Genomic DNA, 144,179 nt, shown 5'->3' with positions numbered 1-144,179 from the left:
GCTATTCACTGACAATTTACAAAGAAGCTAAAAAGTTCATGACTATTTTGGCTTCCATAAGGACAGAAAAGTTTTCAGTTACTAGTTTTGAATGTCAGTGCTTTGTTGCCAGGTAAGATTTCCAACACTCATGGACAAGTTTGGTTATCAAATGCAACAAGGATATGCAATGGTGTTAAGAGAGTAGCAGCTGCCCAAGCATTCACACACCATCCAGGGAGTCGCACACACACCACCCGAGACTTGACCTGCTAGGACCGGAGTCCCTTTGCAGCACAGCTCCACTGAGCTGATGGGCGCCCCTTTTCAACTCCTCAGGCACTTCTTATCCCCTCAGGCTCGACCCTAGGCTTCCCCGAAGCAGAGTCTTCGACACGATGTACACCAGGTGAATTTATTGAGTGGTACAGTGGTGAAGAGCAGCTTGAGCTAGGTGCCTCCGGAGAGGGACCCTGAACAAAGAGATCCCTGGGCAATTATACCCTTACAGTCTAAGTTCCCCTCCCCTCATGTGACGGTCGGGTCCAATAGTAATATTTGGGTCTGGGGTATTCTTGTTCCTCATTGGATCCTCTCTCAGTCTCTGGGCAGGACATTCTTTTTCTTATCTTGAATAGTTGCAGCTTCTGCTGATGGTTTCAGCTACCTTATTTTCCTGGTTTGCACAGGTTTCAGGGCCTTCCTTCACGTAGCTAGGTAGGAGTTCAGCATACAGTCTATCTAGGCGAAGGTTCACAGCTTGCAGTCTAAGGCTTCAACAGGCCTTTGGATCCTTATTTGAGCTAAAAATGACTTCTACAACAATGGTAACCACCATGCAGAATAGACAGGTTAAACCGAAGAGAGGGTATTACAGCAAAATCTTTAGTTTACTCTAGGGACAAACCACTCCTACAGCAGGGCATGGAGTCAGCCCAACAGAGACACTGGCTAGAAGGAAAATCTGAACGACACTTCTCACTCAGAAATCAAATGTATATGAAAAATTGTCTGAATATTTATCAGGTAGAAGAATCAAAAAGCCAAGAAAGATAACTGAATTTTAGAAATTTTAATACTAAAAAGGATCAAAAATTATATGGAAAACTTCTTCCCTGAACCATTCCTAATAGAACAAAGTTTCATGTGAACAGACAAAATTTCCCAGTGCTTCCAAAACACAGAGAGATCCCTACTGACATCCCAGATCCTAAATAGAAATTGTGGGGCGCTTTGTTAGTTAATAGATAATTAGATCTCATCTTTCAAAACATCTTTCTATTTTACAGTAGGCTTTAAGAGGAATGCTTGAAGGAAGAACAAAATATTTTTTGTGATTACTTCGTCATACAAAAAAATGAAACCAGAAATGAGTCTGTCTCTGCATGAATATAAGAATATAAGGAATTAGAATTTAAAAATCATTTAATTTCATAAAGTTGGTCTTCAATAAATGCAAAAGAAATATTCAACTTGAGAGTTTTTTAAACCATTAACATACAACCTTTCTACCAAATAATTAATAAAAATATTTGCTTTTATTTTGGACACAATTTGGTTTTGACAGTCAGTCATAGGGGAAAAAATGTATCTGTAATTAGGAATTTTTTGCTTGCCAGTTTAGTTCTGTTGCTCTTCATCCCTAGATAAAAGACCTATTCATTGCCTGATGTGCTGAAAATAGTTATAAATGCCATCCTTCCTTACAATCTAAAATATTATAAGTAATTAGTGATAGAGCAAGGCCAAAAGGTTTGGAACTCTGGTTACATTCAGATGAGAAAAGATTTGGGTGTTTAATTGTACTTTAACTTAAAAATCCAAACAACTGGAAAATGCACAACTGGACAAAAAAATCTCCTGTAAGGGGGTTTCTGCATGCAATTTTAATATTTCTGGCCATCACATCATCCATATCACATAGCTCCTGTGATAGTGTGATAAACAATATGGACAATTGTGATAAATGTATTATGCTCTGTCATACTCTGCATAAGAACAGAAGTGTGTGCAACATCATATAGTTCTTGAGTATTGTTTTTAAACACCACACCAATAAGGAATACTCCAGTTTCCTCCTCCAAATTACAGACAGGTATCTCTCATGCTGCCCATCTTCTTCTCCCCTACAAGATCTGTAGTTAAAAATGGCTCTTTCTCTTTCTTCAGCAAGCTACATTTCTGTCTCAATTCCTTCAAGTTTTTCCATAATTTTTCAACTCCAGAGAATTTTCAATACATAGCAACTATATTCAGTTTCTTTGATGTCCTGGGGATTTACCTCTCCTTAAACTCTAACGTTTTACAAAACTGCCTTTACCTGGAATGCATTATCGTCATCTGTGCAGTTTATTTAGATACTGATGAAAATAATTAACTTGTCACAGGTAGACTTAACAGCACTACTCCCTTCTCATCTCTTCCCAGATCACCTACCAAAAATATTAAGACACAGTTTAGGGTAAAGACAGGTGAGATATAAAGATAGAATCATGCCAGAAAATCAAACTGGAACTAATGAAATCTATGTTTATAATGCATACTGACTTTACTGTCCCATCAAATAAGAATATGAGATTGATATATCATCAGGATGTTCAACAAAGGTTTTGCAAATGAGAGTTTCAGAAGTACTTTTCAAAGAAATCTTCTCTTAACTCTCAAATCCAGATGTGCACATCAATATCAGAAAAGTAAATAATTGTGCAAGTGCCTTTTCTCAAAGCCAGCAGGAAGTATGGCTTAATCAAAATTGATTATCATTTTGATTATCCTTTCACTGATTATATTTCCGTAACAATAGAAATAGTATTATATAATTTCAAATAATTTAACCTATTTTGTAATTTAATCAATGAATCAATTATTTAAATCAAATGTATCAATTTCTTCTCTGAAACTTCTAACCTGCTTGTAAGACCCACACAAAAATGGTAACATAAAAGGAAAAGGAAAGGAAGGAAATTCATATATGCTAGACATCACCATATGCATGCAAAATATTTGCAGTTATTTGTAATTCTATGACAAAGCCCTTAATAACCAGCAGGTAGAAAACAACTGAAAAAAGCCCTGAGCTATACAAAAGTCAACAAATCCCACTCCTTCCTGGAATTAGCAGTGTAGCAAGTAAAAGAAACACACATCAGGAAAGAAATCATTACCAAAAATATTATTATAAATATTAATATAAGTATTAACATAATTTTAGTATAGCAGAAATTAATTACAAAGAAAATGCTATTTTAATATGTAATACTAATATCACATATGGCTACATTGGTGTGTAACACTCCTTGTTACTCTGTAAAGTGTGTATTTGGAAACTGATGTCCTAGAATTACTCAGGAATAGAAGAAAATATACGCATTGAATGAGAAATAGTCTTGGTCAGAAGAAAAAGCTGACATTAATCTTCCTGAATCCTACCGCTCTCTGTTCTGTTTGCACCCAAGCCATCCACTAAAGTGAGTTCTTCTAAGGCTTTTGATTCATTATTCATAGTGCTGGCTATTGTTGGCTCACCCACAACACAGTACAGATCACGTCTCACTTTGTAACTTCTTGGAACATAAAACATAGGGAAAATGAAAAAATATTTTCGTGGAATTTTAAAAGACTAAGTTGTACTTACTTTCCTCTTATGCACAGGCCATGGAAGGATTTCTGGCTGAATTCCACAGTCCTGAGCTGGTCTGTATTTGCTTATTCAGAAGCAGAACATTGCACCTTTGGAAGATGTCATTTTCAAAACATTTTCTCTTTGTCTTAATAACTGTGGACAGTTAATTTACTGTCCATTTTATGACAATGATATTTGAACACTTGGAAAGCCTAAATCCTAACACGGATTGCCCTCAGCTCACCCTCTGCATCATCTGCCTACCTCATCTTTGCTTCACCCAGGCATAACAAAATGCCAAGCTCTGAAAGTTCACTTGTTTGAATTAAAAAATTGCAATGAATCCTGACAGAACAAATAAAACAGGTCATCTCTATAAAGTGTACATTTCAGTTGCCTTAAACAAGACCTTCAAAACCTTTAATGCATCTTTCATACTTGTGAGAGAAACATTATACACTATTTTTTTCCCAAGCACATAAGAAAACAGCTGAAACACAGTGAGCACAAAGTGTGATAATTTTAATAGGGAATTCAATACGTATGCTATGGTGATGTTATGAACACTGTGATTAGGGAAGTGCTAACAGCACTGTGTGGTTATTTGGATACCTTCATAAGTTTTTGCTTTAAAAAAGAAAAAGGTTAAATTCCACATTAGATTTTGACAGTTTGTTTCATGTTCTAGACATTTAACATAAATACAGATCTTTAAATCTGTGTTTATCAGTGTGTAAAGTATTAAAAACTTGAAAGAAGATATGGTGGAAGATGAAAATACCTTCTTCTGGCATGTTTCTGCACATTAATATTTTCACTTTCTGCAAAAGCCTAGACATATATATCTTTCATGAACTACCACACAAAAGATACACATAAGCAAACCAAAGCACTCTTTGCAGAAGATCAATCAGTTGTATGATGCTGCAAGTCATTATAAATATTGAAGATAATTTGTTGGTCATAGCCTAACAAAGAAAAGTGCCCTGGAGTGCCTTTCCCAGCTGAAAACTTGAGTATTTGGAAAATAAGGTGATTTTGAGCCTTATTGTCTTGTTAGTGTCTTGTCTGACATTTTTCCAGCAATGTGCAGAAGAGTATAATTTAACAGGACATGTATAATTTAAAAAGAAACACACTTTTTATTTGGATTGCCATTATTGATCCAAATATCAGGTCTCCAGTCTGAATACATTTGGCTTTATAAAGAAAGCTTTATACACATATCTTACATGTGTACTGGATAATTCAGTAATGAACAAGTGCTAAATAGAGTTTGCTGGAGCTGAAATAGTACTGGCAGAGTTTTTACATACTGCTTTCAGCAACTGAGTGTAATGGCATTATTCTTATCACATCCACATAAAATACACAGGTAGATTAGACAAGCAGGATTAATGTGTCCAAATGAAGATGCCTATAATATGAACGTCTGAATTTGAGCTAGACCTTGTGGGATCTCTTTACAGTGAATGGAGAGAAAATAATTACGCTAGGGTACAATTAATCTAATCCTGAACCTGAAGTCTATAGCAGGTCAGATGCATCAAAATCAAGAAGGACTAGGAATCAGGACAACTAGGTTAGAGGAAGACACCCACACTGTGTACACCTAAGGTAAGATGAGATGACTGATGTCCACTTCAGACGGGAAGGACTAAGACTGACATAGTCCAGCCACATGCCTCAACTTCACTGAAACTGATGCCCAGCAGAATTAGCTCAATGGAGAAAAGAAATTACTCAAAACAACTCCAGCTGAATTTTTAGAGCCATTGATTCCCATACTGTTTGGTTTTTTTTTTTAAGAGAATTCAAAATTAATTTAGATCTAAAGGAAAGTAGAACTGAAGATGAGAAGAGACAAAGAGATGAAAAAATGTTCCTCAGCTCGAGAAAACAGCTTTGAGAAATAAAATTGCTATATGTCTGATAAATACTCTGCTGCTTTCTTCCACAGATACACAAGAATGTCCTCTGAGTTACACAGTTTAATAAACTGGGGCTTTATACTGATCCCCAAATCAGAAAATTGGAAAAACATGGAAAAATGTCTGAAAGCATATTTCAACTTTTATGAAAGAAAACAAATGAAAGTCAAATTTCCAGGTGGTCTATGTAATGGTAAGCCTGACAGGACATCGACACCACTTTTCTCATTCAGAACTAATGACCAAAGTCTTTTATGTCTGTCTTGACATGGAGAAATTAGGACTGGCAGAAAGAGCTTGTGTGTTCAGTAGGCTCGCTGAGGTTTGCTAGGATTGGTAGCATCAGGTTCTGGGCTAAGCCTGTGAAGTAGCTGGATGGAAATGATACAAATAAATGCTGAACTCATTCACTGAAAGGAGCATCTCCATCTCAGCCACTGAGCAGGGGGATGAATGTCTTTAGTCTTGACAGTACCAATTCAGTCTGCAGTTAGGACATTCATGAAATACCACTGAGAACCAAAACACATAATTACCCATTGGCTCCCAGAAGGGTATGTTATGTCAGTAAATCAACATGGGAAACCATCGGTCATCTCATATGAAAAGAATATGCATTAGCAGAAAAGAGAAGACCTGATGCAAATTTCCTTAGGCACAAACCCTGGATCACTGTTCTACCTGCCCAGTCTAAAGGTTAGTGACTGAAATAGCTAGCACTATACTAAATACTATGCTTTTTGGTTCAAGTGTTTTCTGTTCTATGTCAGAAGTTAATGTGTGTGTGCGTGCATGTTTTTACACATGGTTCTTTCAAGCAAAGGATTTTGCTAAGAAAGCTGTAAAAGAATTTTTTGCTTGCAAACCTTCTGGAAAAATGGGAAAAAAAAATTTGTATAACACTAACATGAATTGCAATTTGTACATTCCTGCCTTGGGGTTCCTAGGTGTATTTTGGTGAATAAAGGCACTGATAAGGCGATACCTGCAGTCCCTGGGTTGAAAGCATAACGTGATATCGCCAGGAACAGAATCATATTTGAGATTCAACTTTTCTGACAAACTCATTAGTCTGATTCTTGCAAATATTTAAATATGAGAGATGCTGACCTGAGAATACAAATTTGAGTGGCCATTTCTTGTTATCTTTGCTCTATCTCCCAGCTTATCACATGCAAGGAGTGATACTGTACTTGAATATGTTTTGAAAACATCTGTCTTTTCATGGAACAACAGAATTAAGCTCTCTCCCTTTGTCAGTAAGAGACCACACTTCTACTACCTAGCAGTCACATGTAACTTTTCTTTTATGATCATCAGAAATAGTGTACAATGTGCAGAACCTACCATGGGAAACATGAAATGTTCATTCCCCCTCTTCGCTGCAGAGATTGGAAAGAGATGGAAATCCATCCTAATTTAGAATCTGCTTTTGTCTTCCTCAACATTTTACACTCCATGTGCTGTAACTCTTGCTTTAAAGCCTGTCAAGCTTGTTTACAGAAGCATCATCCCTAGAGCAAGCAGAATAACAAGAGCTAACCAGTTCAGAAGTCAGGGAAGAGAAAAATCTCAAATGTAGGATGATGGGGTTCTGCAGAGTGAACTGGGATTCCTTAATCACTAGGTATTTTTTTCTCAGGGGGAAAGTTTCTCATCTATTCCTTTTTCCCCCCCTCTTCTTACCCACAGAAAAAGTGTTTAGCCCTCTTGCCTTCTCATGCCTACCCTGTCCATCCTCCCCCCACTCAGGCATCTGAATGTAGTTCTTCTATAAAACACAAGCAATAAATCAAAGGAGGGGGAAAAAAAGAAACAAATATAGGAAAATGGCAATATCCCATTTTCCCCAGCATTCCACTGATCATTTTCCCTCAAATGTCTACATTTTTTTCTGTCTGTCCCTAGTTGCTCTCATGGCCTTGTTGCAAGCTTTGTAAGTAAGAGCCAAAGAGCAGGCCAGCTGGCTGAAGACAGAGCCTCACCTCCATCTGCCTCCTGCAGGCTCAGCCCTCCCTCAGAGAGATGGATTGCTTAATTGCAAATCTATTGGGCCAGTCTTTTCCTTTGCAAGTGTAGTAACTTTAGGGAAAGCACTGTCGAATATGAGGTACAATTTCAAAGTAAAGCTGTTTGAAGCATTCTATTTAATTCAATAAAATCTAATGGCAAATGGTGTTTTTTCAAAAAACTTCATAAGACAGTATAAAAAAAAATCAATAAAAATCTATTTCCCTAGCTCAGTTGCATCATTAGAAAGCTATACTTTATGGATTCATATCTATGGGAGTTTATTAGTTTGATTTCAGTTCAATCTTATAGTGTTCTTCCTTAAGGAAAGCAAGAAAATTGACAACAAGGGGGGGGGGGGGGGGGGGGGGAAACCCTACAACACTCTTATAAGGTCCAAAATTCACATTTTACAAAAATACAAAATCTCAGAATATAATGTTCAGTTTCACATTTTTGTAAAATATTAGGTCACTGTCAAGGGAATAAACTCTAACAATGAGAGACATTAAATTATAATAGGTATGTTTTTCAATGATTAAATTACCTGTTTTCCTAGTCATTTTGTCAAGTAAGCCAAAAAGGTATGTCTGATGTAAGATTTGAAGCTGAAATACCTCTATTAATATGAAGAAAGCTAACACATAATAATAAATGCATAGTAAGAGGATCCAAGGCCATATCCTACAAATATAAAAATTAAAAAGGATAAAAGAAGGAAAATACTATTTTTTATTTCACTGTCCCCAGCATGAGATTCAACATATGGTATAAAATGAGCTTTCAAACACAGAAACCTACCCAGTTCTGAAAATGTATTTGTTTAAATTTCCAGGCTAGTACAGAGGAACACCAGGTCTCCTGGCAGAAGAAACAAGCATGCCACGCCAAGAACTTTGCATCGATGCATAAAGTCCCCTAGCTCTATCTAGTGGATGGAAAGGAGCATACTGCTTTCTGTGTAAGAGCTGCTTAGTGCTTTTGCTTGCATATTTGAAGGTGGATTGAAGCAATAGCACAATCGGCTATATTATTTTAGAAGAATACTTCTGTTTTCCTCTCCTTGGCCTGTTCAAAAGATAGGCCTTAACAAATAATAATGAGGTGGGTTTGTAGAGAGAAATAGTATTTTATTAAGCAACTGTTATTATTGGAGAAAACCAGGACATTTTTTTAGTCACACAAGTTCTTCTCTGGAGCTAAACCAGACCTGTTTATGTTTTGGACCAAACTAAATCTTCACCCCAGAATTATTATTTTCCTCTTTTTTCCTCTCTTTTCTTGCATTACTAGTATATGGCCATGAATGTTTTGTTTATAAAGATATTCCTTGTCTCCTCCATACACAGTCTTGCATGCATATCATGATTATGCCAATAATACAAATATAATAAATAATTTTTTTTTACTTTTTTTAAGGCAATCTAATATGGCATCCTTTTTAATCATTTTGATATATATATTTTGATATACGTACATAGACAAAGTAAAAGACAATAGGAGAGGAAAATGTTTAGACATGTCTATTAACTTCTAAGAGTCTTCCCTGTTGAAACTTGGCTGTAAATCCAGCCCAAGCTTCCATCTACACCTGCAAAACCTTGTGTGAGCAGGAGGATCTGCATATGTGTTCCCAAGCCCAGAGCACAGCAAGGTCGGGCAGCGCAGCCATGGGCTCAAGGGATGGCAAAAGGCCTGGCGTGGGGTGAGGGGGGAAGACTTTGGTGAAGGTAAGGGATCCTTTAATGCCCCAAAGGAAAAATGACCTTTCTCATTAAATTTGAAAAAGCAGTTGAAACTAGTTGTCATGTCCCCTCACAAAATCAAGAGGAGTTCAATGACATCCCTCTATACCCTCCTAAAGAAGTATACTCACTCATTCCATAACACGATATTTGTCAGACTAAAGGGTGTGGGAGCTAGAGTATTGCTGGAGTTGTTGTACCATTTCTTTGTTATTGTCACGCACAGCACTTTTTTATGCATATTTGGGGTCTCCCAAATGAACTAATGAGATGTTTGCCACATGAGCTATTTTTGAAGGCCTGCAAGAAATTTATACTTGTGCTGAATGTAGCTGCCAACTTGTTTACTGGAGTGAGAAATAAGTCTTTCTCTTCCGAGGACTCTTGTTTAAGTCTGCACAATGTTTGGCTTTTTGTTTTGATCTGTAAATCCCTCTATAGTTGAAACTTCGTGCACTGCCACAGCATTGATCTACTGAAACATTTTAACTAACTTTCTTTAACTTTCCCACAGAAAGGCTTTCAATCTAGAAAAAGTTTGTTTGCAAAGCCATCAAATCCTTGATGCATTGCGATTTCAGCAAAGGACTGATGCTGTAAAATTCTTAGAAGTGTAACTGCAATGAGAACCACTCAAATCTAAATAAACCAGGACAATCTCGGGAAACGAAAAGTGAAGGGAAATGAAAGATCATAGACTTAGCTGACATTAGAAAAAGATTTATTGTTCAGCTGTAACGAGATGTTTCTAAGTTAGATACATCTTTTGGAGTGTAATGTATCTGGCTTCACTCCAACAAACTAAAATGCACTAGCAAAAACTTTTTTTTCCAAGGCGTAGTTGTGTTTACATTAAGATTTACAACCACAAATATTATAGAAAACTGTACTGCTAAGTATTGTGATTTTTTTAGGTGATACAGTAATTTTTTTAGACCAACTGACATAGTTTACAAAAACAGGTAAGTTTTATCTTAAAAAATGCATCATTATTTTTAATATAAAAGTTTATCTAACAAAGATATTCCTTCTCCTCCCAGACTTCATACTCTCACAGCTACAACACTCGTACTAGTGTCTGGTATCCTTGGTCTGTTCAGCCTGGAGAAGAGGAGGCTGAGGGGAGACCTCATCGCAGTCTACAGCTTCCTCACAAGGGAAGGAGGAGAGGCAGGTGCTGATCTCTTCTCCCTGATGAGCAATGATAGAACCCAAGGGAATGTCAGGAAGATATGCCAGCGGAGGTTTAGGTTGGACATTAGGAAAAGATTCTTCACCCGGATAGTGGTGAAGCATTGGAACAGGCTCCCCCGGGAGGTAGTCATGGTGCCAAGCCTGACAATATTCAAGAAGCATTTGAACAACGCCTTCAGACATATGGTGTGAATTTTGGGGTTGTCCTATACAGGGACAGGAGTTGGACTGGATGATCCTTGTGGGTCCCTTCCAACTCAGGACATTCTATGATTCTATGATTCTATGAATATCTGCAACTAGTATCAGCATATTATAAAAAGATTCTAGCATAGCCTTAAATCAGTACTTTTAAACTTTTTTTTTTCTAGCATTTTTCAAAGTATAGACACTTTGAAAGGTTTTCCAGTAGAGATAATTGTTGCTGTAGAGCAAATTTTACCTTGATGTCCTTAATTAGCTTTAGCAGACCTTTGTTTAGACCAAAGATCTTGAGAGTCCCATGGAACCACAGATTTAAATTAAATTAATCTATTTTGAAACAGCAGACATATGCATCACAGTTTTCATAACGTAATTTTACCTACAATCAATCTGAGGAATTGCTGAAGATCAGAGAGCAAGTAACTAGCAGAGATGAGAACAGGCAGCCTGGTTTAGTACTTAGCTGTACACCACTCAAGTCTTATCATTAATTATTGTTTTTGCCTGAAGCTGAAGAGAATGTTAGAAGAAGACTGGTGAGAGCACAGAGCTATCTTGGGAGGGGAAGCTCAGAAAAAAATTGACTACAATGAAGATGCTATTATGCTAGGGATGGGAACATCTCTGTTCTGTTTGGTGCAAGACAGCTGTCTATAGGAATCATATCAATTCCAACACATGGTAATATTGTTAATAAATAATACTAATATTGATCTGTCCTACTAATATTGTACATGCATTCAGATCTTGTTGATTTAGCTTGCTTCCTACGTCGAAATATATATACATATTCACACACTTGAGATTATGTGAGCAACTAATTAATATTAAAAGCTAGAATGAAAATAGGAATATTATCACAGTTTTGCAATTCAATTATCTTACAGTCAAAACTCTACAACATGGAGAAGGATTATAAAACTGGAAACATTAGAAACTTACTTTGATGAAAAATTTCAAAATTCCTAAGACTTTTTAATCCTTTGGTGAGGTTTTACAGATAATGTGAAAACTCTAAATATAAGTAGATAACAGTAATTTATTCTGCTTAGACTGACACTTAATTGAATTGTAACTAGCATAGTTGCGGCTACACCCTGAGGACCCTTTGAAAATGAGGAATGAACCCGTCAGATTATTTCTTCTCAATTAGGAAAAAAAAAAAGAGTTTAAAAGCCTCTACAAATCCTGAATCCTTTTGTTGACAACATGAAATAGCTGTGCATAATGCATAGGTACTGATTAGACATTTATTTGATTTGTTAAAACACTGTTACTTAATACTTTGCAGTGCATCAGCCTCCTGAATGGAGGCTCAGACTATGATATGTCCACGTAGACAAATTTTATCTTCACCATTGTGAAAACCCACACTATGAAACTCCGAGAGAAGTGAAATGCTTCTGATCTTTGGCCGAAACATTTTTGATATTTATTTCTCAGACCTTTATATGACTATTCATTATATTGGTGAAGGGATACCATTTCACCCCCACCTTTTAAAATTATATAAATAGCTACATAGATTGTAAGCCATATATTTCTGTCTCCCACTGCTATCTCTATTGTACCTTGCCTATTAGGATTTAGTCATTACTAGAGACTATGGGCTTCATTCCCAAATTGTTTATGATTGCAGCTTCGCTTCTTGCTCGCCTCCAGACACGCAACTGCAGATACAGTAAAAAACAACTGCATTTCTTCTAACACTCCCTTATATCTCCTACTATCGTTCTGCTTCCAGTTGTAATTCCTGATTTGCAGACTACTGCTGTAGGCAGTCCCGCAATACAAATAATGAGTCATGCAGAGCAGTATAAAGTGCCTAGGCAAACAGGTGAAATAAGTTACACGCTCAGGAGTGCTGCAGTCAGTGAGGCAATATGAAGGCTTTAGACAGTGGCCATATATCTAAGGTATAGTAGAAGATATAAGCCCTTTTTCTCTCACCAAGTCAGACCACAGATGGGGAAGATGCAATTTGCTATGGGAGCCCAGGCAATCCCAAGAGGGCAGTAACAATGAACCAGCAGGAAGAGCCTGCCAAAGAGAGATCAGACAAGGGGTCTCTAAAATACGCTGATAGAGGGGAGCCAGTGCATGGTAGGGAATGAACCCCTTCCATTGAACAGGAAACAGTTCAGCAATGAGGAGGCAGAGGAAAAGGAAAGAGACTCTCTCTTTAAGCCTCAATATACATGTGAAAGGTGATATATTGTATTGGCACTGTTCTGAGTTGCAATTTATATGGAAAAACTAACATATCTGATTCCACCCTCTCTCTAAAAGAAATGGTTATGCTAGTGAAGGAACAGCTAGCAATGTTCCCCAGGCATAAACATGGTCTTCAGGGCTATATCTAAACTGGTAGTTGCAAGAGATCTTCCAGCCAATGATGCCTAGGCCACATCCTGTCTTATCCTTTACTGGGATGTATATTGATGTACACTAGCTTCCTCTCATCCTGCTTCATCTCAGTTTCTGTGGGTAGCAACCTGAGCATCCTCTGCCAGAAAAGGACCAAAGTATGTTTTAACCTTTTCCCACTCTGGATGATCAGGGAACAAGGACTCTTGTCCTGTTAATTCTTGTCAAAACCGACATATGTATAAGAGTCATGACTCATATTCACTTACCTTTTAACAAGGAAAATGTAATCTACTCTGTCAATAAGCACAAAAATCACTCCTCATCACATCTCTGACAACATCACTGTGTCAGTAACACTTTGTAAGAAAGACTACAGCCGGTGTTTGTTCCGTGCTGTTTCTGGAGACCCAGAGCTACCCCCCCCTCAATGATGCAACAGCATAAAAGAGTCTGTACTATAAAGGGTGAGTATGCCAAAGCCTGTCCTTCCTGACAGTCGTCCCTTGCAGTAGACTCATCTGAAGATCTGATTGTGTATCTTCAGTTTGCTGTGTAGAAGGAAACAACTAAGTAGACCAGCCATGAAGATGAAATTAAGGGCTGAAATATTTGGTTAAATATTTGGTTAAATTCTGTTATCGCCATGGTGTAAGTACAGAGCAGCTCTACTCAAGTAGGTGGATTTAAACTGATGTAAAATGAGGATAAGGAAAACAAGGGGCAAGCCTCCAAACACTAAGGAGGCTTCCTACTGTTGGGTAGTATTATGTAAAATGAAGGCATTCAGGAGAGGATTTTGAAACAAAAGGGTCTGAAAAAATAGTACCCTTACACAGATCAGAGAGGATTTTCACAGTATAAGGTCTGATATACAAAAAGCTGAGACCATAGCCTACTATGTCAGGAATCATGTTTAAAGCATCCTATGAGCTAGAATAAATCTTCTTAAAGCTAATAATTGCTTTCATTGTTATTATTTACTCAGCAAAACAATTGATCTTGAAGAAGCAGAAGGGTGGGGTTTTTTTTCACCTCTATCTTTAAAAATGTAAAATCTTACAAGGCAAAGGCCTAGAGTTTAAACAGGTTAAAAGAAATCAAGGAACTGACTACTGTGATTATTTGGGGTCACTGCACTAAAATAAATAAGATTCCATACATCTCACTGGAGGTGAGATTTGCTTTCTGTAAGAATCTTGCTTTTTTTCTGACATCTCCACATTGAAATTCTTAATCATAATGTCTGTTCAAACTGGTTTTAGAATTAAATACACATAGTTGGTGTCTACACTATAACAGGTGAAGGAAACTATTTAAAAAAAAACAACAGCATTTGTGTTAGACAGAGCTATAGGATATATCTGCCTGCATGCTGTAGAGAGGAATGGCTAGGGAGTAACTCATCCAAAATCCTGAACAAAGATAAAAAATGTAGTCAGTTATTATGCACTCAGTTGGCAGAACAGCTCTTAAAAGAAGAAATGACAAGCGAGTATGATGAAAAGAGGATATTTAAAAACCTCTTAATTTTACATCACTTTTAACATTATAATTAATTATAATTATGATAATTAATAGCACTGATTTTGATTGGTATAAGAGAATACATAAATATTAAAAAGTTATATTCTTGCATAGGAAAAATGCATGCTTAAGACACAGTGATCCACAGACGGAAGACTAAGAAAATATTATTTTTATTTTTCTTCTTTCCAAGACCAGGATCCAGCAAAACAGAGGGAAATCAATGAGAATAAAAACAGTCTTGAAATTCTTTTCTTTCTTAGTAGGTGGCAATTACATTTTATGATTGTTTTAGGCTTGGTACTGTGCTGCTTAATCATCCATTTCTTCATGTTCCCATCTCCACTTGTAACACTGGTATAGGAAAAAATATTTTTATGGTTCTGTTCCAAACAGGCTCACTTGAATAATTTGTCCTTACTGAAAAAAAGCTATTTAGACACTAGTAGTACTTCAAGTTTTGTGAGTCAGCAAGAGACACTGCAAGGTTAAACCTCAGACTAATTTCTTCTATTACCCAAGAATCTTTAAAATAAAAGCCTCTTTTCAAGACTCTTGGAGGTACACTTGAAGCCACCAGGTAAACTAAGCTGGATACAAATGTGAATGCCATCAAATGTGTGAGTCTTGTCCTTTAATCTCTGAAATCAGGCCAGTAAAAACAGCAAAATACCAAACTGTATTGTCATTCTATTAGATCTCACACCTCAAAAGGAAAACTCATGGGAGCTTTTAAGAAACATTTTGTTGCTGCAGAAATTATATGTTGTACTCTGAAATTTGCTGGACAGGCATCTTCACATGGTGGCAGGTTGCACAGAACTGCTGGAATAGTCATCTACTGAATGAGACAAAATTAAGATGGTAAAAACGTTTGACTGTCAACTTGGATGTGTGCTGTTTGGAGGTTCTTGGTCAAATTTAAATTTTATTACCTAAGTATTTCTTGTCCTTAAAATAAGATGTGACATGACAGGAGCAAGCTATATGGACTTTCCTTCTATTTATTTTGTTCTGAGTTTATGGGCATGTCCTGGTTTCAGCTGGCATAGAGTTGATTTTTCTTCCTAGAAGCTGGTACAGTGCTGTGGTTTGGATTTAGGATGAGAATAACGTTGATCACATGCTGATGTTTAAGTTGTTGCTAAGCAGTGCTTACACTGGTCAAGGACTTTTCAGCTTCCCATGCTCTGCCCGGTGCACAAGAAGCTGGGAGGGGGCACAGCCAGGACAGCTGACCCAGACTGGCCAAAGGGCTATTCCATACTGTATGACGTCATGCTCAGTATATAAACTGAGGGGAGTTGGCCGGGGGGCAGCGATCGCTGCTCGGGGACATGCTGGGCATCGGTCAATGAGTGGTGAGCAATTGTATAGTATATCACTTGCTTTGTATATTATTGTATTATTATTCTATTATTATTATTATTACTGCTACTACTACTACTATTCTATTTCATTTTCCTTCAATTGTTAAACTTCTTGTCTCAACCCATGAGTTTTCTGACTTTCACCCCTCCAATTCTCTCCCCCATCCCACTTGAGTGGGGGCAGTGAGCGAGCGGCTGTGTGGTGCTTAGTTGCCAGTTGGGTTTAAAGCACGGCAGGGCATTTATCCTGTATGTGGCTCTGTAAGAAGAATCAGTATAACCTCATTTTTAAAAGAACTTATGTGTATGCTGTATGGGGAAACCATATTGTTCTGGATCCAGCAGTCCGAGGGAGGTGAGGCTGCCACAGCTCCATGCCGCAGGTCCAACCACTAGCAAGGCTGAGCACATATACCCAGTAGGCACACGCACACAGAGCACACATATACACCCCATATGCACAGAGCCCTGAGAGGGGCTCCGACAGGGTGTCTATTCTTCCGAATCCTTAATTTGGGTTCCAACCTGCCTTTGGGCTCTGTGCACCTCTGGGATTGTGGAGATGGACCTGTGGTGGGCTGATGGCTCCTAGGATGCACCTGGGAGGACCCAGAGCAGGGTATTATTTGGCCTTCCCTTCATGTGCCATTGCCTTTCTGTGCTCCTTTGTGGGTATGCAGATGAGCTTTTATCACATGACATACAAGTGCCATTGTTCACAGCAACTAATTTGTGTCTGGTAGTTGATCAGCCTCAGGAAGTGCCACACTGGGGATGTGTGGAAGCACAGAAAGTCTTTGAAGGGTTTGCCTTTGGGCAAATTTCTGTTCCCAGAAGTTTTTAGATACAGGTTAAATAAACCTCTGTCATGAGTCTGCCGGCACAGTCCCCAGCCCCAGTCCTGGGACAAACAAGCCAACGCAGCATTTAGTTTGAGTGGTACAAGAAAAATGACAGTACAGAGATATTACTGGCAACCAAAATGCTTGGCATAATGAAGGCCACCCATAGGCTCCAAGAAATGGCCTGTATGGACTCTAGATTTTAAAATACATTAATCCCTTTTCTTCTTACATAAGAAAGAAATAAACTAAACAATGTATAGATCAGTTGATACTGCAAGTGACTTTGGCTGGGCCTTGATCCAAATGACAAGCTACACTGTCATTCCTGGAGTCAAGCACAGAGGCAAGAGGATGAAAGCAGCATTTCAGCTGCAAGGCAACACCCATGGGATAGAGCAGGAAGCTTTGGGCTTCTCCGATCCAGCAGGATTCAGCTGATGCAGCAGCTGAGCAGATGGAGAACGGCTATCTGCAGGATGCCATTGTAGTGCCTGCCTTTATTGGCTCTTCATTGAGTTAGTATAGATCACATGCCAGTCCTATAGCACACAGTGTCTCTTCCAGGGCTCAGAGTCAAACCCTTTTTAAAATGATAGCTTAATTTGTCATTTACACTTAAGAGAACTCCGGAGAAGCTGAGTAACGATTGGCCTCTTTGTGGCTTCTATAACTAGTGTTTGATGTTTCAGTGCAATTACATCATTTGACACCGTTGGTGATGTGTATTTCAAGGTCAAAAACATTCTCTGAGTGAGGAAGTTCCATCAACATACTGAACTTCCCAAAGCTTTGTAAGCCATCTCCAAAATAACTTCCACTTGGAAACTGCTTCTTAATGCATCCTTCCCACCCACTTCTTTGTTAGTTGGTCCCATGCCAAGTATTCAGTTGGATGCAGGATGAACCCTTTTGCTTGAAGCAGCCATATGATCTCTCTTTGTTTTCTTTTGCTTTCCCATGACCAGCATCAGTTTTTCTTTCTCATTCTGCTGGTTTTATTGAAGCCTGTTCATCCGCATGAATTTTCCCTTTCCCCTTCCAACTCCCAGCACACTAGACTTACAGTACAAACACTTCTGTACGCGTATATCCTTAAGAGTCCTCCCCTAAGTTTTCAATGACAATATTATGAAAAGAAAATGTTAGTGATTATGATCTGAAGCTACTCATCAAAACAAAACTAAAGTAAGTTTTAAACTGATGTTTTCACAGTTTCTTGCAAATACTGTTTTTCCAGTGTCTAGTGAAGACTTCACTGAATGGCAAAGTATGGCCAAAAGAGAAATGAAAGTTACTTTCAACTTTTTACTTAATGAATGCATATGCTGCTAAGGCAATCTACAGAGCCCCAGGATCAGTTCATCCTCACTGTCAAGTGAGGTCAGCAGGGCAGCAGTGATGGAGCAATGTGCAGAATACCTACGCTAAAGAGACCATCTCACTGTCTTTGGATGTTTAAAATTCTTTTGTTAATATATCCCTGTGAGTTGCAAAGCTACCGTGTTTCCAGGCAGCATTGTGAGCATCCCAAAGGAAGCACAAATTTGAATCAGCGAAAGGTAGCCACATTCCATGTACATCCTCAAAGTCAAAGTGATTTGCCATTTTCCTTAACTTTACCTGTCAAAGACAGATGCCCCCCATATCACTACAGCAATAATAATAATAGCCCAAATAAAGGAAGGTGCTTGATTGGCCTTGCTGTAACTTAATGATTTATCATATATTACGTGGGAGCTTAGAGGTGACCCTATTGTGAAGCTCCATGATTTAGCATATAATACAGAGAAGCTTAGCATGTAATTCTGTTGTAAATTTATATGGATTTGCTGTACAATATACAGAACCTTACAGTGTAGCTTCATTGTGAGACTCTCCTTACTGACTTCCAGTATCGTGTAGCTGTAACTGTAACTTCAGTGTGAAATGCTCTGATTTACTAGGGGGCACAGAAGATTTCACTGTGCAGCTCTGTTGTGACTCTCTAATGATGTGCTCGCTGAGTCCTGCTGGAGAATAGGCTGGACTTGAACAACTCACTGATGCTGCCATGTGGCAAAGAATACCTGCAGCCAATGAAATATCTAAATATTAAAAGCAGTCTCCAGAGCACAGAATCTGGATTAAAACACTTCTGCTGCTAATCCATCCACTAATAAACTGTCATCCAGAAGAGATAATTTTCTCCAAGACATCTAATGCCGAGGCATAGACAGTATACTATGTGTGCCTCATACCTCCCCATTTTCAAAACCCTCAGACTTTTCCACCTTTTCCACAAAAATCCTAGCATTACTAACACTACACATCATTATTCCCCCTCCAAAAACTCCCAGATTTTTAGATAATGCACTGTCTTTCACCTAGGGTTGTCTTGGGCCAGGGGCACAAGTATTCAAATAACTGTTTGTGGGTTGACTGTGGCCAGCAACTAAGAACCCACCCAGTCGCTTGCTCCCCTCCCATTACAATGGGGGAGACAACTGGAAGAGCAAACACAAGAAAAACTCATGGGTCAAGATAAATACAGTTTAACAAGTTAAGGAAAGTGGAAAAAAAAACCCAAAGTATTGTAAAGGCAATCACTCATCGCCTTTCACAAGCAGATCAATGCCCAGCCAGCCTCCAAGCAATGGTTTCTTTGGAAAGACTACCTCCCAGATTTATTGCTGAGCACTTCATCATATTGTACATGATAACCCTTTGGCCAGTTCAGGTCAGCTGTCCCAGCTCTGTCCCCTCCCAGCTTCTTGTCCACCCCAGCCTACTCACTGGCAGGGTAGAGTGAGAAACAGAGAAAACCTTGATGCTGTGTAAGCACTGCTCAGCAGGAGCTAAAACGCTGTTGTGTTACTAACACTGTTTTAGTCACAAATCCAAAACACAGCACCATATGGGCTGCAATGAAGATAATTAACTCCATTCCAGCCAGACCCAGTACACTGTTGAACAATGTATAAGAAAGCAGATTTCAGTAAGGTTGTCCTTAGCCTCGACTTTAAAGCCACTGCAACAGAATTTAAACAATGCAGCATAGAAAAGAATATAATATTTTAGTTGCTCTTTGGAGATGTCTGTCTTTTGCCACTGGGGTTCTATGGGAGCTACGCTCCTAACTGTGCTGGTTTTGGCTGGGATAGAGTTAGTTATCTTCATAGTAGCTGTTATGGGGCTATGTTTTGGATTTGTACTGAAAACAGTGTTGATAATTTAAGGATGTTTTTGTTACTGCTGAGCAGTGCTTACACAGAGTCAAGGCCTTTTCTGCCTCTCCCACTACCCCACGAGCAAGTAGGCTGGGGATGCACAAGAAGCTGGGAGGGGACACAGCCAGGACAGCTGACCCCAACCGACCAAAAGGGTATTCCACATACCATATGATGTCATGCTCAGCATATAAAGCTGGGGGAAGAAGAAGGAAGGGGGGGACGTTCATAGTGATGGTGTTTGTCTTCCCAAATTACACATGATGGCAGTATGCTTTCCTGGAGATGGCTGAACACCTGCCTGTCAATGGGAAGTAGTAAATGAATTCCTTATTTTGCTTTGCTTGCACAAGCAGCTTTTGCTTTACCTGTTAAACTGCCTTTATCTCAACCCACAATTTTTCTCACTTCTACTCTTCTGATTCTGTCCCCCTTCCCACTAGGGAGGAGTGAGCAAGTGGCTGGGTGGGGCTTAGTTGCTGGCTGGGGTTAAACCACGACACTAACCATGGTGTAGCAGTTAAGTGCCTAAAATTTGGTGGGATGAGTCTGTGCCCAGTAGCTTTGAATTCAATGTAATATTCTACAGAAAGACCATGTAGAGTGTGTATGGAAGAGATACACAACAATGTCATGTATTAACTGCAATCCTGTAAGCGGTAACAGGTTCCATCTCAGATATATTGTGGCTTTATAAGCCAAATGAAAAAAAAGCAGTGAAAAACTAAGGACACAACATTTACCAGGATGGAATATCATAGCCAGTGTGAGACGGCAGAAAGCACTATTGGTGGATGTTGTTATGATGAGAGCTTAGTGTCAGCAAAGAAATCAAAAAGCACTCTTAAATTACAGATTAAATTGAACAATTGTTGTTGCATACCTTCAATCAAACAAAATTGCTCTGTAGTTGCAAACTTATTCAAGTGGTTTCTCACCTTCAACCAATCATTCTTCATCCAGGAGCTGGTCTCCTGACTGCCGCCTTTCTGGATTTTTCTCAGGTGATCAATTAGAGCTTGCACAGAACACTTTCACCTGCTCAGTCCTCTTCACATCCCCTGCTCAAGTCTAACATATGTATGTGTTCAGTGGAATTGCTTGTAAGTAGTTCCTCTCCTCTTTACTTCCTTTACTGCCATATCCCGGGACCACATTTGTCTGTTTTCCACAGATGGTGTATAAAAATGCCTCAAAACAGAGTTTCAGACCAGGTAAATTAATGCTTTACAACAACCTTGCAGGATCCTTTTTTTTTTTTTTTTTTTTTTTTAAGCTTTAAAGAATTTTGAACATATTTGAGCTCTTCACTTGAAAAAAATCATTAAGATATTGCAACAAAAGGGCTGGAGGAAGGGGATTGTTAAGGCTTGAATGCTGCAACTTCATGAAGAGATTTAATATGTGAAAAACGTGAGGTGGGGAAGCAGACTTGCAGAGCCAAGCCATGCACATAAATGTAGTCAAAACCACTTAAAAATGACCATCCCATGTGCTGTTTGATATCCAGACTGTGTAGATAAATCCCAAGAATTTACCCAAAAATTCTGGGTAGAGTTAGGTTTCTGCTCAGGAATAGAAAGCTGGTTGGAATAGGTGTGTCTAGAGTGCATTTATGCACTATATATTTATGATTTTCCTACAGCAGACAGGAAAAAATGAGTTGGAAAGGAAGGTAATCAGTATAGGTAAAATGGTAGTCCCTAGATGCAAGTAGGCTTCCCAAAGTATTTTAATAAGATGGAAGTATGAAAGAACTTCCAGTGACAGTGTACATTCAATTACAAATACAGAATACTGCCATTAAATGACTTGTATTTTTGTTGCAATGTTGTTAAAGAATACACAAAGATGAGACACATACACACACAAATATAGACACACACCTTTTACTAGATTAACATTTATATAATATTATTAAGAATGAAAATAATATTTTGAGTCCTATAGTTCACCCTTTACTGAAAAGGCTATGCAAATTCAACAGTTAACTAAGCTTAACTAAAAAAATTACAAAGATATGCATTAGCTTTCAGCTGTCATACTACCCTTTTTTAAAATATTGTAAGTATATATATAGAGTACATAGGTATATTTAACGTGCCATTTTTCAGCACAGCATGAGAGCTTGAGATCCCAGAGGAAAGTTGCACAGTACACTGCTGCCCTCTGGCTGGAGCCTGAAAGAAGAGAGACTGAGTATTTGTGTACCCGGTGTCAGCGGCTTGACATGCTGGAGAAATGTTAGTTAATAAATCAAATTCTGTTCTCATATCTCACAAAACCTGAAGCCCTTAGAAGCAAGGCATTTCCAAATTCAAAGTAAGCTGCTGTATGGAGGACTCTGTAGATTTTGTGTTATTTTCTAATAGTATATCGCAAAATAGATCAAGACATGATGTGTAACAAGGGGTGCGAGATACCTTCATTGTTCATTGCACAACATGAGAAACGATAGCATAGTGTTTCAATACATTTTCACTGTGTTCCTACTGTTTCATTACATGGTGTGTCTAACCGTAACTGTGAACGAGTTTTTCTGACTGCTTTGCTGATACATTATCTTCTGGTCTACCTTCTTCCCTGCATACACACATTATTAACAGAATTCCCCCATTAAAAAGTAATGTGATTTAGTTATTATTTTTATCTTGTAATACAGATAAAGTATATTTCCTTTCCTATAAACTCAGTTATCAGCAGAATCTAGCAGTCTGTTCCACAACCACACAGCAACATGAGACCCCAGCAAACAAGGAAAATAAGCCAGCTTATTATACCTATAAACTTCATGCATCTAAGGATGCTCTGTCTTGGCACATCATAAATTACACTTCAGTGTCCTTTATGAAAACTCTGCCAGTTTCCACAGAGATCCACCTGGTACCAGTTAAAAGCATGTTGGTGACATGAAGATCACCAGTATTGGAGACTCCAGTTTTCCTAAAAGTCAATTCCATTGCTTCATTCTCCTTAACACTATAAAGTTTTCCAGATTGGCTAGTCTAAATCTTCCTTGATACAAGTCTGTTAGTCTGTTCTAACTGCAATGGATAGGAAGAAAAGATTATATTCTGCTACTTAGCAGTGTCTTTTACATGCTTGAAAACCATTATTAACCCCTATACCTTGTATATTCTTTCTAAGCTAAACACAGTCATTCAGGTCTTCCTAGTAAATAAGTCCTAGACTTATGATTGTTTGCTCTGGTCCCTTCTGGATTTTCTCCAGATATTCTACATGTTCTTAAAGTGTAATACCTTATTATCAAATCCTGAGATTAATTTAATTGAGCAAAAGGATCAGTTTCTGGTTCTTGCAATCTATACCCTTGTTTATATTTTCTGATCTTCTTTGAAATTACTGAGCTGGTGAAATGGAATACAACCCAGACTCCTCGCTGAACAAACATGTACTTAGGCAGTTCACATCCTTGTCTCAAAGTAGTATCTTGCACGTACCCTTGTTCAAGTACATTTTTTTTTTCCAGAATATTTCTCCAATTTGTTAACACCATTTTTTATTTTTATCTTGTCCTCTTACGTAAGTGGGGAAAAACCCCCAGATTTGGTGTTTTCAAACACAGTAACCCTATTCTCTGTTTCATTAGCAAGGTGATTAGGGAAAACAATGAACACTGGACTCCAGGACAGATCCCTGTCAAATCCTGTTCTATACGTTCTTCCATTTTGACAGGCAAATCTTTTATAATTATCCATTTCTCTTTTTAGATTTTTCTGTAAAATTTACTTCATTTGCTCTTCCACTGAAATTATACACTGAATTCTCTTCATGTTTGCTACTAGTTTCAGATCAACTGTTGTTTTTATTAATAAGCAACTTTTGAAAAATATCACCTAAATTTACAATCTCTCTCTCATCAAACTTACAGTCTTGCTTATAATGTGAAGTGGGAGTTTTTCCACAGGAAGTGTATCCCAGTGTTTTAATGAATAATAACTCATAGCACTCATCTATATTCTATTTTCATTGAAAAGATTTGTTGATGTATAGTGATTATGCAAATTCTAAAGACTTTATATAACATGCAATATGGAATATTCTTCCATAATCATAGAATCATAGAATTGTTAATGTTGGAAAAGACCCCCAAGATCATCGAGTCCAGCCATTAAATATACGGCTTAATAAAAGGCTGTATACCCCTAACTGTTAATGATAAAAAGATTTTCTAACTTTTCGGGTAAAAAAAAATCCTTTCACTATTTTGAAGGAATGTTTATTTAATGATTATTAATGGTATTGATCAAAAAGCTTAGCTAGCCTAGCAACTGTTTATTTATCTGCATATATTGAATTGCAAACTGCCATAATGCCTTTACCATGCTGGCACTGCAAATGTATGTTAAAAGGCTTAGGAGTTGATAGCAATGCTCCTTGTAATTCTTTTGCGTGCTATGGAACCAAGGCCTGGCATGGACAAACATGTAGAAAAAGCAGTCATGATATAGCACAATGTCAAAAGTAGTACCACTTTGTCGACAAATATATAAATATATAGTCTGCTTAAAGCTGAAAAGATTAAAAGATGCTTTATTAATATCAGAAGTTTCTTATATAAAGCTTTGCAACATCTGACTGTAGTATCCTGGAAGATCGGCAGCACCTTATGCAAAATTGCAGGTTTCGAATGGTTGGGTTTTTGTGGGTTTTTTTTAATTTATAACACTGCATAAGTTAAATTATCTAACTAGTGATGCTCAAGACATTGATCTTCGACCTGTAGAATAGTGAAGAGTATTTTCAGACAACACTTCAAGATGAAATGTTAGCGACACAGCAGTCAATAGGAACTGATTTCAATTGAGCAGCATGAAATAGTTATCTTTTTCTTGTTGCCTTTCTAAAGAATATGCATGAAAATTTGGTTGGGGATGCACACAACTTTAAAAATTCATAACTGCTTATTTTGAAATAAATATTTTTTATGTTTTCCCACTGAGTTGGAATTATTTTATTTTTGTTATAAAGAACATATTTAGGAAACAGTATTGAACAGAATACTGACCAAAATTTAGGACACTAGCTTCAAGCTGCATTTTTGACCCTTCTTTTTTTTTTTTAAAAAAAAACCAACAACAACATTCATTTGCCAGAAACATGACATGTTTTTATTTAATCATATAGTCACTGTCTTTTCAGAGCCTATGTCATTGAGGACTACTTAGAAAATACATGTAGATTTATCTTATCTTGCTATAAGGTAACCCGTAGAAAATCAGTTCTACTTGGTTGGTTTTTGTTTGTAAATAATGGTTTTCTATAACTGCATTTAATCAGATAGTTGGACATATAAGGCAAAGTGTTTAGGTCTGATGTTTTTATTTCTTCAACGTGATAAGAAAACAATACGGTTAATACGTATAATATATATAATGAAGTTCATGTTCATTAAATTCAGTTATAGGAGTTCATTATATATTATCTCTTAAAAAGTGGCTGTATACAGTGACACATAATTATAAATCCAAGACAAACCACAGTGTCTTATAAACTCACAAAAAAAAATGTTTGAAAATTGGCACAGTAAGTAGCATGACATCCTACTAATATACATAAAAACTGAAGAGAAAAATACATGGTTTTATCTGATACTTTCATGCATTTTACCATCCCTGTAATCAGGTCCAGAAGAAGTACAATGTAGAAAGCGAACCTAAATATCTTCCGAGATTTCAACTTGAAAATGTGATCAGTGTTATGCCAGGGTAGCTTTCCAAGTCCCAAAAGAAATGAAAGAGCAATGTAACTCCATTTTATAAGGTATTTCATTAAGAAGGTTGAGTTCACTTATGTTTTGTTTAATATGCTTTATTTTTAAACAATAATCTGTGAAAAACAGATACAGATCTGAAATTGGATTTTAGAAACTCTGGTGTTGGAATTTGTTTCTATTTCAAGATCAACTTCTAGATAAACTTTAAAATTAAGATCATTATGCCTGTAGAAGCTTAAGACATGTTCCATAGACATTTCTGGTACAGCTTTGCTTAGCCAGGGTATTTACTACCATACAAAAATCCTGTCACATTAACACACATCAGACATGAAGTGCTGTGCTTTATTACATCCTTGCCAGATGAAGAACAAGGAACAGCAATTAACCTGTGTGACTGTTGGGACTAAATAATGAATATGGTAAGTAAGCTGTCTGAGCAAGGAAAGTATTTTTATGGGTGTTTTCTGCCAAGAGCTTGTGAAGATGAGAGTGGGAAATAACCAGAAAGAGAAGACAGACAGATTTCCAGAGCCCCTGAAGAAGTGTTAGGGCAGCAAAAGAGAAGCATTTTTTCAGAATGGGAAGTTCTGATTAAACGCAAGGCTAGTCCTGCCAAAGCAAATCAGCCTGGAGCAGAGAAAAATAGTCCCATAATCTGGGGCACCCAAAAAAATGTGTCAGGTTAGTAAGGGAGAGAAGCAAATCCACCCACCAACCACAGACTGAGACAAGGGAATGGATTTATCATGTTTCCTTAGATTATTTATTTCCTCTTGCTACCTGAGTATAAAGTGATTTCTTCTTTGGAATCTCACAAAGTTTTAGCATACCGGGTGCTAAATTTCAAGTAGAATACTCTATAGCGGAAGAGTGGAAGATCCATCAGTAGGCAACTAGCACATTTCTGTTCACACCTTCTAGTTCTGCAAGTTGGCAGAAACATTGACTAAATCTTGTTTTCACTCCACTGATGACCAAACACTTCCACTCACAAATTCGTACATGTAGATCAAAATATTGTGACAAAATAAAGAACATTAGAAATCACTGTTAATGCGGAGACTGGGTATAAAATGAGGATTATCTTTAATAATAAAGAGTGACAGCGGCAACAGTAACAAAAACAGAGAGCAAATCTAAAACCTACCTCCTGCCATTCTAAAAACATTATTTTTCTTTACACCAGCTGCTATTTCTAATTTTAAGATGGGTCTTTTCTTCCTCTGTTTTATCCATGATTTGCCAGTCTCTGAATTCACATCTTCATTCATCTAAGGATGAGTGATTCACATCTTCACTCATTCTTTCTGGTTTTAACCTACTCTTTCTCTTCCTGTATTCACAGTCATCTTCCTCATCCTTGATAACATCAGGTTTCCCAATAAAGTCCAGTTTAAGCACTTAATTATCTGACTTCTTTGCCCTTTTTTTCCTCATTTGCCATTCAACTCTGAATTAACCCATTGACTATCAAAAGAGATATAATACCAGCTCCTTTTTTATTGCACAGTGGCCTGACACTCCAGGCTTTCTATGAATTATTCCCCTTCAAGCCACCATTTGATTTCTTTTAGTATCTTTATCCACTATAATTCTTGCAAACTTCATTCAGCAGCAGAATTCCTGATGTATAGATTATTTTATAATCCCTCCTGTCTTTTTATTTATGACCATTAAGATACTGATTCCTGATTCTGAGGTTCTACAGCCTCAGTCCTTTGCTCTTCTCTCTACAGTGTTCATCATTCTAGACTAAGTTTTAAATCAAACTCAGATTCTTCTGGTTTAGCAACCCTTTCAGCTACTGAATAGGCTGGGAGAAATGCCATAACCCTGCTGAACAAGAAATTCCCCTCCTTCCTTAGTTCTCCTGTCCCCCTGCACCATCCCCATTATTCCTACTTTTCTGCACATTATACAGTCATGTTACAATTGTACAGTGGCTCTTCTCCATTTCACCTTCTCTTTTCTTCTTTTCACCAGCAGGTCTGTTCACTTAAATTGAAAAAAATACTGGTTTTTAAAAGCCTGTTAATGTTATTTCATGAATATCAGCTTTGCACTGGCCTGAATGTACACAGACAATAAAATGCAATCGTCATATACCATATAAAGGAGAAAAAAAATCCCAAAGCATTAAAAACATTTTTAAATATATTTACTAATTTCAAGATTCTTAGCCATTCACTGTATGCATTTACACAGCATCACTAGAGAAGAGTGCTTCTTCTAAATAAAATACCCCAGGCATTTATTCCTTTCACTATCCATTTCTTCAGTTTCTAACTCATAATGTTTCATGGCAACAAAATATCGGACAAAATTTTCACCTAATGCTTCCTTAATGCATGAGTCTTTCTCAAGTGCAACAAGAGCATCTTCTAGTTTCAGAGGGACTGATGAATGTTTCAGATCAGCAGTGTGATTTTCTTCTTGGAGCATATCATCATATCTAAGTCCTCTCTTTACTCCATCTAGACCTGCAGCAATAGTAGCAGCAAGCACCAGGTAGGGGTTTGCTGTAGCAGAACTTAATTTATTCTCTATGTGAGTGCCTTTTCCACCATGACATTTGACATTAAAGGCACAGCTGTTATCATTATATGCCCATTTTGCATTTACAGTCTCTTTTGATTCTTTACTGTATTTAGAATAAGGCTTACGGCAGCTGGTGGTAGGAGCCATCAAGCAGCTGATAGCTGCTGTGTGTGCCAAGAGACCTGACAGCCAATTTTTTCCAATATCTGAGAGCTCCTCAACTCCATAACCAGCAGAAAACAAATTCTTCTGGCCATTCAAATCCCACAGGCTATGTGACAGAGCCCCTGAGTTGTAGAAACCTGATTCTGAGAAAAAGCTAACCACATAGTTATACTTCTTAGCCACCTCTTTAATGCCTGTTCTAAACGTGAAGGCACTGTCAGCAGCATTTATGCCAAATGTTGGATGAAAAGTGATCTCCATTTGCCCAGGCCCACTGGAAGAAGAAAAGCTTTCAATGTTGGCACCAGCATAATACATTCCTTCAATGAGCTCCTGAATGAAAGTCTGGTCGTGGTTATTTAGTATCGTGGCTGCAGGAAAGGATATTGTCTTTGAATTTACAACCTCAGTAATGCCATAAATACAAAATTCATAAGTGAAGGCAGAGTGTAGAGAAAAGCCATTGTCCTGAAGCTGGCTCAGCTGTTTCTTGGCAATGTGCCTTGGTGAGGTCATTAGTGGGTTACCCAGCACAGTGAAGGAATCGCATATCACTCTGGCAGTCTGCTCAGTCCAGGGCAGAATTCGAAACGTTGATAAATCAGGGTTCAGGATTATGTCACAATTAAAATTGGTTGCATTTATGTAATCTAATTCATTATCTTTAGGATTCAGTGTCAGCTCAAGATAACTTCTGGGCATGGCAACACCATGAATTGCTTTCTCCTAAACACAGAGCAGAATGACAGATTACCAAATGAGAAAATAACTTAACAGTATTTTTATGTATGTAAAATATATAAAACTCAGATTCTTAGTAAGAACAATAGCATTTTTTCCTGAAAGAGCACTAAAATGCATTGATCACTAAAGTGGAGGGCAACAGCCAGTTACTCTGTCATTATGAAGCAGAACTACCTTCTACAAGACTGGTATGGAAACCCTGGCATCAAATATCTCAATAACTGTTTTTTAAATAAAAAAAAAAATAATAAAATGTTCAACACCTATCTTTCATGGTTTTCATACAATTATGGGCATCACCAGTTAGGTGCAAACTTTGCAAGTCAAGCTTCTATTTACAGTTACTCTATAAGGCTTTCATATCCTCTGAGCATTTCCTTTACATAGATCCAAGTGACCACACAAGACTCATGGCAATATGAATTTAGGCTGTGACTTCTTTTTAAATGCCATAACACATACTTCACCATTTTTCAGATGCAAAGTTTAACTGAAAACTCTCAATTTCTGGACTTAGTAAGTTTGGGGGTGCTTACCTGCATTTTAAAATTTAAATAAGAAATTATTCCAGTGTTTCAGTACTCCCCTTCTAGGTAGCAAACAGGATAAACTTATAATTATACTTTCTTCTCCATTTGAACAGAGAGCTTCAGCTTACACAAATGAAGGATGATCTACCTTCAAACAAGCACCTTTACAACTTACTGTACATTCAAACTTTTAGCTGATGAAAACTGCAATTATGCCAAGTTCTATCAAGTGAAATTTGTCTCATGTTTACATATTATCTTTATTTTTCTAGGGGAAAGGATTACTATCTGAGTGAGCAGAGGAGACAGAACAAAGCTAAAAAGGAGCAAGCTCAGAGCCGAAAAAAACAAAATTTGGGCTATCCAGATGGAAAATTGTTGAACTGCATATGGTGGCTCCTCTTAAAATATATAAATAAATAAAGTCTGCCTTCTCTTAAGTAGGTGGTAGTCCAGTGGTAGCAATTGTCCCTGTGTGACACTCATAACCAAAACTGCACAGTACGGTGAATACTGCTCCAAGCTGTCTAAGCTGTGCATTTGACACTGAAAAGGTGTTGAAGGTGATTACCCTACCGTACTACCTCTCCCTCCTCCAACCCCCCACCCAAAAAAAATGTACAAAAAAAAATTTAAAAAAGGAAATTACTCTCAGTCACACTGTATGTATACATGCATGCATGTGTGCACACATACACATTTTTTTAGTGTCCAAAAATCTAGAACATCCTCCAAAGTTCCAATTTGTTCATATGGTAAGGTAAACACAAAAGCTGTCTTTGAACAAGCTGATCTAGACATTTGCAATTTGACATAGTAACTGAAAGAGAAGTTGCAATTAACCTACTACTCCTCACAAGAATTAAAATGACTGAGAGAAAGTTTATTTTGATAAAATCCAAATTACATCAGAGATAGCAAACTGTATGTAGATGATACAGCTGCAGTTTAGCAATATCTAGAAGGAAAATAACAAACACATGGTTTAGGTTTTAGAAGGAACTTAAAACAAAAGTGCTCTACATCTTTCCATGTTCATACCTTTTTTGTGATCACTCAGTAAAGCTTAAAATGTTCATAGTGATATACGAGTGAAAGTATAATGTGGTTATGCACATGAAGTATCACAGAAGCAATATACTGAAAAGGCTGTTCAGTCAAGGATAAAAACAGTGAGGATTGCTTCCTAATTTGCTTCCTATTTCCTGAATCATCAATATGGCAAATATTGCTATTAAGTCATCATGCAATGCAATGGTATTTTCTTATATAATTGATGACTATAAAATTTCTCACAGCTAAAATGACTTTCATTCAGTCATCTTTCTTTTAGTGTTTACTCCTTTCTTTTTGCAATTTACTGATGTTCAGTAAAACAAAATCTTTATAATGCATTGAACCTGAAAAGATAATTCTGAGTAAAGAGTTTATTAGAAGTTCAAAGAACTGAAATTACTAGCCTTATTTAATTAGATTACCATTCAGGGGTACAGAGGAATACATGATTGCAGTGATGAAAAAAGTCCGGATCCTTTGGGAACATTAACAAGTGGAGGGAACAGATAATTTGTTCTAAGTTTGAGTTTCTGCCTGCACTATGAAAAAAAATATATATATAAACTATGGACAGGGCCATGAAAACACATAAAGGTACAGCTAGAAACCAAAAAACTTACATGAAAAAAGCGAGAAGGAACATTCTTCGATCTTGACACACCATGGAGGTCTATTGATTCAAATCTGACAAACTGTACGTTGTCCCTGGCCATCTGCTGCTTAATAAATTCAATATGAGAGAACAGCTGAAGGAGAGTTGGACTTCCGAGGCCGTTTACATCAGGCTCTCTGCTGGACTCTATAAGTGAAGAGGAATGTTCACGTCAAACAACATAATGAATGCTGGAATACAGGCTGATGTCTTTAAAAGAGCAATAGTGGGAAACTACGACATGGAGTGCAAAAACAAAAATAAGGAAAAGATATGGATCATGAAACATTTTTGTAAATAAACACACTTTTTTTTCCCTGAGGACCTGTATAAAATTGATTATTTTTTGTAATGGTCTGTAACTTAAATGTTTTTTCATATTGGTAGGAGAACACAGGGGAATCATGCGGTAAAGCCAGGAATTTCTGAAGGATACCTCAGCTGGTTTTTGTTGGGTGTTTTTAGGGAGCACAAATAGCAGCTGGATACCTATTTCCCACTGAAAGCTGATAGAATTCAGGCACTATATTTCTTCAATGCCTTTGAAAAGTATGTGGACACAGAAACATGATAAAAAGGGCACTTGTCTTCAACTAAAACTCTCTCAAGGCCTCCTGAGGAGGCCTGCAGTCTTCTCCACCACAGGCAGCAGACTTTTAGGAGAAGTTTATGCATTTATGTGCTTGCTATTATGGAGTTGTGTTCTTAACTGTATTACAGCAGCTGTAGGACTGCATAAACTTCTTGACGTGAAAACAGTAACATCTGCGTATAACATGTAATGGAGCAGAGAGCTGGGCACAGTAACTTCCTTTCACAACCTCTCGATCTCTCAGCCTGCTTTTCTTTTGAGTGTCTATGTATTTTTATTATTCAAGTTAAACTACATAAGGTATTAATTTCCACTTAGTACAATAAACTAACTAGACCAAGGGTAAAATTTGATATTAAGATATGAAAAAATGTGAAAAAATATTTCTTTCTACATTTCTGGGAGGAAAGTCCTCCATTCTTCCAAGGAGGCTAAGAATATAATCAGATGAATTTTTGCAGCTCTTTAAGATCTGCAGTGGAAGATCACCAACAGCAAGCATTCATCACCACCCTTCAAGCAGAAGTTAAAAGCTTCATGCTGAGGCACTACAAAGGCTGGTGGGAGCACTCCCAATCTCTCCAGTACCAAACTACCCAAACTGGAGTATATCTCCTTTAGCAGTAGCCAGCAGGCACAAACACATCTTTTTTGACCTCTCCTTTGGGGCAAGTAGGACTGCCAGCTGCGAGGCTGTAAGGAGGCTCTCCAGCTAGCCCAGCACAAGGCTGTCTGATTGTTCCCTGAGAAGGCAGCAAACTCCTCCACAGTCATAGACTTATCAGAACCTTTGAATATTACTGGAGCATCCTCCAACTTCAGATGGCAAGGAGGTGACAAGGATAATTTAGGTCAGTAAAGTAAGAAGTAATAACAGTGCTCCCTGAGGAATGATAGGTGAAAGCACATGACAAAACTTTAAGTAAATATAAGAGTCTATAGGAAAACAGAGTAAAAATCCAAAAGGTAGAAGCAAGAAAAAAAGAATTTTGTCACATCCACTTCTCATGACATCTTTCCCTTTTATCTACTTCAGCCGTAAGCTGGTTATGAAAATAGCTTTTTTCCTCTGTCTTCTATAAACACTAAGGCACTACATCCTTTAAAAGATGTGCATTAAATAAGGAAGTCCTGTTTAAATATTTTGAGTAACACACTCTATTACAGATGCAGGCAAAACACGATAGCGAGCAGGGAGGATATGTAAACTGGCCTTGTCTTGCAGATGTCATCCAAGTAATAGTTATCTGAACCACTTCAGTCATCACGTAACATTGTTTTACAACATAAATCTTTACTGACATTTAGCAGATTTGTCCTCTTTATGAACCTGACCATCAATTACAAGTTTAACAGGTAATAAAATGTGGCTATTTATTAGATTCATAGAATTTAAAAAGATTCTGAAAATCTTCCTACAGGTTACAGTAAGTAGTGTTTTCTTCAACTCCAGGGACAGAAGACTGAGGTTTTTGCCTTTGTAAAAGCAGTAATCAATCCCTTATTTGACATGTGTTTAACTTCCTGTGCAAAGATGGTAGACATTTCTTGTCTACCGCCTGTCACATGGAGATTTTTATGTCTTCGTATTACTCAAAGCAAAGTTTGGCAACCCTTGACATCAGTATACTGTCAACTTTTGATGTAAATTTTGCAGGTATTTCTTATAATGTCCTGAAATGTTGCCTGTTAAATTTGCATCCACTGAACATTTTTCAGATAAAAACATATAATTCATGAAAAACAACAACTTTAAGTCTGACCCAAGTAATTCTTTAAATCAGTATTCCTAAAAGATATAAATTATATAAAATCAATATCTAAGAAAAACACAAATATTATATGCATTCATATTAATGATGTATGAATCTGTTTAAAAAGTAAATGTATAAATATACTTAATTTAAACATCTACTAATAGTAGGTAATTTTCCAGATTTTATGTATATCTTTGATCTTCAAGCTAAAGTTACTTGAATAAATGCATAAATACATAATTAGATTATATGAAATAACATAAATTAACAGAAAATTCCTATAATGTTTTTAAAGAACATTAAGCAAGCAAAATTATTAACTGAAGAAGTAAGAATTTATCTTCTCCAGTTGGACTTGTTATGATTAATGACAGATCTTTCTAAATGATGAGACTAAAACTTATGTATCAGTCTAGTATTAGTCTAAAATTAGGCTATATACCAGTCTAGACAGCCTGCAAGTCAAAAGACAGATACTTACTCATTTACAACAGCCTTTATCCAAAATCTGTTAGAATCAATAGAAACACTCCCACAGCTTTCACATACTTTTTAGAGGCAGTTCAGCTTTTATATTATTTCCAGATTATCTTTCCCATTGAAATAATAAGTTTCTGTAAATTGTATGATAGATGAAAAATGTCATCATGACTTAATATCTCTGACTGATTTTGGAAATATGAAAGGGGGTTTGTTTCTTAAATAATATTTAGTGTATAACTACTGACAGTACTTACTTTTTTCCAGCACAGGTCCCAAAATATATTTTCTTAGTAGCCACTAAATAAATCACTGGCAAACTAAGTCCATGAAGCCAATGATGACTAAAGTTTGGACAGGTACAGTAGGGAACTGAGTACTCTGTCTTTTCCCAGTTCATATAGTCATTATCCAGAGCATTAGTTACTGGAGATAAGGTAGCTAATAAATAAGTATTATACAGGTCTAGCTGATTTAGATACACAATCTTACATTCTTATGAGGGAGGATTGTGTTCATGAGCACAACTGTTCCCCTAGCTCTCTGGGCCTCTAGAAATAATGGCATCTTTATTTTCATTTCAGAAAATCTACTTATGGAAACACGAATGTAAATTACACAAGATGCTCAGATTTTGGTTCAGATTTTCATTGAAAAAATCAAATATAAATCCAGACTGGCCATCTTTCTTAAAGCAGAGTGGTACATACAGATCCTTAGATATCCAGATCAAATCAGTAGTACACAGAAAAGCGCTTAATGTTTGTTTTTCTATGGTTCCATCTGTATTCCATTTAAGTTACCAGGGAGAAAAAATTAGTATTACTCATGTTTCTATTGTAATTAGTACAAAATATCTACAAATATAAACAAACTATCTTCACATATTTAAAAAAGATTAATAACACAAAACTAAAAATATTACCAAAAAACTTACAAATTATACAAATTATATTATGATTATTTCTAGTGGAAGAGTGGTGCCATTCTTAGATTACTAATATTGAAATCATTCAGATTGCTGAGGGCAGCTGACATCTGGCTAGGGCAAATAGTTAACATCAGCTTTATCTTCTCAGCAACAGAAAAGTGCCATGACAGAAGAAAGTGCACGTCTGAAATCAATCTCTCATTATCTGCTTGTTCAAAGAAATCCTTTCCCATGGTCCCTTATTAAATCATACCACATCTAAAGCAAACAGTTTCTCAGCTCTATCAGAGGTGACTGTGTCAAACTGATGAAACAATAAGAAAGTGCTACATGTAGCCAGGGGACTTGACAATGACAGGAACAGGCTGACCTAACAAATGTAGTAATATTGGAAACTCTTCACTGAGAAACACAACCACCAATGTAATGTAAGGCAATAACAGCAGACCCCAGCAGGCAGACTCCAGATACAAATCATGCACTGGAGAAGGAGATGTGTTTCCATCAGTCCTCCCCCAATTTCTTCTTTTCGCTCTGTCTCCAGCTGTGCCAGATGTGCTCCTTCCTGAAACAACCCTCCTACAGCCACACAGCTGCTGCGCAACCTCCTCCTGCCCCGTGAGACAGGGTCTGGTCACGCCTGAGTCCCACCTAGCATCAGAGCACACGTCCCTGTGCTCTGTGGCACGTTGTGCCGCCTGTTACTGTCTCAGAGTGGTAAGGAAATAAAAAGCTTTGCAAGAATAGGAATTGCTATGCCAGTCAAGGCAGCGTTTCACCACGCTGGAGCTGTCTTTGGTATCGGCTATTAACAGGAAAGGCAAGGCGTTCTTTGCAAAATAATCTGTCTAAAGAGAATAAGTTTTGCAGTTCCTCACTAAAAAGGTGGTTAGGAGCAGAAGGGTTAATATCCAGATTTGTCATAAATTCTTCATCCTTAGAAATCTAACACAAGGTGCTCTGAAGATCTATGTGAATATTGACCCCCTTTATAAAAACAGATATCTTGTGATCATGATATCCACTGGCAATGAGTCCCACAGGGTAATCACACACCTACACCCTTCTAAATCATATGGAAATTCCCATCAGTACTAATTTAAATGTCTGCTCGTCTTTACAGGATTCCGGTTTGTGTATTTAAGAAGAGCCAGTCTACTTGGTTTGTACAGCATGTTACTGTTCTCATGTTTGTCTTCAAACATTGACAGTCTGTTTCTTAAAACTCATATCACAGCTTTTCCTATGCTAGGCATCATTCTTTTTGCTAGTATTTAAAGCCTCTCTTTTCTATTCCCATCTGTTTTTTAACATGGTAAATAGAAATGAGTACTTGGTTACATTTGAATAGTACTATTGATGTGAATACTGATCCGAAGAATTTTCAGTTGAAAACATTATGTAACTTATGTTTCTTTTTCACCCAAAAATAGTTTCACCAAAAATGCTTCCTGATAGGTCAGTAAAGTATTTGATTTCTGCAGTAAAGTACATAAAAAGGTGTTTCCTACCTCTTATTTTTGCTCCCCTACAGGATCCCTAACAGGGGAATAAATATGTAAGCATACCAGAAACTAAACGACGATTTAGCAAAGGAACTTAGTGTTTGGGGTCAGCATCCACATAACATTTCAAACATAACAGTTCAAACCTTCTTTTTCTGTGCACTTGAAATTTCAACAGTCACTAGGTAGCTACTGATGCCTGCAGCTATAGCCAAGTCATATTTTCTTTCTTCAGAAATTTCCTTCTCCCTCCTACAGTTCCTGATCCCATCCTGGTCATATTTATATGGCCTCACTTGATGTATGCTTAAGAAGATGAGCCCTGTTGAGAGGACCTGTTCCTGGAGCTGCTCAGGTTTCTGGGGGACCAGGTCTGCAGTCTGCACTCAAGATTTCAACAAAATTTTTTGTCCCCAGCTACTGACCAAGATGTATAAAGGGAATTTGAAACCCCAGGTGACAGCCTGATTCCAGTGTATTGCCCACCTACAGCTACCTGGAGGTGCTGTTGTCTCATAAGGTCCAGAAGAGAAATTCCTCCTAAGCTTGTGTGGTGGCAACAGGCTCTGCAGGTCCCTCTGACCATATGCAGTGTGGGTGGCTGCTGAAGCCACCAGCAGCCCCTAACTCTGGTAGCCCCCTGTGACAAAGAGAAACCCAACAGTGTAATGTATCGTGATCCTTGGGAACTTCACATTGCTCAAATAAAGTTATTTCCCTTGGCTTCCTTTCTGGCTACCATGGTATAAATACTCTAATTTATTAGCATGCAGAGCAGCATGTGATAAGATCTGAGTTCAGAGAGGTCAATATACACTTATGTTATGTGCTATATATACTATACATAGTACATGCATGCATTCATTTGTGTGTGTATATACATACTATGAAATATTGTATAATGCTATATACATGAAATTTCATCTGAATTTTTACTGTTTGGAAGCCTCTCTCTTGGTCTCCCAAGAACGCAGGCACTGAACAGCTTAAGAAGCACCTGATTGTTAATGACTACATACCAATTTGCAGAAGCACACATCATTATCATATATAGATACTTATGCAAATAAAATTCATAAATTCTTGTTAGTGCAGTCAGTATATTTGCCTCATTAACTACATGTATTAGTTTCTATCTTTCCATGGTGATGAATTAAATTAAAAGAGCTTTAGCTTTAGCTTTAGCTTCAGCTTCAGCTCCAGTTTCACTGACACTGTCCAAGTAATATTTTTCGTATTAACCAAAATATCTTGCATGTCTGCCTCTTTTCTGTTATTTTTTTCCCATGTCCAAGCACTTCTTTTACAAAAGAGCTGACAAGCAATGGAAAAATGCAGTAATATTTCCACAATTTCCAATCAGAATTTTGGAAAAAATATATGGATTTATTATTTTGGAGAGATATTAACCACATAACTAACATGACTGTGTTTCCATCCTCTGCATTACACTGAATCGTTAAAGCTCAGTTACAAGTCTTAGCCTTTCTACTGCTGACCTGTAGAGACTGTCCCTTAAGTGTGTACTTTTAGAACAATAAGGCATATTCCTGCTTTGGCTGTGGCATCCAAATGTGCATAGTGCTCAACATAGCAACTAAGTAAATACACTGGGCACTGTTTGTAATAATCATGTATGTATGTATAGTCATATAATTTCAATGCTTTCCTACTTTGTATTCCATATTTAAGAAACAAAGAGAGGAAGAGAACAATTTACTTCTTTATGTGTATTTTTTAAATGAGATGTTTGGAAAAATTTTGGATCAAGATTTCTGATTTAAGCAAGTTCAAGTGTTTGAAAACTTGGAAAATACAAGAGGTTGTATTTCAGATCTACTCAGTATCGAGATATGTTTAGATCCAAGACTTCTGTTCAGGCACTTTGGTAACTAAAATATTTAAGATAATATTTTAGATATTTAAGATATTAAGATATTTAGGTATTTTAAAATATTTAAGATAATATTTTAGTCATAAAAATAAAATATTTAGGAGTTTATCTTTTCAATCTTAATAAATTATCACTGACAGCAATGAAATATGGTTTATGCAAAGACTCATTAAAGACTGCAGAATGTTATCTAAAACTTTCTTCTCTTCAGTTAAGTTACTGAATGTATTCAATGAAAATTAAATTTCACACACATACATTTCCAAGTAGAAACTGTTTTTGTACATTCTGTTTACTAGTGGAAAAACACCCTGAACCCTACAGTTTGTTTGGTCAAAGCCAAATGGAATCCAAACCTCATGAGATTCCAAAACTTTCTGGTTTGGTTATATTTCTGGTGAGACAAAACAGTTTTCCCCCACTTCCCTTCATAGTTAGTTCTCATCTATAGCTCTCGCACAGCCATTGTTATTGTCACTGATACAGAGTAGGTTTAAACCCAGGTAGCTTTAGGTATTTCAGAGTTAGGCAAATAATCTAAACTAATCATCATGGGATTTCTTCCCCATTGAGTGAAAAGAGATGCCCACCTCCAGAGGTCAGTTTCTCATCAACCCCTAATACCTCTTTGAAGACAAAATGCCTGTCTTTCTCTACTGACTGCGTAATAAACTTGGATTAGTGACTTCACTTTAAATGGCTAAAATTGGGTTGAAATATCCCTGTGGGATCTACAATTAATCTCATCAGTTCCCTGTACCTTGTAAATGGTGTTATGACAAAGAACAGTTATTCCTATATTTTAAAATATATTTGCTGGTTTTGCAGACAACGAGAAAACAGTAATCTAAATTTGACAATGCCTTTTGCTAGCCTTTCAGCCATGCGAAAAACAGTGTAATCTGGAAAGGGAACAGCATCAAGTGTAGGCTGAGAAATAATCCTCTAACCTCTTTGTTCTAATAGACATGAATAGAGAGTGGTTTGAGCACAAAATATCTTTTCAAAGCTTTATATTTCTCATGTAGTGCCCTGAGTTAGCACCGATAATGTTCATGGATATCTTGTTCAGACTTGTTCAAACTGGGTAACACAGTATGTCTACTGAGAAATCCTGCTGTAGCTAACAATATTTGATATATTCGAATTGTCTGTTTTCAGAGTATGTATAGCAATATTTCTACTCATCTGAAAGGAGACTTTAAAAAAAGCAGGATAACTTAATATTGTTGAACAAATTTAATTGCTACCATTATATTTTATTACGTAGTTAATGATGGACAAGGTATTTTATCAATGAAGAGATAAGATTAATATTGCTTGTATCAGTGAGATAAGTCAGAGGGTAAGGTATCTATCCTGAAAAGCTGATGATCTGAGCCTCATGCTCCTGGAAATTTATTAATCTGGTATCTATTCAACTGGCAAATTGTTGTTTGTGTGCTTCCTGGAATAGACACAAAACAATGAAGTGCTCCAGCCCATTACATTATCACAGCTATTAGTAGCTTTCAGGTTGCTGATCCAGCTAGCCCAGAAGTATAGCCTTTACAGTTTCAAAGAAACCACAGCCTATTAGTAGCAATTAATTGTCTCTATAAACACTTCCAAAATGGAGTTATTGAACAGCATGAAGATAAGTAAAAGTTCTCTGCCTCATTTACTTTTCTTCCCCTATAGTTTATATTAGATGTTTTTGCATTCCAGTCCTCTCACAGGACAGATAATTGAAAACATCATCCCCACATGGGAGCAATTTCCACTGCTGGAAATGTTAACAAAAAGGAAATTCTAAGAAGCCCAGACGCCATCAGAGCTTTGCAATGTCTAGCAGACCTTTGGGAAATGTTGTCTGAGCTCAGTTTAAATGAGGAAATATTTCAGTTTTAGTGAAAAAGATGTGACCACTTGTGTGTGGCATTTTTTGGCAGGCAGCTGGGCTTCATAAATGCCTTACTTAAAAAAAAAAAGCAGCATAGGTGTAGAGTACAACTTCTGATCTGTCCCAATCACACAAAAACCACAGGTATCAATTCTCTCATGTGCTAGCTGTGACTAAAGTTTGCAGCTTAACAAAACCCCACAAAACAACAGTAGCATTTTCTTTAACAGAACAGCAGGTGATGTTTAAATATCCTTACCAGCGTGGCCTGTGGAAGAGTCAAACTGAATCTCGGGAGCCATGTTTTCTGCATGTGTAGAAGCTGCTGGTAGTCTCAGAATAAGTTGATCCACGTCGCTTCCCGCTGGTTGCTGCTGATCAGACCCAGCAGAGCTGAGGACCAGGAGAGGTTTGCTCTGCTGCCCCACTCCCTCCTTGTGGAAGCTGTGGTACCTTCGATTCTCATCTCCAAAATGAGGACTAAAAGTCTCAAAGGGTCGGCCCTGTTTGTCAGCTGTTTTCTCCCGGGGCTTCAGATTTTTCTGAGAAAAAGTGCCAGCTGCCTTGCCACTGTAATTGGGCGCATAATCAGGCAGAGGACCTTCACTCCGCAGGTTTTTCAACTCTTGCAGACTTTGTTTAGAAATGTCAGGTGCCCCTGTGAAGGACACTGCAGTACTCTTTCCTTGTGTGGTTACAGTACTGCCCAGGGAGCCCATCTTTGTCACGTGAAACTTGACATCTTTTTCTTCCATCTCACCTCGTTCTTGCTTACTCTCTGCCTTCTCACTGCCTTCTCCCCTGAGTGCTGCCTCTGCGCACCCAGCTTTGCCTGTGCTCCTGGCAGGCTGCACGCCCATGGGCAGCTCCGTTTTAGCTGGTGTATCTATTTCCTCATGCATTTTTCCTATTATTCTTTTCCCAGTGTCAGCATTTTCCTGGATTTCTTGTGTTTCTCCAGACATGTCTTCTTTCACGTTGCTGCCAGTATGGGAACTGTCACGACCCCCTCTGTCCTTTTGTACTGGAGGAAAGCTAGTCAGGTTTTGAGAAGGCTGGTTTGATGGTGGTTCTGAGCAACCACTAGTTGCCTGAAGGGGACAAGGATCTGGGATTTTTGAGTTGCGGGACTTCTCCATCTTCTCGTTTTCTAAAGGAGGAACATGCTTTGTAGGACCTTTGACTCCCTTTTTCTTTCTGAAACCACATATATTGTTGCCATCAACTTCATCATTGTCACTTTCAGAAGCGTTCTGTAACCAGCAATAAAATATACAACCAAATAACATGCATGAATGAAACAGAACATGGCAATGGAGTACTACCGCCAGCTGCGTTTACCTTGTAGCACTTCAATTACTTCTTTCTGATGGAGGTCTCTGTAGACATTTACTCACCCTCAAATTCTGCTGTTTTGATTTTAAAAATTCTCACAGAATTCTTTTTCTTGTGTTTTAGAACAAAATTGATGAAAATGCCTTAATAATACAGATTTTAGGCAAATGTAGTTGATTAAAATATAAGACATTGTATATTATGTGACATCATCTGTCAAACGTGGACTTTAAATGTGAAAAAAATGTATTTTAATAATTACATTTAAATATATTCTTGCTCTTTTATATATAAATATATTTATATATATTAAAAGCATTTGTATTTGTAAAGGAAATTTATTGCCCTGAAACACAGAACACTAGCAGTTCTTATAAGTATGGGCAGTGAAACATGAAAATAAATGGCTTTTAAACGAATTCCAGGATTTAATTTGGCCAAATAACTGAATTTCCAGGGCAGTGGTCAAAAGGACAAACCCATACTTGGATATGTAAACAGGAAACAACCAGAAGATTATGTTTACCTTTATATATGGCATTGATATAATTTATATCATAAATCATAGTGCTGGGAGCAGATTTTAAAATGGATGTAAACATGTGGAGAAGGTGCAAAAAGGACCTACAAAAATTAATCTGTTTGCATTATCCCAAAGAATATCAAGAAGTACCTGGATCATTGGCCCTCCTAAGTATCCTGATCCTACCGCAAGTGTGATTAATCCCACGGTGACAGGGAAAAGGACAGGAAATCAAAACCAGATACATTCAAATTAAAAAACAGCAGAAATTTTAATATTGTGGGTGATTAATTATTTCACAAACTATCAAGGTAGGGATTGAATTCTCCATCTCACGATGCCTTAAAGACTCTGTAATACGGTTTAACCAAAATATAAATCACTCCATAGCCAATCAAAAATTGTTATATTGCTTATGAATACCTACTCAAGCATGTATTTAAGGCTTGGTAGCTTAACCAACAGTCCTTGGTTTGCTTGGGTTGGGCTGGAATTAACACCTGTAAAAACACTGGGAAAACAAGAGATGTCCTTTGAATAAGACTGTTCTTTACCTTTTCCACAAAGGAATAATCTGCACTGCCTCCAATTTCTGAATTTCCAGAAGAAGTAAGGATCTGCACAAAAGCAAAGTGAATGCCAGTCTGGATAAGGCAAAACAGATTCCTGTTGGCAGACAAAAGCACGCAGAAGAAAAGGCAGCAGCATCTGATGTGCATATGGAAGGAAAAAGTTACATGGCCTCCATTAAGGTCATTAATGCCTCCCTTTCTCTATATTATTCCTCCCTGTTTTCCCTGTTTTCTCATTATGCTATTTTCCATCATTATCTACTCAAAAAGGGTTTATGATTTCTCTCCTAACACAGAGCTCACAGAAATTTTTCCTTCCTCTCTCCCCCTTGCACTAAATTTCTGCGACGTGCTGTACTTACAGCTACTTTGGGAGCTTGCTGGGGCATTGCTGTTAGCATGGAAGGCAGCTGGCTGCCAGCTTTACAGGGAGGGCAAGCCACTCTGTGCCTGTAACTCCCATGCACATGTCTCGACAGTGACATGCTTGTGATGACCACTTGCAATCACAGTTACTGGCTCATTCACAACAGAAATCCTTTCTTGCCTCAGTTTTAGTGCTCAGTTTTTAATGAATCCATTTCTTCATCAAAAGGCTTTGGTTTATTCCCATAATACACCCCATAAAATAATTCTGGGGGTATTGCTGATACCTCTACACATTCACCCATGCAGAATAGGCCTAATTCCTATAGCTCTGCTATTGTTATGGAATACAAATGTAATGAAGGAACATTCTTGAATAATGAACCAGGCATGAACAACTTATAATGAAGAATGATAATATCTCTATTAGTAATACAAGAAAGTGAATGAAGCTGGGGGAGAAATAGTAGGGGTAGAGGAACCAGTGTTTGCCCATGGAAAAACCCAAGTAATTTTGAAATAAGAGAGGCATCAAGCTAAATTTCTAGATGTATAAAATTATTTTCTGAGAGAAAGGAAAGAAGAGTTCCAGCTGTGAAAGCCATAGTCATAAAGAGATTGTATTTTTTAATTGATTTATGAAAAATATTTACTTAAATATCTTTTGTGGCAGAGGTTGCCATCATATCCTGATTTCCACTTTATGAAGTTTTCAGAATTCTTTTGTTTCCTTTGAATAGCTTAAAGTCAGTGACATAATCATAACACCATCTGTGTTTCTGCTCTATAATGTATTCTCACCCTCTGTGCTCAAAGATAACCATTGCAAATTTTAATGTTAGACTACATTCTTGCCTGTTCTCCCTATTGTAGATCTCTGAAAAATGTTCAGCATAATGACTGAAGGAAAGATGAGCACATCCTTTTGTATAACAACTATATACTGAAATCAGACAGAGTAGTTCATGTATTAAAAGCAAAACATCAGAAAACTGCCTGTTCCCATAATTAACCATTCTAAATGATTTCATGAACACAAGGTACCATCCCCACATTATAATCCTTACCAAAACAAATTCCTTCCAAATAGAGATGAGCAGGATAAGGACCAGCCACTTGTAAATTTGTTAATGGAAACATTCATTTGCAATAGAACTCTAATAACTAATGAGGCTATAGTACTCTGCAAAGGGTTTACTTTCCATAAAGAAATTGTGACTATGGTACTGCATTTTGATCATAGACCTGAAAGAGATACTGCACCCATTGCTCTTAAACAAAAACAGTGTTGATTTTTACCTTCAGATAAAAAGAAATTCTCTTACAGAGAGCAACCTATGCATTACTTAAGATCCTCAGCACAAGGCATGACTTTATGCATGAGAATGACTCTTCATTTCTAAATAAACTCAGACATTTATGGACTTTCATTTAGAAATCATTCACAGTATTTTCTGCAGTGAATTAAACAGTGCTAGATTTGTTGCAAGGTACAAATACATCATCCCTTCATATTAAAAACAGTCACATGCATGAGTTATGACAGAGCCTTACTGTCCCTTAGTTCATGTGGTGTCTACCATCAGAAAAGGCCTAGTACTTGGGCACAGAGTGGAGAGCACCCAGGAAATAGGACTTAAGAATTATCTCTTTAACTTTTTATTTCTAGGAAGTTTGTTTATGGAAGACAAGGATAATTAAGTAAATTAGCAACTTGAATGAGTTACAGTGCAAGTGAGCTGGATACAGATCATGACTTAATTTCATGGAACCATGTGTCCTGTTGTGCCAAAAGCAAAACAGTCATGGCATTAATATGGCAAAAGTTCTGATTATTTTTTATTTCATTGCTGAATGTTCCTACATTTTTGTTGCTGTATGGCAACATAACAGGAGACATTAAAGCTACTTTAAAGTTCTTTTAGCCAACATCTGTTTCAGCATCATTCAATTTTTGTTTGCTTGTTTTCAAATATTTACTGGTACCCTAAGTCAGAGGTCTTGAAAGTTCCGAAATTTGCTTCTCTTTCTTAGCAAGTGAACACTTGGGTGGTGAGTCAAATATTCTTGCCAGAAAAATTAGGTCCAAAATATAAACAGTGTGGGACACGTTATGCAACAAATCTGAGATTTAAATTTTCTTTCTAAAAGATGTATCTGATGTTAACCATCATTGATAGGTATTGGTACTCCCCCAAGTTCTGATTTCTACCAGGACTTCTTGCCCCAATGCTGCAACTCATGCTGGTACACTGATCCCCTCTGCACTGGGGTTTTGCACCTGGTGAGGTTTCAGTAGAGGTAGACCAGTGCAAGTCCTACAACAGGCAGGAAGAGTAGGGGTGGATCAGACTTCATTTCCCATTGTGGATAATCTCAACTCATACAAATAACAGCTTTGCTTCTCTACACTAGATACCTCCTGTATCACTTCTGATACATGAGAGTCTGGACGTCTGTGACTATCAACAGAGCATAAGGGCTACACTTGTGCGTTATAGCAGCGTATTAGAGCACCATGTAGGTAGGAAGAGGAGAGAATAGAGGACAGTATCAGCAAGCAAAGTTATTCAGCACAGTTGACCTGGTTTCAGCTGGGATGGAGTTAATTTTCTTCCTAGTAGCTGGTATAGTGCTGTGTTTTGGCTTTAGGATGAGAATAACGTTGATAACACACTGATGTTTTAGTTGTTCCTAAGTAGTGCTTACACTAGTCAAGGACTTTTTCAGCTTCCCATGCTCTGCCAGGTGCATAAGAAGCTGGGAGGGGCCACAGCCAGGACAGCTGACCCAGACTGGCCGAAGGGCTATTCCATACCATATGATGTCATGCTCAGCATATAAACTGGGGGGAGTTGGCTGGGGGGCAGTGATCGCTGCTTGGGGATGTGCTGAGCATCGGTCAGTGGGTGGTGAGCAATTGTATAGTGTATCACTTGTATATTATGATTGTATATTATGATTGTATATTATTATTATCAGTATTATTATTACTACTACTACTACTACTACCATTACTACCTAGTATTCTACCTACTATTCTATTTCATTCTATTTCATTTTACTTCAATTATTAAACTGTTCTTATCTCAGCCCACAAGTTTTGTCACTTTTAACCTTCCAATTCTCTCCCCCATCCTACCAAGAGGGGAGTGAGTGAGCAGCTGTGTGGTGCTCAGTTGCTGGCTGGGGTTAAACCATGACAACAGTGCAGGTGAAGCTGCTTGCTCTAGTTATTGCAATTACATGCCACTTCTGGCATGCCATTAGGCTTCTACAGCTGATAGACATTTTATATCTTGTGGTAACACAGAAAACATACCTCTAAAGCAATTTTTCTTAATCAGTTTGCGTTCACTTTTAGGCTTTGTACAAGCTCTGAAGTGGAACATTAACTGTATCATGAAATACAGCACTGCCAAAAGGCAGTTCATTTGTAAACCTGCCAATCGGCAAGCTGAGAACATTTGGAAATGTAAAGTGTTGCCTTTGGGAGGAATAATAAGTGCTGAGGATTCTGGTGTGTGAAACACAGGTGAAAATCCAAGGCAATTCTTGAACTTTTACCTCAAAAGGATTTTATAAGTGACTGAAAATATATCTGTAATGTTCTATGAGACGAATTCAGAGCTGCAGAGGGGACCTTCTATTTTTCTCCTATTTTTCTCCTTTTTTGTTTGCTTCATGACCTCAGGCAAGACTGCAAACACTATTGGGGTTTATAAACGTCTCTCAAAAATGTATTGACAAAAAGAGACAGGAAAATGAGAAAAAGAAACTCACACTATAGCATTTGAAAGGGAAAAAAGGGAGAAAGGGAGTTAGTTTAAAAGATGCTCTGAGCAACTATAGATGAATAGCTGCAGAAGCATTTCTATCACAGAAAAAGTGAGAGGCAAGGTGCAACTTCAACAGCAGCTTTTGTATGTCTAATCAACAAGATAACCCAATGTTCCTGCTACTGGCTACCCAAAAAAGTGATACAGCCACTCAGCAAAATGCACTGGGGTCTCAGTCACATTCTCATTTTCTCTTTTGTTTCAGATCATCAACCAATTTTAACTGTTATTTTAACTGACTGTTAAGAGGTCAAATTGTAATGATTTTCCTGAGTTGTTGCTAAAGATTTTTCAAGAACAAAAGATTAATTTTGCAAAGAACATCAAAATCTGGTATAACTAAGAACTAGACAAACATGGGAAACTAAAAAACTCTTCCTAAACAGAAAAGCAAAATATGGATGGTTTGGTTGGCTGAATTTTTTATTTATGAAAAGTTAAACTGCTTCACTTAGGTTTGACTTTGTTTTTTCTATCATATAAAACAATGTTGAAAAACTGAAATGAAATGTTTCCAGTCTAAAAATATTGTTCAAACTATGTTGACATGTGATATTATTCACATTGTTACTTTCAAATGTAACACAGTTTCCCAAAGTATTTCAATTGCTATGGAACCATAAATGCTGAGGAACTTTCTCTGACCCACTTTGGCTGTTACCAGGTTACCCTTTACAACTCCCCTAGGTTGGTACGGTCAAGTTTAATTAATCTTTTCATGTAGTAATGAATTTCAAAAACTAGAAGTCAGGTCTTAATAAGAGATGCTGCTTAGACCTTAGACAATAGTGCTCATAAAGCAAGTATGCCCATGCTCAAGTACTTTCTCTGCCCTTTCCCCTGACAGATGGAAAGCATTGCCCAGCTGCTCCCCCAGTAACCAGGCAGTGAAGGAGTAGAGGACACAGGAACAAATTTGCTACTGCTGGGAATTAATGCAGCTTCACTGGAGTCACTGGAGCTACACAGATTTGTATCAGGAGGGAATCTGGCCCATGGAGTCACAGGGAGGACAACACAGACATTTCCAGGGAGTAGCTCCAGGCACAGAGAGAGGTTTTGGCTCTTGTGTGCAGTGCTAAAACATTATGTGCTACGATAAACAGACACCGGTGGCTTGTAAGCTGGAGACATGAAGATCACAGCACATTGTCAAGATATTGCTGTGACTAATTTCTCGCTCAGTGACCTTGTTTGATGAAGTAGTTCTTTGAGAGTGATTTACTGCTACAAAAACCTCATGGTGAAGCACCTGCAAGTGGCAGAAATATTAGGTACATGTGATTATTTTGCAGTTAGAGAATCTGAAGCACAAACTTACCACAGGTCACAGGAAGATGTGTGGTAGTGTTAGGAGCAGAAACAAAGTCTCCTTTCTTCTTTGAAACTTTTAAATATATTCAAGATAATTAATGTACTTCATGTGAAAATGAATGGAATGAGTTTAACTCACAATATTGTGTCACTTATTTTCACATCTGACTTCTCCCTTTATCTGCTACTCCCATCCAAAGCCTTCATACTATATACGCAATTATTAGATGAGCTCCTCAAGGTCATTGATTCTCTTGCTGCATCACAGCAGTAGAGTTGTCCTTGTGGCAAGGTTATTTGCAAGTACTTTCCCTTGGACTATGCCACCTGCACCACGTAAAAAAAAAAAATCCCCAAAGTAAGATAGAGTCTCAAAATGAAGAAGCTGATCCTGCCTTCACAGCCATTTGGGACCACAAAAGTACACTGGTGGTGTCATCTCCAATTTGCAGCAGTGTAAATGAGATCTAAAAGTAGGATCCATTTAACAGTTGACTAATCCTCAGGAAGACATTTGCAAGGGAATGGACTTAATGACTTTTATGTCTAATTTCTATGACTCATTTCATATACAGAGATGGTCTAGGATGCAGTCAGTGACTCAGAGTAGGTGCATCTCTGGCATATAAAACATCCATTTGTTCACCTTGATAAAAATGTCTAGTAGCCTCAGGAATTCTGCCTGCACCATCACTTCTAAGCCACATTACATCTTATATTTTTAATGAAACATTTTAATGAAACATTTTAATTTCATGTTTTCACAATGAGATCTTCTGGACATTACTCAAAATAATAGATACATTTATTATTTTTTTTACTTTACTGAAAGTGTATATTACAACTTCAGGACCAGAATCTGTTTTAAAATGAACTCATACAGAAACTGAGCAGCTCCACTTAGGTCCATAGTCTGACTCAAGAGTGTCACTTTCTAATTCAGGTCAGACTCTAGTCCACAAATTGTAGTGCTTTCATTCACATTAATGAAGCCAATCTGTTTTCCCACAAATATTAATGGGATCAGATTTTAGACCTCTACTTCCATTACTTTTGATAGAGTTGTTATTATAAATGAAAGACATAGGAAGTCCCAATGTGTTAGATTTGCTTCCTAAAGCAAATGGGGTTTTTTTGGCTTAAACAAGAAGCCTTTCTTTGACCTGCATTTCCTTCAGAATTAGACCATGCTCAACATACATGCATGAGGAGCCTTGCACACAATCCACAATGAAGTATTCGCTCACTTGCAATCTTGAAGTGAATGCAAAAAGTATTTTATATCAACATATCTGCTCAGAAATCATTCACAGTCAGTCTCTTACCTGCTGAGTAAGGTCTTCCGTTTTGTTCATGTCCACTTCATTCTAGTTCAGGTCACCATTAGAAATGGCCTAGCAAAAATCTAGTAGAAAGACATCCCGTATTTATAGGCACAGATACAATAAAGGTTAGTTAAAGCAGAATTGCTGTAAAGTTCTTTTCCCAGAAGACCATGCAGATGATGAACCATAAAGAGCAACCCCAACGTGTCACGGCCAAGAGCACCACTTTCTGGAACAGTGTTAAAGTAGTAACCCAACAAATGCACATTACCAGATGCCTGCCTGCCTGCCTGGAAACAAAGACAACTGAGTATAAAACTGTTTCGCTCAACTTTTCTCCTCACAAAAGGCTTTTGTCCTGTAACAAGCCATTTCTGTTCTGGAATAGAAGCTATTGTTAGGCTCCTTAGAGGTAAAACCTATATTGGGCATTGTAACAACAGTATGTTTTTGAGGCACATGGACAGGGATTTGAAAGGCACAGCACACTGCAAGAACAATATGCAGTACTAGCCTGTTATTCTAGGTGCTTGTATGTTGTTAATTGATATTGGTGGATCTAGTTGTATTAGAATTGGGGGGAGGGGTCTTTTTTTTTATTCGATCTCTAAAAATATTTCACAGATTAGAGAGTTAAGCTTGTCTTTCTTATGCTTTTTTATTTATCAGGTTTAACATTAATTCAAAGGACTATGTTTAACTGACACTTCATTCTTTTAGCTGACATAACATTACAGGATGAGCATGTCATTTGTGCTTACAACAGCCCTTCCCAACAACTGGTGACTTAATAAACTCAATTAAGCATCATGTTAAGAATGGCATTTAACCTTGCAAAAATGCAGGTTTGGCAATTTTCTATACTTCTAAAAAATAAAACTTAAAAAAAAAAAAGTGTTTATTAAAATTACCCCATCAAAATAATGACTATGCATTAGGAGCTATAGTTCACAAAAATCTTAGGCATCTTCAGTGAAATTCATAAATACAGGTGCCCAAGTCCCAAACTATGATTCTGAAAATCCTTCCTTGTCTTGGAGGCACTGAAAGGCTACAACTCCTAACTGTGACTCTGTCTGTGCAATTTCTGTAACTGCCCTTGTTCTGAACTGCCCCACTTGTCACAGAGCAGAGCAGGCAACAAATGAATGTTTATTAGCATTCAAGAAATAGGTTTACTTACAAGATTTGATATTTTGTCAAGCAGACGTTAAAAAAATCAACACTCGGCTCTATAGGACTGGGCTCCTGCAAGTCAGATAGGATGGAAGTGAGCATTTTGCTTGCAGAATACTTTTTAAAAAAAAAATTGACCTCAGACTGTCAACACACAACAGTTAGCACAATTGCACAGATCCCTTTTTTAGGCAACGTACAGGTGTTATAGACCTATAGCTTGCCATGGCAGAGGTGCTTGTCAGTCTATGTTGTGATGAGCTGTGCCAAGAGGAGAAAAGTTCTGAGCAGGACTACTCAGACCAAACATTCTGAGAAGCAAAGGCTGGGCAGAAACAGGCCCTCTAGCTCTCCATTTTTTCCATTTTGAATGAACAACCTCAGCTCGTATTTTGAAAAAGACACACTTCACATTAAAAATCTTATTTATCAGAGCAAGAAAAATATTCTTCACAACAAGGGTGGTCAAACACTGGCACAGGTTGCCCAGAGAGGCTGTGGGATCTCCATCCTTGGAGATAAGCAGAAATTGACCATACAAGGCCCTGAGTAACCTCATACAACTTCAAAGTTGGCCCTGATTTAAGTGGCAGATCAAACCTGATGACTACCACAGGTGCCTAAATTATTCTATGATTGTACATCTGACTCATTTATACATATTTTTAATGAACTTCATTACATTTTTGCAAGTACAAAATATGTCTACCATACTTTGTATTCTGTTCTGCTAAACAGAACATAAAGACAAGAAAGAATAACTTGTGCCTTAAAGAGTGTAGTTTTTGAGGCACCAGTCTGGCAAAATCCATTAGTAATGAATAATCTTTTCATTAGCACTGGAAGGACCAGCTATTTCCATCTCAAGTGCCTATTAGATCCTCCTAAAAACAATGTTGTTTTGTTTTGTTTTGTTTTGTTTTCTGGACAGAGAGAAATAGAAGAGGGAGAGGGTTCTCTGCCAACCTGTGCCTGCGAGAGACTGCTGTTTTCAGTAGAACTGTGCTGATCAGAGAAGCTGAGAATCTGGTCTAGAAACTGGTGGAAGCCCATTTCACATCTACCACAATACACGGACTACTGCAAAGAGCACAGTTTGTTCAGTAACACTCATCATCTTCCCACCTTTAGCAAATAAGATAAATCAGGCCAAATCTACTGTATCTGCATGAGGAATGTCCAGGTTTTTATAAAGAAACTGGTTTTTATATACAGATTCAGAAAGACATTTTCTGTCAGTAAGCTTTTGCAAAAACCTCCTTTCACATGGATGTGGGAGTATTGCTTCATAAAAACAAACCTCTACAGTCTTTCTCCAAAAAAAGCCCCAGAGAGGAAGGTATTCTAAGAAAGAGAAGTATTCTGTTAGTATCCAAGAGAAAGAAGAGAAAATGAACAGGACCATGTTTATTTTACATTTATCACCAAATTCCACGAGAGGCATTTCTGTTAAAGGTAAGTGTGTTAAAAAGTACAGAAAAGTTTATGATTGTACAGAAATCCTTTATAACTATACTTATCTGTACCCAGAGTGAATGGCCATTGTTAAATGAGGCAACGGCTTCCAGCATCAAGATGCAAAGTTAATAGGCCTAGAAAATTAAGGTGGACAGATTTTGGTGTTGGCCACCAAAGAAAGTGTCAAAGAGTATGGAGTAATAGCTACGGCTTGATCAGGGAAGCACCTGTGAGAAACATCCGCACTACCCCCATCCCACTGACCTTGGTTCCTGGCAGATGGATCATCTGGAGCAGACCTGCCTCTCAGGCTCTTCCTCTTTCAGCTGCTTGTCCCATCTTCCCTCCCCTCCTCCTTTTCCACTTGATTACAGAAGCACATTTTCCAGTCTTTAATCCCTTCAGGTAGGTGTAGAAAAATTTAGTTCAACTTCTTTGCTAAGAAGCCTTGAGATGGTTCCAGTCTTAACATTAGCATAACTCTGTGCTAAAAATCTTTTTTTCCAGCTTATACTGGCTACAAAATCATATTTAACATTGTTATTAGGAAACCCAGTTTCTCAAGGGTGTGTGTCATGTATAATATTTTGATAGCTATATGTTCTTTGTAGCATCACTGGAAAGGGACCCTCAGAAGAACAGCCCATAAGAGTGTTTTCTGGAGGAGAAGTAGAGATCTACACAAAATGATCCCTTTCTTTTAGAATATAGAACTGATTTCATGAGTTTGCATAATTATTTAATTGAAATATGCTGAGCTTCAACCACAGTTTATCAAATACTAATCTAAAAACCTAGACACTTTGGAAATATGACACAGACCAAACATCATGAAAATGATCACTTAATACTTTAACTACAGATACTTTGTATGCACTGTCTATGATGAATAAGTGGTAATGAGAAAGTGGAAACTGCTCATTATCCCATTAGTGGCTCTTCAGCAGCCAAAAAAGAGATACAGCTTCTCTGATGACAGCTAGTGCAGCAAATAACTGCCAGTTCAGGGGAGCTCTCTGCTGAAGAGCTGCCAGCAACCTTCACACACACAACTTCACCATCGTCGTGGCTTAGAACTACTTCTGATTCCAGCTACTGACGTCAGGGTGTTTTTTCATGTATTTTCCAAAAAAGAGGTTAAAATTATCACTGCTTGTACTCTTCTCCCATTCAAATTGGTTTTCCAGAAGGGGAAACTTCTGTATACCCTGAATTAACATTGTTTTAAGCAGCAAAGAATCAGGCCTCAGGGCATCCACCAGGAAACACTTTTTTCTCCCCGCTAGTGTAGGTTACCTTCAGCTGATAATTTCTGTGGGTCCCCTGAAATTCCTAAATTGTTCAAAAGAAACTTTAGAGGATACATATTTTGTATCTGGGATAGGCCTTGGATAGTGACTAATGCTTCTCAGGTTGGAGGAAGGGAGGATTACATCCAGTCGTCTGCTCATAGGCATGGAAAATTTCTCAGAATAATTTTATCACTTCTTTTTATCACCTAAATTTTATGAGATGTAGCACCTCCCATTTCTGATCCTGTCAGGTATGCCAAAAGTCACCTATCAACCCTGACTGGCTTCAAAAGTAGTCCTCTCCTTAAAGACAGCTAAAGTAGGTAACTAAAGGTCAACAGAGAAAACAGTTAAACTTGAAAATTATTTCCTCCAATTTCAGAAGCCTTAAAAATAAAAGGCCTTTTAAAGACTTATAGTATTCTTATAACACACGGAAATTTCCAAACTGGTGCCAGCTGGCTAGTGCCAACTAACATCCATACTACACAGTACTTTATGGATATACAAGCTAAGATGGATTTTCTACAGACCTATCTCAGGAGGTTTTGAGAACAAAGACCCTTGAGCTCCCCAGTTCCAAGGCTGGCAATTACACGGCCAGCAAAAGGAGATATTCACTAAGTCTCTCCCTCACCACCACAAATCTATAAAATTCTGTACTAATACCTAAAGGCTGCATTACAACCTGAAGGAGAAATTCGAACATCAAAATCCCTTCAAGAAAATCTAACTTAATGTGTTCCTTCACCAACAGGATATATTTCTGGTTTTACCTCTGACCCTGTGCCTTGCCATCATTATTAAACAACATTGTGGTTTGTCTTGCACGAAGTGCCTTTTTCTTCACCATTTCTTCACAGCTGACATAAAATATTATTGAGCATCAAGACTTGCAAAAGGCTTCTGATTGACAGTTAAATTCCAATTTATATTGCCACCTAGTAAAATATAAAAATAGAAAAATGATTAGAGATTGGAGTTGTACTGATCCTTACTCAGTTACTGTAGCTACCTTTCTGCCAGGTCCTCTTTTATGATTTCTTCATATGGTTTTCTCTTCACGCATTCGCACAAGTATGCCTTCACTATGCATGACTGCATTTATCCAGTATTCCCCATTTATTGCCCAGTGATTTATACTCCAGTTAGGCAGCTAGGCATGCCACAATGAAGTGCTGTTCACTCCTCTGTTTGCAGGTGCCAAAAGGTAGGCACAAATGGTACTCACAGACAAGGACAGGACTGAAAAATTGGCCTAAGATGTATTAGAAGTTAATGAAGTTAGCTTTTACATCAATGGCATGTATAAGAAATCTTCTCAACAGGTAATAAGCAATTATTTTATACTTGTAATAACCACAGTTGTCAAAAAGGTTGATTATTTGAAACTGTAGCACTATCTGTGCTTCAAATGATGCTTTAATATATGCTCGCCATAATTTCAGCATTAAAATGAAATGCCAGACCTTGTTACACCTTTCCCAGTTCTTGGTCTCTTATATATCAAATGTGCAAACAAAATGCAGGGACCTTTTATTTATTTTACTCTTGTCAACATATTTGATTTACTTTCTAAATTGAAATTTTAAAATTACTTTTCAAATTATAAAGAACCACTGATTAGGAGATCATGAAGAGTTTGTCAATCTATGAGTCAAAGTGATAATCTTACGCAAACAGACAAGCCCTTGTGTGTTTGCATCATTCCTAATAAGAGCAATCAAATATTTTTTCATCCTTTACTTCCTCTGTCTTATTATTCTGTTTCTTTAATCTATTGCTTTATTTTTTGCTTTCATTCTCTGCCAAAAATAGAATTTCTCTTCCAGTCTGGAAGCCAGTCTGTTCTTCATATATTAAATAGAGCCTTGTGCCAAAAGTCTTTCCTCGTAGGCCAGCTTTTACTTGCAAAGCATATGCTGCTTTACTTGCTCCTGCATACAGCTGTCACTGTAATAGAATTTTAAAAAACAAGTTACAGAATAACATTAAGGGTTTTAGACAGGCAATGAAGAATGTGAAATCGGAACTAAAATAAGACCATAGCTAGAACAAGAATTGCTGTGTCCCTAGCTCTGCCCAATACACCTTCCTCCTCCTCCTTCACCACCACTGTGGCAATATATCTTCACACCCCTGGCAGTCACACACTGCCACAAGGCAGATGTTGCAGTGGGTGAACAGCCACAGAGCTGTGCAGCAGCTAGGAAATTGTGTCTGTGGTTTCCCATGCCTCTTCCAGCATGGCATCAGGTGGGAAGGCTGCCTCACAGCTCATCCCACCTACCCCATGCTGAGGCATAACCTGTGATGAGGTCTGGGGAGGGAGACCAGCAAGCAAGGCACAAGACACTCCTCCCAGTGAACCTTATGGTTGCACCTGGCTCTGCAGACTATACTTAGCAATTAATCTGGATTAAATTAAATCCACTTAATGCTTGAATTTCTAATCCTGTGAAATACATCATGTGAGCATTAGTAACAATATTGCAGTTTTACAGCTATTCCTGTAATGCTGTCTAGCTATGATGCACTCTCTGAGGTGAGCTGGAAGAAGCTGCACAACAGAAACTGCACAACAGAAGCACCAACACCATCTTCTGTGGCAGCTGGGATTTTCTACATTAATTTACCATGCAAATTCCTCACAGATGTAACAGATTTTACTTGACTCATCAACACAGCAGTGTCACAGGCCGAGGTTCTGTAACTACAGATCTTTGCATCCTGCGTAAAATCTTGATAATTCATTCCAGAACCATGCTAATTCAGGAGGCCATGAACCCATGCTGGAAGAAGGTTAGATGCTTACCATCTGCTGTCAGCATGGACCATGACCAGTGCATCATGATTTGATTCTTGTTACCTCTTGTTACTTGCTACCACCCTCCACAGCTTTTTCTTTTCCATATTTGGTCAGCCTTCAAGAGCCTTTTCACATTTTGCCTACCAACCTCATTTTAGCAGAAGGATGGGAAAAATTCATTGTTCTCTTATGGTCTCTATGGCCTCCAACCTCTTATCACCCTTGCCTTTGTTCACATCTTCCACACCCTCCAGGTAAACACAGCAAGACACCTATCATGCCTCAATCATTTCAATTTTTCCAGGGTTACCCCCTACGCACACAGCCCAGCCTGCTGCAGAAAGAGGAGCAAAATGATGCTTAACAGCCTTGGCCTTCCATTTAAACTTAGGAAGGGAGTTTAGATGTGCCTCCAATACAGCTTCCAAATCCTTCCCAAGTTAAACCAAACAGCAGACTGCAAGCTGCCATTGAAATGCATTAACTCTACAATGAGAAGTGCTCCATGGCAATACAGCAGTAAAAGGAGAAACATCCTTCAAGTACACCAGGAACAGACTGATCCAGCCTCCTTGCTGTGTGCAAATACTTCAGCCTGCCTGGTAGATGACTACTACAGCGGTTCCATAGTACACAATTATGCCAGTCACTTAAAGTAATGATGTATACCATAGGAAAATTAGGAAATTTAGTATGTAATCTGAGACTATTAACAATATTCACACAAGTCATTCTCCAGTTCTGAACTTTCTAATTGCCTGTCCAAAAAGTACATATATGTATACACAATCAATAAGGAGAAACTAATTGTCTGCTACTTTAATTTGTACTTTTAAATTGGCAAACAAAAAAAAAAAGTACATATTTGCCCACATAACGCACTTGTTTTTAAAAAAATCTTTATATCTGCTGACTTTAGGGTCTTTCTCAAGTAACATCTGGAATCTTAAAACAAACCTAAGGGAAATTATCTTTAAGATTATCTCTGGAACAATTTTTAGCATTTGATAGCTGGAAAGGAATTCTGTACTGGGTGATTATGCTTACTTTAAACTTTTGTAGTTCTGCTGATTAAAACTTGACCCCAGCTTTATTAGCCTAATTACCTAGATCTTTTGATGTGTTTGTGCTATTACACCATAACTGCAGTATTATTTATTTTTATTTCCTCAGTAAATCTGTCCACTATGAAAATAAATTCTCCTTTACACTATTTGCATACACAGAACACTGTGGTTTACTTGTTGTATTCATACGTATTTATTCCCTTTTTTCTAGTAGATCATTTGTGTTGTTCAGACAGAAAGGAGCATGTACTTTTCATTTGTTCAATAAAGTATACTTATCTAGGGTAGAGTAGCTATGATTTCAATTCCACTCATGCCTGAATGGATTTAAATATACGGTTCTACCCTCCATGCCTATTCCCTTAACAATCATGTTCAAATGCTTCAAAGCTGCATCAGGGGAGGTTCAGACTTGACATTAGGAAACATTTATTTACCAAGAGGGCGGTCAAACACTAGAACAGGCTTCCTAGAGAGGTGGTCAATGCCCCAAGCCTGTCAGTGTTTAAAAGGCACTTGGACAATGCTCTTAATAACATGCTTTAACTTTTGGTCAGGCAGCTGGACTAGAGGATCATTGTAGGTCCCTTTCAACTGAAATAGTCTAGTCTAGTCTAGTCTAGTCTGTTCTGATCTGTTCAAAATCAGGCCAACAGATGCTGTTGGTAAAGGAATAGATGACAAAGGTGCTTGATCTTCCTTGTCAAAATTGTTCCACTTGATGTAAACGGAATACAAAATTGTTGGGTCAGATAAAGAGAAGAAATATAAGCTTAATTCTATATAACACTAGTGAGAGACTCTTCTAGACAGAGGGACCACCAGGCTTAATCTCTGCCTTGGTAAAATTGATATATTTTATGTTGAAGTTGTTTTCTATCTAGCTTTTCTGCTAGGAAGGTTTTGAATTCTATTAGCATAGAATATATGGTGTGGGGTGTGTGGGGTCCCTTCCCTTTGGATGATATTCTTTCAATCCAAGGGGATTACACTGTGATCTCAGTCACATCAGCAGGAACCCAATGATATCTACGGGATTTTGCTGAAATGATTAGGATGACATTAGTAACTACACTCCAAACCAAACAGTTCACTATTTTAAATGGTTATATGAAAAACATGCATCAATGGCATTTCTCTTCCATGTCCACATAAGCTCTGATCTGAGAGAAGCAAGGGAAAATCAAAAAGTCATTCTAAGTTTAGCCTCACTTGGGCATACAGCGTCTTAAAATGCTTTCCTAATTAGGACAAGGAAAGGAAACCAATCAGAATAATACAGGTGCAAACTGATCACAGCTCTAAAAATGTAAGCCTAGTTATATGAATTTAACGAACATTAACCTCCAAAATCTATTTTTTTCTAAGGATCACTGAAATGAGAATATGGTTCTGATTTTCTTATAAAGAATCAATAGTATCAAGAAATTGTCATGTTTTCCCATGGGGAACAGTCTAAAGAAATATTATTAACAGCACTCAATAATATTATGACAGGTGTCACAATAGCTTTTGCATTTTCTTGGAGCCCCAGTGCCCCAACTTAAGAATCTCTGCTTTCATTTAAAAAAAATATATTTCTATCTCATGGTTTCAAGGAAGCCTTGAAAACAAGCCAGTGCCAGAGGGAACAGTTTCTTTGAGAGTTTGGTGGTTTAGGGGGAGGGGTTTTTGGTCTTGATTTTTCTTTTTTTCTTGTCAAGCCCTGTGCTAAGCTAGCCTTAGTTATGACTTTGATTTTATGATGTCCAGATTCAGTCGTGCACAGCTAGCCACTGATATTAATTGGTCTGCCTCACTGATTTCAGCGGCTCAGTCAACACTATTTAGTCCACTCTGACCTGATCTGCACTGATCTGGCCTAGATAGTGCAGACCTGACTACTTACTGCACCATTGCTTTAGCTCCTTTACTACCAACACACCTGAGTTTCCCTTCAAGAGAAGCAAGGTCAAAAGGAGGGTGACATACACCAACTTTTTTTCCTGACACAGAGTCGGGACACAGCCAGGAGCACACCCAGTAATGAGCACTATGAGCAGTCTGCAGGGCATTCTTGTCCCACAGTTAGATATACCCAAAAAGGAGCATTTTTACCCTCTTAAAGGTTATATAAGGAGGGTGGAGTACTAATCCATCTAAAAAGATGAGTTAGGCAGAATAGGGAAAAAACAAAACTATACTAAATTTAGAATCTGTTGGGTGTTATACTCTTCAACTGCAAGTGAAGTTTTCTTTCCCAAACCATGGGGACATGCTTTGTGTTTTATGTGGAAAGAAATCCTTCTCTTAGATTTTATAGTCTGGTACAATAGCCATCTCTGCTGTACCAGGATCAGCTGAACTACAGAATGATACAAGTATGTTAAGCAAAATATAAACCCCAGTCAAATTGGCTGGTTTAGAAATAAAAACAATAATTCTTTCTGTGTGAAGGAAAAAGCTACTTGCTACTTACAATGCCTATTAGCGGGGTCAATAAATAACATAAAATGGTCATAGCTGTCTCAAAACTCCTTTCACCTAATAACTTGTATGTATAGATAATACTGCACCCCTTTTATCTGCTAGCTGTGTCATGACTGAATTTTTGATTCTTGTAACTCCTGTTCCCAGCATCTGAATATTGTGCTTTTTCACCCATCTTCATGTTTCTACAAAGAGGCACTAAAAAGACCCAAAAAATATCACAGTAATGTTGAACATTTAATATAACATAATGCTACTCATATAAAGGAGATTTTTACCACATGAAGCAATGGTTGTTCCTAAGCCAGTTAAAAGTGCTCATGCTCTCAGATACAGGGATAAACAGTAACCTTTATGTTTTCAAGGTTGAATTGAGGGAATTAACTGCATGTTTTTGATAGCTTTAATGAAAGCTGTGTGACTGAAACATTATTCAGCTCTCTGAAATCACTATACATGGGCCTGGGGAGAGAAAGAGCAAGAGGATCAGTGAAAAGAAGATGTGACTTTCTAGTTAATTAAAATGTGCATCCACAGTCACAATGTTTATTCTTTATTTATTCATAACTGTGCTTGGGATGTTTTTTAATCAGGAATCCTTACTTTAATTTTAGAAACAAGTTCCAAAAAACACCCTAAGTGATACCAACACTCAGCCTCACCCAAACCACTATGATTGAATGAGTTGACTTGATTACATGGAAAAATGTGAGGAGTTATATAGCCCATTTACACAAGTTAGAAGACAAGGGCACTATGTCTCGTAAAGCACTGTATTAAACAGCTCAGCTTATATCAGACCCACAGTTTCCATACTGATTATCCCAAAATGGCCTAAGAAATAGAGTATCTGAAAGCAGGTCTCCATAATGTCTTTCTTCAAGGCAGGTACCTAATCTCTCCTTGCCTTTATACAACTTCAAAATCCTTTTCCTCTTATGGAAAAGATTCTTTAAAACACATTTCTGACCATGTTTAGCCAGAGCTGAGACTCCATACCTGAAGTTACAGCAATGCAGAAGAGGTAAATTTCTGCAAACCACAATACACACTCTCAAAATCTCAATTGACTCCATTGCTGTAAATGATGGTGGCACTAAGTGCACACAAAGGTATACACCAGTGACTGGGCATGGCTAAGTCTGCAGCAATGCAGGTAGAAAGAGCATACACAGTAGAAAGAGGACACGAGAGCTGCTACTCTGTTAGGCTTTCTCTGAGTCATTTTCCTTTGTTTCTTCTTGGTTGGAGGAGTATCTGCTAAATTCTGCTGTCTCCTCCTCCAGCGGTGTTTGAAGATGTTCTCAGGTGATAGAGGAATCCGACTGAAGCCAGGAGACCTGTATGCAGCTAAACCTAAGTAGATTTTTAGTCAAGCATTTTCTGTATTTTATGTTTTAAAAACTTAAAATAGTTCAAAACACATTGATGAAAAAAGACCAGAATAGAAGTGAATCTTGTAGGAATAAGACCTTTTAAGTCATTCCATGGAAATCTCTGGCAGAATAGCCTTCCAGATAATTAGGCAGAAGGGATAAAAGAATACTAAATTCTTAACCTTTCAATCCCAACTTGTAATTTAACAATGTCAAATAAATGGAAAATAGTTGTCATGTTCTTTGTTTACATTAGGTGGCACTATCCTCACAGATTTATGGTTTACGTTAAAAGGCTGTAAAACATTCATTCTGAAATCGAGTATGAAATACCTTGATACAGTAGGTACTTGATTTGCAACTAATAGGAACATCTTACATCATTTCGACAAGAAAAAGTACTTAGTTTCAGCATAAAAGAAATCTCCATTACTGAAGAAAAGCTGCAAGGAATAGCTAGCAGGAAAGTGGAAATGCCAAGGGGTTTACTAGTAATCTTGCTTTGTAATGGGCTTATTATTAAACCTGCAATGCACTCTCCATCTCTAAACAGGTTCTGTTCCCAGAAAAATAATAGCTAAAACCCACTTCTTATTCAACTTATTTAGCTGGGTTATGATAATTTGCCAGGACCCTTACATTCTTCAGTTATTAATGGAGGAATTTCTCAAAAAAGTTGACTGAGTTCGCCCATTCCATTTTATAACATTCCTCACTATTTCACAGTGTATTTGTCCCCGTGTTAAAATGAAGTCAAAACTTTTAAAACACTTTTATAACACTTTTAGAAAAGGAATGAAGGAGGGGGTAAGTGGTGACAGCAACTGACTTCAAATTCAATTAAGATCAGCCTCTTCACCTACATGTCAAGAAAGGCATGGACTTAGGCATGGATATCCAGTGTCTCTAGGTGGTACCCCAAATCCAATAGTAATATGTAAGAAGGTTCCCTGCCTCTGAGGAAACAAAAACTTTGTATGTTCTTAAACACATTTCTGCAAAATGTTTTCACTCTGATGTACTTCAATACTTTGGTAACAGTGTTCCACCTGGCTGTAGTCCTATTTTCATGCTGTTAGTCTTCTGTTACAGTTGAAAATCTCTTTAGAAATAAATTCTTGCAAGACTCATGACACTAGTGTTCCTGGTCTCGAGGAGAAGTCTTGGAAGAGCTGTACTTGAAAGCTGGGATTTAATTTTGCCAAACTTGGAAAAATAAATACAGTGAAACAGATAGGAACAGATGGATGGGAACTGTCTAAATATTTCAGGAACTCATAAGGAATGTGACATTTTATTTCATTGTTCCATCTCTAGTTTAGCACCCTAGCAGCTCATGAAATCAGTTTAAGTAACCTCTCTTTCATGGCCTAAGGAGTTAGGGTCAAGTTTCTAAAGGCAAAGAGATGCTATTTGAAATTTCGTCCACACATCCTGTCGCTCTTATTGCTGATGATCATCTGATACCAAATTTCCCCTCACTGCAAGCTCATGCCATTTGTCAATGCTCACAGAGACAGGTGACCCAAACAGCCTGTGACTTAAATAGGAGTTAGATAACAAAGGTTTTTTTAAAATCTCCTAAGGACCCAATATGCAATTTTAGATACCAAGTAAAACCAGCCTTTGAATCCTATTACAGCTGGTGCTAGTGGGAGGGCTTTTCATAAGCTTTAAGATTTGACCCAGTAATGACCCATTCAGTTTATATCCAGATAAAAAAGCTATGATGATTTGAAGTTATGATTCAGGGTAGGTGATTTAGGTAAAAAGCATGTTAAGGTATGGAAGTCCCTAAATACCTAGCCTTAACTGTGTCTTGGGATGACATCATGCAATGGCCATGCAATTATTAAATGCATCATAATATTTCAGTCCCAGGTAAGACTGGACTGGTTACAAGACACAGTCACTCTTTTTTCTTGCTCATATTGCTATTTCAGAACTGAATTAAGGATGACTGATCTATTTATTTAAAAAACTTGCCTCAAATAACAGCAACAAAAATTAGAAAATATTGCAAAAGAACGGAGTATACTTTTTCTGTTGCTCTCAAGGAGACAGCGTTGGTATCAATGTTAAAGAGTTTTCAAAGAACGGCAGCAAAATCTTGCTGAAAATACTTTTAAACAGTGAGGGTTACCAGGCCACTTTAAAGTGCCTTTCTGAGTTCCTTCCTACCGCCTGCAAGGGTCTTTACGGAGCAGATGTAATGGGATTTTCAGCACCTAATAAGTCAGTTGGAGAATGGAAACACGTAGCTGTCTAATGTATGGCATTTATAAAAGTTACAAATAATCTGGATATGTTTTCAATAGAGCAAACCATCCTGGAAAGCAGATTTATTCCCACACACCTGTGCATATCTCACACACTTACCAAAGTAATAATACTGTCCATACCTAGAAGGAGAAGGAAAGAATCAGAGGCTCTTTCTGTAGTGTACTGTTACTGGGACTGTATCTGCAACTGTAGAAAAGAGTCTTGGCTATAAAAAACAACCACATGAGTTAAAAGTAGTTAATATGTACAGCAGCACATACTGCAGCAAACAATATAGTGAATGTTTATCATCATTGTGCTGCAACTTTGCACATTTACTTGGGTCAGGTAATATCAGTGGATTCCACAAATGTCATTTATCATTTGTCATACTTAAAGCAAACATTCTCGAGGTTGAACCACTGAATTAAATACTCATTATCTATAATAGGAAAGGAACTGGACAGAGTGAAGTTAAGTGTATTGCCTCTGATGCCTTGTAATACACATACTTAGCATTTCTACCCTATCCATTGCAATACCACTGGATCAAGGCTACACAAGCAGATTTATATATTGTCATTACTGTTCTTTTAATCAAGCCTGTGAGGATGATTCATACCCTGATAGACCTCCAGACAATGGTATGGAAGCATCCATGCGCACAACAGATGAATGGACTGAAGGCATATAATTAAATCAGTTTGGGAGGCCTCCTAATAGTGTACTCATGGCCCATCACTCTTCCTTGCCAATAGTGGACTATTACAACATTACCCCCCACTAGCAAGCCTGACATGGGTTTCGTACATGCCCACATGCCAGGTGGCATTCCACTGAGCAATGCCTTGGCACAATTCAGGGCTTAGCGCAGGCCAGGGACCATTCCTAATAAGTGGTTTAGATATGCTAAACCCATTTTGGAAGGCACAAGAGATTAGACATAAGGGCATGAGTCATGCAGTTCCAGTTAACCTTGGAATCCAAGAGCTGGTTTTGGCCATATTCATGTACTGCTTTACATTTAGACTGACAGTCCGATGGGGGAAAAGGAGGTAGAGGCGGTATAGCACATAGGAGGCCATAAAATGTTGTAGCCTCCTTTGGCTCTTCAGCCTCTATGCTATGAAATGCCTATGATCTGTGCCATGAGCCTTTGAAGGAATTCAGTTGCCAAATTGTTTCCTGCCACTCTGGTAACGGTGAGGGACTCGCCCCCCTGTGCCACAGTCCAGAGGTCATTATTTAGCAAATCTTGAGCCTCTGTAAACTTTTTTTAATAAGTTGAAGAATATTGGCATAGATTGGTAAATAAAGGCATTGTGTAGATGTAATTTTTGACTAATCTTCCTCATTGCCTCATCAGGCCACTTCACATCTACCATGCTTCTGCCTTCTCCAAGCTGATCAGTTACAGTATCATAGGCAAGCTCATCTTTCCCGTATTCAGTCCAGAGATTCAAACTCCCATTCACAAATGACTCCCTCTACCCTGTAGCTACTTTTAATAATGAATGAATACTCTTTGTAGACACCTGCTTGCATCTTCAGCAAGTACCTGACTGTCCTTTCAAACAGGATCCAGAGACAGTATGAGGAAAGACTCCCTATCCACTTACATGAACAAGAAGAGGTGCCAAATCCCCACTTCTTTGCTACTGATTCAGCATAATCTAGAAGACAGGTTTTTTCCAGTGATCCGTATAGGAGGCTGATCTAGTCAAGCGTAAGGATGTTAGGTGTAGGAGTTCAAGGTAAAAGTCATGACAAAAACAGCAAAGAGGAACCTGACCTTGTAATAATGAGACAGTGACTGTGCTGCTGCCAGGCTACATCTGCCTAGAAACAGGATTAACACAGAGTGGAACAGGTGCTTAAGTACCTCATTAGTGTGATGAGTGTTTGCAGTGTGACCATTCTCATTCTCTGAGATGTAGGAGAGAGAGAAGAAACTTCTGCTCAAGAGTAACAGCGGCTCCCAAAGCTAGACAGGTCTGCTGTCATTAAAATCCCTGCTCCTGTTTGCAGAGGAGCACTAGAGCCTAATACTCCTCACTACACACTGCCCCAGGATCTGCAGGTTCAAAGAGATACTTGTTGGGAGTGCTATGGAGACTGAATGTTCCCTGTTTACTGGTTCTAGGAGAGAAAGAATAGGGTAAAATGAGTGTTAGTGGTACTTTGTATCAGGGCAGCAATTGCTTTTATAAATTATTTCTTAGAAGCTAGGTAAAAACACTGTTACCAGTCATCAAAATCATTGGTCACTACCTATGTGGGCTGGATTTATAACTATGAATTTTAGGTAGAAAACTCATCATCTCACTATTTATCCTCCATGCTAACCAAATCTTCCACTTCAACTCTCTCCCAAGACATACCAATATACAAATAATACTGATTAGCAAAAATATATTTTCCTGATGTTTTTCACATTAAAGTAATAGTTGGGTATTATGTATGGAATGATGCAAATATATCACGTAAAGCCTCAGAATAAACACAATTCAAGTACAATTAAACTTCATGCAGTGTACATCAATCTTTGTTCATGAAAAAAAAGAGAATTTTGTTAGATATATCCTACAGAAACTAAGGATTATTGCAAAGTTCACTATGCAAGATGAGTGTCACTGCCTTGCCTTCTCCAGTGTAAACACACAAGGGAGGAAGGTCTATGAAAACAAAACACCATGCAAAATATACAAATCCTTCCTTGACAAGAAGGTATAAAAAGAATGAACTACTTGCAAAGGATGTAAGCATGCTGATTGAATTGCTTGACCTTGTGATCCATATTGCAGTGTTAGGGCAACAGAAAAATATCTTCATTAAGCTACACAGAAGTCAAAAACACTATAAAGATCCAGGACAACCATTTTAAAACTTTCAAAGTTAAGAAATCAGAAGTTAAATAACACTAGAATGAAAGTTTTCTATGTAGACTTAATTCAATGTCCTGGTGCATATGTAGTATAATACTTTCTTTGCACTTACAGATAAACATCCTAACTTTTCCCTTTAGGTTTCCATAGGTGTTTGTTTGTACCAAGAGAAAGGAGACTCTCCAGCATCTTGAGTTCCAACCTCCAGAGACAAATATTGTCCAACAACTTTTCTGCTATTCCTTCTTTAAGAGGTTCCTCTTGTAACCTCTCTCTTTCCATCACCTATCTCTCCTTCCATAATTCAAGGTACTACACTCCTTTCCTTCTTCTCCTAGTCCTAGCCTATATTCCCAGCATGTCTGTTCTAGTGTCTTCACCCAGTCATCCTGTTCTCTTCTCCCAGGCTCTGTTCTGACCCTCACACATAGGGTCCCACCCTTTCCACAGTCAGTTGCCAGGAAGTCTTTAGGCTCCATTATACAGCTGTGCCGTATTCTTCTCTTTCTTCCCCACAGACCCGGTCTCACCAATCTCCTTTTCTGCAATTCTTTCTTTTCTCAGCCAAGCACTATTCCATGTTGCTTCCCCTTCTATGTACAGAAAGCCCGTATAGGGGTAGAAGTGGCCCAGAAAAGTTTTTCTGAGTTCCCCCAAAGTCATTGATTGAAGCATACTTACTCTGTGGGGAAAGTACACATAACACATCTGGTCAGCTAAGGGTAAAGTAACAGCTTAAAGTAAAAATGAAATGTGCAACAATCCCTAGTTTCTGTAGGAGATATCTAAAAAGCCTAAAGTAACAGCTTTCTCACAACTTTCATGAACCTGTATGAATTGCAATTGACATAATTATTAAGACTTTGAAAAAAACTAGGAGGATTTTCACAGGCATGATGGAAGGCTTATTTTTTACGAGAGCTATCCCTCTGCTTCAAAGCAGGGTGGTGCTGCAGCATTTCAAAGAAAGGACCTTGAAGTACTAAGATGAGCAAAGTGGCCCTTTGTTCCTAGGCTCATTCACTGAAGGAGCTGAATTATTTGGCTGAAATATAGTATTCAGCCAGGGGCACAGACAGGGTATGAAAAGTTTTGGCTTAAACTCAGTGCTTCAAAAAGGTATAAACAACTAAACCCAGTATTGTATAATGGGAATTAAGGCTGTCTTCACTGGTGCCTTCAGTGGTGCATAATAAGTGGTACTGCTAGCACTACATGTAATAGACACAGAGTACTGACCCTGCTTCTTCTCTTTCCTTTATTGAAGCAGGGAAGAGGATCTTTTAATAGAAATACCAGAATAGTTTAAAAGGTCATTAATGACCTATTCTATATAATATTCATTTCTCCTCCGCCTAGCATTCCATTTTAATTAGGAGCTTAAGGAGCAACCAGGAAATAAACATCATCTGAGTTTATTCCTAGCTTTATTCTCTAGGACATCTCCAAAAGCAGTCCTCCCAGCCTGTGAGAGACAAGGAGAGATGCAAAGAGTGAGAGATGTGTATCGGCCCTTCCTGTACGCCAGCTGATGTTAACAAGATGTACATGCCACTATGACTCAGCAACAACAAACCTGCAATTTCCTGCAGGCTTAGGGCATTTGACATCAGAATGACTCAGCATCCATACAGAGAGTCGAGGAGTCCTTTGCACAGCTTCGCCAGAGCATCTTTAAAAGAATTTAGGAGAAATAACTAGTTTTCAAGGTCTCCTTTTTTTTTATACTTTTTTTAGTTATTGCAGTAACCTTTCTGTGATTCAACAATGAGATACTGCTGCACGGGGCTGGTTGTGCCTCCACAACTCTTACAAAACAGTATTGCATCTCCTTCTCTGAGAAGTTCTTATCACACCATCTTTTCCACCAAATCTTTGATATTTGGCAATACTAAAATAACTGAACACACAAATATTGTAAGGTAGGAGTCATCACTGAATTCTGGTGAAAAAGAGCTGAGCCACATCTTACAGGCTTGGGCATTTTTCATACCTAAGAACGAGAAGCAGATCACACTTCACCCAGTGAACAGCCTGCCTTCAGCACCCAACAAACCCCACGCTTCCTAGCACAACCATGCAGAGAGCTCGAGGACTTCCAACTCTGAGTGAGCCGTAGGAATGTGTCCTGGTTTCAGCAGGGATAGAGTTAGTTTTCCTCCTAGTAGCTGGTACAGTGCTCTGTTCTGGATTTAGCATGAGAATAATGTGATAACACACTGATGTTTTAGTTGTTGCTAAGCAGTGTTTAAGCAGTGTTTAAGCTAAGTCAAGGACTCTTCAGCTTCCCATGATCTGCTAGTGAGGAGGTGCACAAGAAGCTGGGAGGAAGCATAGCCAGGACAGCTGACCCAGACTGGCCAAAGGGCTATTCCATACCGTATGACGTCATGTTCAGTATATAAACTGGGGGCAGTTGGTCGGGGGGCAGCAATCGCTGCTCAGGGACTGGCTGGGCATCAGTCAGCGGGTGGTGAGTGGTTCCGTCACTTGTTTTTTATGGGTTTTGTTTCTCTCTCCCTTTTTGTTGTTTTCCTTTTCCTTACAATTTATTGTTGTTGTTATTATTATTAATATTTTATTTTATGCTATTTCAATCATTAAACTGTTCTTATCTCAACCCACGAGTTTTCTTACTTTTACCCTTCTGATTCTCTCCCCCTTCTTGCGGAGGGGGGAAGGTGAGCGAGTGGCTGTATGGTGCTTAGTTGCCGGCTGGGGTTAAACCACAGCAGAATGGAAAACATGCTAAAATGAGCAAATCCCTTCACCCATGCTTTGAAAGGAGGCCACTGCTACCCATTCTCAATCAAGAAGTCCCACATAGAGTACAAATTCAATCCACAGAAGAATCACTGTGTTTCTCTTTCTCCTTCATGAGGGCATCTAAGCACTGGCACATCGATTCTTATTCCCAGAATGAATAACAGACTCCTATTGTCCCAAAGTCAGATCTGTCAAGTTTTGACAACAGTGATGCGAAAAACAACTGAGGGTTCAAATCTGATGATGGAGATTCTTACACTGTCACATAACAGAAGTTGTTTCAGTCATCTTTTCAAACAAACAGCTAAGGAATTAACTTCAAAACTAATATGCAAAAAGAATATGACTTAGGTTGCAAGTTCTATTGCTGTCATTTACTTTTTTAGGTGCTGCTGCTTGCTCTGCTTGTGCTGTTAGCAACATAGATGTTAGCCAGCTTCAGTCCAGATGCTGGACAGACACTTCAGCAGTTGCTCTAGCAGCCACTTTAGTTGCTTTAGTCTGCTTAACTTAAAACGCACAGATGAGTGCTTTAATATGTTAGCTTGGCACCATGCTGCCTTAACACAGCCATACAACTGTGGCACCACAGCCAGTGGGGAATGAAGGCTGAGGAACTGAGATCTGACACTGGAAGTTAGGAAACATCAGATAAATGATTTCCTGGCAACCTTTATTCTGCTCCCTTGTGCAATTACATTTCAATACAGTCTTTAATTATGTAATCACATCCTATTCTTCCTCCTGTTTGCCTCTTTCATTTAATGTAGAAAATGGATTCCCATAGTAGCTAAATTAAAGTTTCAGAGGCAACTGTAGGTGTAGTGATCCCTAGCTTCTGTGCCACTTGACACTTCATCCTAAATTGTGGTTTTGGCATAGTTTTTTTTTTATATGTGAGTTTATATGAACTGATAACATCAAAGTCAGGTGAATTTTCAATGTCCTTTACCACAGCTTTGCAAGTGGCTAGCAGAAGCAGTATTTGCTTTTCATGCATCACAAGCTTGAGCTCCAACATGCATTGCCTTGTGAAAAGTTTCAGTGTTTGGTTGGTTTGTTTCCAGAAGAAAATTGTTTCTACTAAACACTAAAATGTGATCATTTTTCATGTGAGATGTTGCATTTTCATTGAAAATCATGAAAGAAAATGGGATGCGAGCAATTGAGCCACAGTTCCCACAAGGCATGAAAGCAGCATTCCACATAAAAAAACCCATAGTTTTAAACATAAAAGTTTGAGGTTGAAAACTGATGAGGTCAGGCTCAGACCTTCAGCATCCAATTTTTCACCAAAAAGCCAATATTTTCTTTGAGGGAAGAAAGTCAATCCTCCTACTAATTTTGATTCCAAGTGGTAGCCAGCACTGTTTGAAAGTGTTACTAGGCAATGGCAGGACAGCAGAGAACAAATGAAACAAAATTCTTTCCTCAATGTACTTTAACTTGCATTTGGATTTTAAGAGAAGAAACCGTTTCTAGTTTTGTTTACTTAGCCTGTTTCAGCTCTTTTGTTTATAGTTATAATGAAGTTCTAGGGGCAGGATGAACCCCCTCGAAGAACACTGTGTTTCTCTCCCTGCCAGCCAATTGCTCCAAGGATTGAAACACAACATTATGTTTTCATTTTGGCAATTTAAGAAGTTTTGATATTTGCTGTTTATGTTTAATGCCTGTTTAAAAGCATCTTTTCCAACACACCACTACCAGACCTGAAAGCTTTTGGCATTGTTCTGAAGGAGTTTATTCATTCCATTTTAACCTATGGATAGCTAATATGGTCTTGATCTCAGGTTTGCTCTTTATTGAACTAGGTGACTCATCTGTCATGGGTACTTCTATTCTGGTCTGTCCATATCTTCCGCCTGTTTTTCTGTTTGCCTGCAATTTGTGCTTGGCTGCCTTCAGGCAGATGTTCTTCATTTCAGCTCCTCTTTTCAGTCTCATAACTAAGCCTAAAGTGAGAACATAAAAGAAACCAAATACTCCAGGAACATGATGGAAAACAAAGCTTTCTTAGAGGTCGTTAACCTGTGAACCTATTTAATCAGTCAAGGGGATTCGATGCTACCATGGAACATGGGAAATATTTGAGAGTCATAAAGTTTTATTACGATACAAACTTTTGGCTGATGGGTTTTGTATTAAATTCTTTTATGAATATTTAGGAAAACAGATTTTTCATTGTAGAGCCCTGAGACTTTGTTATGGCTTGCACCAGACATCCTGTGCCTGGAGCTAATAAATAGCCACAATATCAACATTTAAAAGGCAATACTGTGGATTCCTGTGGGAGTCCTCCTTTCCAAAAGCCAAAAGCCTTTCATGCTACTGAAATTCCTTTACCCCACTAAAAACAGGAGTTTTATCAGAAGTGGCTTGATGCAGATTGCTGAAACTATCTCATTGCTGTATTAGTTTATGGGACAGGGAACCTACTGCACACAAGAGGCGCCTCTAACTAATCTGTTCAAGGAATGACAATTAGTAATTGTTTTTGCTTATCTGAATAAAATCCACTACTGTGCACTGAATATGGCTCTTTCAAAGAACCTCTGTTTCTTTGTGGAAACATTTCTTGAGAAAAGCATTCTCATTTTATGGTGTAGTTACAAGGGGTTTTTTATTATGGCTCTGATTTTTATCATTATGAAAATAAACATTTGCATGAAACCAGGATTTTTATTCTTTGAGAATTATTTATAACACCACCACTTTTTTGCATTCATTTAATGATTTTCATCTTTGCAGATGACACCAAGTTGGGTGGAAGTGTCGATCTGCTGGAGGGTAGGAAGGCCCTACAGAGGGACCTGCACAGGCTGGACCGATGGGCCGAGGCCAACTGTATGAGATTCAACAAGGCTAAGTGCTGGGTCCTGCACTTGGGTCACAACAACCCCATGCAACGCTACAGGCTTGGGGAGGAGTGGCTGGAGAGCTGCCTGGCTGAAAAGGACCTGGGGGTGATGGTTGACAGCCACCTGAACATGAGCCAGCAGTGTGCTCAGGTGGCCAAGAGGGCCAATGGCATCCTGGCTTGTATCAGGAATAGTGTGGCCAGGTGGACCAGGGAGGTGATAGTGCCCCTGTACTGGGCACTGGCGAGGCCGCACCTCGAGTACTGTGTTCAGTTTTGGGCCCCTCACTACAAGAAGGACATCGAGGTGCTGGAGCATGTCCAGAGGAGGGCAACGAAGTTGGTGAAGGGTCTAGAGCACATGTCTTCTGAGGAGCGGCTGAGGGAACTGGGCTTGTTTAGCCTGGAGAAGAGTAGGCTGAGGGGAGACCTTATTGCTCTCTACAACTACCTGAAAGGAGGTTGTAGCGAGGTGGGGGTCGGTCTCTTCTCCCTAGTAACGAGTGATAGGATGAGAGGAAATGGCCTTAAGCTGCGCCAGGGGAGGTTTATGTTGGATATGAGGAAAAACTTCTTCACCAAGAGGGTGGTCAAGCATTGGAACAGGCTGCCCAGGGAAGTGGTTGAGTCTCCATCCCTGGAGGTATTTAAAGAACGGATAGATAGGGTGCTTGAAGACATGGTATAGATGGACTTGGCAGTGCTAGGTTGACGGTTGGACTCAATGATCTTAAGGGTCTTTTCCAACCTTGACGATTCTATGATTCTATGATTCTATGATCTTTGAAGAGCAATAAAGAATCTATTAGTTACTACTAACTAGTTACTATCTACCGTAATACTACAGGATAAATGAATTATTTTTCCATGAACATCATAAAGGTGTATGTGACATTGCAGTAGACTGTCATGAAAAATCCTATTTTCACACACATGTTTATGGTAATTTTACATTGGAGATAAATGAGTGCCAGGAATAGAACTTTCACAAAACTGTTTCTAATAGAAATGAGGAAAAAACAGCACAGCACAAAAACGTACTGACCTTCGCTGCTTTCAGACTACTGTTGCTTCCTGAAGTCCTGCTTTGGAGTCTTAATGTCATGTGTAAGTCAATCTAGGATGCAGGAATATGGATACTGTTTGTAGAAGATACCAAAGAAAAAAAACCAAACCAATAAATTTTATTTTACTGTCATACTTGTTCTCATTTTGTTGCACGAGTTGGTGCAGCCATTGCAAAACTGCCACAAAGAAAGAAGCATTGTTAGAAATTAATTTTCTGTGAGAGTAAAACACACTGTTAGCTTTTAGCAAGCAAAATAACATTATGAAAATGCCTCCATCTTTGACATTTTTGTACCTAATGAAGCTTCAGACACTTAATATTAATTTACAGAGGAATAATACTGTAATCAAAGCTGCTGTCCTTTTAATCTTCACTTTCTCATAATGAAGGTCTTGAACTCAGTTTTTAATTTTCAAGTCCAGTCTTCTTATGAATACAGACTAACTGCTGCCAAGGATGTAAGGGGGAAGTACAGGCCATATCATATGTCCTCATTATGATGTTTTCTATCACCCAACACAGGCATAATTTAATCACCTGAAAAAAAAAATCTTTAAACAGTTATTGGTGCTGGAAATCCACTTGAAAAATTGTTCATACATCATAATGTAATGTTTTCTTTACATTTCTCAGTACATCCTCTTACATATAAAGCAAACATTTCATCATCCATGCTCTTTCCTTTTTCTTTACTAAGGCAGGATTACCATTGGAAGAAGGATTTCCACGTGATTTAAAGGATCTTTTGGACTTTTCAGATAATCCCTCAAAAGCTTGCCAAACACCATGTCCACAGCCTAGTTTCAGAGGTATCAAGGAGGATCTTCTAGTTAGTTCTTCCTTCCCCAAAATGTTTCTATGTGTTTGAAAAACTAAAAACCTTTCTGTGTAAATCTACTACTTCTTCATATACTGGCCCTCTGAAATTCACCCACCTAACAATTTTGCCTGTCAGTTTTGAAGCATAAAATGACTAAGGTGTTCTGCAGAAAAATGGTTCTTTTTCATGGAAAAAAAAAAAACAAAACAAACATATTTATTTCTACAGGAAGGTAAAAATTTCGGAGTACTGAAATGTGTTTCTGAACTTTTTTATTGTCATGTAAATTAATCTTTTCAGCGTATCTCTGGCCAGTGTACCTTCTCTAGAAAGCCTTCTGCTGTTGCTGGTTTGCAAAGGTAATTTGCCTACCAAGTTTGCAATTCACGGCCAAGTCACCAAGTGGTGCTTTCTGGCTATTTAAGCTGTGGGACACTTTCCAGCAAGCAGGTCTGAAAGCACATGCTCACCCTATCTAAATCCTTACCCAGTTGAAACTTGGGAATGCCTCAGCTCCCCCCAGCCTCCACCTGAAGGTAACCTGGGCACCCAGGCCAGAACACGGTCCCTCTGCACACCAGCAGCACCTCAACCTGGGCTGTGGGTCCTCCCAGGGAATGCTCCTTCCCCCTTGATCAGATGTAGCTGAAGCCTATGCATACGTATGAAGGAGGAATTTTGTTAAATAGCTTTTCATGGCAAACACAGTTTCTGAAAAATCTGGGTGTTCCATAGAAAAAATATTTTTTAATGAAAAACACTGAAACACGATAATTCACTTTATCATGAACGTAAAAGCATTCTTTGCTACATACTGAACTCTAACTATGGCTTCAGGGGCCTTGTGATCTAGAAGCTGTTACCCCACTTTGTCTCCTATGAAGCTTCCTGGCCAGACTATATTTCCCATGATTTACTGGAGACATTCCTTACTAGAGTGAAGAATGGCATTTCTTTATCAGATCTCAGGTTTCATCTGATGAGTTTTTCATCCTATTCCTCTTTTCCTCCCTTATTAGACCATATTTCTGAGGTGGAGGACTATGGCATCCAGGTCTGAAATTCATTCAGACTTTACAAAGTCTTCAGGCACTGTTGGGACATTGAGAGCCATGAGTTGCAGCTCACTGTACTTTCCCTATGGGAAATTCACAGCATCAGTTGAGCACCCTGTCAGCTTTAAAGCACCCGAGTGCTGCCTTGCCCCAAAGACTGGATATAAAATAGAAAGCACACATCACATTTTCTTGTGCCTTCAGGCTCCAGCACAACTGTATAGCTCAGCCACCCATCTGAAAGTCCTGGATCCACTTACAGATAACGGCCACACAGTTCCCTTTTAATGAATCCAGGACCTAACAGCCACAGAAAGCCAGCAGAATTTTTTAACCTGAGGTTGAAGTCCAGAAATTAAGAATACCACTGATGCGCAGAGCCCACTTGCCAACGATTTTTTACCGCTTAGGAGGATTAACAGAGAGAATAGTATTAAATTCAACTCCTTTCACTGTTTAGTCAAACTAATCATTAATTCATTAATATCCACTTATCTTCTTGATGGGTGGCTCACATCCGTGGCTGAAGTGCCACATCTTTCAGTCTGACTCATCACTGTTTAAGTTCCAAATTGTTCTGTCTCACACTGTTTTCAGCTACGCTGTTAGTCTTTGCTTACTCACATTAATAGCTTTGCCATGGCCTCATGTCTCCCTCCCCAGCATCCTCCCAGCATCCGTGGGCACAAGCCAACCTTTGCGGTCTGAGGCAGGCTGGAAGATTTACTGCCTCATCCACGAAAGAGGAATCCTCACTCCTCTGGAAAAGCCAGTGACAGCTTTATGCTCCTTGCTGCTAAGCGTACGCTACAGCTGATCTAAAAAAGCCTTGCAAGGTGCTTGAGAACTAGAGCTTCTGGCAAGGCAAAGAAGTGGCAGTCGCTCCCCGCCCCCTCCAAGAATTCACATTTTGCAAGGGGGATTTTCCTCTCATTTAAGCCTGAAAACATTCCTGAGAGGAACAGTTTGTCCTCAAGTTGGCATAATGTTGCACTAAACGTTTCCCACTTACTGTTCTGCAAGCTGTTAAGCTTCCTGTGAAAGCAGTAAGATACCACAGCAGCACTCTTTTGTAAACAGAGTCCTACAACATTTTATTAAAGTACTGTGGCAATACTTATCTGGGAACAAAACAAGGGGAAGTTGCATCAGTATGTGGGCTGCAAATGGGGTAAGGGGAACTATAATCCTAAATTAACACAGAAAAACAAATTATATTCAACCAGGAAGCCTTTTACAAGGAACAGCATGTAGACAGAAAAAAATACAACTCTAATGCTAAGCATAGGATATAGGATATATAGACAGAAAGAGAGGAAGGGTGTAATTTGAGAGTAGTCCTGACAAGCAATTACAATGGAAAACGAAGAGAAGAAGAAAAACAATTAAAGTTTCAATAGGCTCTGAAAAAGGCAAAGAAATAAAGGAGAAATGCACTTCTTACAAAAATTCTAGACAACATTCCAAGTGAGCAAGAAGTTTCTCTTCTTTTCTCACTGTACAAGGACACCAGCACCACACTGGGCAACACAGGCCCCTTGCTTGGTTAAGGCCATTGCTCTTTCCTTACTTACTGAACTGTAGAGCTTATTTGCAGTCTTGAATCATAAGCCCATTTGCTATGCGCTTTACAAGCCCCCTACTGCTAGCAATCTAATTACAACACAAGAATTAACAGATAAACGCAGATGAACATCACTCAGTGGATCTAGGTGGTCCTTTCTAGTCTAGCATCCCCATAGAAATGAGAAAGCACCCTGAAACATTATTGTTCACCATGACAGACATTGGTCGAAGAACATCTGCACCCTAACCGCCAACATCTGCACCCTGCCAACAGTTTTTGCAGGTTTCTGGTTTTCTGAATGGATCTCAGGAAATGTAGCAGAATGAGAGTCCCGTACTTGCCTGTATCTCTGCAAAAAGTGATCAGGCTGAACCTGCTCAAGAGGTGACAAGTAAGCAACTTGCTGGAATAAACCAGTTAAAGTACTCTACTACTTTACAGCAGATTAGACATGCCCAGAACTTCTCTCTGATACTGAAACCGGCTAGACAAGAATGTCCTGTGTCTGTGCTACTGACCACTTTTTCTCTCCAAAGCACGGTAGCTGCTTCCAGACCGCCTAGACGGAATAACTTCTATTCTGTACTAACTCCCAAGTAGTGCCCAAGAACTGCTGGGAGGAGACTGAGCTGCTCCAGCCCAAACCAGGGACCAGGTTAATGATCTAGCACTACAGATGACTGAGTTTATTACTCCAGAACATTTATCATAAGAGACACCACCTCACGGAAGTCATCAGCAAGAATTAACCGAAGGAGAACAATGGTGTTTTCAAGAACTTACTGCAAAAACACTTTAACTGAACTGTACATCTGTATGTACCAGAGGCAGAAAACATATCGATACTCCAGAAAGAAAGCTCCTAAAGGAGCTCTTGTTCAGCAGAACACTGCTTGGAAGGGCAAACTCAGGACTGTAAGCATAGAAACTATTTTCTTTTGTCTGTACCTTCTGCAAGGCAATGGGTTTGTTGAGTGCTGCAGAGGGGAAGGCTGATGAGGAAGACAAGGGCATCCCTATTTACAGACAGACAAGATTGCACCAAAAGTGCCTGACTTACATAAGCAATTTGTCCTTCTGTTTGTGTAAGCAATCCAGCTAGACCACAAATACTCTCCGGAGTGCTCAGGTGAAAAGTGGTTGCAAGTCATTGTTCTGAGAAAATGCTCTGAAATGCAGAGCCCAAGGCTGTGACACCAACCGCAGACCTCTGGATACCAAGACTGGATGCTGGTGAGTCATGGCATGCATAAAACAGCAGCATTTGAGAAACCCTTCATAACCAAGTCCAGTAAAATTTATTGTTCTTAATTTGCAATTAACACAGATTAATTTGACACCATTGGGAGAATCTGACTTGTAGCCTTTTATAAGTGCATTTTTAAATCTTATTTATAAAATAAATGCATTTTCTGTTTCTGAAATGACGTAAATGAGCATTATGTGTTTCTGAACAAAGTAATGCTGCATTTCACCCAGTAAAGGAGCCAGACCCTAGTTTGTTATTACTTGTTCTGTGTCTGGGCTGAGAAACTAATCGATACCCTTAAATTCTGCCCCAAATGAACTTTTGTGCAAACTTGTGTCTTACAGTACAACTGAGGATTTACATCAACTCACTGAGTCAGGTCCTGCCTTAAGCCACAACTGGGTTTATGTTGCTATATGAGAGACCAGAGTTTGGCTGGCTCCCTCTTTCTTTTTTTCAGAGAAACACACCAACTCCAGTTCTAATCTCCTGGAGTGCAGGATAAGCCCAAAACAACTTGTTCTATGTCAAGGGAGCTGGTCTGGGGAGGCAGCTGAAGGGAGCTGTGCTGCACAGAAGTGGCCTGAGCAGGAGCACGCTGAGCAGCATAAGGCAGGTGTCGCTAGGCAACAAAGTAACCATGGTTACCTGCATCCCAAGCAACCCGCGGATTTCCGAGATTAGTCATTCATCTGGAAACACACTTTTAAAAAAAATAAATATGTATCACAATAGAACACTGTTTCTGCATAAATATTGTTGCAATGACGAGATGCAATTAAATAGATCTTACTTTGCTGGGACCTGTTTGCTCCGCCTCAGACTCGGAGAGCTCTAGGTTGCTCGCTTTCAAACATTAGGGGCTGCAGAGTTAGTGACACAACCAGACTTTTGTCCAGGGGTCAAATGTTTTTAAACTCTTCATTAGGGAAATACCCTGGAGAAGCTTTAAATGCTATGGGAAAAGCAGTAGAATTCCTTTACATATAAATTGCCCAGTGAGATTGACTGCTCCTTCCCCAGAAAGATGTCACTGGTGTTCAGTTGGTACGTATGATTGATTGTTGATTAATATCAAAGTTGCCAGTAATCATGTGCCCACACTAATGCTCTCACTTGTCATCTTATATGTGCTGGAGATTTCCAAGAAGCAAAGGCGGCTCAGAGAGAGCAGCGTCCTGGAGGCCTGAATCAAGCCACAGCAGCAGGGACAAAGAGCAGCCAGGGTCACCAGCACCTTCCCTCCAGCACTTGCAGGAATGCGATTGTGTGAAATACACCTGCATGATTTTAACAAAGCCAGAAAACCTCCAAAATCCTCAGCAGTCTGTGACCACTACACCCCTGAGCAAAATTCCCTCCCAATTCCAGGCCTGGGAACCTGTTCAACGCTGCACTTACGTGTCTTGTTTGCACACATTGCCTGAGATACTAGTATTACCCGTCTCTTTCCTACCATTTCTTTCACCTAATGCTAAATAGTTGAGTCAATAAAATCAATCTGTAGTTAGCATAGGCATTCACAGGAGCATGGATTTGTCCTTGGACAAGGGCTGTACTCAAAGTGATTAGCTCAGTCATTCCTTACAGGGGCTTGTAAACAAATTATTGATTCCTAGGTGCTTGGGAGATGCTAATTAGAATTAGAGTTTACAGCAGCAGTTCTCCTTACTTCATGAGAAGAAATTGTAAAAACATATCAAGGAGCTCAGCTGGCAATTAAAAAGTAATCTTTCTTATCATCTGTGATATGTTGGCTACTTTAAATATGAATGTAAAGCAATATGCAAATGAAGTAATGATAATACACATGCTATATATAACCTATCTTGCCTTGATCAAACTAGTTTACTTTGTTTACCATTGGAATGAGGCAGCCCCTGGAACTTACTTTAATCTACTTATTCAACTTCTTTATTAAAACCATGCTTTTCAGACGTGATCACTAAGCCAAATAATACACAGTGTGAGCAAAAAGCTTATGAAAATCTGTATAAACTATTTTGATCAGTCTTAACCAAAAGATGAATTGGGCTTCAAACAATGAGCCTTTTTTTCTGTGAAGCCTTTTAGGAAATCCCACTGCAAATATTCTTAAGCTTAAACGGTAGCTACTGAGGCTGCCATTTGCATGCTAGAAACATTAAATTTGATTTACTGTGCATTGCAGAAAAACAGAGGAGAAAGGAGAAAAAAATTTATTTGACTCAGTTGTACATTTGCAATACTGACACAGTCATAAACTACACCTTGATCAATCTTGTCGTTGGGCTTCAGTGATGTTGGCTTCCTTGGACACAGGCATTTGGAAAGAGCTCCATAATTTCATAGATTTTGCTTCATGAAGCCTCAACGTATATGCACATCTATACAGTTTCCTTGCAGACACTCTCACACATGGTTGCACAGTTTGCAGAGATTCTGATTTAGCAATCAGGAAAAGGCTTTGTCTTAATTAGAGATGTGAAGAAGGAACAAAGTGGTTTAAGCCCTAGCAATGAGGGGTTTCTTTGTAAATGATATATCAAGGAAAGAGAAGAGTCTTAGATGAGATAATTAGACTTAATATATCTTATACTAAGGTGACAGCCATCTAGAAACAACCCAAAGAAAGACTGAAACAAGACGTGCTGTAATGGATGCTTATGATCAAAACCTATTTGATTTAGAAGCTGGGCTGCAAATCTCATAACAAATTTATTTTCACATGACTGCCCAGACTTTCTGCTTTAGACTGGCTCAGAAATGCCTTGGTCTTTCTCACAGTGTTACTGCATTTCTGCTCCCAAAGTCAGCCAAAAGCAGAGGCACAGCAGACTACAAAAAATGAAGGAATAAATTATTTACTAAGTAAAACAAATCTCTCCCTGAACATTGAGGTTAATAAAGCTTGGTTTCCTATAAATTTGTGCTTTGTACTTGATTGACTTTGGCCAGATGTGAGCCCTTGGAGCACTGCTTTTCACAAACAGTGCTGTCCGGATGAAGTTTTTCATTCCAGGCTCCAGGCTTCTTTTTCATGCACATTCTAACAGAGTATAAATTTCTACTGCAGGCTTTAATTAACAGACTTCCCCTCCTCTAACTGTTCATTTATTTGCATAAAACTTGGAGCTTAATTATTTTTGAGATCTCTACCATTTTCCCAAATGTAATAGAAATCAGACAGGACTTCCCAGGACGGAGGATTCAGAAAATCACCATACATGCAGAGTAACGTCAGCACATACAATTGTATAAACCTTACTTCTGTTTGACAAAAAAACCCCAAACACCTAAAAAAAAAATTTAAAATCTGGATTCCGAGATTGGTTTGACTGCATTAAACTGAAGGTTGCTACATTAGCCTGGTTCTGCACTGTAAAAGATTCAGATCTGGACTTAAAATGTGAGGGTTCTTGGATCTTAGGACCTGGAGCTGCCCATAGGAGTCTACAAAATTTTTATTTAAATCTGGCTTTGACTTCTTTGTGCCATTATCACCTGGTAAGTTTTTGAAGATGGATTCTTGGTTCAGATCCCCCAATGACTGCTATTAATCTCTTCATATCTAAACAATCTCTGAAGGACAGAAAGCTTCTTTCTCCCATTTTCTCTTCATTATTAATCTATTCACTGAAGTGTTGGAGTTGGTGCTGAATGCTAAGAAGGAGCACCTCTTAGCTTGCTAATGAGGACAAACACAACATAAGTATTTTTGCAAAATCCTAACAACTGTGACTAGCTTTAGAAGAATTTTCTGAGGTGATAAAATCAGTTCTTTATACAAAGGGGTGCTGAACTTTCCCAGAGGAGAAAAGTTTATATATGTGGTTCTTGTACAACACTGCAATATTTACTTTTGAATGCAGTGTTAGAGCATACATTTCATACAATGTAATCTAGTATGAGTGCTTTTACATTTCAAACTGCATTAAATGGATCATATCTCACCATTACTGAGCTTGTAGCTGAGCAGAAAATAGATTTCTCCCCAAGAGAATGCCTGCAATTGTCTGTTAGTTTTGATTTTTCTTAACAATTTATTTCACTGCTTAATGTCCTTCAATTTAATAGGCCCATATCTGTAATAAACTGCATTTTTAACATCTGTTTTCACAACGTTTTCCCCATGGGCTTTGATGAAGTCCAACAATATTACACATAGTTTGTGAAATACGACAGTTCGTGGACAAATTGAAGTGGACTAGAGTCACAGTGGCCGAAATCAATCCCACCTACCTCCAGTCTGGATTTTGGGGCTGAATGTGCCTGGACCAGAAGTGGCCTCTCATGCTGCTGAGATTCCCTCAGCTGCAACCACTGTTACAGTTGCTGGGCTGCAACAGGACCGTCAGGCCCTTGTGTATACCCAGTTTGTCCACACTGGGTGCCTTACACCGTGCACTAGCCTGAGAGGGCAAACAAGAGGGCACATGTGTCTACAGCCTTTTTGAGAGACTTTCTCATTCTGGTTCCTGATCTGAGCTCTGCCTCTGCAATACCCATTTAAGAGTCAGGGGATAAAAAGCACAAAAAGTATTGGGAAGAGATGTTTCCCCCATTCCCCATGAGTTTTTCTCTTCCTAGCTCCATGAATTTTTTGCAGTCTTTTCTGCACAGTGGTCCAGCTTCATCCACACTGTCGATTATCCAGCAGCCAGGTGCTCCCCAGACTCTGAGGCAAGGAAGGTGTGGTTTCAGCATCTCCCAGAACAAGGGTGATTGATAGCCAAGGTCTTGCATTTTCTGGGCAAGTGCTCTAATTCCCAGGCTGCTGAGCAAAGGTATTCCTTCAAAGGGAACTCGGGTCTGGGAAACCTGAAGGGGATGTACTTGCCTGCTGTGAGTCCCTCCATGCCAGATTTTCAGCCATTGAACAAAGCGTAGAGTTGGTGACCAGGCTGTGCTTAGCGTCCATCTTGCTGAAAATACTTTTCTAAATCTTTGGAAACCTCTGCCTTTTCTTCAGAGGTCAAAAGCAACTCTGGCTCGCATAACACAATGGAAAATTGCCAGAGATTGGCCCCTCAGTGACAGGCCTGCTATAGTGGCAAAGTAACAACCACCCACCTAAGATATTTAGAAACAGTAAGATGTGGTAACAAATCAATAGAGCGTTCTTTCTGTCTATTGGAAAATATTCTATAACATAAATCAATCCTCAATTAGACTACAGAAAAAAAATTTGCAAAAAAATTGTCTGCTTTGTTAGGCTCATTTGACATTGATTAGAATCTTGTAGCTTGTTTTTGGGGCTTAATTTGTGTAGGTTGCTGACCTTGGCAGGAATGTGTATGGCATCTTGTAAGAGTGCCATCTGACTTACTTAGGTCTGATGTGATCTTTCTATGTGAAATGCCAAACAAAACCAATAACTGAGTCAAAGATAGACCCTTATGCTTGATATTTACGCTAATTCACTGCATTTAGCTAACTTTCTGAAATTTTTTTTCTCTGTGTAATTCTCTTGAAGCTTCTAAAGTCACTAAAAAGAATACAACTGCATCATCGCAAATACTGTCTACCCATGGCAGTACATGCCACCTTTGACATCAGTAGGATCACATACTTTGCGTGTGATCACACACATTGTTGTGTGATATCTTCCATGAACAGAAAGTATTAACACAAATTAACTGAAGAAAGAATTTTTAAGAGATGATAAATCAGATTAAATGTTCGTTGGTGTTTCAGTGAAATATACGGAAGATTTGATATATATATTTGTATATAAAAGTGTGTATCTGATATGTATTTATACATATCAAATATTCAGATACACATAAGGAAAAAGGAGGTAAAAAAATGCCAATTCTCCCAATCTAGCCATCTTAAATTAGAAGACAGACTCACAGATTTCACCTCAGAGATGATATTGAGAAATCTGGAGGACGAGCAATTGGCAGTTGAAATTTATTTTAATCAAATTGCAAGATAATTATTGTTTAATATTCCACTTTGGTATAGCTTATTTTCTGCTTGACACATCTGTTAAGCTGTAAGTGTTTCAGAACTGTTCTCGGTGAGAATCTGAAAGCGCAGATTACTCATCACCACCTAATTTGCTAATGCCCATGATCAACTACATTTGTATTCCACTATATTTGTATCACATCTGAAATAAACATAATGTAGCTCAGGTCACAAAGTGCATGAAAGCTAAAAGGTAGCATTACAAAGCTAACAAATGAGGCAATGGTGAACTTTCATTTAGGTGGTTGAAAACATTGGCAGTCCCAGGTTGGTTACTCCCGTCTGTCTGTTGGAGGTTGCTGACCCTACAATCCTGCTGTGGGAGGAATCCTGTGAGCAATCCCCAACGTACTTCAGGCAAAGGTGTCTGGGCTGGTACGCAGTCTTGTATCACAACTGTCACTGACTATCTTGTCAATTTTGCCTGAAAGTAGATTAGAAAATGAATGCACAAGCCTTATGGCAGCCAAGTCCTAAAGAACTAGGTGGTGCATTTGGGGCCATTAATGGCTTCAGCTGAGACAGGTGGATTCAGAAGGGATGTTTGCCCATAGCCTGATTGATGCCTTTTATTTAATTTACATTCCTCATCCAGAGTCTGAGTTTTCTGCAGGCAAAAGATTTGTATTAGAATGTGTTTTAAAGTACCTTCCTGAGTCCAGTAAAGAAAATATTTTTTGGTAAACAATCATCTCCCTTTGCTGTAAGCTTTCTAAAAACTTCTTTCTTGTTTTATTAAGGCAAATAAGAGCACATGTGGTCATATTCATGGGCTGTGACAGGATGTGGTACAAGGAGCTTCCCTTCCAGGAATTACACAGGTAGTGCAAAGCTGGGGTATCATTTTCTAAGTCACCTGCATGCACATACCCACATCCAGGCACAAAGACACAGTGCACTCCAGAAACCCCAGGGTTTACAGTAGAAGAAAACAGCCAGCATTGTTGATGCAGAAACTGATTAGTGAAAAGCAAAACAAAATGCTAAAGAAATACTGCTGCTTCTGGAGGTCAAAGAAATTACTTCAGAGCAGCTTTCCTCATCATCCAGACCTGAATATTGAATTGTTCATAAATGCTTCCGCCATAGCCACATCCTTGAACAGCATATACTGAACACTGCAGCAAACACTATGCTTAGCTCATTTTGTTACTCTTTCTATTACTATTTCCTTTCAGCTAGAAACATGGTTTTTTTCACCTAATGTTTCAACATGACAGTATTAATTTTGCAAAGCAAACAAGTAGTCAATAAAAAGTTGCGCTTAAGCATTCTGTGAGTAAAAAAATGCCTTTTTTTTCCTGCTAGCCCCCTCTTCCCCCCCCCCTTTTTTTTTTTTTTTTTTACCCGCAGAAGACCATTATCTCTCTGCATAGCTGCTTTTTTATTTTGCAATTCTGGCAAAGACTTCCCCTTAAAATTAGCAGTTCTAGCTACAAACAGAAATGAAACACATGCTCAGGCACAGTGAGAGGCAACCACCGAAGACAAATCAGGAGCCAAGGGTGACCCCAGCATAGGTAGCACCTCATCAGCAGGGCACAGTCCCATAGGGGCTGGTAGCAGGGTCCCTCAACAGCCACAGACACAGCAAGAGGTGAACCAGGTCCAGGGCCCATCCAGGGAGCTCGGTCAGGAGCAAAGGAGACAGTGCTGGAGACAGTCTCAGACAGGAGACCAGCCACCTACAGCATAGGTCTGAGGTCCATCCCAGAAACAGGCACACCTACAGCATAGGTCTGAGGTCCATCCCAGAAACAGGCACACCTACACCACAGCTCAGGCTTCAGGACAGAAATGAAGGACAAAGAGCACCAGGGCAGAGCGTGGGGGTCCCAGGTGAGGCTGGTCAAGGCCGTTAAGGCCAGTTGGTGCTCTCAGGGCCCTGACACATCTCACCACGACGCAGCTGTAATGTGTATTACAAGTGCTTCTTTATTGCAGCTTCCCTACAAGAAAAAAAAAATCAGTCCAATGGTTATACCAGTATCAGTGGTATGAAAAACATTTTGTTCAAGTCCATCAGTAGAAAGTTTTATCTGATGTTATATTTCTTCTATCTATCTTGAAAACCTTCTAAAAGATGATTATAAGTCTTAGTACTAGATATATTCCAGCATTGGACACCATTTCTTATCTTGCCATGTATTAAACTATTATTATTTATCCCTTATAGGTGTTTCAGTTAAGCTCTATGTTGCGGGTGCTGTACAAGTATAAAATAGAAAGCCAGTTTCTACCCCAGCAGAAGTTAGTTCCTGCCCACAGTAAGCTTAGCCCAAGGCACTACAATAAATATAATAAGCAGTGGAAAAAAACGGAAAAGGAAAGACAAAAGAAGTTAGACTGTGTGTTAACAAAAGGCAGCAAAATGCATCTGCATCATTTTGGTTTAATTCTTCAGTTGGAAATCATACTTAATTACCAGAAATCCCCTTTGGCTGTTTATCTCCAGTAATATTTCTGGAATACTGTTTTAGCTCAGTGTAAAATTCAACCCACATAATTACTGTTTTATTTCTTTGCCATCAAACATTTTCTAGTAATAAGAATTCCTGTCACTGAATTTGAAACAAAAATGTTTTTCATAATTGCCCTAGGATCTGACCTAGCATTACCCAACGTCCCCTCTTCTTACTGGCTAAGGCAGTGTCTTGAAATAATGGGAAATGTATACAGGTCTGCTATTTCTGAAGAGAAGCAGCCAAGGAATGTGAGATGTACAGCAGATATTCTGTTCATCTGAGATGAGCTCGTGATACAGATATCTCTGAGATACTCCCTCTTAAATTCTACAGATCTGTGATTTTTGGGGATGAAATATATATTGTCACAAAGCTTTAACATGTACAGAAATTATTTATTAAAAATAAACACTATGATGTCTAACTTAAGTATCTAGTCACCACATAACCTTCTGTTAGATACCCTGATTTTGTAAATAGCCTATAGAAAGAGATAGGAACATAGATAATGGAATCACCCCTCACAACATACGTGTTAAAAGGAAATTTTCTAAGACAAGAGGAATCACTTAAAAAAAAAGGGGGCTGGTCTCTCTTTTGGAGATTTGGTGCCTTTGTCAAACCTGCAGTTAAGTTCACCTATCCCCAGAGATCAAAAACTCAGAGTTATCTGTGGGGGGTTTGTTTTCAAAGCCATATTTTGAAGAATTCAGCAGTGAGGACTACATTTAAAACATGAACAAAGGCTGAGGACACAGAACTGCCCTTTAAATTTTATGCATGAACATCAGTTTGATGTCACATCTCCTTTAGTGAGGGGGATGTGCAACCTCAGCACTCTCCACTACTGAAGGAAATCTAAGCCCAAATAACTTTGGATTGTACCTTAAGCACCAAACAAGGGACTAACTGGAATCAAATGGTACTCACCATCGTTTTTGCTGGAACTGTCACTGTACACAGAAGAACATAAAAGTCATTTGGCCACACAGCACAAACATAAGACGGGACATGACGAAGTAGGCAAAAACTCTCTTTTGGGTGAACAAGAGAGTAAACAGAGCTCTAAGCACTTATCCTTATCCAGAGGTGTTTTACATATTTTACTTACGATGCTCTAATATCAACATTCATCACAGAAACATTTCAAAATCCAGGTCACTGTCCTCCCAGTGCACGCCCTAATTACTACTCTACAGGGTCAAGATCTCTCCTGTCCTCTGTCTTCACAGCCCAGTGAACTTGTCCACTTACCCTCCAAATGCTTTATTTCCACAAAGGGCATGAGCAGAATGACTTGTCACTCATACCGCTGTCCACACTTGGCTGAAAGCAGGCTGCAGCAGAATAGATAGGAAATACTGTTTTTTGGGATTTGCATATCTTTTAGACATAGTCTAAACAGCATCAGCCCTGTAACAACTTATAAGATAATATTAATAATAGTAAATGCCCTGAAATCTGATATAAAGTAAAAAAAAAAAAAAAAAGTAAAAGTAAAGTCTTGTGTTCCTATATGTGTCGGCCTTATTCCCACACATCATCCACATGCCCAGTGGGTCTGATCTATCTGTAGCAGCTGCACCTGAGTGAAGGGCAGGGAGCTTATTGCACTGCTCCTCACAGCAGGAGGAAAATCCCAGTCAAAATCAAGGCTTTTGGACCCTTAATACCTTAGGCTCTATCACTGTTACTTTTGGCGGGAGGAGGATCAAGTACAGTTTAAGTCTTGGGACTGTACATCAGTCCCACAAATAAATATAAGCAGGTCAAAGGAGTATCCCTGAAGTCCAGGCCAGCACAATCATGGATGTCAGATGACATTAAGGAAACTAGGAATCCCTAAAGTCAGCTTGTATCCTCCAAAAACATCAGTAACCAGAATAAGGGCAAAAGTTAGTGAGTTTTAGATTCAAATTACTGCCGACAGTGAACTGCTGAGATGCCTGGGCATGTAATTAGGTTAGAAAACATTCCTCTGTATAAACTTTGGGAATTCGGTATACTTTCTGGGGGAAAACGATATGTGAATTCTTACAGGTCTCCAAAATTGTTCCCTGGTATGAATCAAGCATATTTTTTTTCTGTTTTGCTTCTGAATGCAGTATACGTGCCTATTTTCTGCCTCTCCAAAGGCTGTGCAAGGAAGCCTGGCAGCCTGTGCTAAATGAGAGGCAAACAAGACTCTGTGGTGCACGGCTGGGGACTTAAGCCTTTCTTAAACGAATATGGGTTGTCTCAGGGGAAGAACGTATCGTGGCTGAGTTCTTTTATATCAGCGAATCCTTTCAGAAACCACACTGAAAGTCAAGAAATGAAACTGAGTTACTCTATCTTGGTCTAGATTTTCACAAAGATATAACCCTTCTTTATAATCCTTGTGCAAATAATAATACAAGGGGTAGCTGCAAGATACAATAATTAATTCTAATAGGAGGCTCAGCTGGTTTTCTAAATGGGGAATTTTACATGCAACTCAGGAATCTGCATCTGAGATAGCATGAAGCTTTCAGCAAATTATGTTGTTTCCCAGTGTTTCTTTATCACCTTACTTCCTTTTTTTCCTCTTCTTTCTTTACTCTCATTTCAGGAAGAGCCATATGTACATGCAGTGTTTAATAACATGGAATTTTAGCTTTTCATGAGCATCACACATATACAAAGGACTACAGATTGATAAATCAAAAGGCAGTGAATTCTGAAAGTTTAATGAATTTTATTGTGAATTCTGATTCAATTAAAGTTTTACTGAAAGCATAAAATTTAGTCTTTCCCTTTTACTGTACTCTTCATAAGTAAGTCTGTCTTCCAACCAGGCAGTTGAAACAATACCTTGTGACTGTAACTTCTACACACTCTTATCTATACTGATATGAAAAAGAAGATTCTGTGCATATTGGCCAGGATTGTTCAGGGAATAACGAATGGGCAGAATCGGGAACTGCCACAAATATTGGTTGAATAGCAAAGTGGTAGGAAATCCAAATGGTAATTTTCTGGTTGCCAAACACAGTGACTAGAAAAATACTGGATGCAGCATCAAAGAAAGCACTTTAGCTTGCAAATTATTTGTTGCCATTATTTGTGGAATATCTGAACATTAAATATGCTTGGATAAATCAGGATTACTCTGGTAACAGAAACAGACTACATTTGTCAGAGAGCTTATTTAACAAGGATGCTACTCTGTCAGTAAGTCCTTATCTGTGGAAACAGCTAATGAATGTGCCTCATGATTTTTATTTTATTATTCTAATCTCAAAATTCAGTGTTGACTTGAAGTCAACAATTCTGCTTTGTTCCTGTAACAAATTTCTATCTTGCATAACAAAACTTTGAATCATATGTGTATAATAAATATGTCCAAGTTAGGTGCATAACTGAAGTCCAAGAGGCAAAACACAACCATAATGAGGCTCCAGAGGTTCAATAGAGTTAATGAAGAATAAATGTCTAGGCTTGTTTATGTTTCTTTTATGTTGGGTGGTAGATTAAGAAGCAGTGCAGCTTTATTACATATTTCTATTCAGATGTATTTTCTTCTATAGATCATATTAAATTTCAGCCCCTTGAAACCCTCTATTTTTTATTTATGTATATTTTAGCAGACTACACCTTTAAGAACATGCCAGTTACAGGTATTTAAAACTGCTTTGTTCTTCTAAGATGTCATCTCTTATGAAGTAATCTCCAATTCCCGTTACCCATCTAAACCTTACCGCGGTTTGGTATTTTTCACCCAAACATAAAAATTTCTACTCATAACCAGCTGATATTTGACAGACACCATGCACAATATTCTGACATCTTTTCCCAGACAAAGAAAATTCAGTCTCCACAATAACTCTAAAGATGGGTCATAGTAAATTTTGTCTGTTGCTCAGAGATTAAATTCTGTCTTATTTCCAGCTAAGAATGGCTATCAGCCAGTAAAATTGCAAAGAAAAATACTAGAAGGTTTGGCAAGGTTGCATCTGCTTCTTTGGTTACATTTAGGTATTCCTTGACTTGTCAAGTTTCACTCATTGAAAATGAGGTACATTTGGTTCCTATTTCCTGCAGTTAAGACTATATACATCTACATTTTGTGACATCTCTGCTTCTTTGTTATCCCATGATCCCAAATGGATCACTGTTATCAATGTACACTAGTATGTCTAGCCTATAAGGTCAAGGAGCAAAAAAGAGGCCAAAAGAGTGCTAAAGGAGAAAATATGTCTCTGTTGGGGAAACACAATACCTTGTGGAGCCAAGACTATAAAATATAGAAACTGTATTCTTGGTGTCCAAGAAAATGGGAAGATATGCATCAAAATCTCATTCCAGCCTAGCTTCTCATCAGTTTGCCAAGCCCTTTTACAGGTTACCTTTACATGTTATTCAATCTTAGGAAACTACTTCTGTCTTCACAATCAAGACATATTAGTGAAGATTTGCAGTGAAATGCACACTGACTTTTGTCTCTGGTTACAGTGATATCCAAGTCCTCTAAATTGGTTGTTACTGTGGATCTCTAGACACTAGCTACCTGAATCTTCATTTGAAAAAAAAATAGTTTCCAGCTTTCATCCTCCCATGTCAATCATCAACATGGAGTTTGGAGTATTGCTTAGCCCACTGTCCTCCACTGGAACCACAGAAAGGTGGTCAACTGAAAACATTGCCTGGAGAGACTCAAACACTAGCCTCCTGCTACTTCCCTGAGCTTTTCTTCGTGATAGATTAGACATTGACAGGTGTCAAGTCTGGACTTTTTGGCAGCATAAGCATGGCTGAATCCTAACCCCTGATTGACAACTATAAATTATTACTTTTATCATGAGCAATAATTACCTAATGGAATTAGTATTGAACTCCTCAATGAATTTAGATTTTCAAGAAGTTTTTGAAAAGATCCTTCAACAAAGGCTCTTTTACAAGACTTCAATGTTAGGGGAAGAAGAAGGAAAGTCCTCTCATGGATTAGTAATTGGTCAAAGAACAATAAATAAAGATTAGAAATAAATGGTAGATTTTTCACAAAGAAGGAAGCTACCAGCAGAGACCCTCAGGTATGTGTGTTTAGACATATGATATTAAACATATTTTTAAATGATCTGGTTAAGGGGTGAGTAGTGAGGCAAAAAATCTCCAAGCAGTACAAAATGAATTACAAGAGTCAGCACTGGAATTGACAAAGAAAAGTTGCAGAATGGTCTTATGATATAGAATATCTGCACGATAGAGTGGGAAATAAAATTAATCCTTCATGAATGCAAATTCATACCTATCATTGTGAAGGGAAACAAACCGTAAGTTGACAGACATAATATTAGATTTCAAATGACCATGAGGAGATGATCCTGGAAGTAGATCTTATGGAAAGTTCTCTGAAAACATCTTTTCAATGTTCAGAAGTGATCAAAACAGAAAACAGAATAGCAAGAACTATTATGAGAACAGTTAAGAAAAAAATGGAAATAAGGCACTCTGATTCTACCCCAAAGGAATATGGTAAAATGGAAAAATAAGGATAATTGGGGATTTGGAATGTTTTCACATGGGGAGAGATCATATAAACTAAGATTCTTCAGTATGGAAACTAAACAAATAAAAATGGAGAAATTGGAGAGAAGTATGTAGAAACTGTGAAAGGCATCGACAGGGTGAATAGGGAATAACTATTCACTGTTTCCCATAACACAAAGACAAGGTGGAACAAAATGAAATTACCAGGTTTAGAACAAATAAAAGGAAGTATTTTTCATGTGACACATAATTAAATTGTAGCACTTACTGCCACAGGATGTTGTGGATGCCAAAAGTATAAATGGGCTCAAAAAGCAGTTACACAAAATTAATGGAAGAATTCATGGAAGACTTCCATTCTGAAAGTCCCTGAGTCTCAGATTGCTGAAAGTTATAAGGGTATAACCACAGGAAAAATCATTCTGTGTTTGCCCTGTTTTACTGTCTTTCCCAAAGTATCTACTAGTAGCCATTGTCAGAGATGGATCAGTGAGCTAGACAGATGGTTGTCTTGATCGAACAGAGTTGTTCTTATACTTTGACACAAGAATTCAACTGTTGTTTCATTCAATCCTATTCTAAAGTGAGCATATTTCAAAACAAAAGTTATGGCTGGACTTTTTATCAGTGGGTGGATAGTGGTTACAAGCTAGTGGTGAAATTACTTGTTTGATGCTGTCCCAGCTCTGGAAATGTGTAGAAGCTCTTGATGGCTGTTTTACTCTTATATGATAGAATTGATGGGGTCAGCCTGATTTCCAGAAATGAGATGATTGCATCCTAAAGCCACAGTCACAATTAAAATTCCAAATCAAAAGGACCTTGCTTCAATCTACTGCAGCCCTCTTCTTCATTGAAACAGTTATAAAGCATCGGAACAGGCTGCCCAGGGAAGTGGTTGAGTCACCATCCCTGGAGGTATTTAAAAGATGTGTATGTGGCATTTAGGGACATGTTTTAGTGGTGGTCTTGGCGGTTTTAGGTTTATGGTTGGACTCGATGATCTTAAAGGTCTTTTCCAACTTAAATAATTCTACAATTCTGTGATTAGCAAGGTACATTGTCTGGGGTACATCACAATGCTTGCATTGACAACCATTCATTGTGTGCAAGGTCTTAGGATAAGCTTCTGTAAACCCTCAGTAATGTAATTGGAGAGTAATTTTCTGAAAATTATTGATACTATCCAGGTTTATTCCCTGCACCTACCAGTTTTCAGGACTGGGGCCCTTGTCTAATTTTAAGTAGTGCAGGGAATGAAAATTTCAGAGACCATTTCTCCTTTCAAAGTCCATGGAAGAGCTTCAGTCTAGACAACAGCAAGTGATGTGACAGGTGTTAGTGTAGGGAGTATGAATGGAGCCCATGTTAGTGGACTTCATTACTTCCAGAGATGAGACTAAACTGGAGCTTTGCCTATTCATGTAATATGTGTTTTCCTAATGGATAAGGAGGTGCTGTACTGTTAAATAGCTAAGGGAAGGTGATGGCATAGGCAGGAAAAGGAAAAAACAGAAGCAGAGATCCTTTCACATCTTTATTACTAATGCTTTAGTTTATACGATGCCCCTTGAATGCAGTGGAGGATTTAGAAACCATTGAAAACTAATAATTTGTTCAGAAAAGGCAATACTACTGAGGTTTCATGCTGGTAATAAACCATTTCCTTTTTTCTTTAAGCTGTGTAGCTCTTTTTAATTTCTCTGCATGGTTTGTGTATGAGTGTACTTCCTCCTTGACTACTAGGAGGAATTTAAACACTGTAGTCATTATTTTGTGGAATATCCCTGTTTTTCATCAGTGCTATTAAATAATGTTGCTTGGAAGCCAGGCAGATTACTGGACATGTGGACTCTGAGGCATATCATGCTCTGTAGAGGCAATCATTAGTGGTTCAGATAGTGCAGATGATAAACCAGATACAGACAAGCAACGGATTTTAGATCCCTGCCAAGGAAAGACATAGATCAAGTTCAAATGGTTACAATGCTGAGAAATCCACAACCATGAGGTTCAATGAGAACAGAACAAACAGGCCTGTTTTCTAATAATTTAACATGCTTTAGTTGCTAAATGTATTGGGAGTAGACAATCTCTTGATAACTGCAAAATTCTAGATGGTCCGAGACGTGACTACCTGCTTTCTGTCAGTTTGCTTTAGTTAGATTACCACACAGCATCATTGCAATTCAGGCACCAGATAGTTGTAAATTTGCGAACAATGTCAAATCTTTACTTACTGCTGAAATGAGCTTATGAAATCTGAGGCCCAGATGAATAGGCAGCAGTGGCAGGATGGCAGGAACTGCTTGCACAGACGTGGCACGGGGGATATGTTTCACAGTGATCAGCATCTGAAAGACATCAGCAAGCAGCTAATTGTCTATAAATTACTGTATTTACCAGTTCAGCAGGGCAAATTCTAATGTAATGATATTTAAATTCAATACGCCTGCTACACAATCAGACAGACCATAAATTAATTCTTCTTAAATTACAGCTTCCTCACTACAAAAGCAAACAAATAAATGGAGAAAATAAGGTTTTAATTTGCCCTTTCAAAGCTAAGTTCATAATTTCTAGTGTTTACACATTGATGGATTGCTGAGGTGTAGATTCACTCAAATGCCACCTAACCATACTGCACCTAAACTGAAGAGGACTGATTTAGCTGGAATCTTGTAAAAGGTTATCACTCCAGCTGTCTATTTCTGCCCTCTCATGAGATAACTGCTAACTTAGCACTAAGTGGCAAAACCAGCATGCCCACAAACATTTTGATCATATTTGCTGAATTCACTTATTTTTCTGGTTGTGGTTTCACTTGTGACTTAGAACTAAAGCACATCGGCAAAAGGAAGGGATCAATTCTGTTCTGCAAATTTTTTGGAGTCTGGTACATCTATGAAATCGGAATTTGTTTATATCCTATTTCTCATTCTCTGTCTAAGGGTATGAACACATCACTTCTTATCATGCTCCTTCCCTTTTGTTCTGAAACGAGCTGATTTGTCAGTCTAGTATTTCAGTCCTGCTGTGTCTTCTATATCTTCAGAGGCACACAAATAAACCATTTAAATACCATGGAAGTGCTTCTGCTTGTTCTTTTGCTACGCTTTATTGTCTTTGCCATGTGATACTTGCTTATTCAAACTTTGCAACAAAGTTTCTTTCCCAGCCCCTAAGCAAAAGGATAATGCAGCCACCATTCCTCCCATTTTTTTCCTGTTAGGCTATTAGCACTGAGGTGTTTGCAGTCACAATCTGTTGGCAACACATCTTGTTAGAACTTACGAGACATGAAATACCTCACTGCCAAGGCAGGTCTCCAGTATACATTTTGATAAAATGCTAATAAATGCATTTAGATAAATGTAATTGTAAATACATTCTCAGTAGCTGGTAAATACAGTAAGATATAGCTGCATGTTGATGTCTTTCAGATGCTGATACTTCATCCAGAACAGCTTCCTTCTAAACAAGTTCTTTGCCTAGGCACAGCTGGATCAGCCAAACCACAACAGTTCCCTGATAGTATCATATACTGAATAGCAAAGACTGAGATATAGGGCTGGTCCAATGAAAGTATATACTTCTGCTGATGCTTTTTATCTGCGTCCCCTGTGAGCTATTAAAGCCATATTCAGAATAGTCATGCAGTGCTTTCAAGTTTGATGCCCTGAATGCAGAGGAGGATTACATGAATGTTTGAAGCTGTCACTGACTTTAGCTGTTTACCTCACTCCTTCTCTGAAGGACCACCATGGACACCCAAGGGATCTCAAGAAAGGAAGAACATTTTAAGGGTCTGCAGGAACACCTGTCAGATTTTCCAAATTATGAGAAGATGGCTTCATCCTTCCTGGGGATGAAGACCTTTCTTCCGGGTCTATTAATGGCTTTTCCGAATAGCACACAAGCATCACCTAACGTGTAAGGCTATTTGCTATAGTGGAAACCAAGAAAAATTAGCTTCAATGTCCATAGGGGGCTCTACAGCTAGCCCAGGTGAGCAGTACTGTTGGTCCTCTTCTATGAGTATGTATATGCCTTGGCTCTACCTGTTTTCCATTTTATGGTCACACAACCAGGCTCAGGGTGTTCTGAGAACAGGGACATCTTATGGGTTGGACTTACACCCATTCTGCTTCTAGAGATATAGTTATGAAGTTATAGCTATGAAGCCCAGCCCAGAATCCTACCCCAGGCTCCATTTCATCTCTGGAGCTGTGGCCTGTCTGTGCAAAGCCCACATATACCCCATATATCAATGTCCCTGTCACATTACAGCCACTGAATGATGGATTTCACAGACTGAACACAGTCTTTCCTTCACATGCAGGTACCAAGCTCTTTACTACAGCTCTTCACTCTCTTCCATTTGACCTATCCTATCACCTCCGGAAGTTTCTCTTGCCAAGCAGAATCAGTTAATCTCCAGGGAAGGAACAATAACCCCCTCCTTGCGGAAGGATATCCAGAAGACACAAATATATTGCCAATCATCTCATGGTATACACACTTTGCAAAATTTTGCTTTTCCACTGACCCACTGATGATAATACTTCTTGCCTGGGTGATTGTCTTTCCTTGCAGTACCACGTTTTGAAACATTACTAGATATATGCATCCAGTCTCCTCTTGGGTTGAGCAAACAGGTGTTTTCATATCCTTGCCTGAAACAGACCAATTGCCTCCCTTGCTGTGCTAGGGTTGACCGTGGTGTTAGGTATTCCAGAATATCAAGGAGAAAGACAATCCTGGGATCAGAGCAGAGCATGGCAGGAAATGAAACCAATTCTCCAAGACCTAACACAGGCTTAAGTAAAGAATTGCTAACAGCCCCTCATTCTTCCTTAGCATGTGATACACAGGAATGTCACCGTCCCCATTTGAAACTTCTGCATCCGTTCACAGTCCTTATAGCACACCTATCTGCTAACATTCGATTTTCTCTTTAGAAACTCAGAAATTGAGTGGAATGAGGACGGGACCAACAGAGGTGGTGATGGAGTTAGCAGGTCCCAGCCAGCCAGTCAGTCTGGACTGCACAATTTCCACGCTCTAAGTGTCCCACTGAGCTCAGCGGTGAGTCAGTGGCTGGGCACACGTCAATACTCACATGCTTGAGACAAATATCGTCACCTGCAAAAGTCCTTCCAGTGCAGTGTTTATGCTCTCACTCCAGCCCAGGTGGGAAGTTAACTAGAAGCAGTGGCTACATCTGGCAGAGTCAGCTTCCAGTGTAGCTGCCTCCTGGGGCAGCAGCTGAGCTCTGAAGAAAAAGCAAATAGAAAACCTCTGGATATGGCAGATTTGTGGAAAGTAAAGGGAAGGTTAGACACAAGACAATGCAAAAGATCACATAAAATACACAAGAAAAACTGGCACAAAAGCATAATATATGATCTTTCCAATGCAGGCAGTGACCATTCATGACCTGACCTTGCAAGCACATGTTGAATTGGTCCTAATCTACTGTACCAGATAATCTGGCTCTGCACATATATGGTGTAACTGCTTTTATCATTAGACTTCATAACTATATCTAAAATCAAATAAACCCTATGTTGTCAAACCTGCAAGTTTTATAAATTCATATTAAAATTCCACCAGCTACAAAAGACTTTGTCTTGTTTTAATGGAACATTTTAGATTCATTTTTGTTGAGAATTATACTTATTGACAAGTATAACATGAGAAAGAGCTTTTGCTTTTATATCTGTTTTAAAACACCAACTTGAGAGCTTTTTCACTAACAAACTGTGTGTACGTATATACATCTACACTACTATATTGTTGTGGTTTAACCTCATTTGGCAACTAAGCACCACACAGCCACTTACTCACCCGGTGGGATGGGGGAGAGAATCGGAAAAGAAACCGTGGGTTGAGATAAAGACAGTTTAACGGGACAGCAGAGGAAGATAAAATAATAATAACAACAATAACAATAACAATAACAATAACTATAACAATAACAATAATAGAATATACAAAACAAGTGATGCACAATGCAGTTGCTCACCACCCGCTGACCGATGCCCAGCACGTCCCTGAGCAGCGATCGCTGCCCGACGGCCAACTGCCCCCCAGTTTATATACTGAGCATGACGCCATATGGTATGGAGTAGCCCTTTGGCCAGTCTGGGTCAGCTGTCCTGGCTGTGCTCCCTCCCAGCTTCTTGTGCACTTTCTTGCTAGCAGAGCATGGGAAGCTGAAAAGTCCTTGACTTAGTATAAACATTACTTAGCAACAACTAAAACATCAGTGTGTTATCAATATTATTCTCGTACTAAATCCAAAACAGAGCACTATCCCAGCTACTAGGAAGAAAATTAACTCTATCCCAGCTGAAATCAGGACAGTATATATGGTAACCTCCTGACGTTATGGGAATTTCAGCATCCTATAATTGTGACTCATACATGATACTAACAAAACAATAGGAAACAAGCCTGGAAAGGATCTCAGAAAGTCATTTAGTCTTTCTCTCTGATGCACTGCAGGATGAGTTTTGTCACACTTGACGAAGTTTGTCTATTCTGTCCTTAAAAGATTTCTGTGATGGATATGCCTTGGTCCCCATAAAAAAAAATGTTTCAGTACTAAGGTTAAATTAAAACATTACATTTAAAAATTTTCAAGACAGAGTACAATATTTTTTTTCCTTTTGTTTATGCCTTGTTATAACAAAGTTCAGTACATTATTTTTTGCCTGATTTGAGGGTTTGAGACACTGAACATTTCTTATCAAAACCAATAGCACTGAACAAAAAAAGGAGTTGGGTGGTATTGATTACAATAACATAGAATTCCACCAGCCTAAATCCCAGTAGAAAGAAAAAGTCAGACTCTCATTTACCTAATGAGAAGTGCAGTTACTATAATTTTTCAGATTTTCCAGATTTCTATTTACTAGATTCTTTCTAGTAACTGTAAATGCTACCCCAAAGTCCCTTCCATCTGAGTGAGGCTAAGCTGGTGATAAGATACAGGCAAGTTAATAAGTTCAACTATTCTGCAATTAAAATTGCTTGACTATATATGTGAAGTGAAAGAAAGCTTAATTTTCTTTATCTTCATGATTCGTCCAACAGTAGACAGTTGTAAGAGAAATACTAAGATTAGTATGGCTGAATTACATACAGAAAAGTTTGTGTGCAAAAGCACCACAAGGAACAATAGAGCAAGAGCTAGAAGAAGGGCCTGTGTTGATGGCCAAGGTCAAAAGACTGCGGAATGTGGTTTTGTCAAGATCAGAGGGCCCATGGTCTGATAACAGGAGGATGGCAATAAAGACACACCATATTGTATGTATCATTCCTGTTCCTCTTATCCTAACAGGAAAGCAGATTGTAACCTTAAAGGTACTTAGATGAGGAAACAAATACAACGGATAACACATTGTCTAAGATTCATAGAAAGTGAAAGTAAATTCTGAAACAGAAGAATCACCCTAAAATAATTCTTGATTTCTAAAGGCTATTGAAGAGCAGTCCGAAAACCCGTTTGTTATCACCGGTAAAGAGGAAGCCAAGAGACATAGTGAGGAATCAACAACCAAGATCCTTTTTCATCTACATAACACACAGATGATCCTTGCCAGATCACTTGGACATACACATCTCTGTGCTTGTGAGTATGCGGGTATGCATGAGTTAAAACCTAGGGCTGACGAAAATCTGTTTTGTTTAAAATCACTTTCTGTAAGTTCTCACATTCAGTTTTTTTATATAAACTTCCCACAAAGCTGAGGAGAAAAGAGATGTTAATATTGAACTCATTGTAAATGGTCCCCAAAGAGAGACCAGTTAAAATAAAATGTATAATCACTTGAACAAAGAACTTCCTTAAGAAATTTGTTCCTTTTGTGAGTGTCTTGACCATGAAGCAAATTAGTTCTTGATAAGAGAATCATCATTATTATCTCTTCTATTAGCTATGTTTTAGAAAGTAGAGCCAGAACTCTGACTGAATTTGAAGGACCTCAAATCTTTATGTGGAACAGTTAGGCATATCTGGAGTACGGTTTTCAGACCGGATTCCTCGGAAGTGTTAACAGCTGTTTTGGGTAGGTTTTGGATCCTAATACACAGCAAAGGTAGAAGCCAAGCACTGAGCTGCTTAAACTGGGACAGTGCAGAAACAAAAACTCTAAGCACCAAGGAAACAGTCAAGATGACTTGCTGAAATGAAGCCCTTGCAGCTGCCACATGAAGGTTTTTGATGTATGACTGCATTGAGTTTGAAATTAAGATACCTAAATTTGTGTTACAGGTTTTTAAGCTGTGGAACTGTTTTATTTGCTAGTGAGCCTTAATGCCTGTCTGCTCTAAGGTGAACTGAACTGCTCTTTAGTTTCCACTAACTGTGTTGATTAGATTTTCATCGACTATAATGGGGCTATAGGCATGTCTGCATGCGTCCAAATATAAAAATCTAAATTTAAGGGTCTTAATGTCTAGCCAAGTATCACTTCCATGCATATGTCTTGCTCTAGATGCCATTGGTCTTTCTTTTTATGTGCCCTTAAATCACATTACTGCAACAGTTTGTTTATGAATGTTCTTCTATTTTTCATGATCAACATTTTTACTGTGACATATTTGCAATTTTTCTCACTCTGTTCAAATAACAGCATTAAATATTGTTAATTAATGCTTAAATCATATAATTCTTAAATTAAAGTTTCATTTTGTGTAGTAGAACTGTTTCACACAGTTAAAAATTGGCATATTCGTAATTGCTTTAGTTGTTTGGTGGTATCGATGCTTAGCATAACAGGGTACCATACTCCGGGTTAATGTTTCCTGAAAGTTTAACAATGGACAGACTACGTGACATGAAATTCAGTATATCTGGAGCAATTATTTACTGTTTAGCACACATAAATTTTCCATTATTTATGGATAACATGCCATGGGAAAATGTTCAGATATTTCTATTGTAACAGATCAGATGACATTTTTCTTTTTATAACGAGAGTAAACTCTTGTTCTTGGAAGTCCTGACAACAATGATATCTGAAATCTCTTGTTTAGTCACATAGCAACATTCATATCTAAAGATAAAATAAATTTTCCCTGCATTTGGCTGCCAATAGTTTTAGTGCTGAATAAAATACTCCCAGTTTCCAAAGAATGAGATAAAATCTGCCTTTTTTTCATGCTAGGCTTGCTTGTAAACTCACTAGGAATGTACAGTTGTTAGAGTACAAGTAGAAATCAAGACTTCGGGGTTTTATTAGCAGTTTTTTGCTGACTGTTCAGACCTGTGCAGTCCCTTAACTTTTATTTCTGTTTTTCTTTGAGTATGTTCATGGTATAGCGTGTTCATGGTATAGTCCGTTCATGGTATAGTCCAGAATCTCATTGAATTCAGCATGAAAACAAATTTTAACAAGTGTTGTAGATGTCACAATGTTGCTTTTCAAACCCATTTTACTCATCTTAAACATCACTAAGGTGTTGATTTTGGAATGAAGTCCTGGTTATTCTTCTTGCTGTTACACACACCCTTCCAAATTTCATTTTTATTATGTTTGTGTTTGCCTTGATTTGGGCCACTTTACGGAGCTCCAGGAAGAAACATCTGCTTTGCTCTCTCCTGGTGGTTACAGTGTGAAGCCAAGAAAAGAATACTGCACAGGCAGTGCAGGAGGAGCAGTCCCATGGGAATACCTCCTCCCAAATGGGCACCCCTTCTCTGTCCCCTTAACTGGGGCTGGAACCTGTGGAGTTTTACAGAGGGCTTAGTATCCTTCCACCTGCACACCTTTGACAGAGTTAAGCATGAACGAGGCTCTGAGCAACCTGATCTAGTTGAAGATGTCCCTGCTCATTGCAGGGGTGTTGGACTAGATGACCTTTAAAGGTCCCTTCCAGCCCAAACTATTCTATGATTCTATGCCTTCTTTGCTGACTACAGCACTATAGACTTGGATGCTCCTGCATGTTTTCAGTAATCTTTTATTTCTTTTGGTTTACATCCAAAAAAGCACATGTCTAAGTGCAAGGAAAATGAGCTCTAGTGGTGATATGGATAGCCTTCCACTAGCCCACATACATCCTGGTCATGGTGTAGTGCACAGACAAATTTTAAAGTCCCATCATTAATTTTTCATGTTTGTCAGGAGTCGTATGATGTAAAAAACATCTATGGAAAGTGTAAGATGAGAGGCAGAACATGAAAGTCTTTTCTTTCTTGCTTGCGGTAACAGATTGGGGTTATCCTGTTGCCATTTAATTCTGCCAAAAATGCCAAAAGTCACTACATAAATTATCCTCAGGATAGCTTGTCATTAGCCTAAAGGCTGAAGCGATTCTTTCTCTGTTTTGATACATCAGTATCTGTTAATGTTTAATACCTGCCTGCTGTCATTTTTGAAATATGTGATTTTTTTAAAAATTGTAGATTTTATCCTCTGCTTATATAAATCAATTTTAGTGGCTTGTTCCATTTTGCCCAATACTACAGCTGAAAGTCTTGCTTTTCAATGTTGTTGCAAAATATAAAATATACTGAAACAGAAATCTAAGCCTGACTCTCCTATATCCCAGTTTAAAACTACTCTGTTGTCTTTTCTCTCTGTACCAGTGAATAATTACATTATAAAAATGAAACTGTTTCAGTGTGGTTTTTTCTCTCCTCTATATTCTGTTGATTAAGGTGTTCTCACATAAAAGGGGAACACTTCTCCAGATCCTGATACATTAAAATGAAAATTTGAATATACGTTTTTTCTTCTCACATGAGTGCCCCAGCTATTGCTTTTTGAATGGAATGTGCATATCCACTACCACATAGACGGTAAAAGTCTTTATCGTTCATCAGAAATGGTATGAGAGCATCCTCTAAATTAGTCCCTAAGAGAAGATAACTGGGAAGATGTCTGGTTTGGCAATCCTGTCAGGAGACAGTTTTCAATGTAGGTCCCCAAACAATGCAGTGACATCCAGTGTAAAGTTGCAGAAGGACCTTAGCAGCAGAAATTCACACAGTACGAGAATTGCTGGATTTTGTGTCTGCAAAGTTGAGGAAGTTGGCACTACCTGAGTGAAAGACTTTTGCATTAAGTATCTTTTGGTATTAGACCTCTGCCTCAGATAATGGAAAGAACTGCTACCTCCCCACCTTGCAGCGACTGTGGGGAAATAAATGCCTAAAAAAATTGCAAGGCTCTGAGACCAACAGGTAAATAGTCTTTCACGTAGCTTTCTACGATAACACAGTTTTCAGGACCTATGAGACAATGCCTAATCTACACAGTTGGACAATGCAAAATAGTGGGGTGGAAAATTTACAAAAGGAACAGAAATATTCTGAGGAACAAAGCCAACATTTTCAAATACAAATCCTCAGAAGCCATGCACACAGTGAAAGAAGCATCTTGTCTGGAAGAAGCTGCTCAGCAGTGTTGGCTCCACCAACATGGACTGCCCCTGGTTATTTATTTCAGGTTTAATTCTAGTTTTAGGACTTAAGTGAGCATTCAAGCTTGAAAATGTTCATCTGTTGCTCACTATAATGCTTCAAACCAGGAGTTAATTAGATCAAGCAAGTCATGCCATGAAATATTCACACATAGAGCCAGACTCCCAGGTATCACAATCACTTTTCATTATCTAAGGAGGCACTAGAGCATCAAGCACTTGTTACACATGGGCATCAACTGATCATTTTGGACAAAAATTTGTTCCAGGAAAATAGCAAACATGAGGGTCTGTGTGAAAATAATCCACAGATGTTATAGCAAGATTCTCTTTCTCTTCCTTTTTCCTCTTCTTTCCCTCTCTTTAGTTTATCTTTTCCATTTAGCTCATTCAATTTTTTTCATCACATTTAACCTCCTTCAGAAATTGTATTCCCAAGCAAGCCTCCTAGTTCCCTAATCCTCACTCAGTAACTCCTACAGTGGTGTAAATCAGGCTTTGGAATACGTGTACTGAAATCCTCCTGTGATTGACAAGTCAATGGATCAACTGTATTCAGATTTCTGAAGGCGGTATTTCCTATTTCTGACTGACAGAATGAGTTCAGAACAGATGATTTCAACCTCCTCTCATTTTTCCTTCTTGTAACCCAGCCCAGACCTTTTTTTTTTTTTTTTTTACTCAACACCTTATAAGATTAAAATTTCTAATTTCTCTTCCTTTCCTCTTCCTGTATTCTTTCCCCAATGATGTCTTCCCAACCTTACCTCTTAGCTCTGTTTTTTTTCTTCTATAAGAAAAGGATCAAATTAACTTACACTGTGTCTTCACTGTTTTTATTTATATTTAAGAAATAAAACTCTCTGATGGTACAACGAGGGACTTCTTTAGTTGAATAGTCATACATTTTTAGAAATTGATGACAAGGAATTATACAGTATTTCACTATCTTAGTTTATGTATGTAATTCACAAAACAATGTTATACACTTCAGAATAGATATCAAAATGTGGTTATATGTACACTATACATATACATATATATGTGTAGAAGGATGGGCAGGTGTATGCATGCGTGTGGATATATATTATTTCAAAAACAAGACTAGAACTATAAATTGGAAATCTGTCACAGAAACACATAAAGCCCCCAAATGACTGAACTTTTACTTTCCAAAAAGCAACTGTTTTGATTAATTCCTGCATTTACTAAAGTAAAATAGAGTGGTTATTAACTTCAACCCAAAAATGAATGACTTTAAAGCTTTTTCTTCTGTGCAGATCATATGTCAGTACATTCTTTGTTTTTGAAAAGGAGATAAAGTTACGAATATCAAGAAGATGTCAATATTTTACTAAATTTTGACCAGTTTTGCAGTTGATGAGGGTAAATTCCATGTATTTTCAGTAGAAGTTTTCCTGGAGAATTGTGGATTCAGTTCCAGTGTTTCCAGTGTCTCATCATGATAGACAGAGTACATTCCAGTCATAAAGTCATCTAATTAAACCCATGTCATTTCTTAAACCATAGCATATTTGAAGGGCATTTAATTTATTATGCAAAAGCATCCATTATGAACATATGATCCTTGAAATGAATTCCCAAAGTATATTTCAGGACAGGCAATCATATCATTGTGTGGAAATAACTAAATTTTCTAAATGTTATATCTTCTATTTTAAAGGCCTTGTCGGCATGTTTAGAATAACTACATGTCAGAAAGTTATTTAAAGGAGGATGACCAATCATTAACGTGTAGTTCAGAAAGGAACCAGAATACCACTGAGTTTGGAAACTTAGAGAAGAAAGTGTCTCTTCCCCACCAAGCTTTGCCTCATTCATGATTGCTACACAACAGCAGTACTTTTTCTGGGCAGTAAGACGGATTTTTATGGAACAGTTGGTTGAAATGGCATTTTCACCTTTCACTGACTTAGGATGATGAAAACACTGTATATTTAAAACTACTCATGTAGTAGTTTGAAAAAATGACTTTGTTGTTTTTCTGAATCCTCTGCAGGTCTTAGGCAAGCAAGTTTGACGATAGCTTTAGAAAATAACTGTATAACACAGACAGAATATGTATTCTCTTGATGGAGGAACCCCAGGAGGAACAGCAGAGCTGACATTTGACACACACTGGTTATTAAACTACATCTCAGGGAGTGTACCAGAAGCGGATTTGCCAGCCATGCCTCTGTTAATAAAGATGAACTGCAGTAGTTACCGTACTTAGTAATTCTACTGGAAAGAAAGTTAGTTATTAAGATTATATGGAAAACCATTCCATTTGCCAATAGCTTTTGAGATTACTTTCATTTTGATGTGGAGTGAAAAGAAAAACAAGTAGATTTTTTTCCCAGATGAAATTCTGTTGAAACAACTCTTTAAATTTCAAGAACTCAAGTTGCGTGATCACTAGAAGTAATCAGAGAACCCTACCAGAGATCCATCATAATATTAAATTCTGCTGAAACTTCATGAAAATGTACACACCCAAGAAATATTCCAGCCATGGCAAACCTGGATATTTCGACATCTTTCCATTTTAGTGAAAGCAGTTCTTGGAATTATGTAGAAAACTAACACGAATGCTACCACTCTTCTCTTACAACAGTGCAACCAACTTATGAGTAACATAGGAAACAAATGCAATGGAAAACAGATATTTTGTGATCATCGTTCTTCACAGGTTAATTTAGATCTCTTGTATTCAAAATGCATATTTACTTCAATGAAGAGTAAGTTTCAAAAGGAAGTTTCTCCTTTCGGGCCCTTAAAACTGCACTGAAGAAGAAACCTTGATATATGAGACTGCCAATAGGATTAAATAAATTAATATTTTAAAAATTATTCAAGTAGAATATATTTTCACTCTGGCCCACATTGTTGGGATAAACCAGAGAAAGGAAGGACATGACCACCATGGCTAAGCATGATCTTACTGAGAAGTACATAATCTAATGTTGCAAGAGTGTCTGGAGGGAAGTGGTTAGGTCTCACTCTTTTCTCCTCCCCACCACTGCCCCTCTTGCTATTTTACTAAATGCAGCATGAAGAGGAAAACCAGAGTTCACGCAGCCATGCTGTGAAAGGTAAGGCAACTTTCATTCTTCTACTTCTGGAGGAACTCCAAATTAATCATACTTTCTAGGAGGTTTTCTGTTGTTGCATAATCTTGACTTGACACTCTCAAGTTCATTAGATTTTTAAAAACAAAATATTTAATATCAAGAGTTGTTGATTAAAATTTGCATAGTTGCAAAAATTACATGATTTGATTATTTTGTATGAATTAAGTTTCATAATCTGTGGCAATTATACATCTTACCCATGAAAAATGTTTGACTTCTGCCAGTCAAGTGGGCTGGATTCCCTGATAGACAAGATTCTCTTCTGGTTTGCATCTTTTTGAAAATTATTTATACTTACGCTTGGAAATAAGAACTTCATTTAAAATCTAATTTCTTATTATTTTTTTTATCACTCTCTTTGCAAAAATAGAAGTGGCTACTCACATTGCTGGAAAGAAGATATTAGGTTAAATGATGTTACAGCTAGTAAAAATAGAACATATGAACTAATGCACTTCTAAATGTTTCTTCTTCTTTAAGGACCATTCACCAAGAACCCAACCCAACACCAACTGAAGCCAATAGAAATATGCACTATTTTCACTTACTATTGGATCAAGCTAGGAAGGTGAACACTGACAATATTGTTCTATATAAATAACATTAAAAATTTCCAAAATATAGGTAAGTAAAGAAAATGTCACTGAAGAGGGAAATAAAAGAGCACTAACGGTTTTGCCTATGTATTAGGCAAACAGAATTTGTTTGAGATATATCTGTACTGAAAGAAACCAGGCATGGATGGAGATATTCTACCAGTTTACTGCTACAACTATACCAGGAAATCTTTCTAAGCCTAACCAGGCTGACCACTCAAGTCAAGGTCTCATTCTGTACTCAATAGGAAAAGATAAGCACCTCCTGGATGACATATGTCACGCATTTAAAGATACTTTCACAACCACTACTTCCCATGATAGTTTGAATTTAAACAACCCATTTCTCTCCATCCCAGCTGTTCACTCCTGCTTGTGTGCTGCCCCCATTGTTCTGTTGGTTCATTTATTTGTGTGGCCATGGATGAACCAGATTGAGAAGCTGATCCAAGTTAAAAATAAACCAAGGAAAAAAAAGATTACTATTTTAACCCAGTTATTTGCTTGATCCAGTTCAACAGCTTCAGAAAGGAAATTAAAGAAAATTTTGCTTTTTTTTCTTTTTGTCAGGATGTGCCTGCATTCTGGGACACTTGAGGCCAACTCAGGATATATGGTGACTTTGTATTAAGTCTTCTGCAACACATTTCTAACCCTTAAAAACAACAATATAAGGTCTGATGGTAGGGGTGAAGAATTTACCAAAAGACCACATGCTTGGGTCATTCCCAGAGATTGAATTCATGGCTAGCAGGGCTAATATACACCACTTAGATCTAATACCTAAAGTACATTTAAAAATTATTTTAATAATTGCAAATATTTTTCTACAGTAGCTATAAACAAATTATCTATTTGAAATGTTTTATAAATGTCATTTAAGTATTCATGTTTCTTTCTTGAAGAAAAAAATGAAAAGTTCTAAAGCTTTTTGTTTTTTCCATTTAGATGTGTGATGAAAAATGAATATTACAAAAATACTTTAATTATTATTTTAGAAGGTCATTATTAAGATTATAATTGTTTAAAAAAGAAGGAATTAAAAGGCCTTTGACTAGAGTCTGTCAAAAACCTCTTGAAATCGGTGGGAGGGAAGACATTATTTCTATGAAAATCTTTCTGGATTTCTATTCACATACCACTTCCTTGAAATTAAGGTTATTATTTTCTTCAAAATATGTAACAGTAATTAATATGTGAATAACTTGTACAAGTGTGAGGAAATATTTCAGCTATTTAAACACATGTTATGGTCATACCGTAAAACTCGCATCTGGCAAAACAAATAAATTTTTCAACAACTGCAATAAATGATTGTAAGTAGCAGGTAAGCATTATCTGTAGTACATAATTCCTGATTACTTGAGACCAATACCTTCAAAAGAAGGTTAATCTGTTTTCTATAAAATTTATTTATAAAATTGTACAGTTTTACATACTTATTTTTAAAGCCATACAGTAACATGTATCACTTCTTCATATTCTACCAATATTATTTCACAAAGTGACCACATTATTTCAAAAAATTAACCATTTTCAGAAGAATATGGGTGAGGTAGAAGGGGAGCTAAGGCCTCTTATCCTTATATGTTCCTTCAGAAAAAGAAGGTAGCTCCACACAACTCTCCTTAGAGTTCATAGAAGCCTTGACAGAAGCCAGTAATGCCTATAATGTCTATAATACCAAGCATTTCATGATATGCCTAATATTTTTATCAGATCCTGAAATGACTAACTTCATAGGAATGTAATATATTTTCTGTCCACTTTTCCTATTATTAAAGTAACTCAATTCTAAAAGGAATTAATGTTTGCATGAGACTTGAAGTGAAGTAATAAGGTTATTAGCAAAGAAAAGAGACTGGATTTCTCTGTAAGAAACTGATAAGTCACAATTCAAAGAAAGGATATAGGGAAAGTAAGACAGCTGCTGCTATGACGAAAAGCCACTGCAATGTACATGCATGAAAGATTTGACTTAGCTCCAGATACATACAAGGTCCAAGATGTCATCTGATACTTTTAAGTTCCAGATTAGTAAGAAAACAAAGGCAACATAAAGAGGATAAGAGTCATCCTAGTCTTGCTAAGACACTGTTGTGCTTGCTACAGCAGAAGTAAGGCAAAAGTCAGAGTCCTGACTATAAATCTTCATCAAAATAGATTTTCTGGACAATGGAATTTGCCTAGAGAGACAAGACACTCATAGATATTTAACTTCTTACTTTAATGTGCAAAAGGAAAAAAAGAGAAAAAATATGCTTAATTTATCATAATTTGTACATTTTTTTCAAGTTCAAACTCATGACTGTTCTGTCCTTCTCTTTATTGACATAAACTTAAGCATTACCTTCTTATCTGACTTACAGTTGAAAATAGAATAGAAATTGTCCTAACTGTTAATTCCATGTAACTTTATTAAAATTAGTTCACTCCTCTCATTTGCCCCAGTTTTAGAGTCATGTATTTCCTTCTATGGCACTGAAATAACTCCTGATTTACTCAAAAAAAGTGCAAGAGAGCTCTGGTCCTTCGGCATAGGATTGTTCTTTTATGAACATCAGTGGATTTCATTCTAAAAGATATATATGCACTTCTCCATGTGCCTTAGCTGAGGGATTGATCTGGTTTTGGAAAATAAAAAAGATTTTATGTAAATTAAATTGCTTATCTGGGATTTCTGATTGTCAGGATGCAGATAATTGAAGGCAACCTAGAAAACAAACCAGGCTTTCTCCCAGAAAAACTGCCAGAGTGTGTCTGGAAAAGCAACTGGACCTAGAAATACTTGCTAAATACTTAATGAGGCAAGAAAGCCATACTTCATTACCTCATTTTTAGCTGTTCAGTATTCACTACATTTATATTAGGCATTATGTGTTTCTCAACCAAAGAAATTATTTAAAATAACTTTTTATTTGACATTATTTTGATTATTTGATATCACTTTTGTACTGATGTTATTTTTTTTACAAAAATTAAATTATTGTGGACTTGTACTGGTGTAATTTAGAGCAGAATGAGGCTCTTTTAGAATTACTGGAAGGACAGGTGGCTGAGATAACCATAGCCAATACTTTCCAGTAGAAGTTGGATCGGTTATTTTAAACTTGCCCAACAATAGCTGTTTAATCTGACATTTTCCATACTGGAAATCTGTCTGAGCCTGGAAACTTAGAAAACGTTAGCAATAACATTTTGTTTATTTAAGAGAAGACAATAAGGAAAAACAGGTTATTTTCTACATATTAAAAATATGTACTTCTTGGTAATATTTTAGCCCCATCTTACTCTCCCCCTGTCTTCCCCTTCTCCATATTTTGTGCCATGGTTTTGAACTTGAGCAAGATAGGGATATTTCAAGGATGGACCTGTTGCTGTCCCTGTGAAATACTATCTCAGATGGCCACATTACAAAGCTTTAAAGTGCCACTCACACATGCCCATAGAGACCTGTGAGAGATAACAGTCAAAATCCTTAGAAATTCCGTACTCACTGAACACGTTAAAGCTTTACAAGGCTTGTAGTGATGAGTAGGCTGTTCCTGCACAATCTCCATAAAGTGAATGACTAAGCTTATACACAGAATTTTGGAAATTTTTCCCTTTCCTGGCTGTCCCCAGCTGCTCTGCCTCAGAGAGGTTCTGGTACAAGTAGTGAAAACTGCAACCACATAGGCGGATTTTTTAAGTGTTAAGCACTCAGACTGTAACAGTTGTCAGAGGGACCTCTGCTCTACACATACGAATTGCTAAAAATACTATCTTATTTGAAAAATGAGGCCTCAGCCTTCTCAGTTAGACACATGAAATTAATGGATCCCTTTGACCTTAACCTCTCCATACTTCAGCTTCCCGCAAATCAAACTGGGATAAAATACTCCATTATTTCACATAGGCATTGGGAAAATAAATTAATGAATTTTTGTGGTGATTTCAGATGCAAGCGATACATTTCATAGAAAAATCTGTGAGAAAGATAATGATTCAGAGAAGAATTCAAATAGTGTGCACTCTCAGCTGTAATGAATTAGGTCATATTTTAAATACGTGCTTCTATATCATAATACATAGGCACTTGGATGCCAAATTAAGATTGCAGAAGCATATTTCATTCTGGCTCTTACAAACTTTTTAGTGCTTGGTTTCTCAACCTTAGTCCCATTTTTATGTTTGTGCATACGTCTATAGTCTTTAAAAAAGTGAATTCTGCTGCGGCAGCACTTCAAGTTTGTTGTTAATGGCAAATTCTACAGCCTCTAAATAGGAAAGGACTTATTTATGACTGCCACGATTGCTTCTCCCTATAATTGTTATTAATTACTACTGACTGTAGTTTGCTTTTACAGTCTGTTTTCTCACCGTATGCCCTGCCTTGCGTGTTTGTAACTCTCATGACAGCTGGAGTCACTTCAGAGACACTGTCCTTCATTGCTTTGCAACATGCTCACTGCTATGTGATTGTGCTACCTTAGCACAGAGCTCTGTTTATAAACATTTTAACCTTTCTGTTGCTGACCATAATGAAAAATAAATTACTGATACAGTAATGGAGAAAGGATTCAATCCCAGATTTTTGCCTACAGGCTTTGAAATCAGATAAATGAATAGTAGAACAGACAACAGTTTACTATTTCTTGTCCTGTTTCACCTCTAAGGGACATTTTTACTGACCAGTTTGTTTTAGCATCACTTGACTTTGAGGAAGGTTAGAAATTTCAGTCTGTGTTACATGTCAATACACTTAATTACATTTTTAACTGTAGCCAGCTAAAAGCAGCCATATAAATAAGTCCTTAATGTTAAATCTAGAGATGTGAACAGAGTTAGCAGGAATATATTTTCTAGTTTGTTTTGTCACTGGCTTACTTTTGTAGGTGTGGTTCTCAATTAATAAAGGAATAGATTTACTTGGTAAGAAAGTGCCATATTGACATAAATATTGTCCAAGGGAAGTCACAATTGGACATTGCAACTAGAATTTGAATAAAGTGGGAATTGTAATATTCAATAGCTTAGAGTTGATAGAAAAGACAACATGCCTATACGTTCACTCCAATACCATGGTTAACGCCAACATGGAAAAACACCAAGAGTAACAGATGCTGTGGCAAATTTTGCACATCATCAGAAAGAAGACTTGAACTGCTGTTTTATTTGTATGCTGTTCAAGCAGACAGATTTCTAGAAAGAGCCTTTTAAAGAAAAGCATAGCCAAAAAGACTGAGTCTGGACATTGTGATAGCCAAGTAGGTCACCAAGAAAACAGCAACCCAACTAACTGAAAACAGAAATAATCCTGAAGATGAAAACTAGACCAAAAATACTCAGGGATTCAGCAGTAGCAATCATTTAAATCCTAAGAAAAAAACAGGTTATACAAAACAATTTCTCTAAGAGAGGTCACTATAAATCCAGATCAACAAAGATTAAAATAGTAGCAGGAGAAATTCACCATAGCAAATAAATTTTACAAAGTAAAAGTCCTTTATCTCAGTGGTAGACTAGAGACAAACTAAAAGCATGCAGGAGAAAATCATACAAAAGAATAACTACAATCTTTGGTGTAATATTTCAAAGTTAAGTCTGGAACACCATCCATATTTTAATAAGTTTAAAGATCACAAATGCAAAGAGAACATAAAACTCTTGACGAATCCTGAGATCAGGATAATTGGGTGTGCCAAATATAATATGTACGTTAGAAGCATCCCAAAATTCCAGTCAGAAAAAGAATCCCATGAACAAAAAACCTGTGAAATCATGATCACCTTTCTAAGCAATGCAGTATGAGCAAGATACAGACTGAACTTGTTTTATTCACTGGAGCTTCTACAAGATAAAAATGATGGGGTTTTTTCATTACATTTGTTGCACTGCTGCAAGTTTACCCATAATGAAGGTTCTACAAATTATGGATTTTAGGATAGCATTCAAATACATGTGTAGGCGTTAATTAGACATGGCAAGCTGCTAGGGACCAAATACAATATCACTGTTCCATACACATCACAAAAAAGAACAGCTTTTGAACAGCCTAAACTTAATAAAAGTTAAAATTCAGTTAACTGTGCACTGCATTGTGGTTCCCATGTTATATCAATAATGGCAATATGTTTTAAGCTTTCTTACAAAAACATAGAGACCAATTTGCATTACAGTCAGAAGAAAGTTTGCACCTAACATTTCAAGCACCATAACAGAAATATTCTATCTTGTGTCCTTCTAAGCGTTTCATCAGAATTCCTAATAGATAAAAATTTCAGGAGCTTTTAAAATGTACTGAAAGATAGAAGGACCATACAGTCAGCATCGTTCTCTATAGATGCACTGTAAGTAAGCTTTGCCACATGCTTTCTTAACTCCTCCTGATTTGCATAATGAAAATACAAAATTGATTATAAATTGATGATGGGTTTCACTGAGATTACTCAAACTGTTTGGGACTAAAGGAACTAGTACCAGTTATCCATGTATGTATGCATTAGCATTTATTTATTCTGTCTGTATATATGAAAGCAGGTGATTCAGACTAAGACTTTTGAAGCACTGACACAATTCCCCTCTTACAAAGAGTGACTTGGACTTGAAAAATGGAAAAGAAAGAGTTCTTATGCCTTCACTAATGCTTCACTAAGAATACTGTATATTCCATTATGGGTTTTTGTTTATGTAAAAGATCATTTGAGTTCGTATACATATCCATGTATTATTAATTGTTCCCTATCAAAATTATCCTCAAATCCTGCTGCTTTCAAATCACATGATAAAAATTAAGTGTCAAAATTAAGTCATAAGTCTTATGACTTCGATTAATGCAAAGGTACTTAAACATAGTACAGAACTAACAGCAAGGTATATAAGTGAGAACGATTGTAAAGAGCACTGGATCACCTCAGCTCATGGGGTACTGTATACTTGTAGGATGTGATTCTAAACCACAAGCTTCAGAAACAGATTCCCTAAGAGACTCCTGCCCCATTCTTCTCTTTTTTTATAATCATTGTCTATTTACATCTTACTGACTGAAATTCTAAGGTCCTGTCTTGGTAAGCTCTGACCTTAAGAGAAAATCTTCAATGGATTGTCTGCACAAAGTCTCCTTTGATTCTTCAAAATTAATTCTACTCTTTCAGTTACTCAGCAATTTATTAAAATTTTGCTGGTCTTAAACTATGTCAGTATTTGCTTTTCCCTCAGCATACAAATTATTCTTCCTCAGCCTTATCCAGAGGCATGGAGACGTTATACAGTAGTAAGGAAGAGAAATGCAACACGTGTACAAGCACTGGTAGTGAAAGCTAACTTTAAGCTAATTTGGGCAACAAGTTCATAAGCTGTCAGTACTTCACTTCCGTGCCTCTAAAGGCCAGTAGAAAGACTTGCATTTGATTATGCACACTGGGTACAAAGTGCAGGTGTATTTGGATTCTAGGCTTTTCCAATGGCTAACAGAGGTTTAGAAGGTCTTTGCTACAGATCACTGACCTACATTAGCATTTAAGCATGTAAACAGCTTAAATACATGAAAAAATTGCTGAGCTGTTAGAACACTTTCTGTATTTGTAGCTTCAGGATGTTAATATACTACATTTCCCTTTACCAAAGGAGTAAGATGGAGGTCAGTTTCAACAAAGCATTTTTACACACATAGATAGCTGTTTTTTCTAGTACAACCACAGCTGATTAAAAAATCTCTGTCAAAAAAGTTAGCTAATTAATTTCACCTTTTCCCTTATTCATGAAACATTAGCAATATTAACAACTAACAATGTTTCGTTAAGTATGTGTTGGAGTAAAACCAGTTCTCTGTGAATATCAATATTTGTAAATTTGTATAATTTACTTGCAATTATCAGATAGCAACATCAGTGGTTGCGTTTTGTAATTAGATGAGAGTACAAGTTTACCTAATCCTCATGTATATCAAAATGGAAGTTTACCCGTTTTTTTCTTTAACTTCATGTCATTGTTCTACTTTTCTATTCCATTATTTGTTTTAATCAACTGGACAGCTAAATTTAATACTTTCCTTTGCCTTTCTCATCTCGGATCTCCAAATCACTAGACAGTGACAAAAGGCGACTGGCAATTATTAACCAGGACATGTCTGTACTTGTTTTACATTTTAAAAGTGCTGTGTAAGTCCCATTATTCTTAAATGTCCTTTTGCAGAAAATGAGAAGCTATCATTTTCTTAACTATATTTTCCTAGTCATATTCATGGAAGTGTTAAAAACAATAACAGCTCTGACGCTGACTCATTCCCCATTGCCTCCGAAGACATTTGTGTTGAATGAATATGAACATTAGGTTTAAAAGGTGTTTTACCCATGAACCGAGCAGTAATGCATTGCTTTTAATTCCAGTTCCAGAAAGTTGTAAATCAAAACTGCAAACTCCTTTTCCATAATTTTAAGAAGGGAATCAAACATGCCTTACTGTTATTTTATTGGTATGTTCAAATGAGAGGCAAGTATCTTGCCAAATTTGAAGAGTTTTCATTGATTTAAAAAACCTTTTCTTTAGAAAATCTAAAAATGTATCTCTTTTAATATATAGTTCTGTAACATCTATTTGGCAAAAGCAGGTGGTGCACTGGGTTGCAGGTTTCTGTTCTAGTAAAAGAATCTAATAGTTTGGTAGGAGCTCAAATTGACACTAAGTCAATTTGCTTCTAGCTAGTATTTCTACAGTTTTTTATCCCAGTGTATCCAAAGCCAGTGAAAAAATCTTATGTCTTTTTTTTTTTTTTTTTTTCTTAGAAGACAGCATTTGCAAGGTAATAATTCCAGGTCAAATTGCTCCAAACCAAACACCATAGGTGACTTGTCTTAGTGGCAAATGAGCTAGAGAAGACTTTTCTTCTAGAAAGTTTTGGAATGATACCTCCCTTGCAAAGAGTAAGTAAGATTGGAAATGTGAGGTTCCCCTCTCCCTTGTGCAGTCGTCTTTTTCCCTAGAACAAGGGAAAGGAGAAACACAAAAATAATATCCAAGATTCTCATTTGCAGACATATGCAGACTAGCTAGAACTGTACTGCATTTTCTACCATTGCAAGGGCATTGGAAGACATGTTTTTTTCCTTAATGTATCTACCTGTCTCACCCACATCCCTACTCTCTCCTCAAAATAACACAGTATTGTAACAACCACTATTTGGCTTCCTCTGGTAAACTGCTTATATTTTCTGGTGAACAGCCTGTCCTATTGACTAATTTCATATAGCTAAAATTAAAACCAGTACTGAGCTTTGCTTTACTCAAAAAAAAAAAAGGCTTTTTAACATAAATTGATTTATTTTTATATGTAAGAAGAGATAAATCACTTGAAGCTGGGGCTGTGTATGAGAGACTTCAAGCCCTAAAATACCAGTAGTATTACAATCATAAAAATAGGGCTTTGTAGAGGCCATCCCAATTTAGCTCAAGTATTGCTGTCCTGACATTGTCATTATATGAACACAAAACTCTTCCTATTCTCAGCTCCCAGTTGCAGTTTATAAATAGCTGTGGTGCTCTGTGCAAAAACGTGTTGCAAACAAGACGGAAGGAACCAGTAGCGGGAAATAACCTACCTTTTTGCTGAGGTCTAATTATTGTTTGTACTGCTGCAATGACCAGAGTCAAATCACTTGAGTGCCCTGTGTGCTTTATAAATGAACTATGTCCTTTTCCTCTTCTTTGGGATTTTGTGGAAATGATTCATAAAACAATATTAAAGTGGAGTCTAGTAATGGTAGGTTGATCAAAAGAATAGTTGAGATTAAAAATAATTTTCCCTACTTTTTTTCCTACACTACCATTTCTTCACATTTCTTCAGGGAACATTTCTGCCTGGCACTGACACAGGAAGAGAAAGCTTGGTGGGATGAGGGCAAAGGACCACATAGCATCATTATGGAAATTAGGAGGTACCCAAGGCGCTCAATGGCAGCAGTAGTACAAAGAGGACCTACCAGCTACAGCAGTTGGCCCACAGCCCATGTGATCTGGCCTGCCTGAGGAAAGGCACTATCAAATTAGACTTTGTCTGGCCAAGATCTGTGGCACAAAGAACAATTTGTATAGGAAGCAATGATCTTAAAAGTACCAATAAAAAATGTTGGACTTCTGCCAAGCAGTATATTGGAATCTTTGGGAACTTTTCAAGAGAGAAGTTTCCTCTTGCAAGGGAATTGCCCTACACATGTATTCTTTTTCCTCCTTAGCTGTTTTTTTAGAGAGATGTTATTAACCTTGCAAAAAGGCAGCAAAATCCAGTAAGCCTATAGTCACAGTTCTTCCTTCAGAAAGGTCACCATAGTGTCTACCAGATCTGCTCCTAAGAATGACCACCACCTGTCTTTCCAATACAGTTTGTTCCTGTGCCCTCCCTGCCCCTGGTATTTTCATCTGGAAACCCTTAGCCTAAAATCACATTGCATCCTCTATTCAAAGAAGATCTGAAAAGAGATCCAACAAAAATATTTAAGCACTTGGTTCCAGGAGTAGGTTTCAAAACTGAGGATTTGGCATCCATATGACATATATAGCACATAGCAATATGCAAGTGACTCAGAATAACAACATAAAAATTTGAGACTCTGCTACCCAAACAATAAAAAATCCCAAGGATAGTGACATGTCTGAAATCCATCCTCTCCAGAAATGTTGCATATAATACCAGACAACAGTAAGGCATTCCTGTCCACTCGTGATTCTGTCATGAATTGTTGCTTGAGAGTAGGCTGGACCTGGATTTATTTCTTTCCTTCTAGACTACAATGGAATGGTTTCTGCATAACCGCCTTGAGGTTAACACACTGCTAAGGGAATGACTGCCTTGGGTTTAAAATGTGTCTTTAATCTCAAACTCATGTTTCCTATTTTCTAGAGAATTTTCTGACACGCTATCTGTAGGAGGTAAATAAGGTTCGTAACACATTTTAAAAGGAGGCAGAGAGTGAATTAGGAACTTACGAACTAGTCAGCCAGCTGCAGTTCTCAGAAAAATACTGCAATAAACAACCAAACAATTTTAAGGTCTCTAAGGCATAGCCTCAGAGATTTGTAGGGAATTCCCTACATTAAACCAATTTAATCTCCTTCTAAACCAGGAATAGGCCTTGTGGATAGGAGAGAAGCAGAAAAGATAATATGTATTAACTTGTAAAAAGTTTTTTTTATACTTTTATGAGACTTTATTTCAAACAATCAAAGAAAAATATCTTGATGAAACTAAATTAAGATGGATGCAAAAGCACTTGGGAAGCTATTTTAAATATTTTTTTAAGAAAATTTAAAATTAATAGTTCATTGTCCAGAGGGAGGGATGATTGAGTATAAAACCACATAAATTTTCCTTACATCTGGTACTATTCAGCAATGTGTAATCAGTAAATTAGATTATCAAATAAAAGAGTAATTTATTACAGTTGTATTTCTTATTAGGTTTTGGAGAGTGTATAAGCAGATTTAATGATAGAATTAGAATTTGAATACTTGAACAAATTGGAAAAAAGACCAATGCAATAAAAAAAGAAGACAAGTTCAAAGTATTATTCTGTTTAGGGTTTACCAAAAGTATAACTGCAAGATGACTGGGCAGAATTTCTTCAAAAAAGAATCTGGGAGTCACTGTGGTTCACAAACCATGGTGAATCAACACTAACTATTGTGAAAAAATAAATCATACTGGGATGCATAAATAACACTGTTGCAGACAATGCAATATGAAGTATCGTTTCTACTCCCACAGACACGGATAGATGCTTGAATTGAGTATTGCATCCTGTTTTGGGCATCTAACTTCAAGAAAGGAGTTGGACCAACTGGAGCAGGATAAGAGGCAAAATATGTACTCTGGAGTAAAAGACTGAAGGAACGAGGTTTGCTTAATTTCAGAATAAACCTAAACCTATAGAACTCCAGCAATGATTTAGGCAGCCAGTCCACTAGTTACTCTATAAAATGGCCAAAGCTGTGTCTGAAGTGCTGTGAAGTATTAGTTTCCTTCCATTGTCCTCCCTCCAAGTGAGAAAACCCAAGCTGAAAAGATTTGCTTTTGGGGGGCCACATCATCCATACCTAAGACTGCAAGGAAATTATTGCTATTGGATTTCCTCTTTTTTCTCCTACTTACCATGTCTGGCTTACTTTCATAAATAACCCCATCATTAGAAACGTAAAGTTGGCACAAAATGCACAGAAGAACACAAGGCTGAAGCAGACATCCCAGACCTCGAAACAGTAAATGCAAATGAAAACAGACCTGGCAAAAAAAAATGTAGTAAGTTTAAACTGAAATATAAACTGGAAGAAAAAACTGCATATTACTTTAATATTTAAAATATTTTAACAATACTTGGAAATATAGTTAAAAACATCATTTTTACCCCTTTTAAGTTAGGGGAATATTCATTGAAAACCAAGGCACTTATGCAGCAAGCCTCTGTACTTAACCAGACAGCTAACTACTACCAGAAGGAAGGAGAGCACTAGCGGAGTTTTCATTATGCTGTTTAGTCCAGCAGAAGAACTTTGACAAAGTGTCATTAAAAACATTAATTTAACTATTAATTTAAACTTTTTTTTGTATTATATTTTATATTTAGAAAGTCCTTAATAAAAAAATCAGAAGTTACCATTTTGTCCAGTGAACAGAAAAACTGTTTACTTAGATAAAGAAAACTTTATTTTAGATTATTGGACCTCCCTCCCAAATTAGAGGGAGATCTCAGACATTACTAATCAACAAACCATTTATTACAGACATCAAAATGTGTGGAAAATGGTGCGCCCTAAGGTCTGTATTTCATGTTGAAAGGCATGGCAAATGTAAACTCTTTGTTCAAAATCATACCTGAAATCTTTTATTTCAACACCATGTATGGTTGAAACCATATTTTTAAATTACTGTTTAAAGACTGACCTATTGCATCTTTTAGATAAACAGCAGAAGACAAGGATTCAATTTGGCTGAATGCCCCCACGAGAAGGCAGTAATCAGAATCCAAATTCCTCTTTTTGTGTCACACTAACTAAAGTTACGTCCATAGCTCAGGTCAAGTATAGTCACAGCACAGAGCTTCATCAACACTACAGTCTAGGGATTTGTCCCTTCTAAATTGACATTAATCCCATTGCCAACCTTTTAGTGTTCAGTCTTATGCTGAATTGCTTAAAATATGTTTGAAATACAGTGTATGTCCTTGCTCTTTTAAATCCAGCAATAAGAAATAAATTACTAGTTGTTAATGCACTATCCTGGAAGGTTTGAGACTCCTGTTTAAATCATTATCCAGAAACAAACAGACCTAACTTAAACCCAGGTTCTTCTTTCTTTAAGCACTGGTCTATCCTGGACCATCCTGGACCACCGATGATACTGTTCCACTATGGATGTAATGCATAAATAATCAGTGAGTCAGAGACCAGAAGAGCGAGAAGGTAGACACTTAGCTAATAGGTATGGCACATGTTCCAGCAAAGGTTTTTACATCTTGTTAGAGAGTGGAAGAGTAACAGCAGAGATCGGGAGGCCCTAGTCACTCACTATATACTAGAGATGCGGTACAGTCTGAGGATTAAGGGAGTCTTCTGAGAGATGCAGGCTCAGATCCATGAAGATGAAAGAGAGGATTAAATTTAAGGTCTTGTAGTCCTCAGCAAGTGCCCTGACCCTGCAGTATTAGGCCAATACCACGACATAGTTGTATTTGGAAACCATGTGAAGCCCTTCATTTATTTTGTTTTTCTTAAAAGTGGATAAATCATTTCAGGTCAAATGCACCTTTTTATGCTGTAAAAGTGAAATTATGATGGTTTCTGTTCCTTATGGTTTCTAAATGTTTTCAAGATAAGGATAACAAAGAACTAAAACAGGTGTCTAAGAGGTTGTAGTATCCCAAATATTGGATCACAGTGAGGAAAGATTAGAAAAACATCTGTCAGGAGTGACATGCACTGATGCATAACTCCTTGGGACAGGAAAATGGACTGGGTGACTTCCTGAGGTTCTTAGCCAGCCCCCGTCTCCTCTGATCATCTGTCCTTCAGAAGGGATCAGACTGGTTTTAATCTTAGCAAAAGCAGAAATTTTTCCCACAGGCTTGAAGATTACAAGTTCATTTGAAATAGAAGAAATTTAGATTCAACTGCATAATTTGAAACATGGACATGTGTTCTTAGGGCTTGCAAGTCCTCCACCTGTCATTTTAACTCAGTACTCTAAATACAGTATCACTGTTTGACTTCAGAATGAGTTAAGAGATCGTATTGAAATCTCACAGAAGAAAGGCAGAAAATCACCTCCCGTGGAACAGTAGATGCATTGTATCAACTAACTGAATGTTTTTATCAACAGTCACATTTGATTGTGCTGCAATTCTATCAGTTTTCACAAGCTAAGTGGACAAAGCTCTGTTTGGAACAGATACTGATGACTCAGAAGATATGCTTTCTTCTGACTGAGGACTAAGCCAGACACCTAGCATGGTTGTAGATATTGATGGGGTAATTTTTTTCAGATGAGTGATACGCTAAAGCCATTGGTAAGGAGAGTCCCTGTCACTTCAGACTGGAAAGACCTGGAGTATCACTTTTGGCATGACACCCAACGCCACATAAATTCTACAGTTTGAACAGAACACAAAGGTGGTTTATTTTCATCCCATCACGAGTTGTTGGGGAGACTTATAATGCAAAGAAGAAGCTTCACTTCAATATGGTTATTGTTTGCATACCACTACATTAAATGCTATAGGACAGAAAGCATTAGATGTATTCAGGGTATTACAATGTAATTTTAGAATTTTCCCTTTACTTTTAGATTTATTTTTGCTTGAGACATTATTTACTATTACAGTTAAAAGGGAAAAATCTTTTTAATATTCATGGCCACTCATTTAAAATATTACACACAGTTTGACTCACTGAATGTGTACACTTTAGCATGAATAAATACTAACACAAAGCTAAGGAGTACTACAAATAGGAATATAATTAGACAGACGTGGAAATACCAGAATTCAGTTTCAGAAGCTGTGCGCTGTTGAATAGTCTTACATTTCTTGCCAATCCTATAATTTCACCAATTTAAAAAAATTAGGCATTTGAATACTAAGGAGGCATGTGGAATGGAGGGAGACCTGCTTTTTAGGAAGGACAGGCTAGGAAGTAAAGGAGAGGGAATTGCCCTTCATGTGAGAGAGCAGTTGGAGTGCATGGAGCTCTGCCTGGGGATGGATGAGGAGCTGACAGGGATTGGAGCATCTCTCATAGGAGGACAGGCTGAGAGAGCTGCCACTGTTTAGCCTAGAGAAGAGAAGGCTCAGGGGGATCTCATCAATGTATATAAATATCTGAAGGGAAGGCATAAAGAAAATGGAGCCAGGCTCTTTTCAGTGGTGCCCAGTGACAGGACCAGAGGCAACGGGCATAAACTGAAACACAGGAGGTGCCATATGAACGTCAGGAAACACTTTTTTACTGTGAGGGTGACTGAGCACTGCCACAGGTTGCCCAAAGAGGATGTTGAGTCTCTATCCTTGGATACATTTAAAAGCTGTCTGGACACAGCCGGGGCAACCGGCTCTAGGTGGCCCTGCTTGAGCAAGATGACATCCAGAGATCTGTTCTAACCTCAGCCACTCCATGCGTCTGTGATAAACTATGGGGGAGTTTTTACAACCATCCACCTTAAGTTGCCCACGGGGGACATGATTCATGTTACCTCACGTGGCCAGTTTGGAATATAAGTGCTCACTCTAATTGTTCATTCTTTCTCTATAGTCAAGAGAAATGCTGCTGAAAAGCAATTTATCCCATCTTAAATACTTATTTCAGAACAGGATTAATTACCCTCTATAAGGACTTCTGTCTCCCTCTCTGAATTACAGAGGAAGCCTAGACCACTAACTCACGTTTGACACCTAACTCATGATGGCAAAAGTTAACTGGGATATATCCTACTGCAGTAGGTTTCTAAATGAGGTGCAGCTCAAAGTTAGGTGTCGGTTTTTCCACTTGAAGGGAAATGATTCTGATTTAGCTTGAGCTAAATGTCTGAATTTGTGTGAATATTAATTCATAAATTTGCTATGTTACAAGTCAGTCCTCTGACTAGCGTTTTCTGTATTTATCAATTTGTTTCCTGTTTTACATTATATCTTATATAATGCAACACCAGATTAATGAAATTTCTTGGAATTCACTCTCTTAAGGCAATGACAGTTACTTCGAAGACAACATTTTACACCATTTTTGCCATATAATAACATGGCAGAAGACAGAACATAAGGAAAACATAGAAATATGTAGGCAGGAATGGACAGCTCAGGTCAGGGGAACTTGATAAAGACACTATAGAAGAAGCATAAAGCATAAGGGAGAGGAAAACCAACTGATCCCTAAGACCAAGTATAAAACTGAATTCCTGACCATTCAGCAGGGGGAAATACAGTAATAAATTTTCACCTCTGCTTCTGAGGTTGAAAACTGCAATCCTTGAGGAATGTTCTAAAGAAGATTGAGGTAGCCTGGTGCAGAAGATACAGGACTGAGGTCACAGGAATAAAGAAAAAATAAATATGTAGTCTTGTGGCAAATAAGATGAAGAAAACAATATTGTTACTCTTCATTGGTCCCTATAATGACAGCAGAGAAAAAGCAGAAGGAAGCATTGTCAAACACAGGTAAGTGAAAATCCTTAAAAATAAAGAACTTGTACTGCAAGTAGAGAAAGCAGTACACAAAAATAGTGAAGAGGTTACATAATTATAATAATGAAGAATGCATGCTGCTTTAGTTTCTAGAGAATGAATGGATTTGAGCAAGGCAGTGCGGGAACGAGAAAATTATAGGTAGGAACCTTTTTTGGGTTTTTTTATGTTCATGATTATGATGGATAAGGAGGTAAATGAAAATAAATAGTATGTTTCAAGCAGTATTACCCTGATGGTGCTGCACAGGCTGAAATGTATTTACCAATTGACTGGAGTAGCCATTTACTTCGCTGATAATTTTCTTCACCTTCAGGCTGTACCGATACCTCTTTCTGAACTAATAAGCATTTTTAGTAAGTTTTCTTAAAGGCCACAGAATGTTTTTAAAATGTTTACTTTTAAAAAATATTAGTTTCATGGTTATGTTCAAGAACTATTACCCCCATATTTGCCTATTTTCTTCCCTTGATTGCAGCCTGACTAAAGAAAGTCAGCCTCATCCCCCAAGAGTTGACCGAGTTATTTAAGTTTTATTCCTCTCCTCTACATTTTTTGTCTGCTGTATCTCCCAGTGAGCTACGCTGACTCCTACTGATTCCGTTCTTAGTCTCCTAGTTCTTCTCATATTTTGAACAGGAATCCATAACATCTAATTAAGGGTGTTAATTCCCTTATGCTGGAACCATCTGAAGCTGGGAATCCCCAAGTAACTATTGCCTTGGAAAATGTGACTTATGCCCTAAGATAACTTAGATGCTTTTGAAAAGTAATCTTTTAAACTAAAGGCCAACTTCCAAAGGCAAAGCTTACATTTTTCTCAGCTCTTGATCAGAGATGAAGTCATATTTGTTTCCAAAATTAGTTTAATATGTCAGAATGTGCCTGAATATGGCAGAGTAAAACCTGAATAAAAGCTTCAGGGTATTTTCTGAAAGAAGACTAAAATAAGGTATCTGTTGTTCTTTCCTAAGTAAGGACAGTGAAAGTACATAAAAATGGAAAATAGCATAGCAAAAAAACCCCAAACTATGAGCAGTGGAAAAGTACTTATGGCCAGTGGTATTCACAATGGTACCTTCAAAAAAAGTCATGATTCCTGCATTACCTTTAATTGTATTTTAGTCAAATCAGAGAGATCAGTCGCTTTCATCTTGTACAAACAGTGCTTGGTTCTGAAAGCTTCTGTTCAAGTCCAGACTTACTGAATCACTAACAGGTTGAGAGGCTTCAGAAAATGTATGGTTCACAGAGCTGCCTTATGAGCCTAACAATACAGACAGCAGAGGTTTTCAGGCTTTTATTTGCATCCACTGAGCAGCATAATGTGCTTGTTTTCAGAGGTTCTCTCCAAAGTTCGTAGCGTTAATTCTTAGGAATAGTTTCTGCAGAGTTCTAATATCACATTGCCCAGACTTTTGAAAATGTCTCCAGACTGTTTCTTGTTTGCTTACGAATGTTAAATAAAATTAAATCTTGAAATGTATCTTGATGCTTAGATATTAGAAGTTTTGGAATTTTTCTACAATGGAATTTATTTTAAAACTGGAATTTCTAATAAAATGTCGAGCTACAAGAAAGATGTCTAGTTTCTTTAAAAGGTATTCTTTGTGTAGTAAAAATATAAGATGATACATGATACTTCCATGATACATGATACATGTCAAACCATTGGACTGTTCCAAAAAGAGTGTTTGGAGAAAATCTAACTTAAATGAAATCAAAAAGGCCCAGCTTTCCTAATATATCAATAGGAATAAATAAGTAGACATGTAAAAGTGTGTAACAACAGAAAATTTATTTGTAAGCAATATTGTGCAAATTTTTTTAAACTGTTCAACTTTAGGATTATTCCTGTAATACTTAAATCACCATCTGTTTGGATTATATGTTGCCTAAGTGCCAATTATGAATGTTAAACCTGCCGAGTGACAATTACAGCATGTGCCTATAAAAGATCATGACTTCTTCAGTCATGAAAAATTCTTCTTTAGCAGATCTCCAAAGTTTTAACGTATATTGGGCATAAAGTCCATTACAGAGACAATTCTTCTATTGAACAGACAGAAGCAACATGAGGAATTCACTGAATTTTCCCAATAAACAACTGAAAAAGGGCTTCACAATGTTTGGTTGTATTTGTGAAGTATCAGTAGCAGTTCTCTACTCCTTCCAACCAGTCCATGGCCCATGCATATTATCACAGTTCCAGAAAGAAACTGAAATGACCTTCTCTTACAAAACCAGAAGCAGTTTTCGGAGGTGAAAATGACAAACAACTCTCACTCTCACTACAGCATATACACAAGATCTAGCCCAAGATCATGATGCTATACCAGAAACCTTTAGCATACTACACCTTGTATATGAAGTGCCTATTTACATTAATGGGCTAAAAGGTCTGTGATAAATCCTCGTAATGAATTCAGAATATTTTTTAATAAACATGCATGGACAAAGAAACCAAATAAATACGAAGAATTCACTGTAAAGTCTTTCAGTTTTGACAATGTGCTAGAGCAACACATGTACATTTCCTACAATAAGCTTAATTCTGTATCACTCTTCCACCACTTCGTTCCACTCAAAACCACAAATACATCAAATGTATCTCCAGCACATCACCACAGAAATTTCCATAGGAGAAACGTTCCCCTCTCTAGCCTAGAGCACAGGTCTGTTCCATCAATCTTCCACTACAACAGCGTTCCTTAGGCACTATATGCCAGCAGCAGAAGGCTCAAATGTATGCTGTCACCATATGGGCCCAGGCCATGGAAACAGAACAGGCTTCCTGACTGCACTATTGAGCGACGCTTGGACATAGGAGAGAAATAACGTTTAACTATCATTTTAAAGGACGGAACAAAATGATGCAGTTTGAAAACAGATTTTGACTGTAGACAGCCATCAAACAATAAAGAGGAAACTATGCTAGAGGGGGGAATAAACAAGATCAAGCCACAGAAGTGAAACTGACATAGTAAAAATTGACAAGAGCAGGAAACTAAGTAATTTAGAAGAACTACATATACACAAAGAAATGATCATCAGTGGAAAAATATAAAGAAGATCTCAGTCAAATTGTAAGTATTAATGAACTTCAGAAATATTAAAAGTAGAATTTCCAGGTAAGACAAAATTTAAGAAATTATACACCTCCTTTGTGTTATAAATACTGTGAGGAGTTTGGACTAGCTAAATAAACTCAAATAAAGGATCTTCTATTAAAAGTCGTCTTTTCCCATTAAATTTTCACGTATTTTGTAGTTTATAACCTCCTTTGCATCACAGTGTATGCAATTTCACCCAGTGATTCCTGTACTGAAACGAGTAACTTATATTTGTCAGAACACGTGAATTTGTCAGACTTTTCTCATCCATTCCACCTTATTCTTCAAGTTAAAAAACCTTTAGAAGCCTGTATTTTCTCCTTGTGAGATACCGCTGAATCTACTTTTTGAGTTAAATAGGGAAAGTCCTTTACATCTCACTAACTTTTTCCAGTCTTTGAATATTTTTTGCAGCTTTGTATTCTCACCAAGATGTCACTATCTCTTCTACGACATGGGTGTGGATCTATCACATTTCAAACACAAATTTTACAGAAACAATTGACACTGTCATGCAGTCTCTTCCACTCCATTACCCTGTTCACCAGAAAACCTGAAGATCACAGAATCTGAGACACCACAGCACTGAACCTAATCTGAAAAGGAAGAAGAAATAGGGCTAAGAGTAGGAGCAGTAAGTGTAAAGGAAGGAGTAGGTAATAGGGCACGTGAAAAATGCCACACACAGGCTCCAGACACATTGCGGGGGGTTTATATCAGAAAATAAGGTAACTTGAGAGGTCTGTGGTCAACAAAACTGCACATGTGTATTGGGTTTGCATGGCAAGGTTTTGGTAGCGGCAGGGGCTACAGAGGTGGTTTCTGTGAGAAGCTGCTAGAAGCTTCCCCCATGTCCAATAGAGCCAAGGCCAACTGGCTCCAAGACGGACCCGTCGCTGGCCACGGCCAAGCCAGTCAGCAACGGTGGTAGTGCCTCTGGGATAACATATTTAAGAAGGGGCCCATGCTGGAGCAGTTCGTGAAGAACTGCAGCCCATGGGAAGGCCTCACAATGGAGAAGTTCATGGAGGACTGTCTCCCATGAGAGGGACCCCATGCTGGAGCAGGGGAAGAGTGTGAGGAGTCCTCCCCCTGAGGAGGAAGGAGCAGCAGAGACAATGTGTGATGAACTGACCACAACTGCCCTTCCCCATCCCTCTGCGCCATTCGGGCGGAGGAAGTAGAGAAAATTAGGAGTGAAGTTGAGCCTGGGAAGAAGGAAGCGGTGAGGGGAAGGTGTTTTAAGATTTAGGGTTTTATTTCTCATTATTCTACTCTGATTTTATTGGTAATAAATTAAATTAATTTACCTGAGTTGAGTCTGTTTTGCCCGTGACGGTAATTGCTTAGTGATCTCCTTGTCCTTATCTCGACCCACGAGCCTTTCATTGTATTTTTATTTCTTCCCCTGTCCAGCTGAGCAGGGGGAGTGATAGAACGGCTTCGTGGGCACGTGGTGACCAGCCAAGGTCAACCCATCACAACATTTCAATAGTTAGTACTGATGCTATTTAAAAATAAAAATCTCTCTACCCCCTCTCACAATTTCACGTTATATACCTAAGGATCACATAAGGATCATTTTTACTGTTACTACAGCACTGCCCTAGGAGTTCATATTGACTTACTTGTCCAATCCCTGGACTCTTTTTAGAGTAACAGAAGCATTCTTAAAAACTTATAAATCTTGCTTGTGTTCCTGGTTCTAGCTGTATGACTTTGCATATGTTTGTACTAAAACACATTTTTGAGTGAACACGAGTTACTAAAGAATCTAGATTACTCTGCATTAACTATGTCGACATCGTTACTTGCTATTCATCACTTCGCATCAGTCACACTTGGTTTTTTCAGTGATCTTTGATTACACTCCTCTGATAAAACTGTTCAAAAACATGAACATTTAGTGTTACAGCTTTGCAGTTACTTTTATGCCAATCTTGTAACCTTATCAAAGCATTAAGTCAGCTTTCTTTACAACAGCTATTTTCCCTAGACTACATTAATTTGCATTAATTATATTCTTATCCTTTAATTCTTTTTTGTTTTAATCAGCTTAGTCATGTATGCGTTTTCTATTAGATGACAGTCTAACCCGGTAACAGTCAACGCACTTCACCTTTTTAAACATTGGCATGATAGGGGCATGAATACAGCCTTCAGAAATTTCACCACAAAAAGCCAGAATTAATATCAGCAAATCAAAGATCTAATGAGCAAACCCTTAAGTGTGGAAGTTAATTCCATACAGATAGACTAGCAATGAACATGACATCAATATCTATATAAAAGCCCCCTGATTCCATTCAAATTTAAAATAGGATTAGTCCACATAAACACAGTGAAACTACATCCAACTGACACTTAAACAAATTCAGATTCTGGTACTTCTTTCCAGTTTATAATTGGGGTTTTTTTGCCCTTATGTTATGACACAGAAGACCCACATAAATGTCAGGGACAACGGACTTCTGTCTAGAGGGACTAAGGAAGTTAAGCGTCTGCAAAAGAAAAGCACATTAAGAATCAGTATTTTTATTCAGTCTTTGAGTAATATTTATATTAGTTGATACATAAAGATACATATTTCAAACATAAGAGTAATATTTTATAGTTTAACTTTCACAAATCCCATAGAAGCAGCATTCTCAAACTGGAACACGTTATTAGCAAGAAATTAATACAAACCACTTCAAAGCGATGCATGGACACTGTGTGACTGCATGTTGAAGGCTACTTCCTGTTCTGGTCCCTCTGGTTAAAAAATAATATAATGGATTTTTTGTAAGTACAGGAAGGTTGACAAAGATGATCAGAAGTAAAAAATTGCTTCCTACTTATATTAGGATTCTCCTTCTTGACAAAAATGGCTAACAAAGCATATAAAGTATATACACTTTTATATAAAGTGAATAGGGAATTTTTTTCACTATTGTACTTAAGAGAATAAGGCAACATCAAATTATCAGAGATTACAAAACAGCAGGTTCTATAAAAAAGAAAGTAATCATAAAGTATAACAGCATTTTGATTTTTGAAACTTCGGTATTATTTGACGGTTTTAATGCACAACTTCCTATTAAAACTTTCAAAAAATATTGATAATCACCAACTAGGTAAGTGCTAGGCATTCAGGCTATGCCCAAATTTTATTTTTGACTCACACTGCTTCAAAAATATATTCAAACTTTGTCCTATTATAGTCTCCTATCATAAAAGTTGTATTAATCTTCCTAATACCACAATGGTGATGATCACATCTTTGCTTCTCAAACTGATAATACCAGTTTCTTCTGAATTTGCCCCACAGATTACTCTTTAAAAGCATTTTTTTTCCTTATCTTTAAAGTTCTTCAGGAGGCTTGTCTCTTTCTGTTATTTCCTGAGACCTCAACCCACTTTGTTTCATCCGTTCACTAACTGGCACCTTGTAACTATCCACTTGTCTATTTCTCCTATAAATATCTTCGACTCTGTCCATGTTGTATGAAACAGTAGACTACTTTATTGTAATCTACTTCTAACACTCCAAGCATCTCTTGTCATCTCAAGGCGTAAAACACAGGGACTGCATCTTAAGTGCCAACTAGTATAACATAATTAGCCACAACTAGGGGGCCCAGATAGGGACTATCATAATAAAAATTAGTATTAAATAGGTAAAATGACACAGGCATTCTTTCTTCAAAAACAAAACCCACGTGTTTTTAGACTAAAAGCTTTCTGAGCTAAATCCTTTCTTCCTAGGGAATATAATTTCGAAGAAACTGCCAGTGACTCTTATTTCCAGTGTAAACTACTGTGCTACAGTACTGAAAGGATGCTGCAGCAGAAAGTAATTTGATCATAAAATCCTGATCAGTTTAATGTGCAATGAAACAGTAAACAAAAGCTTGCGTTGTTAAGAGAAAAAAAAAACAGCATGGATTAAAGCAGGTAAAGAGCTGTTTAATCTGTCTCAGAACTCTATCCAGAGCAAATTCCTCAAGCTTTATTGACGAGAGAAGCTGTGTTGACTTTTTTCTCTTTTTTTCCCTAAAACCTTCCCAACATTATAAGCACCAACAAATAAACAATATTCCAAGCAGCCATTAACCTTGGGATCACCTTCTTATTTTATAGGATGAGCACATTTTCAAGAAGTTTTACATGGAGAAGTGGAAACAGCTGCAAGTTCACCAGATGCGTGCCCTGAGTCAGTCAGTAAACACAAAATGCAAATGTAAATAAATACAGCCCAGATGTATTTATAGCCGAGAAAAGCTGCGTATATTATCCTAGCAGAGACATGTCTCCTGGTCAGAAATTATCTTATACCCACCTGAAGCCAGGTGGAGGGAAAGGTAATACAGACATGTTCTGAATTAAGACATCTCTCATGTTGGTTTCCACAAAAACCCCCTCTGTACAAACCATGGTTTCTGCAGGTTATAGAAAAACAGAAAGTTTGGGCAAAAACAAGAACAGCTATTGCTTTGTACAAGTCAAAACAAACTGCTGAGATTCAGAATTGAGCTGTTTATTTTTCAGATCAAAAACAACTTCTGTAGACTCTCGTAATTTCCGTAGTAAATCATATAACACGCAGAAGAAAGGCTTAACTAGCCAAATATAACTAGAACAGTATCAGACTAAGTGAAGCTAAAAATAGCCTGGTATTTCATAAAGCTAGCGCTGACCCACATGAAGGTGTTTTCCAGGTTGACGGTGTCCAGCTGGGGACTGACTCCCACGCCTGTACCAGTTATGCACAGCGGCGATACCATAGGTGTTTCCCACCGCCAGATCTCACCCGCGAGATGTCTGCCCTTCAGCAACACCTGCGTCTCGGGAGACCGCGTTTCCCAGGAGCGAGAGAGAGCACAAGGCTGAGAGAGTCCATATTGTTTCCCACACCACTTGTGGCCTACCGGGCTCTTCTCCCATCTGTAAAACCAGAAATCATGATTTTATCTCGACTTAAAAGCACAGAATAATCTGCGGACGAAACGCGCCGAGAGCTTCCTCTTAGCATTAAACTCGCAGAAGAGGTTTTGCAGCCCGAAAGCGAAGGGGCTTAGGGATTAAACCGCGGGCGGAGCCGCGGCTAATCCACCGCCGCTCCACCCGGCCCTCCGCCTCCGACGCCGGAGGCCCGCAATACGCCACCGCGCCTCCGCTGCCCTCACGGGGATCGGCTCTCCGCCTCGCCTCGCCTCGCCTCACCCCACCGCCCCGCACCACCTCCCCCTCCCGCAGCCCCCCGCGCTGCCCTTGCCGCCTTCCCCTCAGCCCCGCCGGCCGCCCTGCCCTCAACCATCCCCCCGGGGAGAGGCCGGCCGCAACCGGCGGGCCGCAGCGGCAGCGGGGCGCCCGCCGGCCACCCTGCACCGGGGGCGCGGGGAAGAGTCTAGAACTCGGAGCCCCGGGGGAACCGGAGGCCGCGCCAGGCGCTTCCCGGCGAAGCCGCCGGCAACGGCCAGCGGGGGGTGGGGCTCCTGCGCAGGGCGGCCCCAGCCCGGCCCCCGGAGGCGATCCCCGCGCCCGCCCGCGCGTCCCGCTCTGCCCCCGCCGCGCCGCGCCCCTCCCCGGACCCCGCCGCCGCCCGCTTCATTCACGAACCGGTTCCCGCCGGCTGCCTCCGCCTCTCGGCTCCCTCCCGCCCCCGCCCAGCCTGCCGGCGCCACGCCCCCCCGCCGGCCTGGCTCCCGCCCCGGACGCGCTGGCGGCCCCTCTAATTGGGCGGGCGCCACGCTCGTCGCCGTCGTCCGCGAGCGAGGGGCGGGCCCCGGGGCGCTTGTGCGGGAGGCGGCGCCGAGTGTCCCTACTGGTGCAGCCGCGTCCGCTCCGCGCCAGCCCGCAGAGCCGCCCGCTGCCGCAGCTGTATGGTCCATCCCCGCTCCGCCGCCGAACCCCCTCCGGCAGCTCCGCGGCCTCCAGCGCCTCCGCGTCCTCCTGGTTCTGCTCCTCCTGCCCCCGGCGGTGGCGCCCGCACCCCGGCTGTATGATCAGGCTACAGTCTTCAATGAGTAACCATATTCCTGTGAGTGCCGCCCGCGCCCCACTCCGCGGCCCGCCTCCCCCGGCCCCTCGCCCTGCCGGCCGTGCGCCCCGCCGGCTGCCCGCCTCTGCCCGGCTCCCGCGCCTCTTCTCCCCCCCGCCACCCTCCTCCACCCCCCCCCCCCCCCGTCTCCTCCATGTTGTCTCTTTGTTCTGTCGCCCGGGCCAAGCCGGCTCCGGGCGGCTTCTCGCAGCGCCGGGCTGCGTCTCCTCCCGGGCGGCCCGCAGGGGAGCCGAGCCAGCCTGGCTGCGGCGCGGCTCGGCCTCCCTCCCGCCCCCGGCGCCCCTCTGCTCCCGCTCCTGCCTGCCGGCGCCCCTCTCCCCTCCTCTGCCGGGAGGGGAGGAGGGGGCGACCTCTCCGCGGCTCCCGAGCGGCCCGGCCCGGGCACAAAGCCGCTTTGTGAGCCTGGCTGCCGCCGGCCCCGCCCGCCGGCCCGGCCTCTCGCCGCTGGTGTCTGTCTGGCGGCGTTTGTCGGGCCGGGGCGGGCGGCCACCGGGAAGGGTAGCGCCCCTGCAGCGGGGCTCCCGCGCCCCTGGGCCGTGTCAGGCCGGCGGCGCGGAGGCGGCGGGGGCCGGGAGCCCCCTGCCGGGGGGAGCCCGGGGCCGGGCGGCGGCTCCGGGGGACAAGATGGCTCCGCGTCGGGAGCCTGATCGAAGCGTGATGCGAACCCGTGACCGCCGCAGCTGGGGCGACGGCACGGCCCGCGGGGCGGCGTCCCCTCGCCGGGGAGAGACAGGCGGGCCGGGAGCCTGGCGCCCCGCGGCTGACGCGGCGCTGGTGGCGGCCGCCGGAGCCCGGGGCTTTCGGGACAAGCCGGGGCTTGCCCGTGGGCTCCCGCCAGCCAGGTGGCGCGGCCGGGAGGGCGGGGAGCGCGGGCGGCCGGCTGGCACGGCCGGCTGGCGCGGCTGTCGGCGTAGCGGGCTGGTGCGGCCGGCGCTCGACCCCCGCCGCGGCCGCACGTGCGCGGCGGCCACCGGGGCGAGAGCGAAGGCGGCCGAGCGGCTTCTTTGTCTGCGGCGTGCTCGGGCGGGGAGTCAGAGCCGGCTGCGAGCGAGGACGTGAATCCTTTCCAAAATGAGCTTTGTGCAGCAGAGGTGGGGTACGCCCGACCTCACGTATGCAGCCGGCCTTCTTCAGCCCGGGCTTTTAGATGGCTTCTCAGCGAGGGGGAAAGTCATTTAGGTACACGTTGAAGTGGATGTTTCTGCAACAGTCTGTTGTTGACCCTCAGCAGCTCACGAATGCAGTCAAGTACTGTAATTTTGACCGAACCTGCTTTTAAGATCTTGCCATCTGGCTTTCAAGGAAGGCTTTTCTTTCTGGAGGTGGATCACAGTTCAGCATCAGAAGTTTTCGCTTTCCTTATATGCTTGCTTCCCTTCCCCCCCCATCCCTAGTCATCTCAGTGTCTGTGCTGCCTGACGACTGTGACCGCAGAGCACAGTGTGTATTTGAGCACAAACAGTGCAAGGCTTGCTGGTGGTAGTACGCCCTCCAAAAGTAGAGAAGCAAGAAAGACAAAGCATTACCAAAATCAAGTAACTATCATGTGGTAATAGTAGAAGCAGAATTAGTGTTGTTTACGTGCAGGTCTTGGTTGCTGTCTGTTAGCCAGCTACACACATTGCAAATATTATGAGCTGACAAAAGTCTGTGTGGCACAAGGGTCCTGAGATTCTGGTGTTTCTTATTGCTGCTGGAGACAACTTTCCAATATGTCTACCTGCATCTGTGGAGTCTTTCCAAAGCGGTGACTCAGAAGTATGGACCCTGTCTCCTTTTAATCTCATAAAACTGTCAAATCAGAAAACCTGAAGATGGCACTTAAATGTCAGTTCTTAGTATTCCATTGATGGAACAGCAAAGGGTTTTGAAATTGTCTTACAGGAACAGAATCGTTTCATGGGGGAATATGTGGAAGAAGCAATACAGAAATTGCACAGCCATGGGAGGAAATGTGAGAGAAAGAAAACTGAGTGACAGACGTGGCAGGAGCCAAGGGAGAAGGATGTCATTGTCTTAATGAAACTAAATGTGTCAGTAAGGCAGTAAATAAATGGAATTTAGCCTTATCTAATAAATTCTGTCTTGTGAAACCTTCCTGTTCTGACAGAATACGTGCCACGTATGAATGCTGGATCTATCCCAGTGTGTAGGCTGACTGTAAGTGATCACTTCTCTTAAACATTAACCAGAACGCCCAGATCAGGTATTTCTGAATTCTAAACTAGTAGCAGATTGTCACCTTGTATTTAAAAAAACTAAGCCTCACTCTATCAGATCAATACAAAAGGTACCTCTGTGTTAAAAGTAAGTCCATAACTCCTTACAGCTTTCTTCACAGATGCAACTCATACCTTTATTAGACTTGATAAAATACAATAACTGTCTTCACGTGTATATGCTAAATTTCTCATGTTATTGCTTAAAACATAATGGAATAATTTTTGAGAAGGACGACAGGATTTATGTTGTTTGCTATTGAAGTGATAGTGTTAAGTCATTTTGAGACTCCTTGCTTTCAGAAACTCAAAAAGAGAATGTATTAGACAGAGAGGTGGAATGGTTTCTGTGATGTCTTATTTTCCCCAATATCTGTTAAGGCTTTTTTTCATGTTTGTTTTTTCATGGTCCAAGCAGAAGAGCTAGGAAGACAGTCACATGGCCTCAATTTCATCATCTGGAAGTTGCATTCACTTGTTGTACAGGAAGTTTTGAGATAATGTTTTTTTCCCTCTAAACTGCATACTTGAACCACAAGAAACATCCTTCCTTCACAGAGCATGTCCTAACAAATTCATGATAAACCTTTGGAATCTCCTGTCTGTGATGCATGAGTGTATTTTCTTAGGCCGTGGGTTGCTTTCTCTGGTCCAAAATGGGTAGTGTTATCACCATGGATATTGTAATACAGCCATTCCTGTGTCCAGTAGATAGGAGGTGCATCTTGTCAATAATACCTAATGAAGGTGTGCCTCTACCTTGTGTAATTGCTCCACGCAGTTTGTACCCCTTAACCTCCCGCTCCTCCTTGTCTGCCTTAGTGGTTGCTACTTAGGCCTTGAGTAGTAAGAGAAAGTCAGGGGTATTTGTCCCTCTGTCCTTCAGTAACTTTTTGTCAGGTAGCAAGTTAAAACGATGAACTTACTTGCAGGTGTTCTTAATTGTAATGAAATGTAGTTTATTTTAGTTTTCTAGTTTTAAGTCTGTGGCTTCAGTAGGTGAGCGTGTTGCAGGTCTTGATTTCAGAGAACGTGATCCCACATAGTTGATTCTGGGTGTAAAGGTTTCTGGTCTGTGAGCAGGTGGGTTGAGCAACTGTGAACAGTCTTGCACATCTTCTGAAGGTATAGTGGAGTGTCATGTAACTGTGTAAACAAGCACTTTTGTTTGCATGCTTCTCAAGATGCTACTGAGTTGCGAAGAAGGATGTCAACAGCATGGGATAGCCTTACACCTCCCTGCTTTCCGCATATCTGTGACAATCTAATAGATTACTTTCATAAGCAGTTTTTGCCAGACACAAGTGATTGTTTCAAACCCAGAATTAACGTACATGTGAATCTGCTTGTCAGTGAAGACAGATACTTTAGCTTCCTGTCCCGAAGAAGGGCATGAATTAAAACTTTTATTTTTAGGGTGCCTTCCTCTTGCTTGCATAAACTATTCTCTAACTTCTCCTAGCATAAATGATAGTAGATGGTGCAGTTGTAACTAATGTAACTTTATCCCATATTAGACAGGATACCTTCTCTCAATAGGTGGTCCTGGCATATTAACCTTAGTTTTGTTTTCCAAGCTTATTTTGATAGATCTAACAGTCTAAATGTTATTTGGCTTTCTGTTACTAATAGAAACTGCTGCTTCTGTTTCCAAAACCCTTCAGTGTTAATTTTCCCCAAGGAAAACTCACATTGAAATTGAAAAGAATACACTGGAGTACCCAACTTGATGGTACAAACGATGAGTTGGTGTCATTCTGTTAAAGAAACTTCTACATACAGTACTATGCATTTGAGTTTCACTGATGCAGCCTTATGCTTCTGTACGCTATCTTGACTTTTTTGATAGCTTACCTACCAAGTAGTTAACTGTCTCAGACAATACAGTAATTTTAAAGCTGTATTTCCAAGCCTCTTGAAAGTTGCTCGTATCATTTGAGTTCCCAATAAGCCCAAGGTGGTCTTGATTACTACTACACTATTTGTAGCTGATTTCTTATCTTTCAGGTCTTTTTGCTGAAGATGGGTGAAGCCTTGTACTCTGGCTTAATGCCGTAACACAAACAGCATGCCGATACACTACTTGTCTTTAATTTTCATTTGGTTCCAGGAACAGAACTAAATTAGGCTGGCAAAGCTGTTTTAGGATAGTACAGCGTGATGCTGCCTCAAGGAGTTGGTCTGCATGTGGAGCTTTCTGGGTAGCAATGGTGAGGAGTGATGGCATTCACATCAAAGCAAAATGTGAGCTTTGCTCCTCTATAAAGTGGCAGCGGCAGTTGCCAAGGCAAACAGTGAGGCTCAAATACATGCTTGGTTAAGTCCTTAGTTGTGTGAATTAGTAAGGTGCTGATGTGTCTAATTGCGAACTGTTAAGTCAGTGTTAACAAAGTGAATTCATTTGTAGGGGTTAATTACACATAGAACTCAAACTTAACATTGCGTAATGTACTTGCTTCTACTTTGTATAAGAATTTGAACTGTGCACCCAATTTCTAGATGTGATTAACAATCTACATTTAAAAAGTAGGATTTATTACTTAACTAATGCATTGCTGCGTGCCCTCCTCCTTACCCCCATGATGAGTTTGTCTGGTATTGTCTTGAGTACTCGTTAGTTTCATACTAAAAGGCAGCCTGCATACCAGGCTGGATGAATCCTGATTACTTCTTATTTCCTACCTGCCCTGGTATGGGGTCATGTTAACTATTTCCAATTACGCTACATTCTCCCCCCTCCAAATTGAAAGGTCTTTTCTTTACCCTAGTGACCCCATTCTGTCTCCTCAAGCTCACTTGCAGGCTTTTCTATTTCTGTTTCAGGCAGCCTCCACTCCCTCGTCCTCTACCAGGGAAAAGGACTGGCTATGATTCCTCTTAGCAGTCTTAAGAAGAGATAAACATGAGATCTGCCAGTGCATGCGAAAAGCAGTGCAAGACCTTGTGCAGCTGTATCATCTTAAAGCTGTCCTGTCCCTTTTTGCTGTTCTGCTTCTTAAACTAATTGAGAGTGACTTTAAATAAGCTATCTTCAGTTCTCTTTTTCAGTTGCTATTTTAGGTCCTAGGTCTGGTCCTAGGACTCTTTTTAATGTGCACCTACCTTTTTCTGTTACGGCATGGCTGGTGTCAGGTGATGATTCTTGGAGTTCTTCTGAGTCTGAATTTTCCTGGTTCCTGTTACTCTGTTGGCCTCTGCCTTCAGAGGATTCTTCTTACTCCTTTTTCATGACTATTACATTTAGAGTTCTCGCTGTCCCTGAATTTATAAACTGAAATGGTATTTTTGCAAGTAACTGGCAAACTTAATCCTACAGCCTTTACAGAAATGGTGATGGTAGTATTTCTAGAGTGGCAGCGAAGTGCATGTGAAATTGTCCTGTTAGTTTCTTTCTGCTAACTTCTTTCTTGTCTTCGTTAGCAGTTTTTTTTGCAAGCCATGCTTGTGATTAAGGTGCATCCTTAAAACTTATTACCAATAAGCTATCTGAAAACATGAAAAGGATGCCTGGAGGTGTTTGATCTGCTTTTTCTGAAGGTCCTTTGCAACATTGCGTGATGCAGCTCTACCCATCTGCTACAGTCCAAAGTCTTAATGATTTTTATCTTCTCTGCTATTCCTACTCTGCTACTGAACTTCCCCTTCTCTGGACTTATGAATGGAGCAAAGCCATGTCTACAATATAAAACATGGTTGCAATTCTTTAAATTGTAGTTCATTTTAAGAACTCCTCTACTGCTAAGATACTTCTTAGAAAACTCAACAATTATTAGACTATTGATCTGTTGTGACTTCTGCTTAATACTAATTGTTGTTAGATAGGCTCGCTGTATTCTTATGGTGTATGGTTTAGTGCCTGCAGTGGAGTCTTGGTCTGACTCCAAATCCTAGATGGCGTGACTTATTTGCATGTAGCTTTTTCTTCCTGCCCTTTGGTAAAAGTCTATTAAGACATTGGCTATTATCAGGACTTACTGTACAATTGTCTTTAGGAACTGATGTTTTGAATTTGCTTTCTCATGGTTGGGAAGCTTTTTCAGCACAAGCTGGTTCTTTCGTGGTCCTTTGGAAAGGCTTGAGTGTAGAGCACTGAAATACTGTCTTTTCTCCTTATTTTCTCATGTACGCTTGCCCTGATTATATATGTGGATGGATGCATGGAGCTGGTTTGTAGTTGAAAAAAATCTGAACATTGTTACAATGAAGTTACGTCTTCTCTTTGCTAGGAACTAGAAATCACATTTTTAAGAAAGTAAGTCTCTGATAGCAGTTCTGTAACGCTGCATGCTAAGCTAATCCATTTCCAAAGTGTCTTGGGCAATATTTTGTTTGGGCATAGAAATACATGGATTCCTTCCAATGTTTGGAGTCCACTGGCCAACCTAAGTAATTTTTTCTGCTAAATAGTTGCAGGATCAGTGATGTTTCTGTCTAGTACCTAAGTATATTTAGTGGGCATTTGGTTCAGCTTGTACCTGTCTTTTGGGAAACAAAACTTCTCTTTCCTTCCTTTCTATTCCCTAGGCAGGTATTGTCAGCAGCACTGGAACTGTGGCTGGGCACAAAACTACTCTGCTGTAAGGTTCCCCAGTGCATAAAAGCATATATCCTTGGTTTGTTTGCATAGCAACATCTGCAAATGAATACATAACTCAGAGCAGTTCATCAGCTATCTACTTCCTAGTTGTGCGACTTGCAGTAGTTTTATATGTAAATTTAACCATAGCAGAATAGCATACCACTGGGCAGGAATAACCTGTTCAATAAACTTGCCTGCATGTGTTTTTAGCTAGACTATTACTACTATCTTGGTATGTTAATAAAGTCGTGGTGTAGAAAGGCAGTTAAAAGCAGATGAAGGCTGCCGTGTGTCTTCAGCCTTTAGTGTATGAAGTGTTCCTTAGTTAGACATCTGTGTGCCTTGAAAGTCTCAAAACATGTTCAAAAGCTCGCATTGTTTTGTTAGACCACAAAGACTTTTGCATTTGCTTTCAAGGCTTCCTATTTGAGACAGGTGTATTTAGATGCGTTTTTTTTTTCCCTAGTAGCTGTTCTGTGTGTGAATTAATGATGCTTACATGCAAAGTAAGTCTTTAGCCTTTAAGACAAGTGATTCTCCATCTCTGTAGGGACTGGTAGTTTTGTTTAAACACTAGAAATTCTTATGCTCAGCTTGAATATTGAAGGAATCTCATCCCTGCCTTCATGGGACTGCTTAAGGTTAGTGTAACTTAAGTAGGTGTTGTGATGTCTCTCAATTCAGAATATGGAAAATACAGTTGTATGGGTATCCTGGAAAAGCTATGCTTTATAAGTACTGGGGTTCTTAAAACTTGGTCTCTTGTTGCTATGTTTAGCACATTTGAATGGATATTTTAATACATTTCAGTTTTTGGTGTTGAAACAACCCTATATGGAAACTTTGTATTAAGTAAATATATGTATTTTCAAGTAATCCTTGCTAAGAAAGGTAATAGGATTTTTATGCAAACATAATTCTTGGATTAAAAAATAAACCTTGTGAAACTACTTAGTTGCTCTGCTTCTGTTTTTTCATTTTATAATGCTTGGTGTCTTCAAAATAACCTTGCTTCACCTGTGCTCATTATACTTTTTTTTTTTCTCCCCCCTCTCTTTACAGCAGTTCTGTGGTGTTCTTGGTCACACATTTATGGAGTTTCTGAAGGGCAGTGGAGACTACTGCCAGGCACAGCACGACCTCTATGCAGACAAGTGAACTGTAGAAATTCATTACTACTCCACCAAGAAGCCCCCCTAAGAGTGGTTGACCAGGATAAGAAGTATTGAATTGAAATTGGCAGAGCATTTAACAACAGAATTCGGACCTGGATGGGGTAAACCTCAGTGCACTGCCTTTCTTTTGCCTCAGTATTACTGGATTGAAGAATTGCTGCTTCTTGTTAGGAGGTTCATTTCATTTCCCATTGTTCCCAACGTCATACTTCCAAGCACTGAGATTTTCACGTGGAGTATAGTGAAGTAGACTTCAGTTTCTCTAAATCACTTCTGTATTAGAATTTTTTTTTAATCCTTTCATAATCTTGTTGCATGTTTAACTAAATCAATATGGCCCGAATGAACCGCCCAGCTCCTGTGGAAATCACCTACAAGAATATGAGATTCCTAATCACACACAATCCAACCAATGCAACTTTAAACAAATTCATAGAGGTAAGGTCAGGACGGAATTCTTACTGATGTATATTTTTAATGCCTGAACAGCATGCTATATTAACAATTTCTTTCTTTACTAGTTGATAACAGTTGTGGAAGCCATATGAAGAGGTACTGAGACTGTATGTTGACTTTTTTCGAATACTGATGCCAGGTTTCAGAGATCTACAGACAAATCTATTCAGATATACTTTCAGATACTTCACAAAAACATACTTCTGAAAGTGAAGCAAAGAAGTAATTATACTGTCTGTACATTGTTTAGGTCTGAAAACAGGAATTATCTGGCAGAGTTGTGTAGAACAATACAAAGATCTGCTAGTGGTAGGAACTCACATTTAGATTCATCTAAAGAAGTGTGACATTCCCTTGCACCTATTGCATACTGATTAAAAAGAGAATAATTCACTATACATTGTGAATCAGAACCTTAAGAACAAGTAACAGGATTGCAATATGCTTTCCCTGCCTATCTCCCTTCAGTATTAGCAGATCATTGTTCTAGTGTAGCTTAAAAGAATGCTCTGAGTGTCATAGTGTCTACTTGAGTGAAATTTGTGGTGGTAGGCTTGCTCTGCATCCAGAGCTGCCGAAGCTACTTCAACTGTTTTCGTACATGCTGCAATTATTTACTGACTAAAGCCAGGTGGCTTGACATATATTGCAAGTATCCGAATTTGTCATCTAAACCTTGCATCTAGCATGTTGGAGCTGTAAAGTGCACAGTTAAGTGTGTTGCTTGTATGCTAACAATGGGTTCCTCCAAAGTTACCTCCTGGTGAAGTCTGAGTTTGTAATGCAGTCCCTCATTAGCAAGATTTTAGGTGTGTTATACCTCTATTTTGCATTCAATGTGGGATAATGTACAAGCAATACAGTGAGATAACATTTGCTTGCCTTTATACTCTCACACCTAGATAAAGTATGCTTAGGCTATGCTTCAGTCATTACCATGACAGTTACAGTGTGAATGATGGGTTGTTGCAGGGAGAATGGAGAGTGAGTGCTTTTTTCTATTTTTTTTTTTTTTTTTAAATGGAGGTTAATAACAAAATGGAGAGTTAAATTTTGTTATCCTCTAGTTATAACTCAGGAACTGGAATAAGTTATTGTCCTGTGGTCATAATTCTTATCAGTAAGAGGTGTTACAAACCTGTTTTAAGTAGAGGGAGAGAAGGGGAGGATCTAAAACTCATTCAGGATGCTTTTAGTGAAGTTTGTAGCTTTGCAAACCAGGAAAATTCCTGTTCCTTAAAAGGGAATGATCTTTTGGAGATGGACTACTTATTTTATTTTAAAAGAAAAAATTCTTATCCAACATAACAAAAATTAATCTTCAGAAATGTTTGCAGAAGAGCTCAAAGGTGTCTGGCACATAGCACACATACAAGTTTTCAGTTACTTCAGCTTTCTGTGTTCTTCACGGGGTGGCAAGCATTTGTGCGAGTTTACTTACTGAAAATTTTGGAAGGAGTTAATAAGCTTACCTATTGAGAAAATGGTAAGTGAAGTCAGTTTGCTCCTAAAGCAGGTGTTGCATTTTGTTTTTTTTTCCCCATTTCCTAGGAACTTAAGAAATATGGCGTTACCACAGTGGTAAGAGTGTGTGAAGCTACTTATGACACTGCTCCAGTGGAAAAAGAAGGCATTCAGGTTCTGGTAAGTAGTGTAGAACCAGAGTTTAAAACCAACCCACCCTCTCCCACCCCCCAAAAAAATTTCTTTTGACACCACCTTATTAACTCTACAACTGTATTCCAGCAGCTGATGGAGGCAAAAGCTGTGGAGACATCCTCTCTTGTCAGGAAAAAAATCCAGTTTTGAGCAAAATGATTTGCTCAATAAAAATGGATTCAAAGGAATATATTCCTAATACTGCTATAGTTATACTAGTAGAAAACAATCAGCTTGAGTGGTTCCCTTAGCTGTCAGCTTTTTTGTCCATTGTGTCCCCTGCGGGGTTTTTTGTATGCACACAACATACAAGCATAAAGAGTTCTATCTTTATGTTTTTATTTATGTATGTCATGCTATATTCTAGGATTGGCCCTTTGATGATGGCGCTCCACCATCCAACCAGATTGTTGATGATTGGCTAAACCTCCTTAAAGTTAAATTTCGTGAAGAACCTGGTTGTTGTATTGCTGTACACTGTGTTGCTGGTCTTGGAAGGTGGGTAAAGTTTTAAAGATCTGTTGAATTGCCATCCCTGGGCAGACTTGCAAAGATTTAGTACAAAAGTTTATTTGAGGCAAATGTAAAATAGTCACATATCCAGTATCGGAATGATTTCACACTTAAAAGTAGTTCAGATAACAGGAAACTGTTGTATGTATATATTAGACATAAATGCTTTTTAGTCAACAGATTGTTGTTATCACAGTGCTCTCACAAAAACTACTGAATGAAGTAAATGAATATATTCTTGTACCAAGGATATTGATGAGTGTCCCATTGATATTTTTTGTCTTGCTAAGTCGTCTTTTTTTTTTTTCTGATGAGTTTAGTTTTTAGTGAGTCACTTTCATCCCTATTTCAGCAGTATTGCCAGTCTCCTTGTACCAAGGGTATTGTAACCATTAGCCACAAACAAGTGGGGTTCTCTGGCACGTCAAGACCAACTTCATCTCTGCTGGGGGATGAAAAGTGTTCTCCAAAGTCCCAAAGCTCTGTTTCTGTCTCATTTCTAACGCTGAGCCTCAAAATTTCTGTGGATAGTGCTAAATATACTCCTCTTAGCCCTGTTCCCTCTGCTGCCACTATCTTAAATACAATTCCAACAGTTGTGAGAACATAATGGTTTTGCTGCTATTGTTCTAGACTACCTGGGAACTAGATCTGTTCAAAAAGCAGTTGCCGTATTCTAGCCATGCGTTTCAGCATTTCCAATAT

The 144,179-nt window shown here is 38.6% G+C and overlaps 3 protein-coding genes and 1 long non-coding RNA gene across 6 annotated transcripts in view; 2 read left to right on the top strand and 2 right to left on the bottom strand.

Moving 5' to 3' along the window:
* Positions 1 to 27,969: 27,969 nt before the first annotated feature.
* Positions 27,970 to 97,925, bottom strand: LGSN (lengsin, lens protein with glutamine synthetase domain). Of its 3 annotated transcripts, XR_015708708.1 has the most exons (5): positions 97,877 to 97,925; positions 96,994 to 97,123; positions 94,089 to 94,202; positions 87,595 to 87,677; positions 85,271 to 85,824 (listed from the first exon to the last, which is right to left on the bottom strand). XR_015708708.1 is itself a non-coding variant. In XM_009474390.2 (4 exons), exons 1-4 carry the CDS (start codon positions 49,768 to 49,770, stop codon positions 27,970 to 27,972), a joined length of 2,403 nt encoding a protein of 800 aa, XP_009472665.2. The 3 variants fall into 3 exon arrangements, 1 of the variants encoding a protein (XP_009472665.2); XM_009474390.2 differs by lacking the exons at positions 85,271 to 85,824; positions 87,595 to 87,677; positions 94,089 to 94,202; positions 96,994 to 97,123; positions 97,877 to 97,925 and adding exons at positions 27,970 to 29,169; positions 31,394 to 31,572; positions 40,726 to 41,719; positions 49,741 to 49,770; XR_015708709.1 differs by lacking the exons at positions 96,994 to 97,123; positions 97,877 to 97,925 and adding an exon at positions 96,971 to 96,983.
* On the bottom strand, positions 73,324 to 75,892 carry LOC148053441 (uncharacterized). The gene is made up of 2 exons (XR_015708974.1): positions 75,729 to 75,892; positions 73,324 to 73,766 (listed from the first exon to the last, which is right to left on the bottom strand). It is a non-coding gene; the product is annotated as an uncharacterized LOC148053441 (long non-coding RNA).
* A 34,711-nt stretch (positions 97,926 to 132,636) lies between the features above and the next one.
* Positions 132,637 to 140,873, top strand: LOC148053440 (uncharacterized). Its single transcript, XM_087775297.1, has 2 exons — positions 132,637 to 132,852; positions 140,734 to 140,873. Exons 1-2 carry the CDS (start codon positions 132,814 to 132,816, stop codon positions 140,827 to 140,829), a joined length of 135 nt encoding a protein of 44 aa, XP_087631423.1. The 5' UTR covers positions 132,637 to 132,813; the 3' UTR covers positions 140,830 to 140,873.
* A 272-nt stretch (positions 140,874 to 141,145) lies between these two features.
* The window catches only part of PTP4A1 (protein tyrosine phosphatase 4A1), a 6,618-nt gene continuing 3,584 nt past the window's right edge, over positions 141,146 to 144,179 (top strand). The window contains exons 1-3 of the mRNA XM_009474391.2: positions 141,146 to 141,284; positions 142,854 to 142,946; positions 143,329 to 143,459. Coding sequence (XP_009472666.1) covers positions 141,180 to 141,284; positions 142,854 to 142,946; positions 143,329 to 143,459 — 329 coding nt within the window. The 5' untranslated portion in view covers positions 141,146 to 141,179. The remainder of the gene's footprint in view (positions 141,285 to 142,853; positions 142,947 to 143,328; positions 143,460 to 144,179) is intronic.

This window comes from Nipponia nippon, unplaced genomic scaffold (assembly GCF_047370975.1).
Source record: "Nipponia nippon isolate SJK-2023a ecotype South Korea unplaced genomic scaffold, ASM4737097v1 scaffold_4, whole genome shotgun sequence".
NCBI classification, from domain to species: domain Eukaryota; kingdom Metazoa; phylum Chordata; class Aves; order Pelecaniformes; family Threskiornithidae; genus Nipponia; species Nipponia nippon.
Note: the sequence above shows the minus strand (reverse complement) of the source record. Positions and strands in the feature narration are given on the sequence as shown.

Bases quoted from the DNA above. Each gene is read 5' to 3' on its own strand.
- LGSN (XM_009474390.2), bottom strand. From the start codon at position 49,770: ATGAACAAAACGGAAGACCTTACTCAGCAG. The intron at 41,720-49,740 runs GTAAGAGACTGA...TGCTGGTTACAG, and splicing joins CGGAAGACCTTACTCAGCAG to AACGCTTCTGAAAGTGACAA. The intron at 31,573-40,725 runs GTAAGGATATTT...CTTCACTTATAG, and splicing joins CTCTTCCACAGGCCACGCTG to AGTCCAGCAGAGAGCCTGAT.
- LOC148053440 (XM_087775297.1), top strand. From the start codon at position 132,814: ATGATCAGGCTACAGTCTTCAATGAGTAACCATATTCCT. The intron at 132,853-140,733 runs GTGAGTGCCGCC...CTCTCTTTACAG, and splicing joins CAATGAGTAACCATATTCCT to CAGTTCTGTGGTGTTCTTGG.